The 144,179-nt window shown below is 38.5% G+C and overlaps 5 protein-coding genes and 1 long non-coding RNA gene across 15 annotated transcripts in view; 4 read left to right on the forward strand and 2 right to left on the reverse strand.

The window, feature by feature from the left end:
- Positions 1-47,316: 47,316 nt before the first annotated feature.
- On the forward strand, positions 47,317-60,831 carry ctps1b (CTP synthase 1b). 2 transcript variants are annotated; one of them, XM_052144654.1, is made up of 18 exons: positions 47,317-47,626; positions 48,139-48,320; positions 48,469-48,639; positions 48,828-48,928; positions 55,938-56,054; positions 56,202-56,285; positions 56,371-56,451; positions 56,561-56,712; positions 56,828-56,960; positions 57,108-57,196; positions 58,106-58,200; positions 58,306-58,368; positions 58,467-58,510; positions 58,608-58,704; positions 58,859-58,914; positions 59,008-59,104; positions 59,190-59,334; positions 60,683-60,831. In XM_052144654.1, exons 2-18 carry the CDS (start codon positions 48,155-48,157, stop codon positions 60,747-60,749), a joined length of 1,758 nt encoding a protein of 585 aa, XP_052000614.1. In that variant the 5' UTR covers positions 47,317-47,626; positions 48,139-48,154; the 3' UTR covers positions 60,750-60,831. The 2 variants fall into 2 exon arrangements, with proteins under 2 accessions (XP_052000614.1, XP_052000613.1); XM_052144653.1 differs by having other exon boundaries at positions 47,319-47,626; positions 60,671-60,817.
- Positions 60,832-61,114: 283 nt separating this feature from the next.
- LOC127656358 (transcription initiation factor TFIID subunit 12-like) lies at positions 61,115-66,650 on the forward strand. 2 transcript variants are annotated; one of them, XM_052144658.1, is made up of 6 exons: positions 61,115-61,258; positions 63,543-63,761; positions 63,844-63,921; positions 64,218-64,332; positions 65,667-65,755; positions 65,876-66,639. In XM_052144658.1, exons 2-6 carry the CDS (start codon positions 63,591-63,593, stop codon positions 65,909-65,911), a joined length of 489 nt encoding a protein of 162 aa, XP_052000618.1. In that variant the 5' UTR covers positions 61,115-61,258; positions 63,543-63,590; the 3' UTR covers positions 65,912-66,639. The 2 variants fall into 2 exon arrangements, with proteins under 2 accessions (XP_052000618.1, XP_052000619.1); XM_052144659.1 differs by lacking the exon at positions 61,115-61,258 and having other exon boundaries at positions 63,552-63,761; positions 65,876-66,650.
- A 99-nt stretch (positions 66,651-66,749) lies between these two features.
- On the reverse strand, positions 66,750-70,133 carry rab42b (RAB42, member RAS oncogene family). Of its 2 annotated transcripts, none has more exons than XM_052144655.1 (3): positions 70,016-70,133; positions 69,664-69,902; positions 66,750-67,761 (listed from the first exon to the last, which is right to left on the reverse strand). In XM_052144655.1, exons 2-3 carry the CDS (start codon positions 69,879-69,881, stop codon positions 67,320-67,322), a joined length of 660 nt encoding a protein of 219 aa, XP_052000615.1. In that variant the 5' UTR covers positions 69,882-69,902; positions 70,016-70,133; the 3' UTR covers positions 66,750-67,319. The 2 variants fall into 2 exon arrangements, with proteins under 2 accessions (XP_052000615.1, XP_052000617.1); XM_052144657.1 differs by having other exon boundaries at positions 66,751-67,761; positions 69,664-69,860.
- Positions 70,134-71,113: 980 nt separating this feature from the next.
- LOC127656359 (uncharacterized) lies at positions 71,114-71,778 on the forward strand. Its single transcript, XR_007972152.1, has 3 exons — positions 71,114-71,197; positions 71,324-71,357; positions 71,517-71,778. It is a non-coding gene; the product is annotated as an uncharacterized LOC127656359 (long non-coding RNA).
- Positions 71,779-75,459: 3,681 nt separating this feature from the next.
- On the reverse strand, positions 75,460-104,045 carry LOC127656354 (discoidin, CUB and LCCL domain-containing protein 1-like). Its single transcript, XM_052144652.1, has 15 exons — positions 103,844-104,045; positions 99,670-99,891; positions 97,683-97,820; positions 92,461-92,512; positions 92,050-92,122; positions 91,683-91,816; positions 91,073-91,110; positions 90,244-90,423; positions 88,849-88,961; positions 88,569-88,740; positions 85,547-85,633; positions 85,324-85,417; positions 83,472-83,512; positions 83,284-83,391; positions 75,460-78,680 (listed from the first exon to the last, which is right to left on the reverse strand). The coding sequence occupies exons 1-15, from the start codon at positions 103,944-103,946 to the stop codon at positions 78,274-78,276; spliced, it is 1,962 nt and encodes a 653-aa protein (XP_052000612.1). The 5' UTR covers positions 103,947-104,045; the 3' UTR covers positions 75,460-78,273.
- A 17,258-nt stretch (positions 104,046-121,303) lies between these two features.
- Positions 121,304-144,179, forward strand: part of LOC127656351 (receptor-type tyrosine-protein phosphatase U-like) — a 319,639-nt gene continuing 296,763 nt past the window's right edge. For all 7 annotated transcript variants that reach the window (XM_052144640.1, XM_052144642.1, XM_052144643.1 and 4 more), the window contains exon 1: positions 121,304-121,524. In XM_052144640.1, coding sequence (XP_052000600.1) covers positions 121,455-121,524 — 70 coding nt within the window. In that variant the 5' untranslated portion in view covers positions 121,304-121,454. The remainder of the gene's footprint in view (positions 121,525-144,179) is intronic.

A 144,179-nucleotide genomic window follows, 5' to 3' on the forward strand; every position in this document is an offset into this window, starting at 1 on the left:
AAGAGAAATAGTCCAGTATCTCATAGCAGTCATACAGCATATGAGCCAACCGCCTGTGTATGTTGAGTCAAATGTTGTATACTAGAAATGGCTGAGCATTCGGCTGTATGCATATGCTAAGTGTTCACGTCAAAACCAAAGTATATTTTGGGTTTTAGAAGGCAGCATACGTTTCTTAGTAATAAATGCAAACTACCTCATTACGCTCTCACATGCACTGACAACATGTTGGAGTGCCTGCTATAGATACAGTCGTACAAGGACAAGTCTACGTTTAAGATTTTCACGTTAGTATTTAGTTTTTCAGGGGCCTGGGTAGCTCAGAAAGCAAAAGATGCTAACTACAACCCCTGAAGTCGTGAATCCAGGGTGTGCTGGGTGACTCCAGCCAGCCTTATAAAGCAACAAATTGGTTGCCAGGGAGGGTAGAGTCATGTGGGTTACCTTCCTCGTGGTCACTATAAGGTGGTTCTTGCTCTCAGTGGGGCGCATGGTAAGTTGTGTGTAGGATACCACGTGAATTGCGTGAGGCTTCACACGTGCTAAGTCTCATCAAGCCATGTTATAAGAATCTTATTTTACAATTTATAGCCTACAATTAAAAGACAATGCAAGTAAACTTCAAATTTGGCAAGGTACCATATAATACAACTTTAAAAACAAAGAAGGGGGATTCAATAATGATGTGGATGAAATAAATGTTATTTATAGTAACATGAAATATGCAGTAATGCAATATAACAACAATTAATCCTACAATTATAAGCAGTTTTCCTAATTGTTTTTTTTCTTAATAAGCAGTTTGTTTGGCCAGTGTTAATAGAGATGAGTATACATTCATACCCAGTACTGTGTACTGGGTATAAAATCAACTTTACTGGAATCCTTATTAATTAAACCATTCATGGTAAGCACAGATGTTTGATTCACTAAAGCATGAAAACCAATATAAGCAGCTCTCCACTCAGATCATGTCATTTTTTCTTGTTCTCTGGTGTTATCTCATCATAATGCTCCTGCCTGAACCACTGTTCCTCATAGGAATGAATGAGTAACTATGGAAACAGGGCTTTGCTTCGCTCCAAGCTAAACCACGCCCTTAGGCTATGGCGGGTTGCTGACTGTATCTATTGCATCACAGGGAGTGGAAATGATAGACTGCAAATGACATCCTTAACAATTACTTTTGGTGAACACATCATTAAGTACCTTCAACAGACACTAGAAGCCTAACTGGTCTTGTTTCAAATAATATACATTTGACTAACGATTTTGTTAGAAGGAAAACACATTTTATTTCACCTCTCTGACTTTGCTCTTAGCTCTATTGAGCCACCCTTAGTGGTATTCACTTGTTAGACAATGTCTTTATCTACATGAGGAGAGAGGTCAGAACTAAGACAATACCACAGTAGACAATGCTGAATATGACAACGGAAACCGGTAGCGGTAAAGACATTGTCATTAGACTATCTACAGTACCTTAGCACTATCAAAGTGAATAATGCTTCATTAGCATTCAGCCCCATGTCCACAAAGATGACATTATCAACTAAATGAACTGGAGCTTTGTTGACATGCTGGTACGGCTGGGGTTTCCTCGAGCTTTTGGGAACAGGTTGTAGCTGGTAGCTCACTTAACTTCTGGTGTGGCCATAAAACTTGACACAGCTAAATGATACAGACTTCAGCGTATGGGTGGTTGGTTTTTGTGGTTAGTGTTTTTTCTTTTGTTTATTACATTTATATTTGAGTGTGTAGGCACAGCAACCTTGATGGTTATTATTTCCTGTGATGTTGCACAATTACTCATTCTAGCACAGAGGGGGAAATAACGGATGTTTGAATTCTGAACATCATGTCAAGGGGGTGGGCTGAAACATTGAGGTTTCGATTTTCATAAACACACACAACAGGATTTGGAAACAAACAGCAGGCGGTTACTTCCTCTCATAGAGCAAAAAAGAGCGTGCGTTCCTTGAATAGTTGTTCACCTGTAATACAACATAACTGTAAACAGGGTTGGGAGGGTTACTTTTGAAATATATTCCACTACAGATTACAGAATACATGCTGTAAAATGTAATTTGTAACATATTCCGTTAGGTTACTCAAGGTCAGTAACGTATTCTAAATACTTTGGATTACTTCTTCAGCACTGGTAGATTTTTTTCACTTGTTTGAATATAAAAACTCTGCCAGTACAGGAGGACAAAATACACTTTAAAAATACATTCTCTGAAAAACCTAAATATCTTATGCATTTTTAGAGGAAAACAAAAAATAAATTGCATAGGGAGTTTTGATTCTGATGGTATAAGTTCATAAGCTTTGATGACAGGTGTCAGACATCCGGTGCAGCCAAATAATTTTCCACATACTCATAATTTTCACTCACATTTGCTCACATGCTAGAGACTTGTTTTTCAGCAAATTGACACAACCTTGCTGACCTCACAATTACACAGATACTTACCCACAATGCTCGAAGTCAGCCAGCAATGCCGTACCTGCAATGAAGCGCAATTTCAAGCACAGAACATAATGCTATTCTTGCGTACCGCATTGCAATGAGGGGGGAGTTTTCAAGTTATGCAGTTATATCATATCTAACATAACCATCTCAATTGGTAAGCCTTTTAATCAATATGTATATGATTAATATAACAGGTTTAAAATAAGGGAGTTGTTTTACAAATATAATTGTGTTAAAATACATATTTTCTAAAACGCTGTGTGAATGTTATCTATGCGTTAGAGAGCGGGTACGCAAAAGGATGGTGAATGTTTGGAGGGGTACGCCACTGTAAAAAGTTTGGGAACCACTGCCTTAGTGAATGTAAAACCCTGTTGTGGCAATAAAAATGCGTGAAATTTGAACTAATCTGACTACATGACAACCTTTCAAAGAGCAACAAATGAAAATTCTATCATCATGTACTTACCCTTATGTTGTTCCAAACCCCTATAACTTTCTTTGTTCTGTGAAATACAAAAGGAAATCATTATATACATTTCTCGTTGACTGAAATCAACACAATGGCAGAACAAAAAGACCCAATTTAAGGCTTAATAAAGCCCCCAAAAATGTCTTAAAAGTAGTCTGTTTGACTCATACATCATGTACCCAGTATCTGAAGGCATACAATTACTTTGTATAATAAACAGATCATAAAGTCATTATTTATTCTCAAATCAAATCATTGTACAGAGCACAGAGCACAAATCCATTATTGCGACACATCAATAACATCCAGCAATGGTTATGGTGTCATGATGCCATGTTGCTCTTTTAGTAGATGCACAAGAACCAATGAGGTTTGATGTTATTGATGTGCCGCCATATTGGATTTGTGCCATTTACAGTAATTTGATTTGAATTTGCTTTTCGCCTGGCGAAATAAAAATAAAAGTGACGAAAAATATCATAGACTTCAATTGACGGAGATATCAAAGCCATATCTGGGGACCAAGAAAATCACAGCAACTTGGAAGTAGGCTCTTTTTAGTTATAAGTGCCATGCAAGTTTGATATGTAAGCAATATCATACAGCCAAAAATCAATCAGAAAATCAATAACATGCAAAAATATTTACTAGAATTGATTGCCACAAATGCATCACCAAAAATAGACAACAGATGTTTATTGTGTCAATGATCTTAAGCCTTGCTTTGTCAGAGTACTCAAGTCGGATCTCTTCTTAAGAACTCTGGATCTCCAAATCAATATATTGAGTGTCACAAGATTTCCTCAAATGACCTTCACACAGTTGGGATGAATGGTGTGGCAAATCAGCAATGAGAAGGGCATGGCCCATGTGATACCTCTGCTTTGCAGCACAAACACATGTTTGTCAACCTTTACAAACACTCCACTATTTGTTTGTCGGTCTCTCTGCTGTAAATGTCTCCTCTCCACCATATAAATTTGCACAATCAATATATGTATGTCTTTGAATACTTTTCATTGAGCAAAACAAACAAAAAACAGTCAAACCTTTTCTACTTTCTCTGTTGAAAAGACCAACTTAAACCTGGTTTGAAGAAGGTCATTTTTCTGGTGGTATTGAATCATGAATCACTTGCTGGTGAAGCTAGTTAAGAAGCTTTGTTGGAACAGATGCTCAACAACTAGCTGGTTTAAGATGGTCTAACTGGTCTCCCAGTCTGGCCAAACTGGTCTTCAGCTGGTCTAGCTATTCCCCTGGTCTGACCAAGCAGATGTTTACCTGGTTTCACTGGTCACCCAGCCTGACCAGCTGACAAGTGCCCACAAAACCTCTAAAACCAGAAAACCAGACCAGCCTGACCAGCTTAGGCTGGTTTGTGCTCTTTTGTCAGCAGGGCCAAATCACAACATGCTGGTGGCCAACTATGCTAGTTCTTATAGCATTTCTGTGTTACACCAACATCTACATGATCATCTGTTTTAATGGGACTGGTCTAGAGGAAATTGAGGTGAAAGGGTTCTGAAGTGCTCTTTCAGGTGTACTAAAAATAGAATCGGAAAGATTTCTAATTGTGTGATTGTATAATCCTCTTTGACTGTAAGTTGAGCATAAATGTGCTAAATGGATAGCGTTTGAGTTATATGAATAAAACGCAAGCCAGTGATGCGAGATGAGAGAGAGATTGAACGGGAGCGTGCTCTGTCTATATGTGGGTCGTCAGTTGTGTGGATGGTGATTTCCATAACAATATTTGAGAGCTGGTGAATAATTTATGGACTCACTGATACAATGAATGCTGAGCTGAAAGATACTTGCCCCCCATCCTGTGCTCAGCCCTTAAGGGTGTGTGTTTATATATCTGAGAGAGAGCACACAGGCACGCACACAGTGGTTGAACTGGTCAGCATTCATTGATTCTTTTTGTCTAGACCCTTCACATCTTCTGTCTCTGTATGTTGTTGTATAATATACGGGTTGCTGCTTCTTTTAGCAAATGTGCGGTCCAAAAAAGACATCTGCTCTGTTAGAGAATGCCCTAATTATTCATGACCATTTAGGCATTGAGGAGTTAGTCTGTATAGCATATGTGTCCTTCTCACTGGTACATTGTTCAGACCTCACTTGTTAAAGACTCATTCATTGTATTTTTCTCTTTGCCTGACAATAGTGTAAAGTATTCATGCAAAGTAGCACTTGATTCAGCTCAGAAGCCTATTTTTGGATTCTCTCTGTTTTACAGATTCATGTTTTTTTTCTGCCCTAGATCTTTCGCCAACTCATTGAGTTACCTTTCACTCTCTGTGCTGATCAATATTTGTAACACATTCACATTTCATACATATTGATATTCTGGTAAATCCAGTGGAATTTGCATGTCTGGTATTCTTAAAAAAGTATTCTTGCAGCCACTATCAGACACTCAGTCAAGTCAATATAGTTCTCTAGAACAAGACAAAGGCTTGTTCTAGGCTAAGTAATTAGAACAGAAGTCACACACACCGACACCCACACACTCAACTATTATTTGCACCTGGGACATCACCTTGGCTCCAAACAAAGGAGTTGGGTTCTTTGTGTATGTGTGAGTGTGTGTGTGTGTGCTATTGTTGTAGAGCTGCAGCATCAACACCTGTTTTCACAGTCTTCATACACAATCAGCTCCTGAGAAAAACAATTCAGTGGTCAATGTAAGAGGTCAGACTGTTAACCAAGTTAATGTCACGCAAATGACAAAACCACTGGTGTCAACAGCATATAATTCTACTGGAAGATAAATTAGCAGGTAAAATACATTGATAAGACTTTATAATAAGGTTGTTCTCTTACGAGAGGTTCTCTCGTATTGCGTAAGCTAGCTTACGCTACGGGAAATATTAATCTTTTCTGAGATATTGAAGCCAAAAAATTATCCTTAATTTTGTATCCATTGTCAACGCAGTGCAGCAACTGCATACTTTGAGTGGGCTAGCTAGCGAGCTCATAGGTTGCTCTGCGGCAACTGCTGCAGCCTATAGACGAACTTGAGTGAACTTGCGTCCAATGACAGGCGCCCGCACCGTCACTGTATCAAAGCCCGCCAAAATGGCCGTGGCTAGAGTGCATATAAGCGTAAGTTCGTAGGCTGGAACCCTGATTTTCATCTATTCAGCGAAGCTCTTCACATCTCTGAACTGCAGAAGCCGCGTCGCCGTTCGAGGGGCATCTAGCAAGCTTGGACAGCGCTCGAAGAAGCCGGCCGTCTTCGCCACCTTCAGCCGTCCTGCGAGCTACGCCATCCGGCGACGTATCCTTTTAGAGCAAGCTAGTTCCTCAGCGAACTTCACAAAAAGAGCAACGAGCGTCTTTTAAAGATGCCTCGCACCACCTGCGCCTCATGCTGCGCCCCTCTCAGCGCCGGAGACCGCCACCTCATATGCGCTCTCTGCCTGGGACTGGAACATGCAGAGCTCGCCCTCGCTGACGGCGGATGCGACCTCTGCGAGGAGCTTCGATGTCGACCCTGCGGGCTCGACTCGAAACACTCAAAACCGAAGCCGCCGTGCCGCTTTCGTTTCGCCAGCGCAGAAAGAAGCGCCGCTCCCAAAGGCTGCCGGAACCGGTGTTAGAAGCGACTACCTCGCCGGAGCCTCTCCCTCGAGCCTCGCTTTCACCCTTCCTGCCCCCTGGGACGCGCAGTTGCCGCCAGCGGCCGCACTGTTGCCATCTCCGGATGACGAGGCGGAGGATAAGGGCTGCTGTTCCATCATGGCTTCGGACAGCGAGGAGTGGTCAGGCTCCCAAGCCTCCTCCTCGGCCCAGGAATCCAGCAGGACCCGCGCCGGAGTCGAGGAAGAACTAACGTGCCTCCTCACACAGGCCGTCGACCGCCTCGGGCTCGAGTGGTCACCGCCCTCTGAGCAGGCTCCCAACAGACTCGACGGCTGCTTTCTTCAGAGCCGTTGCCGCTCTCCCTTCCTGCCGGAACTCCACGCCGAGCTTTCTAAATCGTGGAACGCGCCTCTCTCGGCCAGGAACCGATCCCATGTCTCCTTTCTTGCTTCGGTGGACGGCGCCACCGAGAGGGGCTACTCTTCCATCCCCCCGGTCGAGGATTCGGTAGCAGCACACCTTTGCCCGCCCTCCGCGAGATGGCGGTCTAAGCCAGTGCTCCAGTCTAAGGCCTGCAGAACTACTTCCGCCTGTGTTGGCCGCGCCTATGCCGCCGGCGGCCAAGCCGCATCTGCTCTGCATTCCATGGCCGTTTTACAGATCCTCCAAGCGGACCTTCTCCGAGAATGGGATGAGAAAGGCAGGCACCCAGAGGCTGTTTCAGATCTAAGGAGCGCGACGGATCTCGCCCTTCGCGCCACCAAAGCTGCAGCTCAAGCCCTAGGGAAGTGCATGGCCATGCTGACTGTGACCGAGAGACACCTATGGCTAACGCTAGCCGATATGGGATAAGCTGAGCGCTCCACGTTCCTCAACGCGCCGCTCTCTCCGTCCGGTCTCTTCGGTTCCGCGGTGAGTGGCATTGTTGACCGTTTCTTGGAAGTCCGGAAAGCCACCCAAGCCATGAATCTCTTCCTGCCTTGTCGCGCTAGCTTCTCTGCAGGCCGCCCACGTGACCAGCCTCCTGCACGAGCCTCTTCACAGCGCCCAGCTCAGCAAAGCCTGACTTCTCAGCGTCGACAGGGCGGCCACCCTAGAATGCGCTCAGACAGCCGTCGCAGACCGCTGCCCCCCCGCGGGCCTCGGCCTAAGATTGCGCTGAAACCTGAGCTAGCTTTGTTAAGGAAACGACGGCTCAGTCCCGCCGCGGCCGGACCACCGTCAAAGCTTCGCCCCCTGTCAGTCCCCTTCTCTCAGGCTACTGCAGTGGTGGATTCAGCAGCCAACAAGCCGGTGATACTGCCCGCTTGCCTGCACTCAAATGCCGTTTTCACGGCGAACAAAATACATTTTGTGAAAAGCAAACATGCCTTATGTGTAGAAAATGTGCCCACAATCCAGTGTTCACCCCTACACACAAGCATTACACTTCCCGTGTCCCTATCAGAGCCCACTCACATAAAGCAGGCACAGCCAGCTTGAGTGTTGGTCAATAAACGCGCCCACGAATCCGTGCGCGCGCCCCTTCTCTGCCCGCTCTGTCACACGGCCAGCAAACACCTCTCTGTATGTAAGTCCCATGCCCGTGACTATGCTCGCGCATCACTTCACAGATGTGACTCTTTCCCCATTCACCTCAATCGGGAAGTCACTCACAGAACAGCCTGTCCCTGCTGTCTGCGAGCAGTCATGCATAAGCACAGTAAGCGCGCTCACACATTCTGTTCAGCTCGCTGTGTGCGGCAATCAGGGCGACTTGGCCATTCACCCTCTAGCGTTACGCTTCAAAGCGTGGAAAGCTATCCAGGGGATATCCAAATGGGTGTTAAACACAATAAAACAGGGCTATTTGCTACAGTTCGATTGCCGCCCTCCCCGCTTCAGAGCGCGGCTCGAAACTACTGTGAACACGGAAGCAGCCTGCATGCTTTGTTCAGAAATAGCAAACCTTCTGTGCAAAAGGGCCATAGAGAGAGTGCCACCTTCTCTGAGCGAGTCGGGGTTTTACAGCCGTTATTTTCTTGTCCCCAAGAAAGACGGCGGCCTCAGACCAATATTAGATCTCAGGATTTTGAACAAGGTGCTCGCAAAAAGACCGTTCAAAATGCTTACAATCAGGAAACTCCTCGCGCATGTGCGCCAGGGGGACTGGTTTATTTCTCTCGATCTGAAAGATGCCTACTTTCAGATTCAGATAAATCCCCATCACAGGCCATTCTTGAGATTCGCCTTCGACGGCCAGGTTTATCAATACACCATCCTTCCGTTCGGCCTGTCTTTAGCACCCCGTACTTTCACGAAGTGCATGGATGCGGCGCTCGCACCCCTGCGGAGTCAGGGCTTGTGAATTCTGAACTATTTGGACGATTGGCTGATTTTGGCACAGTCACATACGGAGCTTCTGTCTCACAGGACAGTTCTCCTCAGTCATCTGAACAGTTTGGGTCTTGCAGTCAATTGGACCAAGAGCTCACTACAGCCCAGTCAGGCAATTTCCTTCCTTGGAATAGAACTAGCGCTTGTGCGCTTCCTCCATGTCATTCAGGGTCACCACGTCCTGGTCCGTTCGGACAACAGATCTGTGGTATCCTATCTAAACCGTCAGGGCGGTGTCAGATCCAGGAACCTCTTCCATCTGACAAAACGCATACTGAGTTGGTCCCAGTGCCACCTGCGCTCGCTGAGGGCGACGCACGTGCCAGGCCACCTGAACGACGGCCCAGACAGACTGTCCAGAGACAATATTTCCCCAGGGGAATGGTCCCTGCACGCTCAAACAGTCCAGAAGTTATGGAGCATATTCGGCAGAGCAGAGATAGACCTCTTTGCGTCAGAACAGAACTCTCACTGCCCAGTATTTTTCTCGAGCGAGGACACGCTGGCCCAGGACTGGCCCAACCGCCCGCTTTACGCCTTCCCTCCCGTCTCGCTATTGCCACAGGTAATGCAGAGGATCAGGGAAGCGCGTCACTCGGTGCTCCTCATAGCCCCGGCTGGGAGAATCAGACATGGGTCCCGGAGCTTACGCAGCTGTCACTGACAGCCCCGTGGCCCATTCCAGTGAGAGCAGATCTCCTCTCTCAAGCTCGGGCACGATCTGGCATCCCCACCCAGAGCGCTGGGCTGCACGCGTGGGTGATCAACGACTACCCGTCGCTTTGCCAGAAGGAGTAATAAACACTATCATACACGTTAGAGCCCCTTCCACGAGAAGACTCTATGCGTCCAAATGGTCTGTGTTTTCAAAATGGTGCACCGACAGAGACCTGGACCCACGGACATGTGGGGTGTCATCGCTGCTCGTGTTTTTACAAGAGCAGCTGGATAAGGGCAGATCCCCATCCACGCTCAAAGCGTACGTGGCGGCCATCGCGGCGTTCGCTGAACCCCTGCATGGCCAGTCACTGGGAAAAAACGAGCTGGTCATCCGCTTCCTCAGGGAGCTAGAAGGATGAACCCCCGCGCCCCCATCGGTTCCTATCTGGGATCTTTCCGTAGTTCTCGAAGCTATGAAAGCCCCCCCTTTCGAACCGCTTCAATCCGTGGATTTGAAATACCTTTCACTCAAAACCATTTTTCTGACTGCCCTGTCATCAGTTAAACGTGTGGGAGACCTTCACGTGCTGTCTGTCAGCGCTGCGTGTCTTGAGTTTGGACCAAGTGACTCCAAGGTCATTTTAAAGCCTAGACACGGCTATGTCCCCAAGGTGATCGGTACTCCTTTCAGAGCACAAATCATTTCCCTATCGGCGCTGCCAGCATCCAATAGCGAACACGACGCCAATCTCCTTTGCCCAGTCAGAGCACTGAGATTGTATACTGCGCGCTCCGCCTCTTTCAGACGCTCTGAGCAGCTTTTCGCTTCGTTCGGAGGGCGCACCAAGGGTTTCGCCGCCTCGAAACAAACACTGTCTAGGTGGATAGTGGACGCTATTGCTGCCGCGTACGCGTCAAAAGACCTACCATGCCCGTTAGGCATTAGGGCTCACTCCACTAGAGGCATGGCCTCCTCGTGGGCATGGTCCAGCGGGATTTCCATTCACGACATATGTGTGGCAGCGGGCTGGGCTTCCCCCTCCACCTTTGTCAGATTTTACAATCTGGAAGTGCCCGCCCTGCAGGCAAAACTACTAGCGGTTTAATACGCTACACATTCCATGTGTCTGATGGGACACATTCCACACAGACCGGCACCGGCGCTCTGTCTTTTCCTTCCCACTATGTGCTTATGTATTACACACACACTGGCCCACACTCTTGCCGGCCAAATATTATTCTCCCACTCACAAGGGCTCCCCCGGGTCCCCCCACCCCCGGGGCTCATGCAGTGGATGCTTGGCGCGCACGGCGTTGACAATGGGTTCCCGTAGCGTAAGCTAGCTTACGCAATAGGAGAGAACCTCTCGTAAGAGAACGAATCGGTTACCTTACGTAACCTTGGTTCTCTCTAGACGAGGGAACGAGTATTGCGTATCCGGCCGTGCTCGTGCCACGAGCGATTTTTGCTTCATTCAATGAAAACCAGGGTTCCAGCCTACGAACTTACGCTTATATGCACTCTAGCCACGCCCATTTTGGCGGGCTTTGATACAGTGACGGCGCGGGCGCCTGTCATTGGACGCAAGTTCACTCAAGTTCGTCTATAGGCTGCAGCAGTTGCCGCAGAGCAACCTATGAGCTCGCTAGCTAGCCCGCTCAAGGTATGCAGTTGCTGCACTGCGTTGACAATGGATACAAAATTAAGGATAATTTTTTGGCTTCAATATCTCAGAAAAGATGAATCTTTCCCGTAGCGTAAGCTAGCTTACGCAGTACTCGTTCCCTCTTCTAGAGAGAACCGAGGTTACGTAAGGTAACCGATTAGTTTTCATTAAGACCATTCCTTACTTTCTTTATATGTTTATGTTACTGTTAAACACTAGAGGTGCTACAACAACCTTTTTTCCAGTAATTTGCAGTAAAACGGCAAACTATATGTTCACAAACACTTTTTGCCCTTTTCATCCCACAATGCTATCTTATGACATCAAATCACTTTTAGTATAGCCAGCGCATGATTTGTAAGGCGATATACTGTATTTTCATGTTTGCATTACATACCCAACTACTTTTACAAGCTCATTCCGGCACAATCATAGAACATCACAAAATTATGAGGTTGCTTCAGAAAAAAAAAATTCATCTCATGTTTGCATTTTATGACACTATTTAGGTTATGTTTAGGTTTAGGGTAGGGAGCAGTTTCCTCTAAGAATTTTGTTTAAAGAGTTTTATTTTGCATTTACATTTATGCATTTGGCAGACACTTTTATCCAAAGCGACTTACAGTGCCCTTATTACAGGGACAATCCCCCGGAGCAACCCAGAGTTAAGTGCCTTGCTCAAGGACACAATGGTGGTGGCTGTGGGGATCGAACCAGCAACCTTCTGATTACCAGTTATGTGTCTTAGACCACTACGCCAATCAAGTAAAATGAGCTACAAACATAAAAACAAAAAACAAAATGAAAAAAATTAAATGAAAAAAAATGGCAGTCATGCAATTAGCGTCTAATTGAAAAAACATTAAAAAAAGAAAGAATTAAAGCAGGGTAAAGCAAATAGCTAAACAGCTAAACTGATAATATTTTCTTTGTCGAACACTGGAACATTTTAACAGAAAACCGGTAATTACCGGCATTCAGAAACCCTGGTAAGGAGGTAGGTTTTTATTGCATTCAAACTTAATAGAGCATTATCCTTAAAAACCTCATTTGTTATTCATCTCACAATTTTTTTTTATGACACTAGGTTAGGTTTAGGTTTTAGGTTCAAGGTTTCAGGTAAAGAGGTAGGGTTTGTATTTAAAACTTTACAACTCGATAGAGCATTAATCTAAAAAACTGTTTGGGACACCATTTAACTCGCTTTTAGTGACACATTGGAAATTTCACCTCGAAACTGCCGCAATACGTTTAATGAACCACAAAATGTCATTTTGCAAAAACATTGCCACAGTCACATTTTTCTTTTTCTTTTTTCATGAGATCAGACTGGATATTGGTTCGTGTTGTAACGTTTAAGGTGTTTAAAAGTGAAGTTTGTAATTTATTTGCCTGTAGCGGCACTGAGATTGAAACCTGGTGTTTTTAAACAGGTTTCCCGAACAGTTCCCACATCTGCCATTGACCAGCTATACAGATAGTTCCATCCCTAACTGATGCTAATGGTTGAGCCAATGTTGCTTTGTGAGGTCGGTCGGGATGCTAAAAACAAACAGAGCAATATTTTGATAGCGCAAAAGAGCCACAGAGTTCACACTTTTCAGGGATACCAGCCTGCCAATGTATAACTTTTAGCTGTCTGTCCATTTAAAGACGGGATTGGAGAAAGTATTTGTAACATCCTAAAAATTACACACTTCAGCTTTAAATGAATGTGAATCTTTCAGAAGTGGGTTACCGCTACTGTCTGTTTTCTTGATGCAAGACAGCTTTGGGGAGTGACAGATAGAGAGAGAAGAAAGGCCTGGCAAAAGATAACATTAGAGTAGAGGAGGGGGAGTGCAGAGAAGAAAAGAAAAGAGAGGGAAGTGAGTGGTATGCAGGCAGTGGAACTTGAGCAGTGATGGGGGTGGATGGGTTTTTGGTAGCGATGCAGGAGGAGGTTCTTTTGTTGGGGGAAAATTGGTTCTGACAACAGGCTATTGGCTACATTACATTTACATTTATGCATTTGGCAGATGCTTTTATCCAAAGCAACTTACAGTGCATTTATTACAGGGACAATCCCCCTGGAACAGCCTGGATTTAAGTGCCTTGCTCAAGGACACAATGATGGTGACTGTGGAGATCAAACCAGCAACTGATGATTAACAGTTATGTGCTTTAGCCCACTACACCACCACCACAGTATGCTACATCTCACAGACGTGCTTGTTTATTCGTTTATTGATCGTAAACCTAGTTAGTTTGTAGATGAGTGTGAACTGAACACCTATTCCTCTATTAGCATGAAGGAATGGTCAAAGAATTCCAAAATGTAGGTGGAGATGGTTTATTAGTGATGGCATCACTTATTATTGCTCTTACTTAGGGTTAGTAATATGAACAAACACTTAATTTAAAGTATTAAAAAATGTAATGTAACAATTCCTTCATCATTTGTGCTGTGGACATGAACGATACCTGAAATCATGTTGTTTGTTGAGGAGAGTTATGCAATTACTTTCCTAATTGATCAGATTTACGATTTTCATTTGGTGGATGATGAAATGGGCGTAATAATCCTATAGATTTGAAACTATCAAGGGATCAATTTATAATAAAGTGCTTTTCCACTGTCGGTTCTGACCACAGCGTGTGACAGTTTCAGTCGCATTTGCATGTTATGGTACGATTGCCAACAGTTCCTGGACCGAATTTCTCAGCATGGTTCTCAGTTCTGAGTATGGTTAGCTAACTGTGCTGAGAAATCCAGGTGCGGTGCAGTGCAATGCAACAAAAGCAAATTGCTCCCATTGTAATCCATGGTACTGTCTACACTGGATGTGTAAATCGGCCAACAGTAAAAGGACATTTTACACTGCACACGCTGGCACTTCTACTGCCAACAAGACAACGTCCGCTTCGAGGTGTCCAGTGTAGAGAGCCTAAAGCCATTGTGGCACGATGTGACATGACATCAGTGTAGACAGGGTTTCAGGGTGTACAGGTTGAACGCAACAGTATGGGCTCACAGTCAAAAGAGTACACTTTGAAAGACGTGTACACTAAGTTGTGAACATTAACCTCCCCCAAAAAAACAAGTGATCGATTACTCATGGTGGTGGTGGTGGTGTAGTGGTCTAAAACACATAACTGGTAATCTGGTAATCAGAAGGTTGCTGGTTCGATCCCCACAGCCACCACCATTGTGTCCTTGAGCAAGGCAATTAACTCTAGGTTGCTCCGGGGGGATTGTCCCTGCAATAAGGGCTCTGTAAGTCGCTTTGGATAAAAGCGTCTGCCAAATGGATAAAAGCGTCTGCCAAATGCATAAATGTAAATGTCCTCAACAAATTATGCTTTTATGAACAATATGCATTAAAAAAAGGATTTAAAATATAAAAGTAAAAACATTTGCATTCAATGGACCTTAGCATAGAAACCAATTCTGATGGCATTAGGGTAAGATACGCATATATAAACTCTGAATCTACAGTACATAAAACAAATTTGCATAATTTCACATGTTATTATTCAGAAAAACAAGTGGTAAACGTTAGCTTTTCATAAAATGTGCTCTGCCCGTATTCAAATATTTAACGCACATACTGATCTAAAAAGCTTCCGTGTTTCTCAAACTGCATCACTTTCCTTTCCTTTACACCATAAAAGCAGATCCTTGTCCTTTGGTATGCATGACTCCAACAAGAACTGAATACCAATAGAGTAGAATTCAATAAGAATCAAAATATTAAAAGTATTGCCATACTTGGCTTTGCTTGAATGCTCAAAGACATCATCATGTGTCCTTCTCTTATCCAAAACATGGTGAATTTCCCAGTGAATTAAATTATATCTGCAAGATTTGGTGACATATCCAGAGAGAAAGTACAAGATAATTTAGCATTGCCAACAGCAGGCAAATGCCCAAAGGAAAATCAACTGGCTATATTCGAGTAGTGTTTTTAATAGTCGACTAGCTGGTAAAGAAAAATGTCTCCATTATTCGGTTACTCATGCACATCCCTAGTAGCAAGTTTCACACTGAAAAGCACCACTAACATTTTCTTCACCTTCAGCTTGCTCACTGGGGTTATAAATACATGTATTATTTAATTACTTATTATTAAACACAATTCACAATTGTGAATTTGTATTTTATCAAACTACATGATAACTCTAAGACATTATAGATATTACAGATTTAATAATTAGATTATATCTTCAATACAAATGAAGCTCAATCGACAGCATTTGTGGCATAAAGTTGATTACCACAAAAGTTTATTAATGAATTAATTTCGACTTGTCCATCCTAAACAAAACAAAAAAAGAGGTTACAGTGAGTGATTGGGGGTTTATGGGGCCAATCCGTAAACATTAAAATACTCATTGTTTCAAAAGCATAGCCACAAAATGTAAACAATTTGCGTGTTAACATGATTTTAGTGTGATAAAATCGCTTACCATATTTGTGTAATTTTCACATCTGTCAAATTTTACAACCTTGTTGCCATTACGACCCAACACCTTAAACCCTATAATGACTGTAAAACTATGATTTAAAAAACACTTTACAGATCAAATAATACCTTGCGTAGGGGTATGTCTTCTGTTCAACAGAAGAATTAATACGAGTGCTTTTATAAAATTATGAGCTTCACACCTCTACCTTTAAACCCTTTGAAAATAGGCCCTATTCACTTCTATTGTAAGTGCCTCACAGTAACCTCGATATTTTGTTTATTTTGTTTTTTTTTAAAGAATAGGCTAACATAATTTTTAGTCATAATAAACTTATGCCACAAATGCTGTTATTTAGCTTAACTTGTATTGAACCAGGAATATTCTTTTTACTATAAGGTCATTACAGGCAGGCAAGCAGTCTCTATTAACAATCTGCTTAACAAATCCTTTTATGTTCCCCATAAGAAAGTCATATGAAGGTAAGTAAATGATGACAGAATTTTCATTTTTTGATGAATTATGCTTTTAACAGCTCAACTGACTGCTTGTAGAAAAGAGAAACCACATTTTTATTGAATTTTAGTTGGACACTTCATTTACTGTCCAGCCAGCCATGAAAGACTGCTTTCTCTCTCTCTCTCTCTCTCTCTCTCTCTCTCTCTCTCTCTCTCTCTCTCTCAAAAATATTTGTTTTTTGTTGTTAATTAGCAGGAGCTCAGGAGTCCATGCCTCTCTCTCTCTCTCTCTCTCTCTCTCTCTCTCTCTCTCTCTCTCTCTCTGGCCTGCCCCTCCCCCTCTCTTTCCCAAAGTGCCACACATTTCCTGTTTACACTTGAAACAATTGGACTGGGAGAAAAGAAAGGATGTGTGTCATCGCTCAACCTCAGGTTTCTTTTCTGTTGCCTTTGGGTGTATTTGGAGAATGTAGCCAAACTACTTTCATATCCACCTGCTGTAGTGTAAACAGAATGTCACGTCATAAGAATCAATTATGTGTGTATACATAAATAAGTGTTTTCTGCTCTAAGGTTTTATAACTTTTTTATAATATATTATAGAATTGAATGTCCAGGACTGGCTTAAGTGCCCCTTTAAAGGGATAGTTCACCTATGAAAATGAAAATTCTGTCATCATTTACTCACCCCAGTGTGGTTCCAAACCCATATGACTTTCTTTCTTTCAGGTATTACAGACCTGATATACCTTACATGAGGCATGTTACTGTTTCACGTGTTTCACATCATCCTTCTCATTCCAAGAAGATGAAGAAATTGTATGTGATATTTGTGCAACTGAAGGCTGAAATTGGTTGTCAAGCCTTTCCAATATCTGGTTGATTTGCAGTGAAGCATGTGGCATGACAACCGTATCATTGCCAAAATGATTGGCAAGAACATTGGATCATCGTTTCGTCTCTGTCACAACGGACGCAGGCAAGAGCAAATTAAATTAAACCATCAAAGCAGACGTCCACCAGGAAAAGAGGGAGAGGGATGGGCGCAAACAGCAGCGGACATGCGTCTCTTTGTTTTTCATAATTCACTTGGACTGGGGGAAACGTTCCACCCACATGTGCTGCACATTTGAGACATCACAGCAGAGTCAGGCGACACCTCAGTACTCTAGCTGGATCTTTCAAACATTTATGTCCTTTCTTTTGTGGACCTCCTTCAGTGTTATCTGTGAGTTCCTCAAGTGAAAGGCTGGACACAGTTCCAGATGGCCAAACATCACTTACATAATAGCTTCCATCTCCAGTCTCCAAATATCCACTCTATCTGTTTTGTTTTTCTAAGAACATCAAATCCTAACTATTATTTTAAACACTAATTTGTTGTAGTGGTTGTTTCTTGCTTCCTACAGGCTGTATTATGTAAAATCCTGTGTGAATGTCTGTGACTAATAGACCCATCTCTATTGTGAAGGCTTATTATTATAGTCGAGGAACATCAGGAACAGAATGAGATGTCTGTTTCTTTCTGTGATTTAGCCCACTGTCTACCCAAATCAGATACTAACGTCACAAGACACAATGACTGTCTCTTGTTAGGCCTATCCAAGTATAGGGACGTGTACCCCTGAATATCTGTTTGATTCACTTGAAGTCTCAGAAGACTCAAACAGGAAAACAACAAAAAGGTCAGCTGAGAAAGACTGCATAAACCCTGTCTTTGTCTAGAGGACATGAACTGAAGGTCATGAGATGTTGACTTGAATATTTGAAAGCTGTAATATAGACAAAACTGTGTCGCAGAGCTTTTTTTAAAAGCTGAAGTGTTGTTTTTTTTTCAGTGTTTCTCCTTTTTCTGCTTAATATGCTGAGACAACTTTAATTAAGTTGATTGCCCAGAAGCAGCAACATTGGCTCAACCAATGGAATGAGTTTGGGCAACATTATCACACAAAAACTCGACATGTTGCCACTGAATGTTTTGATAAAGTGACATCTAATCCATTCTGCCAAGATACTAACAAGCAGTATGTATTTCCCATCAAACATCTTGGCATAAATTCAAATGTGTTTACCTTTTCCTGTGGTACTACTGATGGCATGTTGCATGAGCAAGATTAAATTTTTACTCTACTGAAGATTAGGTTTAGGGTTGGGGTTTGGGTTAGGGCATGTAGTTAATAAAATATGCATTCCTGTTGATTGTATTACATCATTTACAAATAAAAACAACTCACTTTATGACTTGCTTTTGGTGCAACTCTGTGAACATTTTGCCTGGAAACAGGAGCTCACACAAGGTTGAACAACACTTCCAACACCGGTCACTGGGGACAGTGGTTTACATTTTGGTAAACAGACAAATTTCAGCTGAAGATCTTTTAAATTACTGTTGCCAAATAATTTCAATCAAGTAGAGCCTACAAGGTTAGCATAGCAATGCATAACATGGCGGTCCCATAGACATTCTATCGATACACTGGCGAGGAGACAAGAGGCAGTTTTTTGTTTTGTTTTTTTGGATGTACAGTTGAAATCAGAAGTTTACATTCACTTAGGTTGTAGTCATTCAAAAATCTACTACTGTTTATTTGTTTGTTTACAGACAGATAGTTTCACATTTAATTGACTATATCACAATTCCAGTGGGTCAGAAGTATACATACACTATGTTAACTGTGACTTTCAGCAGCTTGGAAAATTCCAAAAAAGTCTTTAGACAATAAGTCAATTAGCTTATGATAGGAAGTGTAATGAATTGGAGATGTACCTGTGGATGTATTTTAAAATCAAAAGAAATCAGCCAAGACCTCAGAAAATTGTGGTTCATCCTTGGGAGCGATTTCCAAATCTCCAGAGATGAACGTAGTTTGGTGTGAAAAATGCAAATTAATCCCAGAACAACAGCAAAGGACCTTGTGAAGATGCTGGAGGAAACAGGTAGTCAAGTATCTATATCCACAGTAAAACAAGTCCTATATCGACATAGCCTGAAAGGCTGATCAGCAAGGAAGAAGCCCCTGCTCCAAATCTTCCTTTAAAAAGCCAGATTGCAGTTTGCAAGAGCACATGGGGACAAAGATCTTACTTTTTGGAGAAATGTCCTCTGGTCTAATGAAACAACAATTGTTTGGTTATAATGACCATCGTTATGTTTGGAGGAAAAAGGTTGAGGCTTGTAAGGTGAAGAACACCATCCCAACCCTGGATCCAAAGCATGGGGGTGGCAGCATCATGTTGTGGGGGTGCATGTGGAAGGAAATTATGTGGATATATTGAAGCAACATCTCAAGACATTAGCCAGGATGTTAAAGCTCGGTCACAAATGGACACAAATAGTCTACCAAATGGACAATGACCCAAAGCATATCTCCAAAGTTGTGGCAAAATGGCTTAAGGACAACAACGTCAAGGTTTTGGAGTGACCATCACAAATCCCTGACCTCAATCTGATAGAGCATTTGTGGCCAGAACTGAAAAAGTGTTTGCTTGCAACGAGGCCTACAAACCTGACTCAGTTACACCAGTTCTGTCTGGAGGAATGGGCCAAAATTCCAGCAACTTATTGTGAGATGCTTGTGGAAGGCTACCCAAAATGTTTTGACACAAGTTAAACAATTTAAAGGCAATGCTAACAAATACTAACAAAGTGTATGTAAACTTCTGACCCACTGGGAATGTGATGAAAGAAATAAAAGCTGAAATAATTAATTCTCCACTATTATTCTGACATTTCACATTCTTAAAATAAAGAAGTGATCCTAACTGACCTAATACAGGGAATGTTTTCTACGATTAAATGTCAGGAATTTTGAAAAACCGAGTTTAAATGTATTTGGCTAAGGTGTATGTAAACTTCTGACTTCAATATGGAGGTCATGATATGGAGGAGCAGATCTATATTTTAACATAAGATCATGTATGAGCCCAAATGTTTGGTCTAACTTAAATGGTGGTGTAGGTTGCAAGTACTTCAAACTTCTAACAGTTGAATCAACATTATAAATAAAGAAACTTCATCAAAGCGAACACTAATTACCCTGATGGTGACTTTAAACAAAACACAACTTTTTACAACAAAACATAATTAAAAACACATAAAGAGCAAAAACATCTATTAATTCAAAACAGATTATTTACAAATTAATATATATGTCCCCATTAGTAGGCATGCTTTGACCAAACATACTTAAATAAATTCAAGAGCAGGGATTGTGGGTAGTGTCTTTAGCCACAATGCTTCTCCAGTGGGCATGCTCAGTAGCAGGTGCAACAATGTGAAGTTCATAGTACTCAGCATTACAAGGTTCCCCCAGATTTTGACCCATGAATTTTCAAGACTTTTCCACAACTTTAACAAATGGACACCATCAAAGATTTCAATTCCCACATATTTCCTGATTTTCCATGGTAGAGCCTAGATTTATTGACTTACAACAGTAACATTCATACTTCCATTTCACAGAGGTGCACAAAGTTTCAAATAGGGGGGTGTTGGGGGGTCACTGATCAAACTGAGCATGCTCAAAAGCCTGTATGATTTCCCTTCACTACCAAAATTGATATTGTATGTGCTATTTAAAAATGTAAATTGCTCTGACTTCAATGGCATAAAAGTTGACTTAATTGATTGTTTTAAGTAAGCTCACTATTTTCGACATTAGATAGTTTAATCAACTTTTAAATTGAGCTTATCAGAAAAAATGCAACATAATATGATTTTAGAGCTCCCCCACCTCTGAAATCCAATGTAACCCCTGCTTGTAACATCTAAACTGTTAAAAAAATATTATTTAATACGATGCAATCAAACTGTCCACATTAGGTAGCACTAATGAAAGTAATTTTTAAGGATTAGATTAGGCACAAATAGCTTTTTTAAGGGAACAACTTGACGTTACCATTTTTTGCAACATATGAAAAAACAAGCATAATCATACTAATGTTGTGGGCATTGAAATATTGGAAGTTTTTCCAGCATTGTCAAACTTGTTTTAAAGGGAAGTTTAGAGGATCTCATGTATTGAACGTCAGGAAATGGCCAAATAGTTATCTCGGATGTGGGACGTTAACTGAAGTTTACAGGTTCAATCCCAGGAAGACATGAGCCAGAAATGGATCCTGGAGAGTTTCTGAGATCGCAATCCAGTCATGTTACAAGTGTGCCCTTGACCAAAGTGCTTAACCCCAAGTTACTCCAGCGGACCTGTTCCTGCATTTAGTGTGCTGTCACTTCGAATGAAAAGCATTAGCTAAATGGCAGCTAAATACCCATGTCTAGCCCACTTTAAGGTCACATTACACATACAAAATTGTTTTAGGTGTTTTGTAATAGCATACATATATTTAAGGTAAAATTAGAGGTCACAGTTCACATGACAAAAGGTGTATGAATCAATTTAGTTGAGAAAGGGCAACAACAAATCAATGACATTTATCCTTATTTGTGTAATAACAGATACAGGCTTTTCACGCAGTGAGAGAAAAGGACTGGCAGGGGAGAACATGATTTTAGTATTTTCCATTCTAATCTCTCTCTCACACAAGCTTTAATCATCATAATGCCATCAATTACAGTTTTTTGGACAAGCTCTTATTTGGATTGAGGCCATTTTACACTGTGATCCAACTGGGCAGCAGCTTTTTGTCATCCTATTGAATCCAACCTTAAGTTCCATAACCCAACATCAGTGAATGCTGCTTTACTGCCATTAAAAAACACTCCACTGTAGATTAACTAAGATTGATAAGGACTCCCGTGGTGCCACGGAACAGTTTCCATGTTTATCATATGACTGAACAAGGAATGGATGGGTTCACTGCACTGTGTTTTGAAACGTCTTAAAAGTCACACACCCCGCACTGCTCTCCAAGGCACTTCTTGTTAATCGTTTCCTGTCATTGTGTGTTAGAGGAAGGGGAGTGGAAGCTATCTGTTTTCATTTGAAAAAACAGTTTGTTGGTTGAGTCATAGTCAATGACAGCTTTGCAGGGCTGGTGCTCATCTGTTTTCATGGCATGCTTTTGCTTGGCTTGTTTTGGAGGTTATATGCATCCAAATTTGTACATTTTGAGTGCTGCTGTGTAGAAGACATGAAGACATTTACAAAAGAATGAATTGCATTTTACACAGATTATTTTGATATAAAATGGCACTTCTTGATCAAAGGACCAAGTTTATTAGATTTATTAAACAAGATTTTTAACACTTTTTGCTCATTTATTCAGAAAGTTTTTAACCTAAAGCTATGAACTTTTGCCACAAACATCTTTGACATAACATCTGTCATTATCTGTCAGGTGTCAAAATCAGGCCCAAAAAACAACACAAAAATATTTTGTAACTTTTGATGGAGATAACTGTTTAAAAACTGATATTATGTGGTTCCCAGGGTTGGGAGAGTTACATATGAAATGTATTCCACTACAGATTACAGAATACATGCTGTAAAACGTAATTTGTAATGTATTCCGTTAGAATACACAAGGTCAATAACGTATTCTAAATACTTTGGGTTACCTCTTCAGCACTGGTAATTTTTTTTCACTTGTTTTGACTATAAAAACACATGTTAAAAATACATTCTCTGAAAAACCTAAATATCTTATACAGTGTTGTTACTAAAACAAGACAAAGCAAATTGATCTTGTTTTATGGATTCTTAGATATTTTTACAAGACAACAATACAAAAATTATCATAAAGAATATGTTTTTTGCCCTAATATCGAAGGTCTGATTAGAAAAAATAAATTATGATCCAACGTGAATTTTCTTGATAAAAAAATATAATCATGCCTGGTAACGTGCATGTAAAATGGCTAGAAATAGCATTTTAGCTTAGCGTAAAGCTGACAATTTACACAAGGGTTATTTCAATTTCTTCTGCTTCAAACTTACTTCTCTGTCTGCTTGTTTGAATATAAAACATCATAAGAAAGTGTTTCACTGCTGTTCAAATGCACTTTGGATCGCATCATTTATATGTATAAATGTTTTCCATCTGAAAGGACTAAATGTTAAATTAAATCAAATGGCAATAAAATGCAAAGTAATCTCTTCAGTAATCAAAGTACTTTTTTAATGTGACTGTATTCTAATTACCTATTATTTAAATTGTAACTGTAGAGGAATACTAATATTTTGTATTTTTAATATGTAATCCTGTTACATGTATTCCGTTACTCCCCAACCCTGGTGGTTCCTGGCAAGTGTCATAGGAGTTCCGAGGTGAAATATCTATGGGTGAGTTACATTTTCTCCCAAACAGATGAGGTAAAGGTATGCAGATTTATTGAGAAACATAAAATAAACATGGTATCAGTGAAGGACAGAACTGGATGTCAAAACAAAAGGTGAAGTGAAACAAACTAATAACTTTACTCATAACAGAGAACATCTTCAGGAAGTGTGACTTAAGAGTGACAAGTATGAGTAGTACACATGTGAGGAGTTCAAAAGAGACCAGACAAAGAGTGTAAGTTAGAGGGGAGTATTTGTAGTGTCTTTGATGAGGTGGCTAATGAAGATCAGGTGAGGGAAATCTGTCAGGAGAGTTGGAGCAGGGAAGAGAGGGAGCAGAGACTGAAGAGGGGCCTGATATGAACAAGCTTGTATAATCACGTATGCTTGTAAATTGATTATGTAATAGCATTGTGTAAGTAACAGGGCTAAAAATAAGTGTTGAGGAACTGAAAATCTGCAATTTAGCTTGGATTTGTTTGAAATGGAATAAAAACAAGAAAAGAAAAAGGGAACAAGATTGTTGCACCTTTAGTATTCAATTTAGTATTTATTTGTACAATGAGCCACTTCAAAATAATAATAAAAAAATTGATTTGGTATAGTAATGTGATTGTATAAGATCAGTTTGATCATTTTATTTATAGTAAATATAATTATGACCCTAAAACCAAAAATTACACAAAGCAACATTTTTTTACAAATATCTGTTTGTCCAGCATAACTGAAACTGTTATTATGGGAAGAGGTATACTATGGCCATTGATCTGATTATTCCAGCTCTCTCTTTAGGTGCCAATTAACAGAACGGTTAGTACAGGAAATTTTAAGAGTAAGAAGCAATTGTGATCGTCACAGAAAACTGAGGGACTATTGATTGGTTATATTGATTGTTAGAGATGTATTCAGTAAGAGCAATTTGCCAAGTCAGAGAAATGTTTGGTGACTATAATGCCTCGACAGTAATCTAAAACAATACAGGTACTAAGAAGAATGGTGGTAACTTCTCATGTGTGATTACCACAGAGATGGGAAAACATTTTTACATGGAGTGGATTTTTAACAGTAGCTCAAAAGGTCAAATTTTTCTCTTGTATGCTGTGAGAAAATTATGAACAGTTTGCTGAACATACTCCCTCCCTGTACATTGTCACTTCTGATTTCAGAAACAGTTCTGCCTTGACATGTCAAGCTTTTGTCTTGTTGCTATAATCTCGTTTTGACAATGTTGCTCTACCAGATTTACTCATTGAAACAAAAGGGCATACTCACACATTATCAAAGCCATCTTGGTAAACATTTGATGTGTCTGAAGGGGAAAAGGAGGTGCAGAGCTGAATTTGAAATTCTGAATTGAAATGGTTAAAAACACTGCTGCAACTAGGGAGACCATGCAGGTCTTGGTTTCACACTTCAGTAAATATTTTTCAGCGTAGTTTTGTTTTTAAAATTCAGTTTCTGAAAAGGCAAATACTTTAAAATCTTGAACATTCTCAACAGCCCAGGAAAAAGATACAGTTCATTGAACACACCAAATAGCTGAGCATGCTGACACACTACGTGAAGTAAATTGACACAATGGAACCTGCCATTAACCAGCCCTTACTCAGTTACTGAGTTACTTACTATACTTTAAACAACAGTACAACATATTGAAGAGACTGTAAGTCTATCTCTCAAAGCCTTGTTGTCATTCCTGTCAAAAATTAAAGATGGCTCTAATGTGAATATGGTCCAGAATGATCAAAATAAACTTGTTTGCTAAGCACCATTGCAAGTATGTTCATTAATGAAACTGTAGCTGAGTATTCTAGGGACCCTGGCTGTATATTGCTTTGGGCCCCTTTCCTATTAAAAAAAAATACAGTTTGGAATTTATTGTGGGGCCCCCCTGGACTTGTGGGCTCCTAGAATCATTACCACCTTTCAACCCCTCTAGCTACGGCCCTGCGCAACAATATAAGATGTGCGGTCACAGGTGTGCATTTATGGTCACTTCAGAATGGCTTTGAATCCAGCTCATCCAATCAGAATTTAGAGTTGGAAATATCAATTTAGCAACCACTCTGAATGATTAAAAACGCACAGTCAGGCCTGTCATAAGCACGGCTGGCACTTACCCTCCTCCATGATGGAACAATAAGGGTCAGTTCTTTCTAGTCATTAGACAGCCTCGGACCAGAAGGGGGGTTGTTTCCTCAAAGTATCTCCTTACCCTCAAACAAAAGGCTTGTTCAGACACTGAGGATCTGAATGTGTAGAAGACACAGAAACAGGGCCAAGAGACAAACCAATGAGGACTGGTTGTGTGAGTGGATGTAATTCTTAGTTCCTTGTTTGACCATTCGGGAATTACCCCATATAGTGAGGCAACATGCTACTATTGGGGCACGTTGTCACAAAAGGTAATTGCACATGAAGATGTTGAATATCTTTTATATTCATTTATTATATACATAATAAAATCAATCAATCAATCAATAAAAACTAATAAAAAAAGTTAATACATCAGGGACTCTTTTTTTGTGAGAGCGCTTATACTAAGTGAAATTTTCATGCAAGTGCACAGCGCAAGTGGCCATGGGTGGGAGTGTTTGCACTATCTGTGGGTGTATGCACGCAAACTGTGGGTTTATTGTATGTAAATGAAGTCGCGCAAAGCACTATTTGCTATTATTCGGAGAAATAGGTAATTGCGCTAAGACGTCTTATCCCAGCGCAAAGTACAAACTAAGTTCCTGAATTCACAGTTTTAGAGATTCCACCAGCAGGTGGTAATAAATGTCCAAACTCTAAAAATAAATTGGATCATCAAATGATGTCTAAGTTATTTTTAAGTCACTGCAAAAGGGGCAGGTAGACGTTGGAGAGAATAAAATGTTTGTATTTGGTATGATATTTTGACAACTTAATTATTTTTATTATATTTTTATTTTGTTTAAAGTGTCATTTGAATTTAGATATATTTTTGGTTATATGTTGTTGTGTTTCAATTAATTCATTAAATTTTTCAAAAATGTAAATCGACCAGTAGAAGTGAAGTGCATTCCTATACAATCACTGTTAATACTAGCCATAACCTGTGTCAATAGATAAAAATAATGAATAATACTTACATTGCCTATAATTTAACGGAGCGCAAATACAAATTCTGACAAGAATCCCATTTTCCATGCGTAAAAAGGAGTGTGTCACTGTCACGGGATATCCCTGACATTCAACAGGGGCATATTTAATGCACAAAAGAGCATACGTTTATATTTCTATTCTTCTAATTCACTGCATACAGTCCATTTTCTACCAACTTCTTATAAATCTGCTGTCTTTGTTTATATCGCTGGTGTTAGACAGGAAATGGACTATACAGGTGAAACTCGAAAAATTAGAATATCGTGCAAAAGTTCATTAATTTCAGTAATTCAACTTAAAAGGTGAAACTAATATATTATATAGACTCATTACAAGCAAAGTAAGATATTTCAAGCCTTTATTTGATATAATTTTGATGATTATGGCTTACAGCTTATGAAAACCCCAAATTCAGAATCTTAGAAAATTAGAATATTACATGAAATCAATAAAAAAAGGGGTTTGGGCCCCTTTTGCATTAATTACTGCCTCAATGCGGCGTGGCTTGGATGCTATCAGCCTGTGGCACTGCTGAGGTGTTATGGAAGACCAAGATGCTTCAATAGCGGCCTTCAGCTCTTCTGCATTGTTTGGTCTCATGTCTCTCATCTTTCTCTTGGCAATGCCCCATAGATTCTCTATGGGGTTCAGGTCAGGCGAGTTTGCTGGCCAATCAAGCACAGTAATACCATGGTCATTGAACCAGGTTTTGGTACTTTTGGCAGTGTGGGCAGGTGCCAAGTCCTGCTGGAAAATGAAGTCAGCATCTCCATAAAGCTTGTCTGCTGAAGGACGCATGAAGTGCTCTAAAATGTCCCGGTAGACGGCTGCGTTGACTCTGGACTTAATAAAGCACAGTGGACCAACACCAGCCGATGACATGGCTCCCCAAACCAACACAGACTGTGGAAACTTCACACTGGACTTCAAGCATCTTGGATTGTGTGCCTCTCCATTCTTCCTCCAGACTCTGGGACCTTGGTTTCCAAATGAGATGCAAAATTTGCTCTCATCAAAAAAAGAGGACTTTGGACCACTGAGCAACAGACCAATTCTTTTTTTCTTTAGCCCAGGTAAGACGCTTCTGACATTGTTTGTTGTTCAGGAGCGGCTTGACAAGAGGAATACGACATTTGAAGCCTCAGTCCACTCCTTGTGAAGCTCCCCCACACATTTGAATGGCCTTTTCCTGACAATCCTCTCCAGGCTACGGTCATCCCTGCTGCTTGTGCACCTTTTTCTTCCACACTTTTCCCTTCCACTTAACTTTCTATTAATGTGCTTTGATACAGCACTTTGAGAACATCCAACTTCTTTTGCAATTACCTTTTGAGGCTTTCCCTCCTTGTGGAGGGTGTCAATGATGGTTTTCTGCACAACTGTCAGGTCAGCAGTCTTCCCCATGATTGTGAATTCAACTGAACCAGACTGAGAGACCATTTAAAGGCTCAGGAACCCTTTGCAGGTGTTTAGCTGATTAGAGTTTGACACTTTGAGCCTACAATACTGAACCTTTTCACAATATTCTAATTTTCTATTATATCAAATAAAGGCTTGAAATATCTTACTTTGCTTGTAATGAGTCTATATAATATATTAGTTTCACCTTTTAAGTTGAATTACTGAAATTAATGAACTTTTGCACGATATTCTAATTTTTCGAGTTTCACCTGTATAAAATGACCAGAAAAGAACCTCAGAATTAAATTGCACTTGATCCAGTTCATTAGCGCTTTGCGTGCACAATTTTGCACAACCCGTTTGCGCCTATACTTAAAAATACCAAAACTTCATGGCCATGCCCATTGACTTTGCGCATATGACTTATGGCATAAACGCTAGAGCTCTTAAAATAGGGCCCCGCATTTCTGACTTGAATAAAACCAGCTAATTTAGATGTTACCGCATTACAAATTGTTACCTGACAAAATATTTGTATAATGCATAAACTAACAATGAAAACTATTTTTACCACATTTATTAATCTTGGTTATGGTTAAATAATTGTTACTTTATAATGCATTAGCTAATGTTAATATCAGCTAACATTATCCATGATTATTAACTGTAAAAGTATTGTTCATTGTTAGTTCATGTTATCTATTGCAATAACTCATGATAGCAACATTATTGTAAAGTGTTACCTCATGGACTACATTATAAAAGGTAGATAAACATGGCTTAAGAGCTGACAGTTGTGAGTGTGCGTATCTGAAGGAGATCTCTCTGAGGGCACAGGGTGAGGTTATTGAGATATAATGGTATAGCTGGAATGAGTGCTGTTGGGTAAACACAGGAAGAGCTTCATTGTGGAGAGAGAGAATGAGACAAGGAGGGGTGAGAGAAGAGAATAAAGCCTGGAGGAGTGTGCAAGCAAGCTGGTGCTGGTGTGCGTTAATAAAATGCAAGGGACTCCTGGCAGGACACAAGCCATGGCTGACTGCCTATTGTATCAGTGAGACGGTCCCCAGAGAGACGCCATACACAAAACACCCAGTCCCATCACAGAATGAAGAATGTGGCCATTGCTAAACAGCAGGAATAAAAAGCTGAGGACTGGCCTCACCAATGAGGACACCATAAAAAATGGTAACATACAATTGTCTAAAAGGATCTATTTCTATTTGATTTAACCCTAAAAATATATTTTGTTGGTGTAACCTGATGTAGTCAGGTTGATTTAGTCCTCTTGAATAATATTTTTGACTGATTATATCTAAATAAAATCAGCTGATTGAGATGTCACCACACGTTTTTTTTGATAATCTGACAAAACGTCTTCATTTCAACACACATGGCTGTCACTGAAACAAATAAACTCCCCACACAAACAGTAACACACCAACTATGGTTGAATGTATTAAAGGTGCAGTAAGTATTTTTTTGTTGGTTGATATGAAAAGTAAAATGTACAAGTTGGGTCTACCATAGAAAGAAAGAAAAAACTAACCAACGATGTTATTATGATTTTTCCTAAGTTTATCCCCAAACCCTTAACCTAACCATATAGCAATTTTAACCATGATTTTAATAGAAAAAACATAAGTGCACCATGGAAGAAAGACACAAGAGAGTTTAAATGAAATGGGGGAAGCATGTCAGTCATTTGTAAAGCATAAAACATCCTTTTCTAGTTCACTGATATGACCTAGGAGTCTTCATCTCATGTGAGTGTATAGTGTATAGAGTGTTTACATATAGCTTGGCAAAATGCACTGTGAAAGGTTTCACTTTCTTATGTCTTCAATAAAGCAAATAAACATTAGCATGGACAGCTGTGCTGCAAGAGGGACCTATGAATAGTCAGCCACAGATTCCCGTCCTCCTCCACTCTAGGACATGTTTACTTCAGGGTTCCTGGGGAGAGTGTGGAAGTGTGTACTCAGGTGACTGGGGGTAATTACAACAGGGAATGATCCCTCTAAAAGACAAGTAATGACCAAATAGGACAACAAGAGATGATACAGGAAATAGCATATCTAAAAGGGAGGATGAAAGAAACAAGAGTGTAACATTGAGAGAAAGCCAAAAAGAAAAAACAGAAGGCTCCCCTGAACATACTACAAATGCTCTGTTCCAAAACCTAGTGAGCTGACTAGAGAGGCATGCAGCATTTTAAAGGCATAGCTCATCCAAAAATGAAAATTCTCTGATCATTTAGACACCCTGGGCCCTATTTTAAGAGTGCAAGCATGAAGCGCAATGGAATGCCTTAAGTCATAAAGGCAAAGTCAAGGGGAATGGCCATAAAGTATCTGTATTTTTGTGCAAGCATGTGCTAAGTCTAGGTGCAAGTGGGTTTGGAAAATCACGTGAACAAAGCACAGAAAGGCTGGACCAAGTGCAATTTATTTCTGAGGTTCTTCTCCGGTTATTCCAGCATTTACCTCCTATCATATAGTCCATCCCCTCAAGCACCAAAGATTTAAACAAAGATAGCACATTCATACGAAGTTGGTAGTGTAAATGGACTGTATGCAATGAGTTAAAAGAACAGAAATATGTACTTACGTTATATTGTGCATTAACTGTGTAATTTTCTTCTACTGACACACAAATCATGGCTAGTATAAGTTTCACTTCAATTCTACCGGTCAATTTTGATTGTGAAAAAATTTATTAATTTATTGAAAAATGAAAAAACTGTACCAAATATATTTCTAAATTCAAATTCAAAACAAAACAAAAAAATTATCAAAATAACGAAGTTGTCAAAAAAAATTATTCTACATCCAAACATTTTACTCTGTCCAACTTCTTCCACAGGCCCCTTTTATAGTGACTTAAAAATCACTCTACGACAACGGGAGGAAAAATAGCAATACAAATTAGAACATAAATTTTAAAAAATAATAATCTCAAAATGGCTACGACTTTAATTTAATGTTCCATTATATTTAAAGAGTTTGGACATTAAATTTATTAAAAGGTGGTATTGAAACATCTTGGCAAAACCACCAAATTCTTAGCAAAATAGAAAATTGCGCTTTGCGTCACTTAATTTACATACAATGCACCCACAGTTTTCGTACATACACCCACAGTAGCACAAACAATCCCACCCACGCCACTTGTGCTTTGCGCTGGCATGAAAATGTGCATTTAAAATTAGCAGTCGCACGAAAATTTGATAATATCTTGCGCACAGTCATGGCGCTTAGCGCTACACTTTGCGCACTCACGAATATAGAGACCCCTAATATTGTTACAATCCCACATCACGTTCTTTCAAGGAACACAAAAAGAGATGTTAGGTAGAAAGGTAGCCTCAGTCACCATTTACTTTTATTGTATAGAATAAAATATGCAAAAAAAAGTGAATAGTGACTAAGTCTAAAATTAAATAAAAAACAATGTTGTGTTCCATGGAAGAAAGAAAGTCATATGGTTTTGGAACAACATGAGGGTGAGTAAATTATTCATTTCATTTTTGGGTGAACTGTCCCTTTAAAAGTATTGCATCTCTACAAAAATTTTAAGCAATTACAAGTTGAGACATCTGTCTTGCGCATTGCATAGGAAAACAATTAATAGCACAGGCAGCCACATGAAAGTGTTCTGTGTGAACAGCCCCTTAGGCAGCAGCTGCCTATAGGCAGTGAGTCAGCTCTCTAGGTTTTGAAACAGAGCTGAAGTTCATAAATGAGAACAAGTAGCTGGTTCTTCTGAATGTGATGCTTCAGTATTAGTTATCTCCAGATTGAGGTCCATGGGTTATACTTCCTCAGGGACATTGGAGTGGAAGTGTGGCCTCTCTATATGTGCCAGCATGGTCAAAAATGTCAGTGGCCAGTTGCATGCATGCAATGATGCAGTCTCGGTGAGGCAGGGCTGAATGAGGCTATTTGAGCTCATCCATTGTAGGAGACAGCTGGCCCCCCGTTACTTCTACCCTCACTGGGGGGCAAAGGGCGCCCAGCACCAGGGGATTGTGTTTCTCTTCTCATTAATCTCCATTGAGAGAGAACGGCTCTTTGCTTCTCTCTCCGTCTGGATCTCTCAGAATGACACATTGTTGTTGAGAAGATGACAAGGGTTTGCTCAGGCTCAGGAATTCTTGGCACGACTATAGACTTTTTCATGTTTGGAGCTGAACATCAATGAGGCCTATTCACAGAAAGTCTGAATTTTCATCTCAAAAAACATGCAGGACAAGATTTTAAAATAAAACATCGGATCACTATAAACTCTGTCTCAAGGAGTCTGAAATATTTTACTGTGATGAGTCTTTGTTTATATATTTGGATGCCTCATCCTAACATTTTTCAGTTCTCAATTATATTTAGCATAGTCTCTTACTAATTCGTACAAGATGGCGAAATTGTAAAATATTGTATGACTTGGCTAGTACGAAAAAGTATGACATTAATTCCCACAGAGACTAACAAATCAACAAACTAAATACCATACATGCATCAAATTTTACCTAGCTTCCTATCCAACACTGTTTTAAGAACGGAAACGTCAGTGAATAAATGTAGTTACTCATTCATATATATTTATATACAAAGCACAAATGTCTGATAATATGGCCAGTAACCTATAATACGCTATTGTTTCAATGTTTTCTTTCTTCCGTGGTACACAAAAGTTATTTTCCTATTAAAATCATAGTTAGTTTAGGTTTAGGGCTTGAGTTGGGATTAAACTTAAAACTTATAAGAACACTTGTTCAAAACCCAGATGTTTCTCTTTCTTTCGCAGTACACAATAGGGATTTTACGGTTAGGTTTAGGGTAAGGGTTACGGGTTAGACTATATGGTTAGGTATAGGTTTGGGTTAGGGGTTAATCCATTGCTTATGGGTTCGTTTTTCTTTTCTTATGTGAGTAAAAGTCATACGTGTTTGTACGAGTAAACTAGTATGTTTAATTTTGCCATTTATAACTGATTATGACTTGTCATGAGGTGGGGTTGGTTATATTTCATAGTTGCAACTTTGTCTCAGATGTCTAAAATTCCTTCAAGATCAAATAATTGCTAACATTTAGTAATAGCATAGACCTATAAAATAAATGTGGATACCATAACCTTGATAATAAATATAATAAACCATAACCTTGAGTTCATATTGAAATCTCTGTGACCCCATTTCCACCTGGTATTACGATGCATCTCGGGTGATCTGATCACATGTGGTCAGGAGAGACACATCGCTGTTTACACCTGGTCACTTAAATGCATCTCCTGTGACCAGTTGTTTTCGGATTTAAAGGGGGAGGGTCTCTGTTTCATGACAACATACATCAATGTGTGATGTATTGTGTGTTACTGCATGATAATAAAGTGCAACAAAGTCAGAAAAGTCAAAGGAAGCCAAAAAACAGCAGGCTGTTGCTCCCAGTTGCAGTTGAAATTTTATATATAGGTACAAACGCAACATGTCAAGCAGAATTATCCATTATTTTAGTGTATTACCTGCATCAAAGGAGCTTCAGGTGTTCGTGCTTCTCGTCTGTTTTGATATCAGACACATATCAGCACAGATTTGTGAAGCTCTCGTAACTGTGTATGTATCCGCTTTTTTTTTATTTTCCAATCGGACAGTTATTTCCTTTTAATGCCTTTTAACACTAGTAACCAGTGTACTTTAAACTCTTGTTTTACCGCAGTGGTTGATTGACAGGTGAGGGGCAGAGCATCACTGCTGCAGGGATGCATACAGGATAGATTAGCGTTTACATCTCAAATGTGGAGTTGTCACATGCACATTATCTGTTGTCCACATTCATATGAGGTTTTTGTGATCCGATCACAAAACATTTTAGACCCTGCTTAGACCTGTATTTAGGGCTGACCACATGTAATCAAATCACCCAATGCACATCTTAATACCAGGTGGAAACGGGGTCTTTGTCTCAGGAGAAACATCTGGGAAAAAGAAAGTTAAGCAAAATAAATCTTATTGCAGTCTAGGAGAAATAATTGAGGTATTGAATTTGTAGTGTAATTTCCTATGGGACATCAATTTGGCATTGCACTCAGTGTGAAGAAAAAATGTCTGAGAATATCTTGTACTTTTGTGTTTAGACACATAAGACGTAGTATGAATATGTCTTAGTCTATACCTAGTTTGAATGAACACTGAATTGCTGTTTAATGAGACTTAATGAGACAATGAATATGTTGAAACAGTCAAAGCCATTTTCTGGTGTAGTACAATACATTGTTGAGTAGCTTAAGACGTTTGTATCTAATATCTCATGTCTCTTATCTGGTTCTTTACCACCCAGGGCTAGACACAAACATTCGCCTATGTTCCATTACCAGAGGAGGCGTGCTATAAGCTACAGTGCAAGTCAGTTTTGTCTGAAGCTGTGTGGTAGAAAAAGAGGAAAAGAACCGAGTGACCAAACTGGGGTATTTGAGCTATTTTAAGTTGTCCATGTCTGTCTCGCTCAGATCAGGCTCCAAATATAGCTCCCCTACACCAACCACTCAAAACAAGGCTTCTGCTCCTGGGTTTAAATCCACTTATATAATCTTGTCCTTATTCAAGAACAGCACAAGTCTCTCCATCTGGCTCTGATCTCACATGCCACCTTCCCTGTTTATTTCTGAGTCGGAGGAACTTCATTCTGTTTAGATTGTGTATATAATTTTATGTGCTGTTCTTTTTAAAGAGAAATCAAAAATGGTTTCTTCTTAAAAGAATTTAGATTACATGGAGAGCAAATTGTAGAGGAATCTTTTAAGCAAGTTTTCTGCTACTCCAACCCGTCTCATGACAAGTCATAATAATAGTACAAAATGGTGAAATCATAATAAATCCCACAAGCTTGCATGAAAAAACATACAACTTTCACTGCCATAGTGAAAAATAAATGAACCAAAAATTTATGTTTTTACGTTAACCCTCATCTAAACCTAACCATAAAGGCTAACCCCATACCCAAACCCTGAAGCTAATCGATTTTAATAGAAAAATCATTGTTGTGTACCATGGAAGAAAAAGAAACATCGGGGGCTGAACAAACATTCTTACCATTTTTCCAAAGTTAAACCCCAAACCTAAATCTAACCCTTAAGTCTAAACCCATACCCACCCCCTAAACCTAACCATGATTTTTTAATAGGAAAATAACTTTAGTCTACGATGGAAGAGAGAAAACATCAGGGTGTGGAACAAGACGAGGGACGTGTATTACAGGTTACTGACACACATGAGTCATTTGTATTGCAGAAATAAATATGGAATATGTAACCAAATTTATACACAGACGTTTCCTTTCTTAAAATAAAGTGTTGGATAGAAGGCAAGCTAACATGTGATACCTGTATTGTATCTATTTGAAAATCTGTTTGTTGATTGGTTGCTCTATGGGAATAAAAGTTGATTCATACAAGCCAAGTCGAACAATCTGATGATTTTGGCATCTTGTACAAATTATTATGAGTTGTCATTAGACTATATTGACTTATTCTACTGTGAAAGAGGCCCTGGAAATTTCACTACAAAACGTCTCAAGCTGTGCTCCAATTTTCAAAGACACCAAAATCTGAAATCAAAAGACATAGATTTCAATATGAACTCAAATATAACTCATCAAATTCCTCAAAGACTAAATTATCTAAGCTATGCTATCCACATTTACTTTATAGCTCTATTTCTTACTGTATGTCAACAATTGTCTCATTTGAGTGAATTTTTTAGTAGAAATGCTCAAGACAAAGCCGACCTTTGAATGAAACATAAAATGAGAAGTCTATTATATACTGTTATCTTTTTCTCTGGGTTGCCAGTACCAGGTCAATTGTCAGTGACACATTTTGAGAACTGACAGTGTAGGATGTTTTTTGCTTCCACGTGGATGTGAAGAGCAAATTTAGGAAAAACAAACTGGGTGCAACCCAGAGGCCGCCCTCTGTATCCTGTCATTTTGGAGCACAATAGAGCCAAAGGAATTAAAGAGGCTTCCCAGAGCTTTTTAGAGCTGTGTTGTGTTGTGTCTCTGGGTTCAGAGGCTCCATCTAAGATAAAATTCTTATTACCAGGGACAATACCCTCTGTGATATATTGATGTTCATAGCGAAGATAATAGGAACTATCTGTTCCTTCTGTTTTTCATCAGCTTCACCAGCACTCCAACAGCTGCACCATTGGCCAAGTGGACAGACAGAAGTGTCCAGTGGGAACAGTTTTGTAAACATTGTCTGATGCATTGTAAGCAACACAAGAACATAACCTAAACAATCTTTGTTGCAAATGATCAGACAGTGGTTAATTAAATCATCATCACATGTGGAAAACTCCACAGGCAGCAACATTCAGATAATCCCTTATTATTATTGGTGCTTGCTAATGAAAGCATTAATACAGTATTAGTTTTGCTCAACCCTAACTTTTGCTGTGTAATGATACCTCACACTGTAGTATGGCTTGTTGAATAGAGATGTGCCATTACTTTTCCAAGCAACTTACGAATTCCCCTCTGCCTGAGGAAATAGAAACGAAAAGAAAAAAATCACATAAACTACGTCCACATGAAGTCTCATCAGCTACCATGGAATTATGGGACAGTAAAGTGTCCAGTGGATGTGCACTTCAAAATCTCGACGGATGGATTAGGTCATCCGGGTATTTCTTGCCTACTCATTTATGAATATTGAGGATTCAGACATTGACATACTGCTTTTGGCATTCTATTTAGAAGGGAAGTATGCATATTCAGACATTGGGGCAGACTTACATTGAAGGAGGTAATAAAGCCATATCTATTGACCAAAATATCATAGAAACTTGTGGATGGGTAATATTGAGCCATTAACCACAAAACCCTAGCAATGACCTAGCAACCATGTAACATTACCCTCGCAACCATCCAGAAAACTTTAGCTTTATGGTGGCGAGTTTTACACAGGCAAACACCATATAAAAATATAGCTTGCATTTGAAAAGACGCATTGATTTTTTTAATGTTGCCATTGAGTCTTGAAGGCTTTCATAGTTCAAACTTAAAACCTTTTTGCTTGTTTATGGCACATACATTATTTCTAAGTCATATCAATTGAATTCTTTTGTACATATCTATTAGAGAAGTGCTTTAGTCCAGTTTTGAAGCTTGGCCTTGATAGTTCCTTTATGCACACTGTATGTGAACATGTAACAGCTGTGGTTGTTTTTGTATGCTAATGACGTTTCTGGCTAACATAAAATAAATATATATATATATATATATATATATATATATATATATATATATATATATATATATATATATATATATATTTTTGTAACTATAAAATGAGCTGCTTTTACAACTTCCCAACACTAAACATTTTGTTTTTGACATTAAGTATTTCATTTAACACCCCCCGTTCCACTGATACACTCAAGCGCAAATCTTTTGTTTGTTCCACATGCAGGTGCACTGTGGATGAAAACAGTCACAGTTGAGGAGTGGTTTGATATAGGAATATCCTTTGTCTGCTTGAGGTTTGTTGATTCTGTGCTTATGGGTGCAGCATCAGGGCAGCATTGTGACGCTGCACTTTTGGGGAGCAGCTGGGCTTGGGGAAGCAAGATCCGTTAAACAGGCACCTTTTGTGGATCAGCTGTTTGTGTCAGTGCATTGTCGTTTACCATTGACTCCCCCCTCCTCCTTCAGCCCAGACCAGAGTGCGGTTTTGACATGCTAATGTCATGCCTGCCACGCACAGCCCAGCTGGAGGACTCCGTGTACCTTAGATGTGGAGAGTGATGGGGAAAGAGAGAGACTCTACATGAGCTGAGAGATTGGGTCAGCTTTAACAGCTGTTATGTATGCATTCAAACCAGAGTGCAACATAGAAAAACTGTAAGCAACAGAAATAAAAGCAACCACAAATCGCAAGCATAATGTGTGATTTGTGTCTGATTCAAACATATTTAATGTGTGAAAAGTGAAGGTTGTTAGACAATTAGTAAAAAAAAAGCTTTCAAGCTACAGAAATGTGGTACTAACGTATCATAACATGGATCCATTCAACTTGTGCGCTATATTTCAAGTTTTCTAAAGCCATACGATAGCTTTGTGTGGCATTATTTGCTGTAAATGATACCTAATCACTTGACATCCACGTAAAATTTGTGAATGAAAAGTTGGATCTTTTAGAGAGCGCATTTACAAGCTCACCAATAACTATGAAATAACGAAAAATCAGCTTATTTAAAAATTTCCACAATGCAAGAAAAACGTGACTTGAAATCATGGAGTTATTCTCTACATGGAGTTATTCTCTACTGTCACGGGCAATCAGAGAGGCAAAGCGCGCACACGCCCAGAGAATCCACAGTCACTTCTAGGACAGCGGTGACACGCGGCGCATGTGGCAGGGCATCCAGGCCATCACCAACTACAGGACAACATCAGTTGCCTGTGACAAAGATGCCTCCCTTCCAGATGCGCTGAACGACTTCTACGCTCGGTTTGAAGTGCAGAACGACGTGATGGCGAGGAAGTCCACCCCTCCTCCCAACAACCAGGTGCTCTGTCTTACCACGGCAGATGTGAGGAAAACTCTATGTAGAGTCAACCCACGGAAGGCTGCTGGACCAGACAACATTCCTGGCAGAGTGCTCAGAGGATGTGCAGACCAGCTAGCAGATGTTCTTACTGACATCTTCAACATCTCTCTGAGCAGCGCCGTCGTTCCAACGTGCTTCAAGGCCTCCACCATCATCCCCATGCCAAAGAAGTCTTCAGTGTCCTGCCTCAACGACTACCGTCCCGTCGCACTTACACCCATCATCATGAAGTGCTTCGAGAGGCTCGTCATGAGGCAGATTAAGACCCAGCTGCCCCCTCACTAGACCCACTGCAGTTTGCGTATCGTTCAAACCGTTCAACGGACGATGCCATCACCACAACCCTCCATCTGGCCCTCACCCACCTAGACAATAAGGACTCATACGTTCGAATGCTGTTCATAGATTTCAGCTCAGCATTCAACACAATCATTCCCCAGCACCTGATTGGAAAGCTGAACCTGCTGGGCCTGGACACCTCCCTCTGCAACTGGATCCTGGACTTCCTGACTGGGAGACCTCAGTCAGTCCGGATCGGGAACTGCATCTCCACCACCACCACACTCAGCACTGGGGCCCCCAGGGCTGTGTGCTCAGTCCACTGCTGTTCACTCTGCTGACTCACGACTGTGCAGCAATGCACAGCTCGAATCACATCATCAAGTTCACCGATGACCACGACCGTGGTGGGTCTCATCAGCAAGAACGACGAGTCAGCATACAGAGAGGAGGTGCAGCGGCTGACGAACTGGTGTAGAGCCAACAACCTGTCCCTGAATGTCGACAAAACAAAAGAGATGGTTGTTGACTTTAGGAGAGCACAAGGTGAACACACTCCGCTGAACATCGATGGCTCCTCTGTGGAGATCGTCAAAAGCACCAAATTCCTTGGTGTTCACTTGGCGGAGAACCTCACCTGGTCCCTCGACACCAGCTCTATCACCAAGAAAGCCCAGCAGCGTCTCTACTTTCTTCGAAGGCTGAGGAAAGCACATCTCCCAACCCCATCCTCACTACATTCTATAGAGGGACTATTGAGAGCATCCTGAGCAGCTGCATCACTGCCTGGTTTGGGACCGTTTCGGACCGCAAAGCCCTGCAGAGGATAGTGAGGACAGCTGAGAAGATCATTGGGGTCTCTCTTCCCTCCATCAAAGACATTTACAAAAAACACTGTATCCGCAAAGCAACCAGCATTGTGGACGACCCCACACACCCCTCACACAAACTCTTTACCCTCCTGTCTGGCAAGAGGTACCGAAGCATTCGGGCCCTCACGGCCAGACTGTGTAACAGCTTCTTCCCCCAAGCCATCAGACTCCTCAATACTCAGAGACTGGTTTGACACACACGTGTCCTGAGTTGCACTTTAATTACTGTCACTTTATAACTGTCTGCTACCTCAATAACTGCTATGTGCATAGAACACTATCTCATAGTATGTTATGTTTACATTTTTAGAAACTGTCATCTTTTTGCACTACTGAGTACTGGTCGGCGCTGCACTGTCTATTGTCCTGTTCACTGTCAGAAATTTGTTGTACTGTCCTGTAATTTTTGCACATGTTTGCACGTGCACTTTATATAGGTATATATAGGTTTTTTATATAGGTATTTTATTTTGTTGTGTTGTCTCATGTGGTCCTGTGTTGGTCCTTTGTTGTTTTTATGTAGCACCACGGTTCTGGAGGAACGTTGTCTCGTTTTGCTGTGTACTGTACTAACTGTATATGGTTGAAACGACAATAAAAACCACTTGACTTGACTTGACTTGACTACTTTTGATGACAAAATGTAAACAAGCATGCACACAGCACTTGTGCAAGTTGCATAAGCCGGTAAAGGCGCGGGTATACTTTGTTTTTCAGCATTACAGATTGTGCCTGGTCAACCAAGTTGCCTTTCAAAGTATACTCTTTTGATCACAAGCGAATAAGAAATGTGTTCGAAGCATGCTAACTATGATGGCTTTGAGGTACTCTTATTGTACAGTCAACGGCTGGCACAAAGACAAGGACTGCATGTGTGTTGACAAAATTGCACATACTGTGCTGATGACGAAATGTGCGTGTGTGGAGCGATCAGCAACGCGGACAACCAAAGTATACTTCGGCCTTTTGGACACCAGTAAAGGTCTCGATCGTATTTTGATTAAACATTTATGACTTTCCCAGATAAAAGAGCGCCATTTAAGGTGTTTACTTGACCACACACGTTTTCGGCTTATGACGCATAGTCGGATTAAGATCGTGCATGTAAACACTCTAAAATAATTGGTTAATTCGGTTCACAAAACTGATACGCCTTATTTTTTTCACAAATCAGATTGATCCGTTCAGCTTGATGACTCAATGATCCAGTTGCATTTGTTTTGAACCTTTACTGGAAGGTAAAGGGTTTATTAAAATAAATGTGTTATGCAAATATTTAGGAACGTGGTGACTGTATTGCTTCTTTTTTTGTGGTGATATGGCACTTCTATTGGTAAAGAAGCCATTTTCAAGGAATTTACAGGCACAGTGGCACCTAACTGCAGTGAATGATGCCAAGGGATACTTCTGTCCAACGTATACAACCATCAGCATCCAAAAGCTATTTATAGCTTGTAATGAATGTATGTGCTAATAAATATTATGTGATGATTGTTGATTTATGCTATGGAATGAAGATATAACTAAACAGATACCTTAAAAACAACTTATCACTTTGATTCACCAGGGCACTTATACCATGGGGTGAAGTAAACAATAAGATGGTGTAAATGTGTTACTTCATAGTCTTAAAACAGCGTGAAAAGTAAATATTTGTTGCTCTATTGTTTTTCCCCCCATAATGTAATTATGTATGTTCAAAATAAAATTTTGATTTCCTCCATTGGAAAAATGACATTTGTGTTATTTGATATTTCTCTAAGTACACTGAACTCAGTCAGTCTCCATATCCTCCAGCTTACAGAATCTGATTGGCTACAGACAACTTCACCCTTCCCATGGTTGTCCACAGCAATCTGTCACTCCCGTGTGACGGTAACATCTGTGTATGGCCGTCTGTAGGATTAACACTGACAAAAGGGCAGGCTGCAACCTCCACGATGACTCTAGACTAAGATGCTTCATCCGCTCTTTTTCTAGTTCATATGACAGACACAATCTGATATCTTAGATACATTTACTCATTCTGGGATTTTAAACTACAATGTGTGTGTGTGTTTTTTTTTTTTTTTTTTGTAGAGGTCAACAGATACTGTAAATTTAACAATACTGGTTATTTTTAATGTTTTACTGTGTAATAACCAATACAGATACTATTTTCAATTGTCTTATTTTTGCTATTTGACATTAAAAATAACAATAGACTACAACAATAAAAATATAACATTTGTATACATAGTGCATGACAATCCCTTCAAATATGTATTTGTGAGTAATCGCATAATTTTAGGGTAGTTAACACGTTAACAAATGTACAGCTTTAAACATATATATTAATCACATTCATTTATAATTATTATTATTATTACTGAGTAGCAAAGTCAATTATGTAAATTATGACAAATGTCATGTTTCAGAGCTATGAACATTTTTAATTGGCAAGCGACTCACTTATATTGAGTGCTATACTTTTGATTTATTAGTAGAACTGATAACAAATTAAATAGAAAAGTGTGAGAAAATATCAGTCAAACTGATCTAGCTCAGATTTTTGCTTTATAAATTTAGTTTACATATACAGTAAATGTCTGATGCAGCTATAGTCTATTCTTGTAAGTAACTACATGGGTGTTAGTAAATATTCTAACTTAGATCACACATGTATTAATCAAAAGCTTTTTCAAAATGATTTGAGAACGCAGAAGCCACGAATTTGAAATGAGCATACTTTTTAAACTCTCTAAAATGAATACTTTATAATATGTTTTTTAAAACAAGAGTGAACTGAAGTGGGGTGCACTGTACTTCAGAGATTTGTAGGTCATTTTCCCTCGCTGTTTTGACTCCATGGGGTGAGGACACAGTCTCTTGGACTGTACATGGGCGACAGGTGGCGAATCAGCAGTGCTTCCCTAATCATGCTGGAACTGTGCGTGTGAGTGTGTTGCCGGTGGTATGGATCTAAACACAATTTATTTTTCATTTCTGATTACTTTTACATTTCAAAATTAAACATTTTATATGATAAATGGTATAACTCCTTACTGTTTTTTTTATTTTTCATTATACAGTCCTATATGTGATAAGTGTTCTTCTGCATACATGTAAATTAAAAGGTCCTTCTTGTGTGAAATCCTGTGGGTGACTTGAGACTGCCCTTGTCATGCTGTCTACTCATCAGGAAGGGATTGTACAGTGTGTTCATATGTACATAACAAAATGATTAGATAAGACACAAGAGTGACAAAGAGTCTCTTGTTCACGGGTTTAACATCTGACTAGTGAATGGTGAGTGTTCTAAGTTTATGGTGCAGGATCACATGCTACTAACTATGTTTCATCAAAACAGGATTTCATAAATAACATTCATTATCCTGACAGCCAATGGCTTCCTTGAGGTTTTTTAATGGGACAGACCACCATTCTTGACTCAATATATCTATGGCTGAGTTCGGATTTGGATACAGCTATATTACTCGTACTATTTCGCCATAGACTCATATGGCAGAAATAGTTAGAGTAGTATGACTGGTATGCCATTCCGAACTAAACCATTGACACTGCAGTGTATACTACACACTAATTTACATTAGTTGTTTTAAACCAGACCTGTACGCATCCTTGTGTGCACTTTCACGATTTTTTACTTCATTCCAAATGCAAACCTCATTCTTTTAACATAAACACACACCTGCAGTACAAATACAAACAATAAAACCACAAAGCATTCAGAATATACACTTGCAGCCTTGTTTCTAAACAGAGATCCAGGGATTTCTACTCATTGCGGATTATGCAGATGAGCTAAATACACATGAAGGGTGCGTTCTGTGCGGACACCAAACCATAGTTTATATATTTTCACTTAATTGCACAATCCTCTAATTTCCAGACCTCCCCTAACAAGACCACTACGGTGTAGGGCAGTGTATGTCGTTAGCAAGCACGCATTTGTCTGTAATAACAGGTGACAGAGTACTGGCTCTGGTAGGGTCAATGCTCAATAACAACACAAAAAGGTGGGCAAAATAATACTGGTATATTAAAATGATTTAGGGATATTGTACAGTGTTTCTTTGGTTGAAAACAGGGAGATTATTCTTCAGCACAACATGCTCTCTTTCTCATTTTACCCACCTTCATAATCAAATTAGGGTTCATTCCAGGCTGAGGACTGTAGTCATGCACAGGCGCACAGTCGACTACGCCCTCCAACTGCATTTGTTTTCCTCTTGAATTGTGGCTTTTATTGAGAGGATGTTGTGGGTGGATTCTGAGCTCACAGCCCTGTAAAAGTGGACATTAGATTGTCTTCGTTCTGTCATGCCAGTAACAAACCTGTTTATTAGCCACCACGTGAATAAATGTCAAATACAACAGTTGTTAGCATAGTAAAACATGTACAATATATTACACACGATTTCCAAAATAGATGGGGTTTCCTTGACACTAGTTTATAATGTAAAATCCTTATTAAGGGAAACATAAAATACAAGTCACATTTAAACACCCAAAAATGTAAGTTCTGTCATCATTTACTCACCTTGCTTAAATCCATATCTTCAGAAGTGATATTATAAGTGTTTTTTAAAAGCAGATCAATATTTAAGTCAATCGCCACTTTCACTTTCTTTTTCTTTTGTTTTTGGAGATTCACATATGATGTGCATATCGTCACCTACTGGGCAGGGAGGAGAATTTATAGTAAAAAAGGACTTAAATATAAATCTGTTTCTCACCAACAACTATCATATCGCTTCTGAAGACATGGATTTAACCACTGGAGTTGCGTGGATTACTTTTATATTCCCTTTATATGCTTTTTGAAGCTTTACAATTTTGGTACCATTCACTTGCATTGTAATATTCTAAAATATATAGATTTTAAATATTCTACTAATAAAAAATCATTATTTGTGTTCAGTCGAAGAAAGAAAGTCATACACATCTGGGATGGCAGGAGCGTAAATAATGAGAACATTTTCATTTTTGGATGAACTTTCCCTTTAATACCAGGTGTAAACAGGGGTCATAGGGGTTCGGAACGACATGAGCATGAGTAAATGATGAAAGAATTAAAAATGTTTTGGGTGTACTATTCCTTTAAGTCATGCTTTTTTAAATAGTGGGCCTTTTTTTAAAGGTGGACTTAAGCCCATCTTGCATAATAGTAACAGCTCTAAATGTGTGAGTCATTCAGAGCTACTGTATGAAGATCTGCAAGCACCCGTGCAGTTCTAGATCTGGCATAATTATCTCCCAACACTTAAGTAAGTCCAATGTGACACACCTTAATGGAGAGCCAGTACAGGCTAAACCACAGTGCGCTATAATTAGATGAATAATAATCATACCTAAACCCAGCTGTCGCTGGGGGAGAGACATCTAGGCTATTGACTGAAATATATATAAATTATTAGATGAATTATAGTCTCTGAATAATTAATTTGATCTTTTTGGAGGAAATTATTGGCAAAATCTTCAATAATAACATGTGCGACTCATTTTCAGATGTTAATCATTATTTCATATGGGGAAGATGAGTGTGTGAAAATCATGTTCAATCACAACCACATGTCATTTAGAATGAGGTACTTGGCAAAACTATCCAGCTTTGATGTCTCTGGTCATTACAGTTTGTCCAATTTTCATCCATCATGTTCACTTCCAAGAGTGCTGCTGTTGACCAAAAAACACCACCACCACCACCACCAACAACTACATTTGAAACCAAGACTGAAAGCATGCACTCTATTTACTCAGCACATGTTTCATGTAAGCTTAACGCATAAATCTATTTATTGAGGCGGCATGCGGCAACATTGATGATTCTTATGACGAAATGTGGCGCCATCTAGTGGCAATAAATAAACAAACATCATGGTAAAATTGTTCGCGCGACTCCTCCTCCAACCGTCAACGACGTGACGTCACATACTGCATATGGCCAACATAGCTATTTGTTCTCTTGTCTTGCCATTCAGATTTAATTCAGAGGCTTATTTAGCTGGTTTTCCACTCTTCGTAGTGACCTTTACTCTATTTTCTAATATCCGTTTTTTTTTCCCCAAATTAAATGATTAACCATTTATAACAGTAAAATTGTGGATGTTTGCCACAGCAATGGTCCTTTTACATGAGTGGTCAGGTGAAATATGTTTAAAATATTAAGATATTCTGTAAATGTCTCAGCATTTCCGTTTTCAACAGCAGTCAGACACTGAATGTAGACGTTGTTTCCATTACACGTTCACAATGTTAAAACAGACTTTCGGGATACAATGTTTGAAGACATTTGCACATTTATAGGTGTTTATATGCACATCTTACTGTAAATAGTGCTGTTTAGGCTGCAGTCCAAAAACCTGGATGGGAATGAGCATTTTGCCCCATGGATTTTATAGTTTTAAAGTTTTTTATTTTATCAGAGATTCTTAATTTAAATACCTCCGCGGCTCTATCATGGTAGAGAACGCAATCGTCAACTACCGTGTTACGACAGTAAGTCGTTGTTTGCGGATACCATAACAATTTATGGGGAGAACCGTAAACTGACAGCTACCTGTCTCAAAATTGTCATTATCTTCTCTTATAAAACAGCAATTTAATCGTTGTAAGCTCCACACATAGTCCATTCCAAAATAATTGTTTCGTGTAAAATATGTTGAAGATTAGCGGACATTCGGTCAATATATTAAGTGATGAGCTGTTTCCTCACAAAAGCGGTTTACTCAGCACACTGAAGCATCTCCTCAATAGACATCTTGTCTCCTCGACAGTGTGCCAAAATGTATATGGGACCGCCGCGTTACGCCATTTATTTATGCTGAGTTATGATACTTTGACTATATTGACTAAAATAACGTCAGTGGTAAACATTACTTGAAGATATTTGGACGTTTTCGTCTACAACACAAACGGCATACAGTCACCTTAAATGTGAACTTTGGAGATTCAAAATTCACGTTTGATTTTTATCCCTGATATCTTATTTTACTTATAATTTGCAAACCCCCATTATAAAAACCCCATACGAGGTGAAATGCGAGCCCAAACATAATTTCTGATAACATCTTTATTTACAGCAAGTAACAATACGTTAATATAATTACATGTTATTAAATGTGCATTATGTTATATATTTACTGTACTAAAGCTTATTTGTTATAATATGTTTGAGATTTAGGAAACATGCTACATTGGACTAATGCTACAACTAGTACATTCTACATAGAAATGTCCGTTCCGGGCCTGAATTTCTTTTTGTAGCCTGTGTGATCCCTCCCACTGCCCATTTCCCAATAGTATTTCGACACCCCGGGTTGCCAGATTTGAAAAAAGTTAGCGGGCAATCACGCTGCAGGCTAGGAAGCCATCTAGCTAATATTGACAGAGTAATACAAAATTCCCATGAGCTGGTTTATAATGTGAAAATAAATAAAGCTTTGCAAAGGTATACATTAGCTGATCAACGTACAGTCTAAGGCTCGTCGCTTGCCATTGTCAGATGCTCGTTCCTGTTGCGTGTCTTTAACCTGGCAACCCGCATGAGCTTCAAGTCTGGGGAGGAGAGGAGGGGGCGGGGAAGACAACTCTCCAATATTTTGAATTTGGACTGCAGTACCCATTTTAAACGCTTGATGTCAATGTTAAATATTGCTTCTTTGTGTTACAAAAATGAACAGACGAATTTAATTGTTGTAACACGTTTTAGATTTTCATACCGTGTTCATTCTACGTTTCTAACACTTTCAGTATCATGGTAACGTATGTGTGGAGTGGCAAAGGCAAGCTAGTGTTGGAACCTCTAGTATCAGATCTCCCACACCACGTGTTGTTTTGGCGCTTCACCACGTTCCATTGACACCCACACAGACGTGAAGATGGCACATTCCTACCGAATCATTTGACGTTTTTAATCTGTGGTTTTATATATTTGACAAGCAGGAGTTCAGGTACAGTTAAAATTCATTTTATTTTCATGTGTTCTGCCTGCGTTCCACCTCGCGAGTTCACTGCAATGTTATGTAATATACATATGTGGGTCTCTTTTGAGGTTTATTAGTAAATCTGATTAAACCAACTGAAACGTATATACTTTATAGTATATGTCGACGCACGTGATGCATTAGTGAAGGAACTGATATGTGTGTGCACGTATATTGGTTCAGTTCTGTTTACAAGGTCATCATGGTTTTACAGTTTGTCCTCTCTGAACATTACATTTACCTGCCATGTCCAGTTTTATTGGTTATTATGGTCAGTTTATTCTTCCCTCCAAAAATGTATTGATTTACTTTAATTGTGTAAATGTCACTTTCTAGTATTGAGATCTTGTTTAAATTCATGTTCACGTGGGGTGACGCAGTTGTTATTCTGTCCAGTAGGTGTTTGTGCCTTTTACAGTGCATCTATTATAATGACGTTATTCTTAAAATAAACATCACTGTCTTTCTAACATTGATAGACGCTGTTTATAGACGATGAAGTACATTCTGGTGACAGGAGGTGTGATATCTGGCATTGGTAAAGGGATCATAGCCAGCAGTGTGGGCACAATACTTAAATCATGTGGCCTGCATGTCACTGCTATAAAGATTGACCCCTACATCAATATTGATGCTGGCACATTTTCTCCCTACGAACATGGTGAGTACAAACCTAGATGTTTAACTTTATAAGACTCAGCCCTTTTACCTAATTTTATTTGTTATTTTTTTCAAGTAATAACATTTACATTCATGTCTTTGGCAGATCCAACATGACTTTGCTCTTGTTTATGTTCTCTTTTTAACAGGTGAAGTATTTGTGTTGGATGATGGTGGTGAAGTTGACTTGGATTTAGGGAACTATGAACGTTTTCTGGACATCAGGCTAACCAGAGACAACAATCTGACTACAGGGAAGATCTATCAGTCTGTTATAACCAAGGAGAGGAGAGGAGATTACTTGGGCAAAACTGTACAAGGTGAGTTATATAATGAAGTCACAAAGACATGCTTAAATTTTGACCACAAATAAGAAAATTGGCATAAATCTTATCTATGTTATGTGAGCCTTTTTTTATGCCCTTCTGTGATCATATTACAAAGGTTTGCATGTGTGATGGAATATGGGTAAAAAAAAAATGTTTTACTTTTTTTTTTTTTTTTTAAGTGGTACCACACATTACCGATGCCATTCAGGAATGGGTCATGCGCCAGGCTAAGGTCTCCGTGGATGATGATGGTATTGAACCAGAAGTTTGTGTTATTGAAGTAAGAGTTTTTTTATTTTGTGCTGTCAGTGCCCTCCCACTTTTCCAGCCGTGTGGGCTCCGAAAGTATTTTTCCCATTCATTTTTTGTATAGGCTTTTAATGAAATCCTCCGTTGTAGCCATGTACTAAACCAACCAGTTTCAAGGTAAATCACCACATTACAAACTTTGTTTTAAGCAAAAAAACTATTTTAAAATCAACAAAAAGACAAAGGTACAAGACTGTGTTCTTACATTCTTTCATGAGGTCACAAACCCATGAACACATGAAACATTGCTAATTATGTAATCAAATAAAAAACAGTGGAAATATATAAAACTGTTCATTTTAGGTTGCCAGTTATAAGTATAGAAACAATATATTTTACATTTATCGCAAAATATTCCATTATGTACAAATAAATAAGTAGTTTAAAGTTGAAGGGAGGCAGACTTGGTTTGCGTCATTCACAATGCTCATGGGAGTGGGTGGTCGCTCCTGGGCTCGTTTCGCAGGACATTTTGACCGTGGTTCTCTGATTAATGAAGCTTTCTCTGCTGGACCATGGGTAATGTCTTGTAGATGTTAACCAGGAATTCCGCTATCAAACACAATTTTTAAACAATGAAGTTGAAATTACTCAGACTGATGGCTTCAACAGAAGCATATACCATCGGTGAACAACCTTTGAGCTTACGGTAGGTCTATCTTTTGGCACTATTCCACTGCACGTTGCATGGTGATTTTACACAAGTGTAATAGTTAAATTTGTCTGGTTGTTTTAGATGCAAGCTTAAATAAAGTGAAACTTTCAAGCAGAGTATAAAGTTAACATACCATCCTCCATCATGGAGTCCAGGGCACTCTCCACGGTTCGTTTGCCGCTAATGAGAGGAACACCTCCTTTATTGACCACAGCATGGTTTTGCACACAGCCATTTTTTTTTTTTACAATTTGAATGTCGCGTGAACAAATGATACTGCTATTGCTGTAGCTAACTTTAAAACTAGCGATTTGATGTCCTGTGTCGAAAATACAGTGACGCTGTTAGTGACTATTCTCTCTGACCAATCAGTGATCAGTGGGGTTTTGACGTCACATTTAGTATTGGCACGCTACAGTGGAAAACGGCCATCAAGTGAGCCGAGTCGAGTTGTACCGTGCAGTGGAAAAGCCCCATAAAACAGTTTATAAGTTATCGTTGAAAACAGAGGTGTAAAGTATATAAGTATACTTATATAAAATACTTTAGTATTTTTAGGGGGGATTTGTACTTTTCTGGAGTGCAATTTAAATTGAATACTTGTACTTTTACTTAATTACATTTCTAGGGATGCCCCGACCAAAGATATTCCTAGTCGACTAGTAGTCGTTAATTTAAGCCATTAGTCGACTAGTCGTATCATGTTTATGATATTAATTTAATTGCTTATATGTTGGGGGGCATCAGAAAATGGTTTGAGTTCCAGGGCTGAGAAAGAATGTTACAAGTAACATTGCTAACACAGTTCAACATTACAGAGAAATACTAAACCATAATAATGAGCCTTTAAAATATACATTTTACAAGCGCACTCATGAAGCGAGCCACTGCGACACCGGAAAAAACTGTAACGATCTTGAACATGTCGGGAAAACCAGCAAGGAGACTGTCTGAACATTTTGTTAATTTATAGAGAGAAATGCACATTCGGATTGAGCAAACAGATGATGATATCGGGATCAACGATGGTCAGAGTGATCGCCAATATCAAGATGATATTTGGCTCGTTTTCTCATTAATCTATTACAATATTATTAGACTATTATTACTATTATCAAATTAATATTACAATAATTTGCCCGTAGACGCATGTACATGCGCTTGAAGAAACTCTTTATTATATTATTAAGTACAGATGACAGAAAAGCCCTCAATGTGCATGTTTGACGCGCTGATACAGAGGTGTGCAGTCTCGTGGAACGCGCATCTGTCACGATCCCTTGTTGTCTGCCCCGTGTTTCACTAGTCACCTTCATGGACTACAATTCCCATAATTCCCGGCCCTCTTCACTGCCAGCATATAGTCATTGTCCTCACCTGTTTGTGTATTTAAACCCTGTTTGTTTCCCAGTCATTGTCGATCGTTGAATGTGGATGTCTGGATGTAGATGTTTTGCCGTGTTTGCCCAGTTTGTCAATGTTACCTTTGCCCACCGTGGATGTTTCTCCAGCCCGTGTATTCTTGGTTGAGTTTCGAGTTTTGGTTTTGTTTTTCCCATCGTGCACGTTTCCTTTGTCCCAGTCTTGTTTGTCAATAAAAACCCGCACTTAGATCCTCACCCCTCGTCTGCCTCCTCCTGCTTTCGTAACAGCATCTAAGGATCTCACTCTTTGTTTCTGCCTTCTGATTATTTAAATTATTTTTTTATTTTATTTATACGAGTGCTGCAAATAGCCTCAGACATCTCAGCTCAGGAGGTGCTTTGAGTTCAGTTAACTTTATTTCCACAGAGTTTATTGTGAACGCAACACTGCAGCCTGTAAAAAAAAATACAAACTATATCAAATAATACAAAATATATAAAATAATACAAAAACACAATCACCTCGAACCATGATTTATATTTTAGTGATTATTATCGTCATTATAATTATTGTTTTTACATTTATTTATAGTAATGTTTTTGTATGCATAAGTAATTTTCCACTGCATGTTTAGATGGATTTTTGCCTGACGGTTAATGGAAAGGTTGTTACTTATATATTTTATTATTTACTTATTTGCTTTTTCGTTTGGAGTGCATTTTGAATTTAGAAATGTATTTGATTTTAAGTTTTTCATTTTTTTAAATAAATAATTTATTTTTTCAATGCAAAATCACTAAAACAAGAATATTCACCGATCCCTCAGTCCCAAGGTTTCCGATGTAATTGGATATATCTTGTGAAGGAGGGAACAAAACAAATTTATTCCCACACATGATATATTTTCCTGGATAACGAAATACCTGACGGTAGAGAATGCACAGATGAAGCTTCTTTGCCAGAGTTTGCCAGCATATGTTCACAACTGTTGTAAAGCCATCTTTCAAATAGTTGAACAACACAAAGTTTGAAATCAAGGTGTCTTGCTTTATTGTGTAGGCTTAACCCTAGCACTGCTTAATGAAAATTGTCCCATAGTACCACCTAGCGTCCAACCAGCGGTAATACCGGTGTTCTTCGTTTTCCTGCGGAGTTTGTTTTTCCGACCATTCAACCAATCAAAACTTGGTCGTCCAAGACTCTTCTCATCGACTACTGGTTAGTCGACTATCAGGGGGCAGCCCTATACATTTCCAAAGAATTTTTTTTAGTTTTTACTCCTTACAGTTTTATTCATACTTGAAACGTACTCATTAAGTTTTTGCCGCCTTTTCGCTGCATCCGACAAACGACAGATGACAGACCAGAGGTCTCGTTTCAAATAGTGCCACATAGCTGTGTGGAGTTCCGACCATCTGCAGAGGTGTAATTTCGGATCTGATTTGAGCTTCGGATACGGTTAAATATTTGTGCTACAGATTGGACAGCTATGAAGTAAAAAAATTATAATTTATATCGCATGTATATACACACACATCCATGGCCAAAAGTATTGGCAGTGAGATGAATGTTGTGTTTAGCAAAGTTTGCTGCTTCAGTATTTGTAGATAATTTTTTCGCATGTTTCTATGTTATACTGGAAAACAATGATAAACATTTCATAAGTTGTAAAGGCATTTATTGGCAGAAACCTTCATTATATGCAAAGAGTCAATATTTACAGTGTTGACCCTAGTTCTTCATAACCTCTGCAATTCGCTCTGGCATGCTGGATATCAGCTTCTGGGCCAAATCTTGACTGATGGAGAACCATTCTTGCCTTATTAGTGCTCGGAGTTGATCACAATTTGTGGGCTTCTGGTTGTACACTCACCTTTTGAGGATTGACCACAGTTTCTCTATGCGATTCAGATCTGGGGAGTTACCTGGCCACGGATCCAAAATTTCAATGTAATGCTCTCCGAGCCACTTCATTATCACTCATGCCTTGTGACATGGTGCTCCATCATGCTAGAAAATGCACGGATCATCACCAAATTGCTCCTGGATCGTTGGGAGAAGTTGTTCTTGCAGGACGTTTTGATACCATTCTTTATTCATGGCAGTGTTTTTGGGCAGAATTGTGAGAGAGCCCACTCCCTTGGGTGAAACGCAAACCCCACACATGGATGGTCTCAGGATGCTTCAAAGTTGGCACGACACAAGACTCATGGTAGTGTTCACCTTTTCTTCTCCGGACTATTGATTTTCCAGATGTCCCAAACAGTCTGAAGTAAAATAACTTTGCACAAGTCTTCTGCTGTCGAATCCTTTTACTTCCTGCTGAATTTCAATCTGTTCTTGATGTTTTTCTTGGAGAGAAGTGGCTTCTTTGCTACTCTTCTTGACACCAGGCCATTGTCCAAAAGTCTTCGCCTCACTGTGCGTGCAGATGCACTCACACCAACCTGCTGCAAATATTGAGCAAGCTCTGCACTGGTAGTGACACAATTCCATAGCTGACTCCGCAAGAGGAGATGGTCCTGGCGCTTGCTGGACACTCTGGGACGTCCTGAAGCCTTCTTCACTGCAGTTGAACCTTTCTCCTTGAAGTTCTTGATGATCCGGTAAATGTTTTTTTCAAGTGCAATATTCTTTGCAGCAATTTCCTTGCATGTGAGACCATTTTGATGCAAAGCGATGATGGCTGCACATCTTTCTTTAGAGGTAACCATTGCTAACAAGAACACAATGATTGGAAGCACTTCTTCCCTAGTTTGTAAAGATCAGTCTGCTCTTATAATCCGATCAGAATGATAGTGATTTCACCTGACTAGTACTCGTTCACACTTTCCCAGGTGCTGCTGATATAATTAGTGAAATGATGTTAGCTGGTCATTTTGTAAATTTGGGTTTTTGTGACAGTACATTTTTGATATATATAATAATAATAATAATAATAATAATAATATTATTGAAAGAAAAGGCTTTTGTAATTAAATGTGTACAAGTCATTTATTTCTACACTAGCCTTCATATTTAAATCATATCTGTGAAGTTCTATTCCCTATTTGCTGAATTTGTATTGTTTTTGTTAGGCAACTATTAATTATAATTTTACTATAAAACAAGAAATTATGATGATGATGATGATAATGATGATAATAATAATGATAATAAAATAATGGGATCAGAGTAAATATTAATTATTAATTTAATTGAATTCGTCCATCTGCTCTGCTTTGTCTGTCTCAAAGGGCTGGGTACTCTAACATCGCAATTAGTGAGTGCCTTCTCCCATGCAACAAACATTGCGTGACTGGCAACATTTTTGCTGAATAACATTATGTGGTTCATTACACATCTCAGGGCAGTTCCGAAATGAAATGTCCACTGTGTGCAGCTAAAAAAGAGTGAAATATTCTCCCGAACTGTATATGAGTTTTTATATGTCATAAGATAGCATTGTGTGAGGAACAGAGTGAAAAGTTAGTGTTTATTAACTGATAATATGCAGTTTTACTTGTGATTTGAGTGAAAGGGGATAAAAGTAATTGTTGTTTTAGCACCTGTAGTGTTCATTCCACGAGCAAAACGCTGTGTTACGTACAGGCCACATAAAAATTATTTAGCAAAAATGTAGTTTTTGTAACATTAATCTATGACCAGGTTGCCAATGCCACTGGAGGAGAAATACAACAGTAAAATGGTGATCGAATAGAAAACAAACCAATCGAATTTAACAACATCCTCTTTCACAAGGGTAGGTGAGCGGGTTATTGTTTTGTATATATGTTTGTGTCTTTTTTGTACTGTGTGGTTAACCTTTGTGTCTGTATAGATAGGTGCAGGACCCCCTTGAAAATGAGATGTTACATCTCAAGGGGTTATCCTGAAATAAATTCAATTCAATTCACACAATCTCCTCTCTTGAATTCATTCTAGCTAGGAAAAAAGTTCCTTTTAACTTTTTAATACTTAATTACAATTTAATGTGAATACTTTTTACTCTTAATCAAGTATGTTTTTGGCTAGATACTTGGACTTTTAATTAAGTAAAATTTTCACTCCGTATCCATACTTTCACCTAAGTATAATTTCTGAGTACTTTTTACACCCCTGATTGAAAATCTATACGTCTATGAAAAAATGGAATGGGATTTTTACTTCCCGAACCAGACTGTTGCACTCTATTTCGAACAGTTTAAGTCATTGCTGCTAAATAAGATGCCACTTAGTTACCAAATTAAAAATGTAATGTAGTGTGAATTTGTTCAATAAAGATATGAGAAAATGTATATGTGACTTTTACAGTAACTTAAAGGTGCTATATGTAATATTTTACTGTACTAAATCATTAAATGACCATAATATGTCATTAGAGAATTAGGAAACATGCTAAGTTGAAATACTGGCTTCTACGATAACAATGCTACAGCCAGTATATTCTACTTTAAAGTTTCCATTCTGGGCTGAAATTTCTGTTTATGTTTTTGGCTATGTGATCCCGCCCACTCACTAATAGTATTTCGACACCGCCTTGTTGCCAGATTTGAACATGTTTGCAGGCAAACAACACTGCATGCTGCAGCCATGGTAGCCAGCAAACAAACTGGATCATGAAAAAATCCACACAAGCTGGTTTATAATTTGCAATGAATAAAGACATTGCAAACATATACATTAGCTGATCAACTTACAGTGTAAAGCTCGTCGCTTGATATTTTCAGTTTCGCTCATTCCTGTTGAGTGTCCTCATTCTGGCAACCCACTTGAGCTTTGAGTCTGGGGCAGGGCTGACAACTCTCCAATATTTTGAATTTGGACTGCAGTACCCATTTCAAACGCTTGTTGTCAATCTTACATTTAATAAAATCTACATTAGCACCTTTAATGGAAAGTTAGCTCAAATACACCTACAAACCTCACAAATTTTCTTCCATCACTGTTGGAGGAATAATTGTATTATTTTTTTCCACAGCTTGGAGGTACAGTTGGAGACATTGAGAGTATGCCTTTCATTGAAGCCTTTAGACAGTTTCAGTTTAAAGTGAGACGGGAGAACTTTTGCAACATCCATGTTAGCCTTGTCCCTCAGGTAAAAGAAACAAGGTCAAATTTGTCATACTATATTTTTTTCACTAGTAGTTTTATCTAAACAACTGTAGCATAAGTAGTTATGTTGAGGAACAGTACAATTTAAAATTTTTTATATGATGTCATGGTCTCTTGTATGTATTGTCAGCCTAATTCTACTGGAGAACAGAAAACCAAACCCACACAGAACAGTGTTCGAGAGCTTCGAGGACTTGGCCTATCTCCTGACCTGGTCAGTCTTTACCCTTAATTATATCCTGTAAAGAGCTAGTCAAATACCCGTTAGTCCAAAGCCTCTGAGATTTTTTTCTTTGCAGATTGTTTGTCGTTGCACGACTCCATTGGAAACTGCTGTCAAAGAGAAGATCTCCATGTTTTGCCATGTAGAACCTGAACAGGTACACACAAGACACCTAGTTAACAGTTAAGAGCTAGTTGTGATGGACATTACCATCTTGGACTCAACTGAGACCTTTTTTTGTACACCCTTTACAACTTTGTCTGCAGGTGATCTGCATACATGATGTCTCCTCCATCTACAGAGTACCTTTACTCCTGGAGGATCAGGGTATAGTCAGCTACTTGTGCCGCAGACTGGACTTGCCCATCCAGATGAGACCTCGTAAAATGCTCACAAAGTGGAAAGAGATGTCGGACAGGTTTGAGCTGTTTGAATCCTCCGTGCTGTGCAAACACCCCCCTAAACTGCACAATCTTCTGACAGTGGCATGGCTGTTTGTTTTATGTTTTAATCGGTCTCTCTATGTTCTCTAGGTCTGACCGACTCTTGGAACAAACATCTATTGCTTTAGTAGGCAAGTACACTAAGCTATCGGATTCTTATGCCTCAGTGATTAAAGCACTGGAGCACTCTGCCCTCGCTATCAACTACAAGCTAGAGGTCAAGGTAAGGAACTTCAGAGAAACCAGTGGTGCTGGAATTTTAGTTTAGAGTTTATGCAACAAAAAAAAGTGTTGGGCCTTTTGCATGTACTAAACATTTGACATGTTTTTGTTTGTAATGCAGTGTGATATTAGACATTTTTCATTTTAGTACATAGATTCTGCAGACCTGGAGCCAGCAACATTGCAGGAGGAGGCAGTAAAGTACCATGAGGCCTGGCAGAAGCTCTGCAGTGCTGAGTAAGTATGTTCTCTTAAATAACACTGTCACTAGACACTGTTGCACTCTCCCTTGTCCATCAACTGAGAGCATTTAGAACATTTTAATTTTGTGTTCCATTTATCTAGCATAATTCACCCAAAAATGTAAATTATCTCATGAATTACTCACCCTCGTGCCATCCCAGATGTGTATGACTGACTTTCTTCTGAAGAATATCTCAGCTCTGTAGGTCCATACACTACGAGTGAATGGGGTCCAAAACTTTTGACTTCAGTGGTTTAATCCATGTCTTCTGAAGCAATCCGTTCAATTATGGGTGTGAATAAATCAAACTGTTACTCCTTTTTCACTGTACATCTCGCTATTGCAGCGCAATCATAATGTCAAGCTCAATTACACTTCCTAGTTCTTGAAGCATGCACAGAGCGCTAGATGGCACTAAGAATTGTAATTGAGCTTGACATTAGCAGTCTCCTTGGCAATTATGATTTCAAGATTTATAGTGAACAAGGAGTTACATTTTTGGTCTGTTCTCACTCAAAACATATTGGATCGCTTCAGAAGACATGAATTAAACCACTGGAGTCTTATGGATTACTTTTATACTGCCTTGTGTTTTTTTTTTTTGGAGCTTCAAAGTTCTGGACCCCATGCACTTGCATTGAATGGATCTACAGAGCTGAGGTATTCTTCGAAAAATCTTTTTTTGTGTTCTGCAGAAAATGTTGTACACAAATAGGATGGTATTAGGGTGATTAAATGATGAGAGAAATTTCCTTTTGGGGGGAACTAACCCTTTATTTACTATTAGTGTTAGCTGTGTGATGATATAGTTGTGTGTCCCTTTGTTTTGAAAAATCACTGGTTTACTTGACTTTGAGGTTGTTTGTTTGAATGTGTATTTAAATGTTGAATTGTGTTGTTAGTGGAGTACTTGTTCCTGGAGGATTTGGTGTGCGAGGCACTGAGGGGAAAATCCAAGCCATTAACTGGGCGAGGAAGCAGAAAAAGCCATTTTTAGGTAACAAATCTCTGTTTATTAAGCTAGCAATCCTGCGACAGTTTGTGCAAAATATGATGTTTTGACAGCATGCCTTCAATGGTTAAATTTGACATCGTATTGCAGGTGTTTGTTTGGGCATGCAGCTGGCAGTGTGTGAATTTGCTCGTAATGTACTTGGCTGGGAAGGTAAGAGAACCGATACAAGCTTTTCTGATTAGTTTTTCAAATCAAACAGTGTGTTTTATTGATTACCTAAAATTGTTATACTCCTTATCTCTAAACAGATGCCAATTCTACAGAATTTGATCCTGAAACAAAGCATCCTGTGGTAGGTGGTGATTTAGTGAATTTTTGTGTGCATATCTACTGTATGTAATCATTCCATTTGTGTGGTGAGATGAGATTTATCATGTAGTTAAATGCAGGTGATTGAAATGCCAGAGCACAATCCTGGGCAGATGGGTGGAACCATGCGTTTGGGGAAAAGGCGGACCGTATTCAGAAGCACCTCTGGTGTTCTTCGTAAGTTTTTTTTTTTGCCTGCAGGAAATATGTAAATGTCATGAATCAAAAAAATAAAAATATGGTTTAATGATGTTCATATTTGTATACAGCATGCTAAACTGATATTTGAAATGAAGGACACATTTGTTTTACTCTCATTGTTTTGTTGTAGGTAAGCTGTATGGAGATGCTGAATATGTTGATGAAAGGCACAGACACCGTTTTGAGGTTCACAAAAATATGTATATAAAAAAAAAGTACTGATATTTTAATATTACGATCCATTTGTTCACATAGTTCCATTTGCATCACATTTTCCAGGTGAATCCAGAACTGAAGCACCACTTTGAGGATAGAGGGTTCCGATTTGTGGGTCAGGATGTGGAGGGGGAGCGAATGGAGATCATTGAACTTGATGGTCGGTGAATGTCCAATTTCTTTACCCATGTGTGGAGAGGTTTTCAGTCAGCATTAGATTCAGCTAATTTCTTCTGTCTTGGCAGATCATTGTTATTTTGTCGGCGTGCAGTACCACCCAGAGTTCACCTCTCGTCCCATTAAACCTTCACCTCCTTATTTTGGCCTTCTACTGGCAGCTTCTGGGAAACTACAGAGCTACCTGCAGAAAGGCTGTCGGCTCTCACCTCGGTAATTATGGTCTAGTGGACTGACTTAATTTTACAAGTTACTTACTTCATAACTATATGCATTTAATGACAAGTGCTTAGAAAGTTAAAGGGATAGTTCACCCAAAAATAAAAGATTCTCTCATCATCTCATGCCACTTAGACTGTACAGTGCTGTGCAAAAGTTTTAGGCACTAGTGAAAAATGTTGCATAGTGAGGATGTCTTTAAAAATAATGCCATAAATAGTTTTCGTTTATCAGTTAACATCATACAAAGTCCAGTAAACAAAGTTAAATCAATATTTGGTGTGACCACCTTTGCCTTTAAAATAGCACCAATTCTTCTAGGTACACCTGGACACAGTTTTTCTTGGTTGTTGGCAGATAGGATGTATCAAGCTTCTTGGAAAATCTGTTTCGGCAGTCTCAATTGCTTCCGTTTCTTCTTGTAATCCCAGACTGACTCAATATTTAGTGGGGGGTTCTGTGGGGACCATGCCATCTGTTGCAGGGCTCCCAGTACTTCTATTCTATTTGCAAAAGTAATGTTTGGGATTCTAAAATGTATATTTCCTATTGACACACTAAAGCTGAAAATATAAATAAACATCTTAAGACAAATGTTCTTTTGAAGCATCTTATGTGCCTTAGATTTTTGCACAGTACTGTTTTTGACTTTATTTCTTCTGCAGAACACTAATGAAGATTTTTAGAAGAATTTCACCATACAATGCAAGTGAATGGTGGTTAGAACTTTGAAGGTCCATAAAGACTCCAGTGTTTAAATCATTGTCTTCAGAGGTGATGTGATGGGTGAGGGTGAGAAACGGGTAAGTATTTAAGTCCTTTTTTTTTTTTTTACTATAAATCTCAAGTTTTACTTTTCCACATTCTTTTGTTTTGGACACTCGCATTCTTCATGCATGTCGCCACTTAAATATGTATCTGTTTTTCACCCACACCTATCATAGTACTTATGAAGATATGGATTTAACCACTGGAGTCATATGGATTACTTTGAAGCTCAAAAAGCACATAAATGCAGCATCAAAGTTTTGTCCAATGCAAATTAATGCTTCATTGTATGGAGCTGAGATATTCTTCAAAAAATCTTTGCTTTAAGCAAAACACAAAAAAATGTGTACACATCTAGGATGGCATGAGGGTGAGTAAATGATAAGAGAATTTTCATTTTTAGGTGAACTGTGCTTTTAATGCGTGAAATATGAGCTTTTTTTTTTAGTGGTGATAAGCTGTATGTTATGTCTTGAAACTTTTTTGTTTTCTCTCTCTCTCTCTCTCTCTCTCTCTCTCTCTCTCTCTCTTTTTTTTCTCTCTCTTTCTTACTTACTTTAAGGGACACTTACAGTGACCGCAGTGGCAGCAGCTCGCCAGACTCTGAGATCTCTGAAATCAAATTTCCATCACTTTCTTAAAAAGAAAACACCCACACAGTAATTGAAAATGTGTAATTTTATGAAAGTATTCATTGAAATGTATGAATTTGAATAAATTAATAATAACTTTAATGTCATTTTTCAGGAAAATTATATTTTTGATACATGATATTTAAAATATGCATACATGTGATGGAATATTAATACTAATGCAAAAAATATATATAATTTGGAGTCTAGAATATATCATATTTGAGTGATAAAATGGTCATTTGAAAGCTAGAATATAGAACACCCGTGTCTCAATATCCATTTACACACCGCCGTGTTCTTTTGAAGAGCTTTTATGGTTTTAGTTCTCCACTCACTATGCTTTTATTGTGTAAATTCACATTCCGGAAGTCTCGCGATATGTCTACGGGGCTCCGTTATAGCAGAAGAGGCGCCTGTAAAAGCAACAACAACAACATCAACATATAGGGACTTTTGCAAATTTCCATTGCAAGAATGTCGAAGATGGGAAGATAGTACAAAGTCATTTTGATCAGGTAATGAAAACCACTACATCAGCTATCGCGGTTTCGTGAATAAAGGTGAAATTTGAAATAGACGTGTTTACTTGTTAGCTGCTAACATGATAAGCTGAAGCTGTGTGCTGTTTAATTGCAATAACCGTGACATCTTTCCAAGTTAAGGCTTCTTAATGTAAATAACTGCATGTATTCTTACTATTTCATCGCCGCTTCTCTAGATGGTTTAAGGTTAATCTCAGAAGACATATCTACCTAAATCCGTTATCCTGTGTTGCAAATGACAGATCTTAAATTATTACAGCCTGTAAATTGTTGGATTTGACATTTTGGTTATGTAATCTAATTTGTAGTTGTCTTATAAAAGCTAAACCTACTAAAATTTGGCTAATTGATTGCTGACAATCTCGAATCCATCATATTCACCTGTGTGATTCTCACGAAACCTGTCACAAATGTCCTTGTCATATTTTACCCCAAATAAATAAAAATAAAATTGATTTTATATTTTGCATACGGAAAATCTGAAGCCTATAGCTTGGACGGTTGTGATTGATTTATTTGTGTATTTATTTATTTTGCATTGTGACATTTTTTAGGAAACCAAAGCATGTTTCAACCCCCAATTCTAATTACCGTTACAGTCATTTTGTTACGTATTACAGTAAAACATGCCGTTGCATAATAATTCGTTTTTCAAAATGAATATCAGCTAAAATGGATAGTACAAAGGGAGTACTACTATGATGTATAAATACGTAACAATTTAAATATTATATAGTATAACAAAGTTTCACACTGTGGTAATGTGAATTGGGGTAAAATGTTCGTTGTCAAGAAAATAATATCACAATGTAATTTTTATATATATAAATGGCATGTAGAAAATGAACTATTTAGGGCATTCCCCCATATAATGTGAATTATATATATATAATTCACATTATATATATATCTTATTTTCTTTTACTTTTTATTTTTGTTGGAGTAAAATTGGCCTATGACATTTTATTAACAGACCTTGTGAGACTCTCCCACCTCCTCCTAGTAATTGTATATATTACATGTATTTTTATTTAACTTTTAAGGTAAACCTCTCTTTTTATATTTACTGTAATTTTAGTTTGCAAAACTTGATACACTCCTTCTGTTGTTTAAACATTTAACCGTTATGTTTGGGTTAATCATTTCCCCCATATTGAATTCTTTCAACATATGTTCAGTATTTTTACAGCACACTCCCCTCTTAATTATGAACCTTAAAATTAGCATATGCTTAACTACATATTTTCACACTATACAGGCTACAGAAGATATACATTAAATCTTTAACTTTACTGTAAGGATTTGCTGTACTTAAAATAAGCTGATACTTAGATTACTTAGAAATTGTATTTATTTGAAAGAAAAACAAATCTTGGTTTGTATTATGCTGCATTACCAACCAAAGGAATATTGCAAAAAAGATCATATATTACATATAACAAATACATTGTACAGTTGAACAACTACAAATAACTGAGTGTGTGCATGCGCACTACACACAGTTTTTGCAGGATGTGTAGGTGTGTGTATAATATCTGCAAATGTTAACCCTATAAAGCTATGCATGTTGTATTGCATACGTGATTTTCTAAAGCCTCTACATCATAAACATGATAAATAATTTGCTGAAACCCTGCTATATGCAATGTATTGGATGTCTACTGCCTCCTGGTAAAAGTTTCTGTACTTCTGTAAGTAGAAGACCTTGTAATATAATTTCTAAAATGGCCGCCTTCATATTTTTATGCACAAGTCTTTGCTGGTGAAATCTTTGCTGCTTTTGATAACTTTAAAGGAACAATAATGTTTATTATCTCTGTAACAGAGAGAGAGAGAGAGAAATCGAGATTGTGACACTCTTAACTCAAGAGAAGCTTCACAGCTGCATTGAAAACCTGCATTATTTACATCCGGGTCAGATTTGACCCGACCATAAAAGGTTGAGACAATAAGTTTGATATTCCATAAACAAATATTATAATATATATATATATATATATATATATATGTGTGTATAAAAAATTATTTTATATATATATATATTCATTTAGTCAATGTTGAGGATTGCCAAATTTAAGATTAAGATTAGTTTTTCTATGTTTTTCACTCTTAAACAGGTCAAAAAAATAGAACAGGAGGGTTAAATATTACCTGAATTTATATAGTTCTTCATCAAGTCATGGGTAGATTAAAACACTATATGACATGCATTGACTCAACTGAATCTTTTTTAAAACCTTTTTTTTTGTTCCAGCAGAATAGTCGTGATTCTGGCTCTTGACGGATATCTCTTGAGTGGCATAGTATGACCCAGTACCCAACACAGACTAGTCGCTCTAACTTTTACACTGTCGTGAAAGCCGAAGCCTCTTCAACACCACCCCTCTCCACCAACATGGCTAGCAGTACAGTCGCTCCAGGCAAAGTTCCAGGCACCCCTGGGCCAGCAGGGAGACTAAGTCCTGAAGGAACTCAGGTGAGGCACTTCAGCAAACAGAATGTATTAAGTTTTTGTTTAATTGGTTTATGAATTCAGGATGTAATATTCATCCTTCTAGGTGCTTAGTAAGAAGAAGCTGCAGGATCTTGTGCGAGAAATTGACCCTAATGAGCAACTCGATGAGGATGTGGAGGAGGTAATTAGGATTATTATCTCTTTTGTTTCTTGTTGATCATATATATTTAACTGTTGTGATAGATTTTTTTTTTTTTTTTTAAGATTTGTCATACTAAATTTCACTTGCTTTCTGAGTGCTGTGTGACTAAGCATGCAATGGTATCTTTTGATGGCCTGTTTTCTAAGTTTCAAAAGTCTCTATTTAGAAATTGAGTCGGTTTGTGCCGATGCTTTGTTCACAGACCGAAAATTGACTTGACCTTGACTGTCACTGTGCTGTTGTCTGTTGACCTAAGTCATTTCCCCTTTACTCAGATGCTCTTGCAAATTGCTGATGACTTCATTGAGAGTGTGGTGACTGCTGCGTGCCAGCTTGCCCGACACAGAAAATCAAACACTCTTGAAGTGAAGGATGTCCAGCTGCACCTTGGTGAGGGTCTTGCTTTGGTATATTTTCCCTTTTTTGCAAGCAGAGTGGTACATGTCCTTCCATCTAACTTTTTAACATAGAAGTGTCTGAATATTTAATGTCTTGTATGATTAACCTCCTTAGACCCAAGCATGACTGCTGTGTGCATTTTCCATTTCCCGTTTTCAATTTGTAACTAGTAGCCTTTAAGAAATATGCAGTTGTTGTTTTTTTAGACCGAATAGTTTACCTAAACATTTATGTCCACATATATGGACAGTGAGACTAAGTTGTGAAATTGTAAATAATACCAAGCTATAGAAAGTTAGATTTTTTTTTTAAATCAAATTCTTTGTTGTTTCCAGGAGTGTTGGTTATTCATGTTTTTGAGATGATACAGACATTACATCCGACATTTGCATATATAGTTCTGATTCAAAGTAATGGCCAGCATCATCCAATCACTGCCAACCATGTCAAAATAAAAATGTGTATGAAAAAAAAACCTGAATCTATGTACTGATTACCATTGTCCCATGTCTGCCAAACATGTTGAGTGGGTCAAACATCATCTGCAGCCTTAAATTGAATTTTTAATAGGAAGTTTGGATTGAGTGCCCACTTGCTCCCTATTTAGTGAATGACTTAACCTCCAGTGTGCTCTCTGTTTGCAACGGTCTCAGAACAGTACGAAATGCACATTATTTTCATTTTAACTCTGTATACAGCCTATGAAAGCCATATTTTCCAGCATTTGGATGCAACCATTTATTATCAGTGTGATAAAGCACAGTGAATATAGTATATTTTAAATGAAAATGAGCATACAGTCCACGTACGTGGCCATTGTTTTAACAACTTGCTGTTTTCATGATAAATGTGTTAAAAAATGGCATATGGAATGAAACTAGAGACTAATCTTTTGACTCAAACAGGTTTCAATGTAATAAATTACGGTAATTGGGTTTCTTACCAGATGTAGTTTTGTTGGCGTTTCTCCAAAAGACAAACTCCGCTGTGATCGACGCCATGTTGTTTGGTCATATGACTCTGTACGTTGAAAGTTTAACAATTTACTGACAGCCCAGAGTCTCCTGAACTGAGATCAGTTGGTTTAAATGAAATTAAATTATGTGTTATGTATAGTGAAGCCAAAATACAACGTCCCCACGAGTGGACGCTGGTTCGTACAAGGTCAATATACTTATTTATTTCAGTCTAATCTATCTTTAAAAGAGCATATACTATGTATTGTAGTGTTCATGGTTGTATAGCATTTATGCTAATAGATGGTGTGATGTCATCTATAAAAGGAATTCTGTTAAAACAGTGTGCTGTCCAACATTACATTACAGAACGACAGTGGAACATGTGGATTCCTGGCTTTGGCTCAGATGAGATCCGGCCATATAAGAAGGCATGCACCACAGAAGCCCACAAACAGGTCAGCCATCCATCTCATGCACATACACTGCCCCCTCTTTGGATGATTTAAATACAAATAAATCAACAATTTGAAACACACATGACTTGTATTCCTAAATATCTTTTTCTGTTCTTTCAGAGAATGGCATTGATCCGCAAAACAACCAAAAAGTAGCAAGATCTGGAGCATCAAATGTTTTGTTTTTTTTACATTTTACTCCTGCAAGTTTTGGAAGTGGGGTGGGTTTAAACCTATAAATATTATGTTAATCAAAGGGCAGAATGTTTACAGTACAGGTCTGTTGACAGATCACGCATTTGAAAAGTGCAGGTATTTCTATAATTCGACTGTGCGAATATGCGTTAGAAACACCATGTGAGCATTTTATTGTGTAACTTTTCGGGTCTCTGGCTTGGTGCTATATTGGGGTGTTTATTATATGGTAGGGATCTCACAGACTCTTTTATTGTTTTCCCACAAACCACATTTTCAATTATTGTAAATATATGGCTGAATAGTCAGATAAGTCACACAACCTTTGCTCAGCTCTAGCTGTCCACCTGTGACAATTACCATGTGTCTTCTGTTTTGTTTATAGTGTTCAGTGTTACAGAACGTGTCGTTTAAGGAATACTTAATAGAATAGAACAAGAAATGCAATGTGTGACTTTCTAAAGGTAAAGAGTAATTTTTACCAAATAAATACCACTTGTAATCAATTGCATTGGATGGGAAATTGGATTTCTGAACTAGTGACCATGAAAAGTTTCATCAGTTAGCAGGGATTATATATTTGTGAAGTGTTTGGGCAATGGTGTCACTGCTGTAGGTTTGGAGGGGGAGGGAGGTGGTATTGCAGATCTCTGTGGGGTTTGGTATAAACTGAATTTAGTTTTGGTCGTATATTACAGTGTTTTACAGTCTCCTGTTTTTCATGAATAATAATAAAAAAGACTAATAATTGTGATTTATTCACACTGAACTCTCTTAACAAGTTGTGATAGTTATTTCTGAAAAGTTACTACAATATGTCTGGACTGAAAGGCAGCTCTAAATATGTAAACACCCTTTATATGACAGTTTTAGTGAGTCCTTTACAAATGTATAGGATTAACTCTCAGATACCTGTTTCAGAATGTTAGGCAATTATGAATTCTTTCCAGATGTCTGCATTAATGGTACCCTTTCTGACTCACCAACAATACATTCATATTTGTGAAACTATGGACCCAGGCACTAGTGGAAAACAAACATCACTTTATATCAACAGTTGATGCAATACTACCAATGACACCACAACAATGGACTACACCTACTTTTAAATTAAGAAATATGAACAAATATTTGGAGGATAAATTGTGATGTTATTTCAAATGTGGTTTGCATATGTTGAAATCTTGTGTAGAGATGCAATTATGATACATGCTATATGGAAAGACTTGACTGTTCTACTTATGAGCACATTGTCTTAAATCTTAAAGGTTTGAGACCTGCTTGTATGAGTCAGACTTGTCCATCCTGCTCTAACAATGAGTGTTATAAGACAGTTCTAGTTAAGGCAGTAATAGCTACATTTTGTGAGTTAGCAGGCACAGCTCTTGCTTTTCTCAGTAGGTTCATTGTTCTGGGTTTTCTGTAGCATTGCTTTAGCAGGAGCTGAGCTCTTGACACCGTCCCATCCCTCACGCAACTCCACCTCTCCACTTTTGAAGCCCTGATAAATTCGCCGGGTCAACAGGTCAAATGCTTCCTTCACATTGTGACCTGTTTTGGCCGAGGCCTCAATGTATGGTGCTCCTAACTGGCTTGCAAGTATTTCAGCCTCAGTTTGGTCCACCTCCCGCTCTCCAGCCTGAAGTCGGTCACTCTTGTGTCCCACCAGAACAAAGAGCACAGTGTATGGTTGTACTCGCTCACACACCTCTGCATGCCACTGCCGCACATGCTCAAAAGAGGCGCGGTTGCCCAGGTCAAACACCAGCAGACCTCCAACTGAGTTACGGTAGTAGGAGCGGGTCACAGACCTGAAAGCATAGTATATATCGTGTCCAGAACGTTAGATGTTTCCATGTCTGCTGAAGTTCTTACTTGTACTGTAATTTAGCCGACATTTATACAGTGACAGTCCCAATGATGGTAATCACTGTCTTCCTCAATGGTCATACGTACCTCATGTATCACCCCTTAATGGGTTTAAACCTAAAACCTTTCAGTAACAAACACATTTTTGTAAGATATTTGCCATTTCAGATGTGGTTTCTGAGTCATTTTTGCATTGTGAAGATGTCTTATTACTAATTAATTTTTTAATCATTAAAAATAAATTCATACTAATTTTCACAAGTCATTGGAAGATTTAGTGGGCCTGGTTGTGGATTTCCAAAACATAGGATGGCAAGGTAAAACTCATTATATATATCCAAAGAAAGCGCTACATGATTGGTTAGGGTTGGGTTGGGTTGTAGTTTCTCCAACCAATCAGGTACCACTTTTGTTATGAAAGTTACTGATTCATCCAATTAAGTAAAGCTTTATTCCTGAATATAAATGACTATTGCTACATGACCATGATACATTTTGGAAATTCACAGTCTGGTTGCTTGACATGGGTACCAACAGCAATGATTCAGCTATACTCTTTTGCAATATCAGCATAGAACATATTATTGCTCAACCAACTAGATTAACTTATGTTTTTCTAAAGTACTTGGTAAGATCTTTGACAAAAGTCTTGCAGTCTGTTCCGGAAATTCCCTTCCAGTTCAGGAAAGCATGAGTTCTAAAATGCACTTGAATACAACATCTATGAGCTTCAGTCACAGTTGTATAAAACAAATAGGAGCTGCCCTAAATAGCTCTGTTACAAGAATAAAAATTAAGAAGCAGTCAGTGTTAAAGGAATGTTTCAGGTTCAATGCAAGTTAAGCTCAATCGACAGCATTTTTGGCATAATGTACATTTACCACAAAACTTCATTTAAACTCGTCCCTACTTTTCTTTTTTTAAAGGAGGGTTACAAGGAGGCACTTACAATTGAAGTGAGAGGGGCAAAACCATCCATCTTCTAAAGCCGCTTGTTCTATATAGGGTTTGCAGGTAGTACTGGAGCCTATCCCAGCTAACCGTAAATGTTAAAATACTCACGGTTTCAAAAATATAGCCACAAGACGTTAACAATATGCATGTTAACATGATTTTAATGTGATAAAATTGCTTACTAACCTTTACTGTGTAAAGGTACAATTTTACAACTTTGTTGCCCTGAAAACATAACATTGTTAACACTAATCCCACAAAAACAATGATTTTAACAATTTTACCGCTTAAATAATACATGAGTTTAAGCCTTTAAACTCTTCAAAAATTTACCCCATTCACTTTCATTGTGCATGCCTCACCATAAACTTGATTTTTGTTTTTAAAGAAAAGGAGGTCGAATTGTATTTTTGTGTTAATAAACATTATGGTAAATGTTAAATGGTCTGCACTTATATAGCGCCTATTTAACCTTATCGGTATTCAAAGCGCTTTACACAATTATGCTGTTGATTGAGCTTAACTTTTATTGAGCCTGGAATATTACTTAAAAGTCAACCATGCAGACCAAAATAACTCCTTACTATACTGTAATGACTGACAACATACTTCCTGGAAGAATACTTCAAACCTGATACTGTGATGAGTAATACATTTCAAAATATCTTATTTTTAAGAAGCAATGGTACTTCTATAAACCTTTTTAGCTGCAGAAGTTGAAAGGGGAAAAATTGTCCCTATGTATTCTTATTGGTTCCTGAAAAGAAAAGTATATGCATGTAAATGTAAATTTTGGTTCATGGTAGAACTTTTTGAACAGCTTTAGAGCAACAGGTAAAAGACCGTTAGGGTTGAAGAGAATGCAAATATTGTGTTTTCTCTCTGCTTACCTAAACCTCTCCTGACCAGCTGTATCCCAGAACTGAAGTTTCACTCTCACACCAGGCTCCACCTCTAGGAAGTGTACATAGAAGTCTACACCGATGGTCTGGTTTATGCACTCCAGAAACAGGTCCTCTGTGTAGCGCTTCAGCATGGATGACTTGCCCACTGTGGAGTCTCCTAGCATGATGATTCGAAACTGGTACTGCCACAAAGTAAGATCCATGACTCTTGAACCAGTGTATGACTAACAGGGTGAAAAGCAAGGCTAGGTTTGATTTACTTGCCACTCTTTTTCAAGAGAAGGTGGCAGTCTACCAGGATCCTTGGAAGTCTGAGAAGGTCCAGAGAGCTTCTTACCTTATAGATGGTATTCAGCAGTCAAATGTAGAAGTTCACATTTTAAACATAGGTAGAGATAAGCCCATACTTTGCCAGGATTTTCTGAACACACATGCCAAGAGCAGCGTTTTGTTTCGAGTGCTGTGTGGGTGGGACCTTACAGTGTTGATCTGCTTTTAAAATCTTTGCCTGTTCATACTTGTAAGTGGGAGGGATTTTATAAAGAGGTGGGGTTTATAAAAGAACAGTAGAACGCTTAGGAATTTTTTCCTTGGCAAGAGGGAGTGAGCATGCAGTTTCATATCAGGACAAGCCCAGCATTTCCTGTTGTGACCGGTTCATGTAATATGCAAGCACATTAAAAAAAAACATATTTCTCAATAGATCCAACATGAGAATGCTCCCACCCAGGTCATACCCTTTGAAGATTACTAGAAAACCTCCAATGTAATGATAAAAATCGTATCATGCAGCATTCACTGGATTCTTCAGGTACATTCCAACAGCTACAATGCAGCATCACTGACAGTTGCTGAGCAATTATCACTTATCGTTATTCCCCACCAATGTGAACTACAGGTCAGTTTGCATCTGAAAGTTTCTATAAAACTTTCAAAAGCAAGTTATTTTTTACCACCTCTTGATACAGGTGCTGATAATTCTAATATGTAGTAATATGTAATAAGTCTTACATACTAATATGTAATTTTTTGAAGCATTTCTCTCACCACACCTGAATGTAACTACATGCATTTTCTTGATGGCCACTGGGAGGAGCAAATTTTTTCTCAAGGCAAATGGTTTTGATGAGAAACAACATCGAAAATAAGTAATTGTTCAGTGAAAACGTTGATGTCCGTTGCATGACCCCATGCTCCACCTCTAGGGAGTGTGTAACGGTCACTGAAATGCTCTCCGGATCAAGCCTTTTGTGCAGCACTCCAGCAAGCATGACTTGATCACATTATTTTCACCTAGCAAGATGATTTTAAACAGGTATGTGGCAGGGCGGAGGGCGGGGCCGGGTTAGGATTATACACACCCGGTCCTCCCTCCGCCCTGCCACAAGATACTTCAACTGAGTGACCTCCATGACTGTTAAATAATTGCGAACCAGGGAAGCAGATCATCAGGACGAATGACTTACTTGCCACTCTTTCTCAACAGAGGAAGAGCTTTACTGCACCAAGATCTTTGGAGGTGACCATAACCCCTTAAATTATTGATGATATTCAGCAGACCACATTTCACTTGTAAACATTTGCAGATGTCAGCAAATATTTCTTCAGGTTCTTGTCTGACCCATACCTGTCTGATTCTTAACAGGGACTTTACTGTGTTGATCTGGTGTGGGGTTTATGTAAGTATCTTAAGTATCTGCAAGGTTCCATATTTATTTGGTATGCAGTTATGCCATTTAGTTAATAGTAGTCATGTACTTAATATGTTACTTAACAATACATAATTTACATTTTCATTATAATTTTTTTACAAGTTTTTTTTTTTCATTACACTGCAGGCTATTGGATACAAGCTTGTTAGTTTCTCTGCCCTTTGGTCATCAACTGACAATGTATTGACTGAGCTGCATTGAACACTGCACATAATATGTTACCAGTATGAGAACCGGGATAAGGACCAATACTGATACCAGTTCCAACAAAGTCAGTCCCTAAGATCACAGACAGGACAATTTACATGAATAAATACATAAATAAATCTACAATTTGAGTGTTTTACGAGTACTTGTGCAGTGTATTTAGTTTGTTTGCAGTTTATTGTATGCCTCTTGTAAGGCTTTAATTTTATTACAGCTTATGTGAAGTGTCATATATGCAGGTATTTTTTGTGTAGCATGTCTCTCTCCTAATTTTAACATCATGCTTTTGTTTTTTCATGGCCACTAGGATGAGTGTAATCTTTCTCTTTGTGAAAAACTCTAAAGAGTTCAAGGTTTTTTTTTTTTTCTGTAGTTGATTAGCAAGTCAAGTAAATTTTATTTGTGTAGTGCTTTTCACAACACACATCGTTTCAAATCGGCTTTACAGAAAATGATGCATTGTGCACTCATTGTGCATTTAAATTAACAACACAATTGAAAATCATGCTTTAAAAATTTTCTGTAAGTAGTTTTTCACTTTTCAACAGAAAAGAATGAAAAGTATACGTTAACACAATATTTGACATGTATGTATTGACAGACATTTTATTCTAAGCGACTTTGAGTCTTTTTAAAATATAAATATCCACTTTCAAACAGCCCTCCTAAATGCTTTTCCTAAGATTTCTTTTTTTTTTTTTCAATTCACATTCACACCTATTGGGCAGGGATTAAATTTTATAGAAGAAAAGGACTTAAATTTTGATCTGTTTCTCACCCACACCTATCATATCACTTCTGAAGATATGGATTTAACCACTGGATTATTATGCTGGCTTCATGTGGTTATATGAGTTTCAAAGTTTTGGATCATGTTGACTTGCATTGTATGGACCTACAGAGCTGAGATATTCTTCTAAAAATCATTGCTTGTGTTCAGCAGAAGAAAGAAAGTCATATACATCTGGGATTTCATGAGGGTGAGTAAATGATAGAATTTTTATTTTGGGGTGAACTATTCATTTAAAGGAGAAAACACGAGTCACTGATTATGTCAGTACATGCCAGTGTCAGTATACCCTGCATGCACAATTATTAGGTAAGTGAGTATTCTGATCTTATCATTATTTCCATGCACAATTTCCAACTCCAAACCATATAAACAATCATTTTCAGGTGGTATGTATTTGTGTAATGAGGGAGGGCGTGGCGAAAGTGACTAACACCTTATATCAAGGTGTGCATAATTATTAGGCAGCTTCATTACCTCAGGTAAAATGGGCCAAAAAAGAGATTTACTGACACTGAAAAGTCAAAATTAAAATAAATGTCTTTCAGATGGATGCAACACTCTTGAAATAGCTAATCTATTGAGGCGTGACCGCCGGACAATCAAACGTTTTGTTGAGAATAGTGAGCTGGGGTTCCAAAAACGCACTGAGAAGAAAAGGCGCAAATTAACTGCAAAAGACTTAATACTTATTAAATAATTAAACGTGAAGCTAACAGGAACCCATTATCCTCCAGTGCCACCATATTCCAGAATTGCAACCTACCTGTAGTGTCCAGAAGTACAAGGTGTCAAGTGCTCAGAGACATGGCAAAGGTCAAAAAGGCTGAAACATGACCACCACTGAATAAGATTCACAAGTTGAAGTGTCAAGATTGGGCAAAGAAATTCCTGAAGACAGATTTTTCAAAGGTTTTATGGACAGATGAAATGAGAGTAACTCTTGATGGACCAGATGGATTGGCGCATGTCTGGATCACTAATGAACACAGGGCACCACTTTGAGTCAGGCACCAGCAAGGTGGAGGAGGGGTACTGGCATAGGCTGCTATCATTAAGGATGAGGTAGTTGGACCTTTTCGAGTTGAAGATGGACTGAAACTCAACTCCCAAACCTACTGCCAGTTTCTGGAAATAACTTTTCTTCAAGCAGTGGTACATGAGGAAGTCCTCAGCATTCAAGAAGGCCATGATCTTTATGCAGGACAATGCTCCATCACATACATTCAAGTACTCCACTGCTTGGCTAGCCAGCAAGGGCCTCTAATGGGACTTTTCCACTGCACGTTATGGTTTGATTCACCTGAACTCTACTCGCTTTACATTTCTAAGCTTGCATTTCCTCTGCAGTTTAGTGCCATTTCAACGTGGGTGTGATTATAGGCTGATCGTCATAGTTGCGCCGTCTCTACTGCTGTGATATCATCTTAAACACGCCACAAACTGACCACAACAATAACACAACCCCTAGCTGTTAGCTATTAGCTCATTGTGCTACATAAATCAGTTGTTGCATGGTGATGTGTAACAGTTAAATTGGCCTGGTTGTTTTAGAAGCAAGCTTCCAGTAGCTGTCAACTAAATAAAGTGAAGCTTTCAAACAGAGTATAGAGTTAACATAACAAAACATACCATCCTCCATCGTGGATCAACGCCAGTCCAGGTCACTCTCCCTCCCATTGCTCACCGGTTTAGATAGCGTCCATTTGGTTGAACCACTTCCACTTTTCCTTGATGGTTCTGTAGTCACTTTTAATTTTTATGTTACTTTTCCCTACACTGTTGGTAGGTCCAAAAAAATAATTCATTTTTATTTCGCTCATCGCTAACGAGTGGACCGTCTGCACTTCGTTTATTGACCATGGCGTGGTTTTGAACACAGCCATTTATTTTTCACAATTCGAAAGTCGCGTGAACAAACGATATGTTATCGCTGTTGCTAATTTTAAACCTAACGGGTTGATGTCATGTTTCAGAAATCCAATGACGCTAGTAGTGACGATTCTCCCTGAATAGAATCCTTTAGAATCCTTTATTTTTGGAGCAGATAGGGTTAAGGGCCTTGCTCAAGGGCCCAACAGTGGCATCTTGTTGGTACTGGGGCTTGAAGTTAAGGGCCTTGCTCAAGGGCCCAACAGTGGCATCTTGTTGGTGCTGGGGCTTGAACCCCCAACCTTCTTGTCAGTAATCTTGAGCCTCAACCACTGACGTCACATTTAGGCTCGGTTCACTTGGAACCTCGACCGATGTGGTACTAAAGATGTAGCAGGTACCAGGTACTATCCACAGCGGAAAACCCCAAAAAAGCGAGCAGAGTAGAGTTGAGTCGAGTTGTACCTTGCAATGGAAAAGCCCCAAAAGATCCTCCCTTCCTCATCAATAAATCCTATTGAGAATTTGTGGGCCCTTCTCAAACATGAGATTTACAGTGAGGGAAAACAATACACATATTTGAACAGCATTTGGGAGGCTGTGGTTGCTGCTTCAGTGAAAGATTCTCATGAACAGATCAAGGAACTGACAGACTCCATTGATGGAAGGCTCATGATAGTTATTGAAACAAGTGTGGCTATATTGGTCACTGAATACTTTTGAAAGGCCAAACATTTTATGTAATTGTCATTTTGTGTTAGTTATTTGTTGCACTTACTCTAAAAATTGAGAGTAAACAATTGAGTTGGGAGACATTATTTTTGTAATTTATTTGCCTAATAATTGTGCACACTAATATATTCCAGAGAAAGACAAAACTCACTTTTTCTTTGTTAAACATTCAGATTTGAGGTTCAATAACATTTTGGATTGACTGAGAGCATTGTGTTTGTTCAACAATAAAATGTATCCTTAGGAATACAATTTGCCTAATAATTGTGCCCACAGTGTAAATCCAAGACCAATAATGCACAAAATTAGTTTTCAATTAATTAATTTTTAATTAAAAAAAAAAAAAAAAACATACACATTTTTATTTTCAAGTTTATTTAATACAGGTACAATATATATATATATATATATATATATATATATATATATATATATATTTATTTTTTTTTATTTCAAATCACAGACACATCCGTACATTCTGATTAGTTATAGACACACATCCTACTGTATGTTAAGTGGTGAACTAAACAAACATCATAAATAATTCCTCCCATGGTCTAAAATTTGTCTAGAGCTAAATGTTGTAAATTAAGAGGCACAGCATTTGTTGTCTTCAGCTGGCACGTCGTTATGGTTCTTTGTGGAGCATGTAACCCCGGCCTGCACCTCTCCATTCAAAAAGCCTTGATAAATGCGCCGGGTCAACATCTCAAAACACACATTGTGACCCGTTTTGGCTGAAGACTCGATGTACATAGCTCCGAATTCGCTTGCGAGCAGTTCTGCCTCCTCTCGAGTCACTTCTCGCTCTTTCCGGTCGCTCTTATGTCCCACTAGCACTAAGTGAACAGTATATGGACGCTGGATCTTGATACTCTGTATGCTAACGCGTAAGGTAGCTGAACATGTGATGATTGCTCAGGTCAAACACCAGCAGACATCCAGCTGAGTTATTTACGTAAACGTGCATCACACGTTTTTTTTTTTTTTTTTTTTACATGAATTTACATATTCAGAAACATACATGAATATCTATCATATCCTGTATGTTGGCTGTTTCAAAAGCAATTGAATTGGTTGTTATCGTTGTTAAGTAGGCTGTGGATTACAACTAAACTAAAAACCCAACAATGAATTCCACAATTAAACACTGTTGGATATCTACAGGATATCTAACAAAAATACATTTTTACTCGTCCCTCCTTTTCTTTAAAAGTAGCATAACATTTGGTTACTAAGGCACTTAGAATGTCAGCGAATGGTGCCAATCTGTAAATGTGAACAATTTCAAAAGTAGAGCCACAAGACTTAATCAAAATGTGTGTTTACATGATTTTAGTGTGATAAAATAGCTTACTAACCTTTTCTGTTTAAAGTTATTACCAATTTTATAATATAATGTAACTTGTATCGTCAAGTTATAGCCACGATGATATGTCAACAAACCCTAAAACTACTGTAAACGTGACAATTTACACAACTTTACAGCTCAAGTAATACATGTGCTTTATAAGTTATTCAAATTAATGAATTATAAGCTTCAAATTTCTGCCTTTAAACCCTCCAAAAACTGACCCCATTCACTTCCATTGTAAGTGCCTCACTGTAACCTTGATATTTGCTTTTTTTTTTTTTTTAAAGGAATAACATGAGGTTGAGTAAATGATGACCAAACTTTCATTTTTAGGTAAACTCCTAAATCTCTTTAACGATATGAATCACAAACTGTTTTCATTTTATCAGTTCAACTCATATTATTATTTATCAGTTTTTAAATAATAGGTTCATGGAATCATAAAGAGTGTGCAAATGTGTATTATTCTCAATGCTCACCGTAAGAACTCAAGACCAGCTGTATCAAAAAGCTGCAGTTTCATTATGACCCCTGGGTCAACCTCTAAGGAGTGAAATCTTACGTTCACTCCAATGGTCGCATATATGTGCTCTGGAAACAAGCCCTTTGTGTAGCGCTCCAGCAAGCATGACTTTCCCACATTATCATAACCTAGCAGGATGATTTTAAACTGGTATTTCCACAGAGAGACATCCATGACTGCTAAAGGATTGCAAAACAGTGAAGCAGATCAAGAGAGTCAATGTCTTAACTTGCCAATCTTTGTCAACAGAGGAAGAGCGTTACTGCACCAGGATCCTTGGGTGTCTGAAACAGAACCCCTTAAATTATCACTTTCCAGTGAGAGTGATTTGTGAGAGGCAGGGTTTATGTGAGAAAAGGAAAACCAAAAGTTTCAAATCTTAAAAATATCCTAGATCACATGAATACTTCTCACTTTATCTTGGTTACCCAAAAATTTAATTATAGGTGACAAAAATGCCAGCAAAAAGAGTATTTCTACAATGACATTGGTAACCGAAAACAGGTGTCAGTAAACAAACAATTAATAGGAATTACTAAGTGCACCTTTAAATAGTTTTTCTTATATAAATAACAGCAGGGTGATTGGATTAAATCAACCTTTTAAAATTGGCTATGAAACAATTCTTTAAAAAAAAAACAATTTAATAAGCATGCAAAATGTAAAAAATATTTCTGAATACTAAAGTGGTTTCAACCTCAGAACCAAAATCCTCATGGAGTATAAGCTGATTAGTTACAGTTATAAAACAAACATGAAATTGACATTTACATGAAATAAAAATACACAGGTTCAGTGGTCAGCTGAACAGCTTTCAATATAAATAATTTCTCCCAAATAATAATAATCCATTAATGGCCACAGTAAAATCCCTTATACTCAAATCTAAAGTACGTGTAGCAACAACAGAGTTTTGTATGATACATTTATGTGTATCAATCGTTAAAGGTATTAATACAATTGTCCATACTTTCATGTTTGGCTGCAGTTAAAGTGTACAGTGCTAAAAGCATTCAGGATTCCTGCATCTTTTGACCAATGAATTTCCAAGACTTTTCTAGTTGTTTGAGATTACTGGATGTCTTTTTTTAATCATTTTATAGATATTGCACTCACAGAGAGCAATTTCAAGTTGTTGAAATATTTTACAGCCAGGCATGACTAGAAAAATCAATATTCACTATTGAGATGACTTTTCCATTAGTTGTTAGGACTCATTTTCCATACGTTTCGTGGCCGGGCAAACGCAATTTGAAAATTCCCTGTTGTGAACCCTGCATACTCTTCTTATTAATATGATTTGCCCATTCATGTTCTGTTTGTTGTCTTTAGAATGGCAGAAATGTACTTTGAAGCAGCCTAACAAAGGCTAGGCACAAGTGTCTTCAGTAGATGCTATAGTGGCTCAAAGTGGCTCATGGTAGGTATGCATTAGTGGTTCCACTGTCTGAGGCTCAGCGTAGATCACACTTGCCTTTTGGCTAGTACCATCTGAGACTGGAGTACAATACCCATTAGAGATCATTCTGTGGGCAGGGCAGTCATACTGTTGTCCCAGCACTGCTCTTTTACCCTGTGTGGATCGACATATAGGTAGATTGGTGTTCTTTGATTGTGATATGAGAGAGTTTATTTCACCAAAGGGAGTAGCATATTCTGGTTCGGGGGGCAGCGGATCTGTGTATTTAGGAGGTTGTTGTCCGGGGGTGTCATAGTGGTTGAGAGCAAAGGGGAAGGTGTAGCCCTCTTCCATCAGAGGTCTGAATGTGAGACCCATCTGCCCAGCTGCTACTACATCAGGCTCAGCATAGTCTGGAAGCAGCAGAGAAATGTTATAGAAATGTGTAATGTAGGATTCACACTGCAATGAAGTGTAAAATCCCTTTTAAACTTCCAACAAACATATAATATATAATGACATATAATGACAAATATAAAACTAAATAAAATCAGAGCAAGCAATATATTTTTATTAGAGCTGTCAGAATTAATGTGTAAACACATGATTAATAAAAAAAATGTATTAACGTATTTACAGTTAATACAGCATAAACCACCTCAACACTGGTTGGAAGTGCGGAACCTTTGTAATGTGTCTGCCTGGCGTCATTACACTGAAACACACCACTTCACACACGTAACAGCTCAATGCTATTTGTTGTACAAAACAAGCCCAAATGGGACTTAAGAAATCAAATATATTTCAGCCTATGTAAGGTGCATTTCAAACACGTCAAGTTTTAACTATCATCAAAGCGCAGAATGAGACGTTTTTGTCTGAAAGTGCTTTTCATGTGGAGTTGACATTGACGCCCCAACGTGATTCAAGAACACAGTGTAAGATTGTATATGCAGAATTCCAGCAACATTATTTGAATCGAGGAAAAACCCAGCCTTTCAGTTTGGAATGTTTCAACGTCATAAATTACAGGCCTTCAGCCAGAACCCACCCCCCCACAAAGAGTTAAACCAGGCTGTTCTGTGTAAGGTTACAAGGACCATCAGATTTGCACAACTCGAAGACATTTCATCTTAATCTAGCCTTGCTAGATAATGCTGAAAATCACTTTGAACGGTGGTAACGTTTGTAACTGACAAATTAATGATTATAGCCTGATATACCTCTTTAAATGTGTATAATATTTCATTCATGTTGTATAACCAATTAATTAACCAGTATTATTTTGTAACCAGGGATTTTCATGTTTTGTTACCTACACGTATAACATCCATGAATTTTTTTTTATGTTTAGTATGCAAGCATTCGCTGGCGTTTGCAGAGAAAGCTGATGACAACGAATATCATGTCTCTTGTACCATTCTCAAGATATAAAAGCTCATGATTAAATATGCACTATTTTTGAGCAGGAGATTTTTAAGACTCTGGAACAAAGGACCATAAATCGACTGTCGGAAGAGACAGCCCAGTTGACCATGTGACTCTGAAAAGTCACTTCTGATTGGCGCAGGACACCTTTGGGGATGCGGCCAATTTCAGTTGAAATATTTCCAAACAGGAAGAACACGTGCTCTTGTCTCTTCATCCTCTTGGCTCTTCATCCTCTCCTCTCTTGTCCCTTCCCTTCTCTCTTGGCTCTGGGGGCTCTTCGCTCTTCTGCCTGCACGTGCTTCGTCTGGTCGCTCCGCTGACTGCCAGGTCCATGCCATGTGAGGCCCAAGGAAGCTTGGGACTCGACATCCCGAGAAAGCTCATCACTCTCTACGGTTCACAAACCCATGAGAAGGCCTCGCTTCACAGCTAACTTCATCATTCATTCAGACAATAAATTCAATCATACAGAGGTCAAAAACATCAACGGAATTAACTTTTGACCAAGCGCCAAGAACGAAGCAACACAAAGAATGCAAGGAAACACCACAAAGACACGCAAGTAAATCTCCAATATTGTGCTCAAAGTGCTGGTGTATTAATTAAATAATTTGGGTAATCTGATAGCAAATCGATGTAGACTCAAAGGAGGATAAATGGCTCTTAAGGTATTGTCAACAGACACCATTAAGTTCATTTTCACTGTACTGATCATTTATTTCACATTCTGTCACTTTTTACCAACCTGTCTTATGTATACATTTGTTAGATTAGATTTATGTTTAGAATAGTAATAAAGTTTGTCTGTGTTCAAAGATGATTTGACTGTGGTATATTTTGATAAATAATCTCATCCCTGTTTCTAAAAGATTTCGCTTCAAAGCTGTACCTAAATATGTGTGATATTATTTTCAGTAAGCCATGAGAATAATATCACTCCAATAAATGAATTAATCATAATTCACTTATTAAAGCTAATTCCTTACGATAGAAATTGTGAGCTGATTCAACTAGACGTTGTATTACGATTTCAATGGTGGAGAATCTATTAAGACAAATAATCTAGTTATTTGTCATTAATTCATTTATAATGGTTGTAGAACGTGACTAATTCTATTATACATTTCATTACCTAATAATGTACAATAAGGACAGTTTAATTTAGTTCATAGCTCACATATTTTGAGTCCCTAAATTCCATTCTAAATTTAGCATACCAAATATCCTTGCATATAATGTTGTGAGAATGAGATCAATGTAAAGTTCCCTTCTAAATGTTGCATACCAAATATCCAACAACAGCTTTGTGACTGCTGTAACAATCAGTGTTCTTTCAATCAGTCAACCTCCCAATTAGACTTTGGGAAACGTTTAATGTTCCTTCAATTGGTTCTATTTTAGTGCATTTCTATCTTTATACTGTTGAAGGCTTTGTTTGGGAAATATTAGTAAAGCACAATATATTGTTTTTTTCTTTCCTAAAATGGAAATAAATTATTTTTGAAAGGAAGTACATCTAGTGTCAAATTTCAGCACTTTCAAAATCGACGATAAATCACGATTAACTACAAAAAATAATATTATTATTCGTGAGTTTCTTCATTGTAAGCACAGATATTTCCTTCAGGAAATGCGAATCTATTTTTAACAATTATAAATATAGATATTTGAAGTTCCTTAAATTTGTTTTTAATATTAAATATTTTATAACTATTTGATATGAATAATATAAAGATAATGACATTTATTTTAATTTAAAAATGTATTTTTAAATTATAATAATATTTATTTTAATTATTTCATTAAGAAAACGTCTTGGCTTGTCAATTCTGTCACAGTATCATTACCCCCTGCAATACCATCATGAACCCCTGGGGGTCCTCAAATCACAGCCTAATTTAACTATAATTTAATAGATTTTAATCTATCTATCTATATCTATCTATCTATCTCTCTCTCTCTCTCTCTCTCTCTCTATATATATATATTCTACTTTGATGTGTACATGATTCATATGATGCTTTAGATTTGTTCCATAGCAAGCATTTACAATACAAACTTATTGAACACCTCACCTTAATTATCAAACAATCAGACAAAAAATTTAGTGATTAAACCCTCCCTTTGATTGGTCCTCATCCCCAGAGATTTGGCCTTTCCCTAGACCAGCTCATATCAAGGCATTATTAAGTTCCCACATGATCGCGTAGGCCACCCACTGCACTGTGTACAACAGCAGTTAGGGATGTGAAAGGGGCCCCAAGTTTTCCCCCTTTCTCTCTTCTTGTCTCCTTCTTTCAGTCCTTCACTCACTCAGCAAGAATGCTAAAGGGCAAAACTGCTTTAATTAAAGCGAATTTAGAAAGGACTCTGATTGTCTTGACCACTGATCCTCTGTCCTCCTCATCCCAGAACCCCTTACTAAAGGGTCTGTTGGCCGCCAATGGGCTGTGGGGAGGGTGCTCTTCTGGCTTGAATGCCCCTAATTTGGGCTCTAATTAAAGAATCCTTTCAGAGAAGCACTGCCAGCTAAAGAAAGACTTGTTTATGCTGCCTTCGAGCAACTGTTGGGCAAGGGAATAAGAGAGATTGACATGGAAGGATGCCTTCTCTGGGTTCCATAGGCAGCTCAGTTGAGCAAGAGTACAGAGTGGCGCAAAAAAGGGGGAAGATGGAGGTTAGGGTTGCCAATCGTTCTATAATAAATGTAATCATCTCATAGTTAAAGGGATATTTTACCCAAAAATGAAAATTCTGTCACAATTTATTCACCCTCAAACCAGTATGATGTTCTTTGGAACGCAAAACGAGGTGTTAGGCAGAATGTTAGTCTCAGTCAACATACCGACGCACTTTGGGGCCGATCAGGGGCGGACTGGCCATCAGGAGAACAGAGCGGGCCGAATAAGCTAAAATGAGCCGCCGTGCTATGCAGAAACAGACCACAAAACATTGGTGCGATATGCAGAAAAGGACAGCTTTTAGGCCACTTGCCATGTAAAATCCTGGGCCGATTTCTCTTCCCAGTTCAGCCCTGGACACCATTTACTTTCATTGTTTGGAAAAAAAGAGGCAATGAAAGTGAATGGTGACTTGAGTCGCACAAACAGATAGCTCTGCCCCAAACTCACGCCATTGGTTGACCTAATTTTGCGGTGTTGGGCTCTTCAGGATGCTAAAACAGTATTTAAACATAATTTCTTTTTTTTTTTTTCACATTTCACCTTTAAATCTCAAATGGAATTGGTTGTATAAAGAAATAGAGAGTGCCCATTCTAAAAGGAATTTTCTCTGCTAAATCTGGCAACCCTAATAAGGATGCTCTAACAAAAGGGTGACAGAATGACTACTTGGCTTTCTGTTTGTATCCTTCCTGCTGTTTGAGTCACACTAACCCTCTTATGTGCTGCTATATATTAGCATGATGTCTGTGAGCTGTTGATTTGTAGAGGCTCTAAGAACTTTTGTACCCAGCAGCGTCTTCTCAACAAACACTGCCTTGTCTCACTTGTCGACTCAAACATTTCTTCATGAATTTCTGTATTCATTACTATACTGGGTTGAAAAGCTGTATGTATGTCTAACCATTGTGAGGAGGGTTGGGGAGAGCGTCGTGGATGTTCCTAACAAGAGGGTATGATATAAGCTCAAGGTTTGTGCACGGAAGCTTCTTCCCATGGAGACCCTGACTGCCTGAAGCAGAGACAAAGGAAATCAGTCAGGAAATACCAACAACATTGGACGTGGAATAAAAACAAAGTAATAACTGTTACCTCGGTCAACGCAACATTTCTTTATTTCTGCACTTCTTTTTCTGAAATAAAAAACACAGGTAGAGGGATGGCTCTAATGAAACCTGTCAAGAACATATCAGGGTCATATTTCCACACCCAAAATAAAAGACAGGCTTTTTTGGGAACAATAAGAAATATCTGAATTACTGTAAGACATTTATTTTCAAGTACATTCTCATAAACCCCATTCTCATTACCGTAATGCAAAAAAAAATTCCTTTACTGTAACGAGAATTTCTTTTTTTAAAGTATACATTATTTAGCATATGATGGTTAAGCAATAATCACACGAGCAAGAGAGCGATATAGCCCTATATCAGCACTGCTGTGATTCGGCAGTAGGTAATTACAGCAGTGCTGATGTAGGGCCATATAGCACGATTGGTAATGTGATATTGCTTATATACAACAGTTCAATGAACAAGTACATTTAAAAAATTAGGAAAAACCAAGTACAGTCAAAAAACGCATTTGTGCATGGAACTACTTTATAACGTGACTGTGGAGCGGAGGGGGGAGGGGCTGGGTCGGAATATAGCGCCCGGTCCCCAATCGGCCTGATGAGGCGCGCGAGGGATAAAGGCGGCCGGTGACGATGGTTCGAGAGAGAGAGAATTTTGGCATGTCCGTCGTGTGTGTTTGTTTATGCTTTTGGTTTAAGTTTTCATAAAAATTATGATTTATGTTGACAAGCCGTTTCTCGCCTCCTCCTTGCCCATCTAACCCCCTTACAGTGACCGATCAGAATCTGCCATTGCTGGTTCAAAACAAATGATGCGTCCAAGCCTCCATTAGTAATTCAAAAACACAGAAATAGTCCTGTTTCTAACAAGTCATTGGATAAAAAAGGATAGATTATGGATGTGTGTGTTTCTCTGTGTGTGTTTGTGTGTGTGTGAGAGAGAGAGAGAGAGAGAGACGGAGCGTGTGCGATCACCTGTTGCCACACACAATCAGAGATGCTTACAGCTTTCTGAAGGTCAGCTTTCTCAGTGGAATAGGGTATTCCTCTCTATTTCAGGGTAGCCGGTGCACAAATGTCATTCACTATAGATACAGTGATGTCCTCCGCTATTTTAAACAGTATGTATCCAATGTGTAAACTCACAAAGCACTGTTCTATGTAAACAATGACTAACGGATTCACTTTATGTCACCAACTGGCTCATTACACACAAAAATTATCTTTTGCCACCACCTGCTGGCTAACATATGTAATTTCAAAAATAAAGACAGTAACTCCTAACACATATGGACTACACTTACACTTTAGTTTAGAACAGCACTAACACAAGCAGAGTGATACACACAGTAAAGTGTCTGAGTGCTGATGCTGTCACACCATCAGTGCTCATGGAACATCTCTCGTCCAATCAGATTCGAGGACCGGAACTAACTGTGGTATATTATCTGTTGTACTGCCTTTTTATGCTGATGATAAAACTGTAACACTCCACGATGGACAGTAATTAGAATCACCATTTCAAATGGGAATAATAATGCGAATTACAAATAAAAAAAACCTACAAAAAATATAATAAAATTTAAATGTCCAAATGCATTGCAACAGGGAGAATTGGGGATAAATATCATGAACATAATGTCACAAGGCAAAAATCTTAATGGTTAAATAATAGGCCTTATTTTCTTAATACAACTTATAATTTCATGTTTTTGTCTTTTGATTTTGGGTTGAAATGTGACCTTGACATGTTATCTTAAGAATCACCCACAGACTGTTATAGCATCAAAATGGTTACTGTTGTGACAATCTGAATCTAATTTGCAATGACTGTTATAAATTCTTTCTGAGGAACAGTTGATGCGGTACCTTCTCCACCAAATGAGTCCAGCCAAAAGGCAACCCACACACAGAGCGGCACCCAAAACCATGCCTGCCACTAGTATCACTGCCTGGCTGGGGCCTGTGGGAAAATAATGAAAGCTGTTTTTAGCCTATATAATGGAATCCACTATCAGTTTACACATCATTATGTTAATGTTGTCATTCATATTATCAGTCACCGAATAAAACAGCTTGCAAATTCATTCACCTAAGTTTCTTGTGATCACAGGATCCTCAGTAGGCAGTGTGTCTAGTGGTACTGTTTCTGTGACAGCTGTCTTGCCAGAGCTGAATCCTTATGAAAGAAAAGAATTAAAATTAAACTACAAAAAACTTAATTTGTTACTAGACATATCATAGTGTCCTTGGAATTGTAACTTCACTGCAATGGTTATGCACACATGCACACACACACACACACACACACACACACACACACACACACACACACACACACACACACACACACACACACACACACACACACACACACACACACACAGTGTTTCCATGTTTTATGGGGACTTTCCATAGACATAATGGTTTTTATACTGTACAAACTCTATATTCTATCCCCTAAACCTAACCCTACCCCTAAACCTAACCCTCACAGAAAACTTTCTGCATTTTTACATTTTCAAAAAACATAATTTAGTATGATTTAGAAGCTGTTTTCCTCATGGGGACCGACAAAATGTCCCCACTAGGTCAAAAATTTTGGGTTTTACTATCCTTATGGGGACATTTGGTCCCCATAAAGTGATACACACACACACACACACACACACACACACACACACACACACACACACACACACACACACACACTTATTAAAATCATGTAGATATGGGTCAGGACCTTCAATTAATGTTCACTTCAACCATCAGAATGGGGAACAAATGTGATCTCAGTGATTTTGACCGTGGCATGATTGTTGGTGCCAGACGGGCTGGTTTGAGTATTTCTGTAACTGCTGATCTCCTTGGATCTTAACACACAACAGTCTTAGAGTTACTCAGAATGGTGCTCAAATAAAAAAAAACATCCAGTATGCGGCAGTTCTGCAGACAGAAGCACCTTGTTGATGAGAGAGGTCAATGTAGAATGGCCACACTTGTTCGGTATGAGGAGTTATCTGAGTTACTGCCTTTCTGTCAGCTTGTCAGGGCAGCATTTCCCAAAAGATTTGTAAGCCTAAGTAGATCGTAGAAACTATTGGTGCCAGTGGTCTCTACGATCAATTTAAGCTTGTGATGCTTTTACTCTTCTACTGTTGTAGCCCATCCGCCTCAAGGTTCCATGTCTGAGATGCTATTCTGCTCACTACAATTGTACAGAGTGGTTATCTGGCCATTCTCCATTGACCTCTCACCTCAACAAGGCATTTCCGTCCGCAAAACTGGATGTTTTTTGTTTTTGGCACAATTTTGAGTAAACGCTTGTGCGTGAAAATCCCAGGAGATCAGCGGTTACAGAAATACTTAAACCTACGGTGGCCGAGAGAGCTCAACGTGCTGCAACCTAAAGAAGATGCATGCAAATAGAAAAAACGCATGCAAATAGAAAAAAAACACCAGCAAATTAAGAAAACATCTTCATCAGTTTCACAGCACACGTGTACTCCAAATACTCACAACACAACCAAATACAGAAACAGCTGCAAGTAACACAGACCACAACGGAAATGTTTCCGGGGAACCAAATAAGTGACCGAACCCGGCTGGGACCTGCTTACAGCAAAGAACTGATATTGACAAGAAGTAAAAGCCTATATATATTTTTTATAAATAAACTATAATATTAAAATAATATTGTAATATATTGTATATAGAAATAATATTATAATATTATATTGTAATATTATACTTTTTATAGTTCTTCTACTCTTTGCTTACAGCTCAAAATTCTACTTTATTTTATTTTATTTATTTTAACTTTTTTCCCATAAAACATACAGATATTAATTTTTTATGACATACAACTTGTATACAATATACAAAATGTATTAACAATATGTTCAATGTCATCAGAAATGAGAAAAGAACAATGAGCTGAAAACTAAAATAAATAAAAAAGATAGAGAAGAGGAACATGAAGGAAAGATATTAATCTTTACATCAGTTACACCAGAGCCATTCTCTCCATGGCTCTGAGTTACACTATACAAATTGTTTCATGTTATGTTTAATTTTTCATAAAGCAAAGTTTCATAAGAAGGTGTAGGTAATGTAGGGTCCAATGTTTTAAAGTTGAGACACTGACACACAGATATATAACGGATATATAAAACGCATATTTTAACTGTTTTTTTGTAAAGTAAAAATAAATTTATTTGCAACCGTTATGTTAACAGCATTATATTTCTGTCCTCAGAACAGCTATTCAGCTGATGGACAACGTGCTGCGTTGTCATGGGAACATCCCAGGTGAAAATAATTACGTTGGAAGTTGTCTTTCATTGCTCCCTTCATCAAGTGCGTTCCAAACGGCTACATAAATGGCACACTAGTGCCATGCTCACTCCAAAGTCCCACTTGAAGAGCTCTGCCGTCTGCCCTTCGAAGGGAGTAGGGCATAGGGATGCTCACGTGCAATAAGCACGTCCCAGCCGGGTTCGTCACTTATTTGGTTCCCCCGGAAACATTTCCGTTGTGGTCTGTATTACTTACAGCGCGTTTCTATATTTGGTTGTGTTGTGAAGTTTTGCAGCGCGTTTCTGTATTTTGTTGTGTTGTGAGTATTTGGAGCGCACGTGTGTTGTGAAACTGATGAAGATGTTTTCTTAATTTGCGGGTGTTTTTTTTATTTGCATGTGTTTTTTTCTATTTGGATGCGTCTTCTTTAGGTTGCAGCACGTTGAGCTCTGTCGGCCACCGTATAAACCAGCCCATCTGGTACCAAAAATCATGCCACGGCCGAAATCAATGAGATCAACATTTTCCCCCATTCTAATGGTTGAAGTGAACATTAACTGAAGTTCCTGACCCACATCTGTATGATTTTATGCATTGCACTGCTGTCACACGATTGACTGATTAGATAACTGCATAAATAAGTAGGTGTACAGGTGTACCTAATAAAGTGGTCGGTGAGTGTATCGGTTACTGGCAGTGACTATCAGTCTTTTATATGTGTTTGTATTACATACAGTGTAACACATCTAAACTGAAGTTTCAAGTCTTCTACTCCGCAACAAAAAGAGGTTCTGAATTCTGGGTTAAATCCTTACCATCTCCATAAGAACGGGATCTGAAAGGGGCAGAGGGGCAACCCAGCACCTGTACTTGTGCAGAGGCTCTGATATGCCACTGCTGGGGTTTGAGAAGAAGGTAGCGTGCTACTACTGGAAGAATCAAACTGTTGAGCACTGTCCAATGACCATCATCATAGGCCTCAAAAACCTTAAAAGAATGAGAAATGTCATAATATTTCAATTAAAAACCTAAACGACAGAACAGGGATTTAAATTATATTAACAAATGTATAGTATTTGATAGATTTATTTTTACCTTTCTTTCTTTGCTAGATGGAGCTTTGTAAACTTTCCAGTTTTTGCGGTCTTTGCTGAACATGAGGGTGTAAGATTCAATGTAGTAGTTTGGTGTACCCTTTGTTATGATGCCTGCAAGCAGACGTGAGACCATCAAGTATTGATGAGTGCAATAAAAACAGAACTGTTGCAGTCGTACTCTTATCAAATAACAAATTAAAAGGAATATTCCCGGTTCAATATACAGTAAGTTATCGACAGCATTTGTAGCTGTAACAAGGTTTAAAATGGGCAAGGAGGAGGTGGGAACTAGCTGAACAGTCAAAGTAATATTTAATGAAACAAAAAGACACAAACATAAACACACACACAGCAGCTGCATGTGGCTCTCTCTCTCCCGAACTGCCACATCCAGCTGCATTTATCTCTCTCCTCGGCTGATAAGCCCGATTGGGGGCCGGGCGTGAGTGGTCACAGCCCGGCCCCGCCCTCCTCCTAATCACACTCCTCCCTCCTTTGCCTCAGGCTGGGGAACAAGCAGGGGGGCTTTTCCCTACCTCTCTAGAGCTGGGAAGAGGGAAAGGGCGAGGCGGAGCGACAGTGAGAGAAAGAGAGGAGAGAAAAAAAAAAAAAAAATAGCTCGCCGGTTCCCAGACACGCCGTCACCTGGTCCTCATCCATCCTCTGGCGGACGACAGCCACTCCTCCCAAGGTGGACAGCAGCGAGTCCGCCGACCCCTGGTGGGTGGAATACCTCTCCGCGTTCTTGCGGCCAGTAGAGATCCCCTCCGCACCTGGCAGCACTCCACCGCTCCAGGGACGGCTGCAGCTGCTCTTTTGGGCAGACGGCAGTGGCGAGGACTCCACAACAGCGCATCCCTCCTCCTTCCCAGGTTTCAGCACCAATGTAACAAGGTTTAAAATGGGCAAGGAGGAGGTGGGAACTGGCTGAACATTCAAAGTAATATTTAAAGAAACAAAAAGACACAAACATAAAACACACACACGGCAGCTGCGAGTGGTTCTCTCTCTCCCGAACTGCCTCATCCAGCTGCATTTTTCTCCCTCATATATTGTATTGACTAGTCATAGTTATGAACTAACTTGGCAGAATCATTTTTTATTCTGATTATTCATATTAATAAATGCAACTTATTAAACATTGGCATATCTTATAAAAGCAATAGGACATAAGCTGAGCAATCTGCCTGTTTCAATACGAAATATGTCAACACGTGAAAGAAAACTCCGTACATTGAGTGATTTCATGGGGTCTTCAAATATTTTCCTTCCTGTGCTTCTGCAACATTCACATTTGATCTAAAAGTACAGCATATTCTACTAGATACAGTAAATCTCTAAAATTGCCAGTGTTTTGGAGAGAAACAGTGATTGTTCAAGGATGACCCCTGACCTGTGACAGTACTCCTGTTCCACAGCTCAAGCTCCAGCCATGGGTGCTGATCTTCAGAGCTGGCAGTCCAGTGAGAGTTCCCATATCTTGGAGACCACGAGACCTGCTCACCGAATCTGTTCACCTCGTCCCACACTGAAGAGGTGTTATAGGCCACCACTCTTAGCTCACTATCACACTCTGTGCATTGACAGGGAACAGAACGTGTTCATGCAAGTGAAGATTGTCCTTTTGCATACCTCAGATTAATATTATTACCCTTGCAAGTAAATGTTAGTGTTCAAATTGCTATGCCATGTTTATCTACAAGCAATGTGTAATTACAAATAAGTACTAATACCATGTTTAAGGTGTAAGTATCATGCAGCAGGTGCAGCTGCATATTATATTCACTGTAATTTTGTGTGTACCCTGAACACTGACTCATCGCTGGTCTTGGGATCAAATTAAAACAAGAAATCTCAATTTTACAAATGAATCAACAATTAGTCACTTCGGAGTAAAGCAGCACATATAAGGTATATAAATGTTTAAATATGTTTGAAGTATATAACATACAACATTATTTTGATAATTATGTATATTTAGTGTTGCATATAGTGTTACAGCATGTGCTTATCTTAATAATAATATTAACAAGTCGCATTTGATTTGCAGTTAAATAAATATTATTACATTAAATTAATCTTCTAGAGCAAAGCCATAACTCAGGCCTATTAGTGATCTGTATATATATAAATTATAATCACTGGATGACATTGAAAAATTACTAGTTATATATTATAGTCATATCTGCCTGAATCATATCTCATAGACTGGGAGTTATTACCTCTGTGGAAGACAAGCCGTTTATCTGATAAGGAACCGCTGTAAAGAAAAAATTAAATGAATGAAGCGTTCTTAATTGTTTTGTTTAAATTTGCTGACACAATTGGATACGGTATGGACACATACAGTACAGTAACAGTACACTATAAGTAGTTACAGTAGTAACATGTTCTAAGTCCAATTTAAATAGATACTTCACCCTAAAAGGAAAAATGGAAATTCTGTCATTATTTACAGAATGTTAGCCTCAGTCACCCTTCACTTTCCTTGTATGGAAGAAAAGAAGAAAAAAAAAGATGCAATGGAAGAAATGGTGACTGAGGCTAACATTTTGCCTAACATCTCCTTTTGTGTTCCACAGAAGAAAGAACATCATGTGGGCTTGGAACGACATGAGTAAACGATGACAGATTTTTCATTTTTTGGGTGAAATATCCCTTTAAATTGGACTTAGAACATGTTACTACTGTAACTACTTATAGTGTTCTGTTATGTGACCATACCTTATCCAATTGTGCATATGGTTCAAAACCTTCTGTGAATCTAGTTAATTATAGCACACATACTGTACAAGTTTCAACTGCAAATCCTCTGACAAACAATACACTTACGTTTTAGACAGTATTCCATTAGCGAAGTTTGACTCATATAGAGTAATGCCCCTTTGCAGGGACACAGTGATCATGCCACCCAGACTGTCTGAAATAACCCCCGCATGGATTGCAGCTTTGCACAATACAGACGTCTAGAAAAACATAAACACACGTATACTTTGCAACATTACATCATACAGAGTTTTTAACATTCTCTGTCACTTGTGCCTTATCAAAATAATTACTTGACCTTAATAAAAAGTGCCTGTTGTAAGCTATTACAAACATAGTGTCCATCAATCCATATATGGTAGTAAATTTACATGTGTTGACTCATAATAATCCCTCTACTGAACACAGCCCTAGGCTGCGTTAAAAAGCTTACATCACGGTATCCTTGCCCATGCCAGCCCCAGATTTCTCCTGCAACACCTTTGCAGCCAGCAGGACAGAACGCACTGCAAAACAGAGTCCAAGATTCAGGCAATAAATATTATAGGGATAGTTTAACCAGAAACGTAAAATTCTGTTATCATTTACATCTCCTTTTATGTTTTACGGAAGAAAGGCATACTGGTTTGAAACAACATGAGGGTGAATAAATGATGACATAATTTGTATTTTTGGGTAAACTATCCCTTTAGTTTAAAATATAACCTACAACAAAGAGCAGAACTATTTAAAGTTTCAAATCTATTGAATATGATGGGAGTACACACATGATCAAAATTGGCTAAATTTATCTTTAAGGTGGTCTTTGTTAAAATTAAGTCATTAGTTGAGGAGTTCTTCTTACCTGATCTGCTGAGAGGAGGAATGTGTTCCTCGGTACAGGCATGAAATGAGCTCTATGAGATAGAACAACAATAATATGAACTTCAAAAGTCACAAATCTATAAACAAACCAATAAAATACAACACTCCAGAACATGTGCTATTAAATTTGGTTCCATTCGAACTACATAATCCTGATTTGACAAGACTATGTGATGCAATCTCTTCAATGCTCTATACACAAAGAATATACTCATTGAGGTGTGTAGAAGACAGGAAGTGTGTCAGAATTGAGTACATACCATAACTATTTTCCCAAGAGCATTTTATAAACAAATTCAAACACAACAGGAAAGCAAGGAAGATATAAACCATTCCTGCTTATTTCTGTACAACAACATGGGAACTTCTAGAACATTTGACTGTACACTGACCTCAAGGAATCTTTTCCGGAAAGTTACAGCCTTTAACTTTCTGAATAAGCTTAGTGATTAAAAATGCATGGGCTGACATTTTGGTTAACGTGCAGTTGTCGAATAACAAGTTTACATTTTATACAGTGTGTATGTGTATATATATATACACTCACCTAAAGGATTATTAGGAACACCATACTAATACGGTGTTTGACCCCCTTTCGCCTTCAGAACTGCCTTAATTCTACGTGGCATTGATTCAACAAGGTGCTGAAAGCATTCTTTAGAAATGTTGGCCCATATTGATAGGATAGCATCTTGCAGTTGATGGAGATGTGTGGGATGCACATCCAGGGCACCAAGCTCCCGTTCCACCACATCCCAAAGATGCTCTATTGGGTTGAGATCTGGTGACTGTGGGGGCCATTTTAGTACAGTGAACTCATTGTCATGTTCAAGAAACCAATTTGAAATGATTCGAGCTTTGTGACATGGTGCATTATCCTGCTGGAAGTAGCCATCAGAGGATAGGTACATGGTGGCCATAAAGGGATGGACATGGTCAGAAACAATGCTCAGGTAGGCCGTGGCATTTAAACAATGCCCAATTGGCACTAAGGGGCCTAAAGTGTGCCAAGAAAACATCCCCCACACCATTACACCACCACCACCAGCCTGTACAGTGGTAACAAGGCATGATGGATCCATGTTCTCATTCTGTTTACGCCAAATTCTGACTCTACCATCTGAATGTCTCAACAGAAATCGAGACTCATCAGACCAGGCAACATTTTTCCAGTCTTCAACTGTCCAATTTTGGTGAGCTCTTGCAAATTGTAGCCTCTTTTTCCTATTTGTAGTGGAGATGAGTGGTACCGGTGGGGTCTTCTGCTGTTGTAGCCCATCCGCCTCAAGGTTGTGCGTGTTGTGGCTTCACAAATGCTTTGCTGCATACCTCGGTTGTAGCGAGTGGTTATTTCAGGCAAAGTTGCTCTTCTATCAGCTTGAATCAGTCGGCCTATTCTCCTCTGACCTCTAGCATCAACAAGGCATTTTCAGCCCACAGGACTGCCGCATACTGGATGTTTTTCCCTTCACACCATTCTTTGTAAACCCTAGAAATGGTTGTGTGTGAAAATCCCAGTAACTGAGCAGATTGTGAAATACTCAGACCGGCCCGTCTGGCACCAACAACCATGCTATGCTCAAAATTGCTTAAATCACCTTTCTTTCCCATTCTGACATTCAGTTTGGAGTTCAGGAGATTATCTTGACTAGGACCACACCCCTAAATGCATTGAAGCAACTGCCATGTGACTGGTTGATTAGATAATTGCATTAATGAGAAATTGAACAGGTGTTCCTAATAATCCTTTAGGTGAGTGTACATGCAGGGTTGGGAGGGTTAATTTTGAAATGTATTCCACTACATATTTCGTTAGAATACTCAAGGTCAGTAACATATTCTAAATACTTTGGATTACTTCTTCAGCACTGGTAGATTTTTTTCACTTGTTTTGACTATAAAAACCTAAATATCGTATACAGTGTTGTTTCTAAAACAAGATTAATCAAATTGATCTTGTTTTAAGGATTTTTTTATATTTTTACATGAAAACAATACAAAAATGATCAGGAATAGGATGTTTGCTCTAATATCAAAGGTGTTACTAGAAAAAACTAAATTATGATCCAACGTGAATTTTCTTGATAAAAAAAAAATATATGATCGTGCCTGGTAACGTGCATGTAAAATGGCTAGAAATAAAATTGTAGCTTAGCGTAAAGCTGACGATTTACACAAGGTTTATTTCTATTTCTTTTGCTCCAAACTTAATTCTCTGTCTGCTCGTATGAAAGTAACACATCATAAGAAAGTGTTTCACCGCTGTTCAAATGCACTTTGGATCACATCATTTATATGTATAAATGATTTCCATCTGAAAGGACTAAATGTTAAATGAAACAAATGACAATAAAATGCAAAGTAATCTCTTCAGTAATCAAAATACTTTTTGAATATAACTGTATTCTAAATACCAATTATTTAAATTGTAACTGTAGTGAAATACAGTTACTTACAGTATATTTTGTATTATATATATATATATATATATATATATATCACACACACACATGCACTGGTGGCAAAAAGTTTGGAATAATGTACATATTTTGCTGTTTTGGAAGGAAATTGGTACTTTAATTCACCAAAGTCAGGACATTACTGATGTAAGAAACAGCACCATCACTATTTGAAAAAAGTCATTTTTGATCAAATCTAGGCAGGCCCCATTTCCAGCAGCCATCACTCCAACACCTTACCATTGAGTAATCATGCTAAATTGGTACTAGAAAATCAATTGCCATTATATCAAACACAGTTGAAAGCTATTTGGTTCATTAAATGAAGCTTAACATTGTCTTTGAGTTGCCACAGTATGGAATAGACTAGCATATCTTAGGAAAAGAGTGTTATGGATCTTAACACCATTGAGCTTTTGTGGGATCAGATAGATTGTAAGGTGCGTGAGAAGTGCCTGAAAAGACACAGCCACATCTATGCCAAGTGTTACAGGAAACGTGGAGTGAAATGTCCCGTGAGTATCTGGACAAAGTGACAGCTGGAATGCCAAGGATCTGCAAAGCTGTCATTGCTGCATGTGGAGGATTTTTTGATGACAACTCTTTGAAGTAGTTTAAGAATTTCTTTCCACAGTTTAAAAATTGTAATAGTAAATTTTCACATTATTAATGTCCTGACTATACATTGTGATCAGTGTGTATTTTTTTATAAGCAATATCACACAGGCAACAGGCACGAACACATATTAAAAGACACATCTAGCTGCTTTTAACACATCTGCGCTCCTCTTACACTTTAGTTTAGAATGCCACAAACACAAGCAGAGTGATACAAACAGTAAAGCCTCCGAGTTCTGAGACAGCAGCACTCTTGGAATGCCTCTTGTCCAATCCGATTCGAGAAATATATATATAGTATACTGTACATTTCTATAATGTAGATATCATGTATGTACAGATTATGCATGGTACACTGCAGGACACTGCTGTCATCTCTTGCATATAATGTCAGCTACTATAATGTGTATCATAATAATGATGTACATTACAAATTTTAACACAACTTTAGTTAATCGCTGAATAATTGAACAGCATAAGAAATCCCTTTTTTGCATACAAATCCAATATATTATTTCACCACATAAGAGTAGATTATGAAGTCTTATGAAAGTGGAAACGCAACTGCAATCCCCTAGTCTTCCATTGGTCAAAAACAGATATCCCCACCACTGATTGAGCCAATGTTTCGGTGTTGGGCTGGACATGTCACTCAAACAACCAGAGCAATGTTTTGATCGTGCCATTTTCTGCTGCTGCACAATAATACAAAACACAAGACATGCTGCATCTAACAGATCTAGATATGTGGAGCTGGTGAGGTGGATGGTTTCAGAGAAAAACTCTCGCAGTGCACTGCAGTGAAACACTGGGGCCTCTCCTTATTCAGGCCAGGAGAGGCCGTCTGCTGCCCTGCTTACAAAGCAAACACTAAGAAGCTCTGCCAAGGATGAGAGCTGCATTCCAATCAGTCTCCTTAACACAATTTAGAGTCCCTACATCACAGTTTATATCATAGTTTCTAGTGTTTGTGCCCTGGAGTCCTTGCAGTACATAGTTGCACTTTTATGACACAATGTTAACTGTATTGTAATGGGCATCAGTGGGTACAGTGGGGAGACATTTAAAAGTTTATTTATGGGCTTTTTGCATTTATAGGACAGTATAGAAATGCAGGGAATTAGAGGAAGGAGGAGGAATGTGATTGGAACATGATTGGCCAGATTCAAACCTGCATTCCAATGAGCACAAGAGCTCTGGTGTGTAATGAGCATGTGCACTATCCTACTGTATCACAATGCCTTTTTTACTAATATAATGAGTGAAAGTAGATCCCGGTAAACTGTAAAGAGTGAAAACACATAAAGGGTTCTTTCACCCACCTGTATGACTCTGTTTTTTTCAGTAGAACACAAAATACTATATAAAGCAAAATTTTAGCCTTAGTCTCCATTTACATTCATTTCAAAATTTTACAATTGAAGTGAATAGTGACTGAGACTAATATTCTGTCTAACATCTCCTTTTGTGTTGTACAGAGAAAAGAAAGTCTGATACTGATTACATGAGGGTGATTAAATGCTGACAGAACACAGAAGTAAAATTTTGGGGTGAACTATCCCTTTAAGGAGCTATTATTACCTGATCTCACTGACCCTTTTGTTTGCGCAACTTATTTAACTGGATATTTTAGATGTTACCACATATAATTTTATAGTTATCAAAATATTTTCTACATTGTAGAAGTGATGCATTTCATTTGGTCTAGTCATGTGCTACGACACATGTATCGGATGTTTATTTAGCAATCTGCACAGTGACCTCCGGTAGGGTGATTCACAAATGATGTTGGAAATAAGAGTAAACAGTAATTGAGATTAGGAATGGAACGTCTCCCAGTCTCAGAGTTAGCTGGAGTGCTGTTTATTGAGTAAGCTCTACATTCTGAGAACAAACAGTCCCTGGCTTGTTTACTCTGCACCTATACAAAACACCCGGAGCATTACGAAACATTGAGCCACATGGTATAATCTATTAGCTCTTATTTTGATTCAGAATCACTAAATCACATATGTTGATAGATAAGGATTCCATTTCTGTCTAATGTTGTTTATAGGATAAGTGGGAGGGGGCGGGGGCAGGGGCGGGGAGTGTGTGATGTAGGAGATGAGCTGGTATACACTACCTGAGTGCTGATTGGTTGAATAGGACATGACAAAGCCTCGCCCAGAACGGTGGGTGCCGGAGACAAAACGCACAGTGACTTCATTAGTACTAACAGACACATTCTTGTTCTTTGCAGCCAACTGCCCACACAAAGGACCTGGAAAGACAAACATACAGTGTAAATCAGTAGATTTGCGTGATACGTGCGGTCACATGGCCCATAGTTTAGGCTGGCTTACACGTTCAAACAATGACACACAAAAATAAATTATATGCATTACAGTAGAGATTAATATACACTTTGCTTCCTGTAACAGTAGCTCTATTTCAAAACCTCACTGTCTACTTAGGCAACCTAACCTTCATGGAACCTAAGAAGTAAAAAATAAAAAAAAGCACTCTACATAGGCAACAAGTCTCTTAATGGTCACACAAATAATAACACAAGCAGTACATATGAGTACCAAACAAGAGACAAACTAGTGCTCACGGTTGATTCCAGAAGTTAGCAGTACTGATAGCATGTTGCTAAGCTAATGATGATATAATCTAATAAGCACATTGTAACACAAAAAATTGGTTGAAATAGTCTATGTTAATAAGATGGATCTATTTTTATTGATTCATTTTAGTATGAGATGATAAAAGTTTATTTTATAATCTGCATTTTATCAATCATGGATGAATTTTTCAACTGAGCTTGTTGCAGTTTTCTGGGATTGCCTTATCCGCGAAGGATGCAAGTGATGCAGCCTTAGAGGCCATTCACACTAAACACGTTTTTGCATCCATCTGCGCTGTTTTTTCTATGTAAACATGCGCCAAGACGGAAATCTTTGACCGCTGCGTCATATCTCATAATTTTTTAAGTATCTTTCGCAGGAGCGCTATACATTTTAGATGCTATGTCAAGTTTAAAAGCGCTTGTTTATTCTATTAGCATCTGTTCTGTTACTTGCGCTGTATCTAGCTTTTATTTTTTTTATTGAACGCTTTTGGTCTGAACGTTGCTAACCTTACAAAAAGTAAAAAAAAAAAAGTTATTTTCATATGCAAATGAGCATTTGACACCACACAATATAAACTTATATTAGCATTAGTGCATAGCTTCAATACACAATCATGTGCACTCTCACTGAAATACCACACCTTCGCACGCATTATGTGATAATGCCTCATGGGAGCCTGAGGTAAATCATGACCTGCCCTCTTGCTGTGTGTATGTGTTGGCACATATAATTAGTGTTGGGTGTAATCCGATTACAAAGTAATTAGTTACTGTAATCAAATTACTTTTTAGTAAAAAAGAAAAAAGTAATGTTATGCGTTACGTTTTATATTCTTGTTTTCAGATTACAGTTACTGACTTTAATTACTTTTAAGTACATTATAGGGTTCTGCTTATTTCAATTGTATTATTTATGTAGAATGGATTAATGTAACAAGTCATTTTGAAGGAGAAATATGAGATGTGTGTATGATTTAGGCACATTTATTTGAGCAGACACATGTTTTAGAAATGAACTTTAAAGTAAAGTAACTAGTAATGTGATTAGTTTTCAATAGAGTAATTAGTCAAATAATCTTAGAATTTTAGAGGAATATTGAGTAATTTGTAGTGGATTACTATTTTTAAATAATTTACCCAACACTGCATATAAGTGACCCTGAAAGTGCCACTCACATAACTGCCATACATCAACAGACCTGAATGCACAATGCAAGCTGCAGGCATGCTCATATGGTCAAATGACTTAAAGAAATATGTGGCTAGGCCCTCTGGAATTTCTCAATATCTACATCTCTGTAAATGGCATGGCTATGGAATTAACAGATGTAATGTGGTAAAAAAGTGTATGTGTGCTTCTAATGATGTACCAAGTTTCAAATCATATATCCAGATCGAACATTCTGAAGAAACATGTTTGTGCCACTACTGATGCAAACATTCCACCATAAATGCTTAGATCTGTCATTCCCTGATGTTGATGAAAAGAGGTACATACCTACTCTGGTGGATCCATTACTGTCTGTGAAGGTAAGAGAGCCAGCTGTGCATTCTTGGCTCCACTCCAAGTCGAAGTCCCCAAAGGTCAAGAGCAGTGTCTGGCCCTTTGGTACCCTTAGAGTCCATTCACACTGGGTGTGGTTGGGGTAGGTTCCTGGGAAGTTCCGTGAGGCCAGTGTGCCACTGGTAGGGCTGAAGATGGTGTGTCCACACCCATCGCCTATGGGGATGAGGAGAGATCAAAGTGATATTGATGTGGAACAAGGAAAAAATTGCATTTATAATATTTTATCTTGTGTTGTGTAGTATTCTGTTTAGTTTCCACACATAATTTCAACCACATATTTGATCCGCCATAGGATTTCAATTTATCATTAAATGTAGTGACTAGTTTCGATCTGCATGTTTCTAGCCCATAAGAAAATAAGACAGGGAGCTCTTAGTGTGTCAGTGTGAGAATGAAGGGTACTGGCGAGTCGTTGTGTATGAATGGTTATTGAATAGGGGATGAAACAGCTAAATCTTGAGTGGTAAGGGGACTTGCGAATTTTGGCAGTATTAGTCACACTTGAGAGGCTTACCATAACTGGAGTTCATTTAAAGCCATAATTGCAATCAAGCTTGGTTGATGACAGGGCTGTGTTGTACTGTGAGTAAAGGGTATCTTCCACAAATGTGCTCTACCAAGTCCATTAGGTTGACTTCATAAATCCCAAAACAACTGGCAACTAGTCTGTATTTGTACTAAACCACTTAGACGTTGTGCACATTCAAATTTAATTACTAAATTCTACAGTATATGTGGGCTTTGCACTTCTCCATTGATGGTGTAAGTAAGCCCTATGTGACGAACAAGAGTGGTCTGAATCCTCTGTCTTTCTCTCATTCTGACTCTGTCACCTCTGACTCATTTGTGTTTAGAGCTTTGCAATGCTTCCATGGTCCACTTCTTTCTGCTTTTGGAGCACATTATCTCTAACATGTTCATGCAACAAGAGATTTAGTAGATTTAATCATCCCAGAGGAAAACAAACATGATTTTGTGGTCAAGCTGTTAACTACTCTCAACTGGCAATGTTTAAAATCTACGTGCGACTCAGCATGGTCAAATGGCTGAATGTTTGATTTGGTTTGAGAGTAGTTATATCTACAAGAGCCATTTTACTTGAGTATTTCCCCTCTAAGGTTTGTGGGTGAAGCTGGATGTTGTTATTCTGTTTCTCTGAGTTAATAAAGTTTGGCATCCCACTAATATAATAATAATAATAATCTTTGTTAGCAATTTAATAGCACATAATACTTAAGCCAGTTTTTGTTCTTTCCTTTCTTTTCACTATGGAACACAATAATGTTAGGCAGAATGGTAGCCTCAGTCGCCATTCACTTTCATTACATATTTTTTCCAATACAATGAAAGCAAATAGAGTCCAACGTTCTGCCTTTTGTGTTCCCCAGAGGAAAGTATGTCATATGGGTTTGGAACAACATGAAGGTGAGTTAATGATAATATAATTATTGGGTGAAAAATCCCTTTAACTGCCATTAAAGATACAATTTTTGTATTTAAATATTTAATCATAGCCTTAACCAAGATAATTAATTACAGTAAGCTTTTGAATTTGAATATATTTTGAAATGTAAATTCAGTTCTTATGGCTAAATTCTTACGTCTTAGTTTAAAGATAAGTGTCTATAGTGTAGTTTTTAAATAATTTGGCTAGGTAACCCACTGTTTGTGCATACTAGTTGGTGTAATAATCCATCAAACTGAAGACTTAAATGCTGAATGACACATAGCATAAAGAATAATAATGGTTGACCACAAAAATTAGGGGGTCTAATACAGGTCAGGATCTATCAGATTTCCCTAAAACTGCCAAGAGTAGTCTACATTGGACTCCCTATAGAGCTCATCCTCTGTCTCAAGGCTCAGTTTCCTTTTAATCACAGCCAATAATTCCAATTAACATCTCATGAAGCATGGCCAAAGGCAATCTGTAAAAGTTACCCTTAATTTAATAGCAGGCAAAAACTATGATGACATATGTGTGCAACGCTCAAGGATGCAAATGTCCGGGAGTAATAAAGACACTTGCCGACACCAAATGTAACATTCCTTACAGCTGAGCTACTATCAAAGCACTGACTGGGACCATGGATACCAATCCATCATCAACACTACAGTATCAGGCAACATGTCATTTTATTTTCTCGTCAGTGGATATACAGGCACGTCGCTGCAGGCCTGAGCCCATGTCAGACAGGATGTTCGTATTTTTAGGTTGTCACCTCACAATTCCCCTATGTCAATCATATTACAAATGTAACACAAAAATATGTTGTTATTTCCTGCTCCTTTGTATTCTGCCTAATCCTGTTAACTCTCCATAACTTTGAAAACATTGATACAATATCAAATAATAGAATTTAAAAACTAGTCAGCTTCCAGCTGGACTTGTTAGAATGGAGTCGCACGCAGCACTCACTGTATCAGACAGAGTTCTGGGGGAGGACATATGACTGGACAGCATTCTTCCAAAACTATTCCATAGTCTGTGAATCTGGCAGTAGTGATTCATGCTGATCCCACACATACTGAGCACCATAAACAAACTATTTTGTATCAAAAGTCTATTAAAATGTATAGACACAACCAGTGGACATATGCCAGTCTTGTAGCCTGGATGCTGATGTGTCTATGATCTTATTTGGCAACGATACAGTATACATTTGTGACTGATTTGACATTCTATGTCTGTATGTTTGTGTATATTTATTCCCTGCCCCCTTCCATATAGATAGATAGATAGATAGATAGATAGATAGATAGATAGAGAACAATAGATAAGTAAAAGTAAATGGTACTTTTGATTTTATTCTCTTCTAAAATACCAAATAGCAACAAAAACTACCACAGCACTTTCTGGAACACCTGTTTTTCACTATACACAGCAAAATATTCCTGATCCATGATATCATTATGTGCAATGTCTGAAGTTTGATTTTTGATCTAATATTTAATAATTTCTAAAATGTTGCAAATGTATATAGGTAATGAGTATCCTTGAAATTATCACATTTATTTTAAGATACTTATTTGTGATTTTCAGTTTTGTTCAAGGTGTTTAAATCAAATGTTTTTTTTAATAACCGTCCAATAAGTGAAAAGATGAGATTTGGGGTAAAAAGCCCCCCTATAGCAGGGGCTAAAGGCCCCCAAAATTGTTTTTCTTAAGTGGTGGGAATAGATCTGTAATGAAAAAATTTAAAAGTGGGCTCAAATTGACTGATTCAATCACAATGGGGATTAATTTGTTTATGCCACATGTTGTTTATGCCAAATGTGATTGAGATTAACAGGAAATGGTTAACCATAGTAGTTATTTTGAATAAAAATTGTCTTAATTTGATACTTAAAAAGCATCTTGTTGTCTCAAATGTATTTGCCTAAGATGACACATTTTGCCCTATATCTATTGTCCCTATATTTACACAGTATCACTATAACCCCCTGGTGGTCTTTTACATCAAGTGAGGAGTAAAAGGCTCCAACAACCAAACAAACCTTCCGTTATTATTTACCTTCACACACACACACACACACACACACACACACACACACACACACACACACACACACACACACACACACACACTCACACACTCACACTCTCACACTCACACACTCTCACACATACATATACATATAATATTTTTTTCAATATTCTATCAAATAAATTATCTTGATCCCCTTGTGACCAGAATAAAATCTAATTTTCCTTAAGGTTTGCCTTAAGCTCCATTGTACCTTATTTAACCACTCATATTGCTCCATATAGTATATTATCAATATACTTTAATATGTATAAACTTTTTTATATATTATCAACATATTACATTTATAATAAAATACATTTTTATATATATATAATTATAAAAATATAAATTCTCAACAATAATAAAAATAAAAATATAAACTTGATGAAAACCCTTGTATTGAATGATATTGTAAAACAAGAGACTATTACACATGTTCAGGAAATACCAATGCAGTTAATTTTTCAATGAACATCCAACTACAAAAACGCTTTAACGTACAGTAGAATAGTAAATCTTATTGAAAGTGTTAGAGTTGATGTGACTGGTTGTCGGTGTAGCAGGAGTAACCTTACCCTTTTGACCGCATACCAACACCACTGTTTCAAAGCTGAGAAGAAGCCAAATCCTAGAGGAGAATTCTATAATATCCCAGATAACTCCAGGTTTAGCATGCATGGTTCCCTTCTGGATATCCCTTTCGCTGACTCTAGCGTTCAGATTTTAAGCCATGAGTTATAGTTACTTCAATGTCGCAATCAGTCTACAGTCTCGCGCTTCTCATCCAAAAAAGACTAGAGGAAACAAACAAACTAGCCCGTCCCCGAGTGGGCATGGGTTAATTTACTCTCCTCTTATTGGCCTCAACACGTGCTATTGAATTGATTTGCTGAGTCCCTTCTTCTTTTTAAATACTTCACGTTTACCTCTTAGAATAACTCACATTCTTCCAAAATAATGTACTGATTAATGTATGATCGAGGATGCAATGTAATTGGAAAGTTCAAACACCAGCTTGTGCACAAATAAAGCACGTCGTTCAACGGTGTTAAAGCGAATAACTGAACTATTTTGGCAATGCAAATTTTGATCTGTTAAAAATGAAATAACTCTCCTCTCTGATGAATGAAAAGACTGCAAAATATCGTTCTGTACGGGTTATTATCAGATTAGCCCACTGATCACATGGTAAAGCCCCTTTAGATTCTAGAGCTGGTGGAATAATAACAGCTCATAAAAAAGCTCATAATAAGACCAGTTTCGTAAACAATAATAATAAATAAATAAATAAACATGACTTTGGATTCTGTAACCTGTCCAAAGTGAACAGCTACACACGAAAGAAGAAATACTGCCATCCCCTGGCATTAAAAAGGCAAAAGCATTGTACGCATACATGTAAATATAGCACACAAAATACACTACACACATTACATTTTACATCACATATAATATAATGAGCATAACTGGCAACCTTTCCCATTTCTACACAAATTTCATGATAAATATTAGTATTAAGGTACTAATATACTATATTATATACTATACTATACTATACTATACTATACTATACTATACTATACTATACTATACTATACTAAACTAAACTATTAGATTACAATTCACCAAAATGATATTTTCTCATTCTAAAGGCTTTAGTAACTTCTTAGAGGATAGATGGATTTACTACAGGTGAGATTATTACCACATCATCAATAATATAAGTACAGTAAGCAATTATTTTAGAACAATAATCACCAAAATAATATTTTCTAATTTTAAAGGCTGTAGTGACTTTCCATAGTATATATGAATTTACTACATATTACATTATTACAGTATTTCTAACAATATGAGTACAATAATGAATTATTTTTGAAAATAAAATAAATTGTTGTACTTTTCCACTTCCAACCACATAATTATTGTCCAAGTGTCTAATTTTCCCCTGTGAGTTTATACTCTGCCTGTTATTTAGCTTTTTGTTTGATCATCATGTGTTAGATCATCTGCTTTCTGTCTGTTCCTTTTACTTGTTCAGGGAGTTTTGGATGTTCCTTGTGTGTCTCTGAATTAAGGGTTTTTTTCATCTGGTTTTCTGCCTCCCTGCCTGTTGTGACCAATGCTACTTTACGCTTTTCTTGCCCTGATTTAATTAATTTGCCCTCTGACTGGACTTTCACTATAAATTCAGTTCTGTTCTCACTGCTCTACCCATGAATGGCTGGGCAGTGAGAACAGAAAAGAAGCATAGAATGAAATGATTACTTTAAATGAAAGTAAAGTTGATACACTTGATGCAAATGGTCCTGACTGAAACAACCATTGATTAAAACCATTGTATCTCTCAAAATCTCCAATGTCACTCAAAGCCAGTTATTTAATCAATATTTGTAAAGACTTATTTGTTACCCAGAATTATCACAGTAATATTACTGTCATGTTTTAATGTGTTTTTGTTCATGTTTTGTGTTCATGTCTTTTATTTTGAAAATTGAGTTCCTTGTTCCCGTTTCCTCTTTCTTGTCATGTGATTTCCTGTTCCCGCCATGTTTTGTGTATTTTGATCTTATTGGTTCCTTGTCATGTGATCCTCTTGTTCCACCATCTCTTCATTGTTCTTGTTTTATTGCCTTATCATGTTCATTAGTTTAGTCTTGTCATTGGTTGTCTCTGTTATGTGGTTACCCATGTTCATGTTTTTAAGCCCTCATGTTTGCCATTGTCTTTTGCCAAGTATTGTTTTGGTGTAACGTTGTCAAGTCAAATCGGTTATGTTTGTATCGTTTTGGATTTCACATTGCTAATAAATACTGCACTTGGATTCACTCTTCATCGTCATCATCTGTTCCTGTCTTCAGCCTGTCTTAACATTACAGAATACTAGACCACAAAATGAACCCAGCTGTTCAGCTACTGCGTTTATGCCAGGGAAACCGTTCCATAGAGGAATATGTGGAAGATTTCTGTGCTCTGACCAGCAAGGTGGATTTTAATGAGATCGCCCTCAAGGACTTTTATCGGGCAGGCTTGTTTGAGCCTGTCTACTCCATGATGCCTGGCGGTCGGATAACTTTCAATCTGGCTCAATACATTGATTTTGCCCTGCAACTGAGTGGTTCATATTTCACTGTAGGAGTGGCTGATGAGGAACTATGCACTCCTACAGTGGCCGCCACTCCTGAGTCCCCCGTCATGGCCGCCAAATTCCACGAGCCAGCGTTGTGAGCACAGTCATTCACGGAGCCGGAGTTGCAAGCCTCATCATGCCACGTTGCTATGTCTGCCACGTCTTACCATGTTGCCACATCTGCCATACCATTCCTCGTAATGCCATGCTGCCATGTCTTCCACGCCTGCCATTCCTACCTCATCGTGCCATGTTGCCACATCTGCCACATCATGCAATGTTACCACGCCTGCCATGCCTAGTCAAGAGGCCCTGCCTTGCCATGTTGCCACGGCTCTGTCCCCTTAGCCCACCGTGGCTCCACATTCTTTCATTGAGCTCCCTTCATCTCCGCCTTCCTTCATCGAGCTTCCCACAGATTTTCCTTCCGATTCTCCCACAGCTGTGCTCATGGCCGTCAAGAAATGGAAGAGGAGAAGAAGGACTCCTACTCCACAGGCACTGCTTATGCTCATGTCCACAGAGATCGTTCCCCTGTTCCTTTCTGTACTTACAGCCACAAAGGCTGTTCCCCTATCAATGCCAGTGCCCATGACCACTGAGGTCGTTCCCTCATCACTGTCTGTGCTCACAGCCACAAAGAGTGTTCCCCTGTCACGGCCAGTGCCTGAGCCTTCCATGGCTCCGCCCTCTGAACCTGTCCTGGGGCCACAGCCAAGAACTCTGTCCCCTCTGCCCCCGTGGCTGCCTCCCAGGCCTACTGACCCTGTCCTTTGACCACCTCCCAGTCCTCCTGTCCCTGCCCCGTGGTCATCCCCCAAACCGCCTGACCCCGCTCCCTTCCTGGAGCCACGACCAAACCCACCACCGGCTCCGCCCTGTCTCCAGGCCATGCCTCATGGACCCCCCCCACCCACCCCCCAGCTCCATATTGAACTCTGTTAGTTTATGTTTGGGCACCGGGAGCCACCCCTTGTGGGGGATATGTCATATTTTAATGTGTTTTTGTTCATGTCTTTTATTTTGAAAATTGTGTTCCTTGTTCCTGTTTCCTCTTTCTTGTCATGTGATTTCCTATTCCTGCCATGTTTCACAGGTTTTGTTCTTATTGGTTCCTTGTCATGTGACCCTCTTGTTCCACCATGTTTATTAGTCCTATCTCTTCATTGGTCTATGTCTATGAGTCTTGTTTTCAGTTCTGTTTTATCATTGTTCCATTCGTTTAGTCTCAACATTGGTTTTCTCTGTTATGTGGTTACCCATGTTCATGTATTTAAGCCCTCGTGTTTGCCATTGTCTTTTGCCGAGTATTGTTTTGGTGTAACTATGTCAAGTCAAGTTGTTTACGTTTGTTTAGTTTTGGATTTCGCTTTGTTAATAAATACTGCACTTGGGTTCACTCGTCATCGTCTGTTCCTGTCTTCAGCCTGTCTCAGCATTACAATTACTTTCAAATCAGGTCTTATCTCACTTCTTATAAAATGAAATATCTGAAAAAATACTCATACAAACACAGTTTCCTTGCATTAAATTTGCAGGCGAAATTTCAACTGGATGTTGCATTGAAAATGGAGAATACTCCGATTACAAAAAGCTGGTGGATGACTTTGTCTTTATTGTAGAAAACAAATGCAGCTGAATATCACAAAAATAAAAAAGCTGGTGGTGGACTTTGAAGGAACACCTGAGTCTGACTATCGTTGAGGCACAGGACTCAACAGTACATCAGAGCAGATGACTAAAAATATGTAAAAGGAAATTATCAGAAAGGACGGCTATACAAGATTTGATAAATATTTACTAAAGACAGATGTTAAAGCAGCCTCCCCACAACAGCGATTTTATGAGCACCGTGCTCTAGGAAGCGATAGTGGAGATCTCTCTTGTCATCAGCTATCAGACTTTATTATGCCATCTCTCCTGTTAAGCCTATATTACAGGAAGCAGATACAGTATTAACAGAAATGTATAGAATTGCTTCTAAAATAATACATTTCTGTTCTCATATAATTGATCATACTGTAATAATCTCACATGTTGTAAATCCGTCTACCCACTGGGAAGTTACTACAGCCTTTAAAATAAGATTTTTTTTGGTGTTGAATTTTAGTGATATTTTTCAAAAAGAATTGCTTACTGTACTTACATAATTGATGGTACTGTAATAATCTCACCTGTAGTAAATCCATCTATCCTCTAAGAGGTTATAACAGACTTTAGAATGAGAAAATATCATTTTGGTGAATTTAGATAGAGAGAGTGAGAGAGAGAGAAGCGTTCTGGTTTGGTACCTGCAGCGTAGACGTGTGTAAAGTTGAATACAATCTTACTGTTAATAATAATTCCCATTTCACTAAGGGGCAGGACATTTCGAGCATCTGATGCACAAGCATCCCTGGAGTAATCATAATTTGCGATGTAAATTAGTTTCCTGCTAAACATAAATATATACATTTAAATTTAACGTATGCAATTCATCTTTGTGAAAATACTGCATGTTTTGCACAAGTGCCAGTTTTTGATGCTCTTTGCAGATACTGTACAACATATAAATATATATATATAATTGGACTGTCAATTGTATAAAATTTATTTTATTAATTAATTACAAATTTTTTTTTTGCCTTATTTTGTTTTGTTTCTTCTGCAGAACACAAACATAGATTTTTGGAAGAATATCTAAATTCTGTATGTCCACACAATGCAAGTGAATGCTGACCAAAATTTTAAAGCTCAAAAAAGCACAGAAAGGCAGCATAAAAGTAATCCATATGACTCCAGTGGTTTAATCCATGTCTTCTGAAGCAATCCAGTGTGGTTTGGGTGAAAAGAGACCAACATATATCTCCTTTTACTCTATAAATCTTGACATCAGCAGCGACTTTGGTGTTCATGATTTCAAACTCGATTACACTTCATAATCATGACTGTGCCTAGAGACTGCAATGGCAAAATGTTAAGTGAAAAAGTAAGTAAGTAAGTAAAAGTTTATTTATATAGCACCTTTCACAGGTATAAGGCCACAAAGTGCTTCACAACTAAAACATTTATATCATAAAATACACACAATAAAAGCATATACAGTACATGATCATATCAACCCACAAGCAGCTAATTAAAAGCCTGAACAAATAAATGGGTCTTTAGTCTGCATCTGAAGGCATCAACAGAGTCAAGAGAGCGCATAGACGGTGGGAGGTCATTCCACAACCTAGAGGCAACAGCCTGAAAAGATCGGTCACCTCTAGTACGATAGCGAGTGCGTGGAACCATCAACAGGTTCTGATCCACAGACCTCAAAGCACGCACAGGAGTATAACGCTGAATCAAGTCACTAATATAGGGAGGTGCCTGACCATGCAAAGCTCTGAAAACTAAAACCAAAATTTTAAAATGTATCCTATAAGACACTGGTAGCCAGTGAAGTTCTTTTAGGATAGGGGAGTTAAAGTCTGTCTGTTCTGACCCAAAATGCATTAGATCACTTCAGAAGACATGGATTAAACCACTGGCGTCTTGTGGACTACTTTCATGCAACATATCTGTGCTTTTTGTAGCTTTAAAGTTTTGGTCACCATTCACTTGCATTGTGTTGGCATACAGAGCTGAGATATACTTCCAAAAATATTTGTTTTTAGACATATAGGATGTCACAAAGGTGAGTAAATTATGAGAGAATTTTCATTTTTTGGGTGAACTATTCCTTTAACAGAAATGGACTGAATCTTCTGTTCTGTTGGGTCCCAGCTAGAGCATAATATTCTAAAATGTTTTGTTTTGATAATAGCTAAGTATTTATATTTCTCTAAATATAATGTTACCATATTTCTGCTGGATTGATAGTGGTATAGTACAGCTGGTATAGTTTGTTGTACCTAATATAGTTGACCTGTTGTGCCCTCTTCAAGACAAGTGAAGGTATTACATAAACAGGCACAGTTTTGTTGGCTATGGAAACTTGTCAAGGTTCTGCATTTTACTTATTTCTTTTTTTCTCATGGTGAAAATGTTTTACCCACACATACCTTTTTGGCATAGTATGACATTATCATTTTATCCATATCATTATTTACCTCACTGTCATATGGAATATTGCACACATGAGGTGTGCTTTATTTTGTGTTGAATTTTTTACAGTTTAATTTGTGGAAATTGAATATGGTTATCCTATAACCTGTGGTGACAGCAAGGCAGTGCTCAGTAATCAACATCAGATGTGTCAAGGTATACACTCACACTTTGGCAGTTGTCATTAGCTTGATTCAGTCTAAAACAATATAATACTATTTGTTTTCTAATGTAAATATACCTGTACATTAAAATGATTAAGGTAATTTGACACCCATGTGATTTACTTGTTGTCATCATTTGATTAGTTTTAAAGTTCTGTCTTTCAACATCAAGATACTATCTGCTCTGTCTAGTTCAAGGATCAGCTCATCAGCCCAAAGCAGTTTGTGCAGTTGGCTGGTAAAGCCACATTAAAGGACAGGAAGAGAGCTATTAGATTAGGAGTAGTCATGCTCAGATATTCTCACAAACCACTAGCATCTTACCACAGCCTACAAATCTGCACACTATACATTTTTGAAAAGACTATTCTTTGCCAAAGTTTCAATGTTTGTATGAAATGTTATTTTAATTTGTTCTCATTAGTCCTCCTCACTTGTGCTGAATGCTGATATACTGTTGTGCTCATTCTGTCCTTTTTTTGTTTTTTGCTGAATATAAACAGCATCCATTACTTTTGTTGTATGATTCAGTTCATTGGTTCAAAGTCAGGCCCTGACCAATTCAATAGAATTGATCCAGCAGAACTCTGCAGATTTCAATACGAAACGTCTAATGATTTCAGCTACCACTAAGAAAATAATACTCTCAGCTCTTTTTACAAAATGTCAGTCCATTCCATAGATTCTGTCTAGACCTTAGGTTATAGTCATAGTTATACATGTCAAAATTAGGCCAAGATACGGTTTTAAAAGCGTTATTGAACTATGCATTTTCTGTACAGACACATAGTGCTGTATCAAACCTCTTGCTCTTGCTTTGTGTCTACTCTACTTTCTGTTCCTCACTGGAAAATGATGGATTCTGGTCAGATTCACTTCTACCTTTTCAGCGACGGGGCCCCCTCTGGCATCCACGCCCAGACCTCTGGAACCTCCATGTCTCGCCCTTGGACGGGATGTTGAAGGTCTGAAATGGTCTACCACCAGCCGTCGTAGACACGATCAACCTTTCTTCAGAGTTTAGGTAGTGAACCCGCAAGCGCTGCCCCGGGAGGAGGCAGACCCAGCCTTAGCGTTGCTGTGTCCGGTGCGTACTTTGCGCACCTACTTGGATTGCAGAGCTTTAGATGCTCTGAGTAGCTCTTTGTCAGACCGGTGGACAGTGGAAATGGAATGCTGCCCCAACAGAGGCTTGCCCACAGGATCATGGATGCCATTGTGTTGGCATTGGGCCGTGCCCGCCCCCTTCTGGGTTTGAGCACACTCTACAAAGTGCGTGGCATCCTCGTGGGCACAGGCCATGGCACCTCTCCAGCAGACATATGCTGAGCAGTGGGCTGGGCAACATCCAATACCTTCACGAGGTCTTACAACCTCCGGGTTGAGCCGGTTTCCTCCTGTGTTTTGACAGGTCCGAATATGAAGAATTCAGTAAAACAGTGACAACAGCTGGCCAGGTGTACATTCTGCTTGCGCAACCTGCTCCAGTCCCTCGCTGAATTACAACCTCGCTTCCCTCCCTCAGGAACTGGGGAACTATATGACATCTCTTGGGGCATTGGGGAAGGTTACGCGCAGCCTGATGCACATGCTATTTTCACACGCAACAGCTTGCATGCACCTGCATCAGCAGTCCACGTAACATGTTCAGTGTTACATCGACTACATCGACACAATGTCGTGAGTGACAGAAGGGGAACGTCTCGGTTACTGTCGTAACCTCCGTTCCCCAATGAAGGTAGTAACGAGACGTTGTGTCCCTCTTGCCACAACACTGCACTAAGCTGCTGAAATGGCCAGGACCTTACTCTCAGCTCCTCAGGTAAAAACTAGGGATGCACCGAAATTTCGGCCACCAAGATTTCCGGCCGAAAATGTAATTATTTTTTTGGCCGAAAGAGAAAAAAGGCAGAAAATATGAGCCGATATATATGCCTCCCTGCCCCTCATTGCTCAGGTTTCAGTCTCGATCGGTCTAATCATAATCACGGCACTACCAAGCAAAGGCCAATGTCAGCAGTTTGGAATACTTCAAAGCAGTCACTCCCTATACGCATACTACGCAGTCTGCGTAGGGTACCAACTCCTTGGAGGGTACCATCTTACCCTATGAGGGCACCACCGGGTGCCCTTCCTTGCACGTTATGCGTTATTCAAGGACCTGAAAGCAGTTGTGGAAAACACAGACGATCGCTTCACGCTCATATTACGCGAACGCGTAATCCTCTTGACTACTGGGGCATGAACAAAGTTGCAAAAAAATCGCTTTCATAATGAAATAATGAAAGACGTGCGGAATTCCATCTTTTCACATCACTTAAGAGGAAAGTACTCGGTCCTATTTGTTGTTGTACTGACAACGGATCAGTGAACCGGGCTTTTCCTTTTTTCACGTGAAAAGGCTTTCTCACTCTCACCTTATCTCCAACCGCAATTTTAAGAAATTTAAGTGTTTTGTTTACTTTTGTTCTCTCTTTGTGTCACACGAGCTCTGACCTGAGTAAATTGATCAGGGCTATCCTCAGGCAGAAGAACATTCAGCTTCGTCCTCATAGGTCGGCCTCTTAAGAGCAGAAAAGGGGTCTCACCCATTGTAGCATGGGGTGTTGCTCGATAGCTCTTCAGCATGGTCAGGACTGCAGATTTCCAGGGCTTACGAGCCACTTCAGCTGCTTGAAGACACTCTTTAAGCACCCTGTTGAACCGTTCAATGGCCCCATTAGCCTGAGGGTGATAAACACTGATATTTATGTGCTTTATTCCCTGTGTTTTCACAAAATCAGCAAATTCAGACGAAGTGAACTGTCTAAGTCACTGGAGACAGACTTTTGCAGTTTGGGCCAACCTGTCTGAATTGTCTGACGTAACTGAGACAGCTCTGGACAGTCCTCACATTCAGCTTTAAGGTCCACTAACGGCAACGCAGTCAGGAAGGGCTGAATATCTGCGATTTCAGAAATCAAATCCTGTTCAATGGATACAGTGGTGTCTGTGTGGCTCAATGGCATACGGGAGAGACAATCTGCCACACAGTTTTTACTACCTGGACGGTACTGTACATCATACTGGAAGCACAGGAGCCTAGCAGACCAACGAGCTACCCTCATGCCTGCTCTATTCATGCCCTTTGTGGAGAGAAGAGTAGTAAGGGCCTGATGATCAGTTCTTAGAGTGAAACGATGTCCCCACACATACGTTCTCCACTTTTCCACCGTCCAAACACACGCAAGCACCTCCTTCTCCACAGTAGAGTATTTCCTCTCAGATGGTGATAGCGTCCTGGATGCAAAGGCTACCATATGTTCGACACCATCAGGATGTAGCTGTGTCAGAACAGCACCAAGGCCGTAATCTAAGGCATCTGTAGTAATGAAAGTGGGAAGGGAAGCATCATAAATAGAAAGAACAGGGCTCTCCAGCAGCATTCTCTTAAGCGTATTAAAGCTTAACTTTAATCAGCTGTCTCTTTACTCCACTGTAGTGGCATTTTTGCATCAGCTCTGAGCATCTGCCTCAACGGCTCAACCACAGTAGCGTAACCTGGGAGAAATTTGTTGAACCATGAAGTGAGCCCTAGGAACGAAAGCTACCATATCTGTAGGTCGAGGTGCTTCTGAAATGGCAGTAAGGTGGTCTGGGCTGGGATGTAATCCTTCTTTAGAAATGACATGACCCAGAAATGGAATGCTTGCTTGGTTGAAGGAGATTTTATCAAAGTTAATCTGCAAGCCAACCTCGTATAGCCTTTGACGAACATCTTGGAGGTGCTTCTCATGGGCCTCATTAGAATTACCATACACTATAATGCCATCTAAGTAATTCTTTACCCCTTCCAGCCCCTTTAGGACCATTTGCATAATTTTTTGGAAGGCTGACGGCGCTGAAGCTAGTCCAAACAGAACCCGAGTGAAACGGAAAAGGCCTTCATGCGTTATGAACGCAGTCAGGTTACGACTGTCAGGATGGAGAGGCAGCTGGTGGTAAGCAGAGCTCAGATCAATTTGACTGTAACGTGAAGCACCTGCAAGTTCTGTAAACAAATCATCCATGTGAGGTAATGGGTAGCAATCCATAATCACACTCTTATTGGGTTCACAGAGATCTACACCAAGTCTAATGTGTCCATCACGCTTACGTACCACCACCAACGGACTAACCCATTCTGAAGCATCAACTGGTTCAATTATGCCTGCTGTAAGGAGACGATTAAGCTCAGTGGACACCTCCTTACGGATGCTGAGAGGTAAGCGTCTCAATTTTTGACGCACTGGTGTCACTGTTGAATTAACTTGCACTTTGTGGATGAATCCTTTCACACATCCAAGGTGAGTAGCAGATACAGGTGATACTGTGTACACAGGGCTTGTGGAATGCTGAGTCATATGAAGAGGTGCGGGTGAGATTCCACATTCATTGTCTATGTACCTGTGGCAGCGGGGGCATGGTCAAGCGCCCGTCGGGGAGAGGAAGCGGTCAGGGCGCTTGCAACTGAGCTAAATCATGTCTAACACCTGTCTCTAATTCCAGTGAGCACGGGGAGAGCGGCATAAAAGCAGCCACAGAACCTCCAGACCGGGAGAGAGAGTGACAAGGGAACCCAGTGTTCCCAGGAAAGACTAAAGAGAATTTATGTACAATAAGTTTGGCAAGGAATATTAAAAACCCTGTTACCTTTGAAAGTTTCCTGTGTTTTCCCTCTCTCAGAGCGAGAGCGTTCCACACTGGTGCAAAAACCCGGGAGTCAATATATATATACTATTATTTATTTTTTTTTCCGCTCTGTTCGTTCCCGAAATGATGGAAGGTGATCGCACCGTAGAGTCCTCCCAGTTGACAGGGGTCCTCCAGTCCCTCGCTGCATTACACCAGAGCCACCAACAATCCCTGCTTGAGCTCCGGCAGGACCAGGATCGCCGATTCTTCGAGATCATGCGGGCTCAAGCAGAGGACTGACATGTGATCCGGAGTCTTCTGAGCCAGGGGGCCGCCCCGGCTGCAGCCGCGACCCCGGACCCCCGTGCCTTGTTGCCCCCACCCGCGTTACAAAAGATGGGGGCAGCAGACGATCCGGAAGCGTTCCTGGATCTCTTTGAGCGTACCGCCGAGATCTGGGACTGGCCGCATGATCAATGGGAAGCTCGCCTCATTCCTCTTCTGTCCGGGGAAGCCCAGCTCGCGGCACAACAACTGCCAGCGAAGAACCTCCTGGCCTATGCGGATCTGAAGAGAGCCATCCTGCAACGGGTTGGTCGGAGCCCGGAGGAGAATCGCCAGCTCTTCCGAAGCATGAGGCTAGAGACTTCCGACCGCCCGTTTGCCTTCGCTCAACGGCTCCGGGACGCCTGCCATAGGTGGCTGCTAGTGGAGGACCGCGACGTCGAGGGAATCATCGACCAGGTGGTGCTGGAGCAGTTCAGCCAATGCTTGCCTAGGAGAACGGCAGAGTGGGTCCAGTGCCACCGCCTATTGCTTTCTGATTTTTAAGCGTAGAAACACTGTTAAACTTTAGTTTGACGTTTGAGAATAACAATTACTGTTAAAGTATTTATTTTTTTATAAGAAATTTCAGATTTCATCTACAATGCATCTAAATAATGTTACTGAATTACCTTTAAATCACGTTGTGACACAAGTGACAAATAAGGTGGTAATTTAGTGGGTTAAAAAATTGATGATCATTCATATTTTTAGATTATCATACTGTATTAATCTTATATATATATATATATATATATATATATATATATATATATATATATATATATATATATATATCCCCCATGTCTACATCCTTTTGTATTGTATTAAAAGTATTACAACCTGTAATTTTTGTAGATATTGATATGCACATTATTTTTATAACTAGAATTAGAGGTGTTTGTAAAGTCCCACAGAGAACAATGACTATGCTATGTTGTTTAAAGTTATTTAGTTATTATATTTAAAATTCAAAACTATTAGTAATGCAAGCCAAGACACATACTTCTGGAAGTCTTACCTTGCAACCTTAAAGTTTTGTTTTTAAGTCTTGAACTTTTGAGTATTTTTAATGATTCACAACATTTTTCTATATTTGCAGTGAGTAGTTGCACATTTCTCTTTATTTAAGAGCACTTTTATGCTTTAGTAATAAGCACATTACCAATCACTTTCCGCAGAATTACTTTCCAAGTTACCTGGTTAATAAAAGTTTGTCTAAGTGCTTAATTGTTTTTGGGAAGTAGAGTTTTTTACTTTTATTACTATAAAAAATATTAAATTTTTTGAAATCTGGCATTTTGTTTATTGCTATTAAACTGTAAAAATATTTCTTTAAATGAATCTTAAGAACAACACAAACAGCAAAACACTTAACCCTTATATTATGTTCCAGTCAAAACTGACTGATCAACTTTTCTGAAAACTGTAGTTTATATCATCCAGTTGGAATAAAATTACATGACTTTGTTCACACAGGGCATCTGAACACACACATTGTTTTAGTTTTTTTTTTTTTTTAGATCATTTTCATATAATTTTATTGGTTTTATTTCACTTTTAAAAGTGTTTTAGAAATTACTCTTTCTTTTCCGAGCAATTTTAAAGCCACTTTAGGAACCAAGCTGATACATGCCATATGTTTACTGTTCCCTAGTACAATAGCCATTACCAGGCAAGTAATCTACGCAGTACCACAGGTTGTATGGACTTGTGTTAATCTGTTTTGGAACAACAAAGGAAGGCCTATCTATTGAGCCATGAACAGAAGCAACAGGGCCAAGCTGGAGCTCATTTGCCCAAGGTCCTTCCATGTCCCATACAACATGTGTTGAGCACCTTTTTGTGCATTGTCATTCCATGTACACTCTTTTAGGAATATTTCAAGATCTACTTATCATATTACATTGTGTTTGAATCGGAATAGCCTGCTGTAAGTGACGACATGTCATCGTCTATGTTATATGTATGTTTCAGGAAGTAATAAGGAAAATGTGACAAGAAGACACTCCTGTTATTATCTTTACTATGTGTCAGTGGGAATTTTAAAACACTAATACTCACTTCATTTTGGCTTATGAGTGAAACAAATTTGCTCATTGCATTTATCACTTATTAATCACTTGTTGACTTAGCCATATGTTATATACATCATTGGAAAGGTCTCAATAAGTGACTATCACATCTTTTTATGCAAAACAGTTCTAATTTGTCAGCAAATAAAAAAGCATTATTTTAGAATTGGTAGGATCAGTTATATATGCACAGTTAAGTCCAAATTTATAATCTTTAAAATGCCATTGATTTTGTTTCTAGATAAAGCAAGTGTTATTCATTTATTACATAATTATTATTATTTTATTTCTCTGCAGGGAGTGGCCCCCACTAGCCGGTATAGGCTCAGTTCAATTAATCTATCAATAAATAATGATTATTTTTAAAATAAGTACAAAACCTGTCATAATTATTAAAAAATAAATTGACAAAAAGATCTAATGCAACATCTTGGGATAATATATGCAATATGAGAGATTTATTAACAATCTTACTGGGCCGGCCATTTTTGATGGCAAATACAAAGGCTGTTAGCACAAACAAACACAACACAAGGGTTAAGTAATAATGCTGATTAAATGTTGACATATTGATTGATACTTTTACTGTATTATGAGAATACATAGTTCATAATCAGTAGTTGTCTTGACCTGTCTCAGTTTAGATTTAATACAAAATGTTTGTACATTTTGACATTTCCCACTACTTCCTTGCACCCTTATTCTTAATGCTGAGATTTAGTGATGGCCTGAATGTTGACTGATAGTGAGCCAAATTCATGGTTAGCTAGCCATGTTTATGCATTGATCCTATTTACATTCTGAATTTTTACCACCAGATGGCAATGAAACATTAAAAACAGCTTGTCTAACATGGTGTGGCAAATCTGTTGTATCTGTCTGACAGCACTAAAATCTGTTTCCCAGTCAGATTACAATACATTTTAGTGGGAATGATTTAAATTGAAATTATTCTGCTCTTCTTAAAGGAATACTCTGGGTTCAATCCAAGTTAAGCTCAAATCGAGAGCATTTTCTTTAAAAAAGCTAATATTTGTGTAACAGTGAGCCACTTACAATGGAAGTTAATGGGGCCAACATGTAAACATTTAAATACTGACTGTTTCAGAAGTATAGACACAAGACATAAACAATAAGCATTTTAACATGATTTTATTGCTAACTAACCTTTTCTGTGTATAGTTATATCCAGTTTGACAACTTCTTTGCCATGATGACATAATGCCGTAAACCTTAAAACCCTAGAAAGACAGCAAAAATTATGACATAAACAACTGTATATTTCAAATAATACATGTTTTTAACAGAAGAATTAAAGTAAGTGCTTTTATAAAATTATAAGCTTCAAAGTTTTGCCTTTAAACCCTCCAAAAATTGGCCCCATTCACTTCCATTGTAAGTATCTCACTGTAATTTTTGCAGCTTTTTTTTTTTTTTTTTTTTTTTTAAGAAAACGATTCAGAATAATTTTTTTTAGTAATCAACATAATGCCACAAATGCTGTCAATTGAGCTTAACTTGTATTAAACCTGGAATATTCCTTTAATAGTTCACAGCCTACAAATGTTTTTATTTCATAATAAAAAAATAAATCAAATAATTTTTTGCTTCTAATCATGTAAATAAAAGTAACATGTAAGCAGTTTACAGTCCTTGACAAAGGTTGCTCTGTGGAACTTACACGTTGTGTTTATTCATAGTACAATTTTCCTTTTACACGGCATAGACACGCGTACAATCTCATTTTTGGTGAGAGCAGCTCTTCATAACCCTCTCACATTCCAGTGGAATTAAATAGAACTCAGCACAGTCCATCACTCTTTTGTCATTTACTGCAAAAAAAAAAAAAAGTTTTGTGGCTGTACTGGGGACCCTCATAACAGTGCCCAAATGCAATTTTATGGAGGAGAGCGTACCTGTCTCACCCCTCATAATACTATACAGGCCCAGTCCTGGCATTCACATGGGACACCTAAACAAATGATAAACTGCTGCACAGTGCAACACCAAAGCAATGACTGAACAAGGTCATGCAGTCATTTGTGCCTCTGCTCTGTGCTGTCCCCTTGAGATCACAAGCCTATTTGGATACAGCTGCAGGATCATGATAGTTAGGGACTATTCATAGGGATAATAGTGAAACTTAGGGCACAATCAGTGTAGGGAAATCTAATGGTTTTCTCTGGCTGTGCAAAAACATTTTAATCAGCATTTTTGTCTTGTTGTTTTACAGTAAAAAATGCTAAAGATCCTTAAAACAAGATCATTTTACTTGAGAAACAAAATTGATAGAATGTATTTTGAGGTGAACTATGTATCCTTTTGCTTCATCCACAGTTCTGCTGTTGGAATCCTCTACTGTGAATATGTAATAAGTAACCTGATTTTGCTAGAGGGAAAACGTTAGAACTGTTTGCTGCTGTGTGAAATTAAATTGGTATTTGAAATGTGAATGGATTAGCGTGTGGTTATCTGCGCCTGCCATTCTCGCTGGCTGTGGGACATGGTAGGACCTTGGGCAAATGAGCTCCAGCTTGGCCCTGTTGCTTCTGTTCATGGCTCAATAGATAGGCCTACCTTTGTTGTTCCAAAACAGATTAACACAAGTCCATACAACCTGTGGTACTGCGTAGATTACTTGCCTGGTAATGGCTATTGTTCTAGGAAACAGTAAACCTATGGCATGAAAGTCAGCTTGGCCAAGTGGCTTTAAAATTGCTCAGAAAAGAAAGAGTAATTTCTAAAACACTTTTAAAGTGGGTATTTTTAGACATGTATTTCTTGAATGATTACAGTCAATGGCAAAGTCATTTATTCACGTGTAAGCAAAGGTGTAGAGTTCATTGGTGACTTTCCATTATTGCATTATTACCCCTGCATTTTATAGTATACACACATATATTATATTAATAGTATATTAATCTATTAGTCTTCACTGAGGCCTCCATAACCCATCTGTCTGCACTGTATCACAATTTCTGTACTGTTTTTATATATTGTACATTGTTTGTCATTGTGTCTTACACTTTATTGCATAGTGTACAGTGTTTTGCACTGGAATGTATAGTGTATATTGTTTTTTATTATATAATGTATACTGTATTGTATGTTGCATGGTCTTACATTGTATTGTCTTACACATATTACTGTACATTTGCTCATGTGTGCTCTTACTATATAACATGATGTATGTTATATTGTTGTACCTACAACAATTTGTACAGGCCTTGCTATGTGGCAATAAATCTTCTACTGTAGCCTATCATATTGTTCTCAGTAAATTACAGCCTGTAGAGTGGGTATACTCTTTTTATTCTTCATTTTATTAACCATCATAAATCAAACCAATATATGTCATTTGTTATATAGAAGCTGGTATCCTATCCACAGTATCATATCATCAGGTTAAACAGAATAAGCTTTGAATCACAATGCAACACTAGGACACCAGGATTTTAAAGTTGCACGTTGAATTACATTTTCACCGCATGGGGGCGTCGTTTGCACACTTTCAAGTACAATACGCATACTCGAGCACCAGAAATTTCGCTCGGAGAGAAAGCAACATCAGTTCGAACTGTTTATCCTGACGTCAGTTTGAACAGATCGTACTGCCCCCGTATCACTTCACGCGACTCTGAACTGCTCATCGGCTGGATTTCGGGAATCGATGAACGGGAGTCGGTTCACTCACAACTTCGCCATCAAACTACTGGAGCCACTGAAATGAAATGATTTCGACTTGTTTTCCCAGCTGGACTAAGAGCAAAAAATGAATATCTGCGCATTTCTCTTGATTCTGGCAGTTCAGATTCACGCCGATAGCGTCGAGGGACCAACAGGTAAAGTTCCGTTCATTTCAAGTTAAAGAGGCTGCGCACTTTCAAACTTGTGTGTGTTCTGAGGTCACGAGAAACATTTAAGCTCGTGTAAACAAACATAAGCTAGCAAAAAGAGGCTGAGTTATGTTTTGAAACCGTTGAACTTGTCAAAGAATTGAGAAATTATAATACTGTGAGGTAAAAAAAAATAATGCCTCCAGAAGCTTAATATGTGTTTTGCGCTGATATATTTTCATTGGTTATGATGATGTGAGACGTCTGTTTGACATTGCCTATGACATGATCAGCGAAGTATGCTTTCAGAGATTGTGGGTCTTTAAATTTACTTTTTCTTATTCTTGACTTATACTTTTTTTTTTTTATTTTTTTTTTTTTAAAGTAAACTTAAGTTTTTATTCTCATTGCGAAGTTATAATCAGTGTTTAAATTACGCGCGAGTCGTACACTGGTGATTTATAAATGTACGTTTATCGAATCGATGTAAGGCATCGATGCTTTACATTGAATGGGTTTTCTTTAAATGTGCATCAACTTTTCATATTATACAAATTAAAACATTAAATGTTAATATTTCTTGTGGCTATTCCGCGGAACCTGTAAAAAGTTATTTTAACACATGAGAATTGCCCCATCACACATTTTCTTACTAGAAGTTATACATTTTCTGGCGAATGTGTGGGCACTTATTCTCGCAGTAGAATAAATGAGGAGAGTTGAGTGGAGGAAAGTGAGTAAAACGAAACCTTTTTTTCTTATTCACTCGGTTGCGCAATTCTTTGCTGGTAAAAAATATTCTCGCGTTTAAGTTACTATACTTATACATAATTACAGCTTGTATAAATTCGTCAAATGGTATTTTAGCGCATACTTGGTCAGCGTTTTTCCTTAATCACGTTCATAACAAATATTGTATTGTGTGTGATACAGTATCTCGAGCTCTGAGGGCGCGAGATTGCGTTTTATCATCTATAAACTGTTAGGATTTCTCTATGAGAAGCTTAAAAGCTTGTTGGTTGTAACAAATTACATTTTGTGCAAATTAAAATGAGTCTCCGTCAACTTAGGATGCAGCCTACTGCAGTTGTACAATTGATAATATTGACGATAGCATGTGTGATATTCCCTGCTGGAAAAGGGAAAATCTTAAACTAGTCTGGCTTGCTGGGTTTAGCCAGGTTATAATGGTTTCCCATCTTGGCCAAACGGGTCTAGCTGGCCTCTAGCCTGGAAGTCCAGCAAAGGCGTCCCTACAGAAAACACAACCAAAACCAATGTAATCTGGTTGTAGCTGGTTTAAGGTTGTCTCCCAAACTGGCAAAATTGGTGCTCAGCTGCTTTTAGCTGGGAGGTCAGATGGTCTCCTGTCAGTGGGCTGTATGAAGACAGAGCAGGTACAGAGAACTGATGAGTGCAGTGTGTGATTTGCTCATAGTCAACAACTCCCTCTGAGTAGCCAGGCTGTAGAAAACGTATCGCATGATTTGGCCAAGAAACTTGACAAACATTCATGATCCGTTTGAGGAAGTTATTGATTTTCCAGTTAACTAAATGGCTTTCATTTAGCAAGCTGTCTTGTAGCTGTAGGGTTGTGTGACTACTGCTGTGGTCTGTGCATTCCCTCTGTTCTTCAGCTGTTCAGTCTAATCCTGGTTTTTGTTGTTTTTTTTGCTTGATTTACACAGTGCAATCCATTTTTATTGTGTATGGCTGCTTTTTCCTTTGTTTTTTTTTCTGGACTGGGGGGACAGAAGGCAGTGATGAGTGACCTAATGTGAGATGAATACAGGCACTGTAACCATGTCCTAACTTAATTTTTAGCTCTTCTCACCCTCCCCCTTGGGTTGCATGGATTCCCATCGTGAGCTATGCATCAACTAGCAATACATGGAAGAGCTTTATTATAAGTATGGATGATATGAACTACAAAGAATCTGCTGGTGGAAAAAACACAAAAGCACGAAACAAAGTTATTTTAAAGGAATGAATATACTGGTAAGGTTACCTTGCAGATATTGCTGGCTTTAGACAAATGAACTTCTGTTTTGAAATTGCATTTTCAAATATATATATATATTTTTGTAATTCTGAATAGCATAAAGATTGCTTGAAAGAATTGCTTTATTTCTCCTTTCAAGTACCATTGATTGTATTTGTTCCTCTGTTTATGATCAGAGATGCTGTTTTTGTTCAAAAACACTGTCAATGTCCAAACAGTGTTGCCATGATGGAACAGACACAAGCAAGTGTCTCTCAGGAGAATGAAGCACATAATTTGGATGAATAGATTGAATTAGGGAAATAATTAAAACACATGATGATAATTATACAAAGGCTGAGAGAGATTGGGGTGGGTTTGCATTAGCTACTTAATGCTGTCTCTGGAGAATTGGCATGCACTGCTCTGTTGGTTTTTGCAGCTCTGTTATATTCTACGATATTTGTTCCATTCATATGGATTTTTTTAATAAAATCATATATACTGAGCACTTTATTAGGAACACTTGTACACCTACTTATTCATGCAATTATCCAATCAGCCAATCATTTGGCTGCAGTGCATAAAATCATGCAGATACGGGACAGGAGCTTCAGTTAATATTCACATCAACTATCAGAATGATATGATCTCAGTGATTTGGACCGTGGTGTGATTGTTGGTGCAAGATGACCTGGTTTGAGTATTTCTGTAACTGCTGATCTCCTGGGATTTTCACACACAACAGTTTCTAGAATTTACTCAGAATGGTGCTAAAAACAAAAAACATCCAGTTAGCGGCAGTTCTGCGGAAGGAAATCCTTGTTGAGGTGAGAGGTCAGTGGAGAATTGCCAGACTGGTTCGAGCTGACAGAAAGTGATGGTAACTCAGATAACACTATGTACAATTGTAGTGAGCAGAATAGCGCCTCAGAATGCACAATATGTTGTATATTGAGATGGATGGGCTACAACAGTAGAAGACCACATCAGGAAATGTATTAGGATCATAGTGTTCCTAATAAAGTGCTTGGTGAGTAGCCTATATAATATGGCTTTTGGAACTGTGCATAATTGTCTTTAATTCATGATGTAGTTGTGGGCTAAATAGAAGAGAGTATAGTCTGAAATGGGTCTTCAAATGATATATGCCAATATTTAGTGAGCCGGCTAACTGATGGCCGAAATAATACAGATACAGTACATTATATGTACAGTGCATCCAGAAAGCTTCACTTTTTCCACATTTTGTTATGTTAAAGCCTTATTCCAAAATGGATTAAATTCATTATTTTCCTCAAAATTCTACAAACAATACCCCATAATGACAACTTGAAAGAAGTTTGTTTGAAATCTTTGCAAATGTATTAAAAATAAAAAATGAACAAAAATCACATGTATATAAGTATTCACAGCCTTTGATGCTACAAGCTTGGCACACCTATTTTTGGGCAGTTTCTCCCATTCTTCTTTGCAGGACCTCTCAAGCTCCATCAGGTTGGATGGGGAGCGTCGGTGCACAGCCATTGTCAGATCTCTCCAGAGTTTTCAATCGGGTTCAAGTCTGGGATCTGGCTGGGCCACTCAAGGACATTCACAGAGTTCTCCTGTAGCCACTCCTTTGTTATCTTGGCTGTGTGCTTAGGGTCGTTGACCTGTTGGAAGATGAACCTTCACTCCAATCTGAGGTCCAGAGAGCTCTGGAGCAGGTTTTCATTAAGGATGTTTCTGTACATTGCTGCATTCATCTTTCCCTCGATCCTGACTAGTCTCCCAGTTCCTGCTGCTGAAAAACATCCCCACAGCATGATGCTGCCACCACCATGCTTCATGTAGGGATGGTATTGGCCAGGTGATGAGTGGTGCTTGGTTTCCTCCAATCTTTGTTTCATCAGACCAGAGAATTTTATTTCTCATGGTCTGAGAGTCCTTCAGGTGCCTTTTGGCAAAATCCAGGCTGGCTGTCATGTGCCTTTTACTGAAGAGTGGCTTCCGTCTGGCCACTCTACCATACAGGCCTGATTGGTGGAGTGCTGCAGAGATGGTTGTTCTTCTGGAAGGTTATCCTCTCTCCACAGAGAAATGCTGGAGCTCTGTCAGAGTGACCATCAGGTTCTTGGTCACCTGACTAAGGCCCTTCTCCCCGATCGCTCAGTTTGGCTGGGCGGCCAGCTCTAGGAAGAGTCCTGGTGGTTCCAAACTTCCATTTACGGATGATGGAGGCCACTGTGATCATTGGGACCTTCAATACTGCAGAAATGTTTCTGTAACCTTCCCTAGATCTGTGCCTCAATACAATCCTGTCTCTGAGGTCTACAGACAATTCCTTGGACTTCATGGCTTGGTTTGTGCTCTGACATGCACTGTTAACTGTGGGACCTCATATAGACAGGTGTGTGTCATGATCTTTCCAAATCATGTCCAATCAACTGAATTTACCACAGGTGGACTCCAAACAAGTTGTAGAAACATCTCAAGGATGATCAGTGGAAATAGGTTGCACCTGAGCTCAATTTTGAGTGTCACGGCAAAGGCTGTGTATACTTATGTACATATGATTTTCTTTTTTTTTTTTTTTTTTTCGTTTTTTATTTTAAATAAATTTGGAAATATTTCAAACAAACTTCTTTCACAATGTCATTATGGGGTATTGTTTGTAGAATTTTGAGGAAAATAATGAATTTAATCCATTTTGGAATAAGGCTTTAACATAACAAAATGTGGAAAAAGTGAAGCGCTGTGAATACATTCCGGATGTACTGTATACAAGTTAATGATAGCAACTGTTTTTTTTTGTTTTTACAGAAATGCTGAAGTTACAATGCTAATTTAATGCAATATTTGAAAACTGAAAATGTACATTATCCATTTGCCATCTGACAAGGCTGTTGGTAGATTTTGAAACGGACACAAGGGGGAACTTCCACTTCTATTAATTAGCTAAGTTTAAATGAATATCGTCCAATGCTTATACTCGGGGAATGCCCATAAATCACCCTGGGTAATATATTTGTTATCAGTCTATGATTAGGAGTAAGGGGTAAACATTGTTCACATGATATTTTTGCTATCAACCTTGTTTGGAAAAGATATGTTTATTTTGAAGATTTATCTAGGCCTATCTTCCCCAGTGCTAATTTGTTTTCTCAGGTGTGTTGGATTGTTTGTCCTCCTGCTTACATATAGCTTACACTGCAACCTTTTCTTGTAGTACAGTGCATGACGTTTGCATCAAGGTGATATTAATTTTCAGAGATGCATTTGTAAACTGCAATGTTGTAGCCAAGCAAGGCCATAGCATGGAAAGCGACTTTTTGTGTTTTGAACATAATGTTTAAAACGGATAGTTCATCCAAAATTTACAATTCTCTCTTTACTTTCTTTATGGAACACAAATTATATGGATGTATGATATGAAGTCTAAAGCTTTCAAGCTCCAAAAAGGACATCAAGGCAGCATAAATGTAATGCATAAGACTGGAGTGGTTTAATCCATGTCTTCTGAAGCGAGCTTCTCACATGAACATGCCAGATAGACCGTGGAAGTCAAGATTTTTAGTGAATAAGAACTTGAATTCTGGTCTGATTTTCACCCAAAGAGATTAAATCGCTTGTTTTGCATTGTTGGGTGAGCTATTCCTTTAAAGCATCTAACCCCTTAGAAAACTTTGTACTTTCTAACTGCTATTTTATATTCATAAATATATGCTTTCATCATGGTCAACACTAATAATATCACATGCAAACAGGCTTGTGGGATAAAACCCACTTTGTTTGCTTGAAAATGTAATATTTGCATTGAGAGAACAGAGGCTTGTTATGATGAAGTTCTTTTAAACTACCGTCTGCAGTGGAACTATGAGGAACTTTTTATTTTATATTTTTTATTTGTTGATGTGGTTAGTGCCACCAAAATAATGAGGTAGTGTGTCAGAGAGGGTTTTTAAAAGCAACAGTTGAGAGTGCTTGTTCCCAGCATCAGAAGCAGTTCGTCTCTTGTCAAGAAATGTTTGCTTTGGATTCGCCTGTCAACTGCACTGGACTTGTTAGGTGGGGAGGGGGTTTGGGAAAGTGAGACTGCCAGAGGGCTCTTCTTCTCTTCAAACAGCAGAGCTGCTCTGAGTCAACATCTGATTGGAAACGAGTGTACAACAACAGAGAGAACCGGCACTGGCATTCCTTTTGTTGTCTCTGGAAGACTGCTCCATTCCTCAGTGATTTATCTACGCTTTCAAAAAACACTTCCAGTTTCAAGGGGCCCTGATGGAAATTTGGCTCTGTAAGGATGGGAAAAGGGGACTGGTGTTTAGATGGGGAAAATGACCGTGAACTAGCTTCGGAACAGGAGGGCACTTGGATTCCTTGGCTTGCCAAGTTGTTGAGTTTGAGTTATGCTAGAGAAAGGACAGCTGGGTTGTGAAGACTCCTCAGCTTGGTCTAATACTGACAGTGCTGTTTCTTTAAGGGGGACATATTATGCTCACACATATAATGTGTGAAACTTATGACTTGCAAATCTGAAATTGGGTCACAGAGAATTTGTATCGATCCATCCTTGATCCTTAGCTTTGAAGTAAATCCAGCCTTGAGTTGACCATCTATTGTTTTCTCCCAATTTGCTTTAAGTCCCTGTGGTGGTGTAGTGACTTGCCTCAATCCGTTTGGCAGAGGACGAATCTCAGTTGCCTCCACGTCTGAGACCGTCAACCTGCACATCTTGTACATTGAGCTCGTTACCAGGAGGCCCATGCCATCCACAGCAGCATCTACGCACTACTCGCCACACCGAGAGCGAACCTCATTATAGCAATCACGAGGAGGTTAGCCCGTGTGACTCTAATCTCCTTAGCAACCGGACCAATTTGGTTGCTTAGGAAATGTGGTTGCTTAGGCGATCTGGCTGGATTCACTCAGCACACCCTGGGATTCACAAACTCCAGGTGTGGTAGCCAGCATCTTTACCACTGAGCTACCCAGGCCCCACTGTGTTGACCATCGTTAATGAAGCAGTCCGAGTTCGCACAAGTGGCTCTAGTGAGGAGATAAATATGTCAGGTTTTAATGAGGGCAGATCTAAGCTACTTAGGCAAATCTCCTCACCAGCCGTGTGCGGTACCTTTACCCTTTTGATGTCATTAGGGGCTGCAAACCTGAATGGCTTGTTCGGAGACACAGTTTTTTATTGATGGGGAAATAAATGAGGGATGGTCTTTTACAATTTTTTTGTGGTTGTCTACACACTGGGGACACATAATTATGTTAAATGTTTTTGGAAAAAGTACATTTGTCATAATATGCCCTCTTTAAATGCCGTGCTGAATCCAGCCTACCAACGATGTTAGCCAGAGGGGAACTGGCCCCCACAGTGAGTCTGGTTTCTCCCAAGGTTATTTTTCTCCATTAATCAACATCTTATGGAGTTTTGTGTTCCTTGCCACAGTTGCTTTTAGCTTGCTCACTGGGGTTATTAATACAATTATTATTTAATTGCTTATTTTTAAACACGATTAACAATCGTATTTTATCTAATTACACAATGATGATTCATCAACAGTATAGACATTACAGTTTTATCGTCTGTTAATGCCTGATCTTCTGTAAAGCTGCTTTGAAATGATGTGTGTTGTGAAAGGTGCTATACAAATAAAATTGACTTGACTTTGCATTAAACAACCTATTATAGACTATGCTGTAAAATAATTATGAAGCACAAAATGATGCACTAAACCCCAAAAATGGGAAAGGTAATGTACAAAAACATAGGAAAACAATGTTTTGGCCCACAAATATTGTATAAATGTTTGACATTTAAAACACAAGTGACAACCTTCTCCAATATAAATTTGACAACATGCCCAACCTGACTTTCATGAAATATACCTTTTTCCTAAGAACACAGACCCTTGCCTAAATGTATGCAGTGTGGTTTGATTATGTTCACTGGTTTTCCCAAGAGCTACAACAAAATAGCAGCGATACTGAAGATTTACTGAAATGGGTAGATTCACAAAAATTATTATAATTTAAGAGGGTTTTGAACCACCAAAAGAGTGTAAGTATCGCATACATCCTTGAAAATGGGTAGTTGTGTCCCTGACCCTTGTAAAACTTCCCCATTCCCTGGTGGTCTCTATATTAATGGAATATTTGTTCCAAATGCATTCTATTTGTGGGTCCTTCAACTTCACTAATCTTATGGCTCTTAAGGTTAAGGTGAACAATATTTGGTCTATGATGGTGGATAGGCTTTCTGCGGGCAGGGGATATTGCTATTAGAGTAACTTTTTCCATTCTGGCAAGATATGCTTGCTTTGTCAGGCTTTTTTTTCAACATTAGAAAAAGGCAGTCAGTCACTCAACAGTCACTCAAATCCCCTGAAAAGAGGCACTCTGAGAGATGGCACAGCAGTCAAGGACATAATTGAAGGGGTCACATTTTTTTAGTTGCAAGATTTCCTCAATGGAGTGCTAATTAAAGGGGTCATGACATGGTTTTTTTTATTGTATTATTATGTTCCCTTAGGTGCAATTATAGTATTAATATATTTTTTTTTAAGAAAAACTTTTAAAATCTAGTGATTTATGACCTTTTCCCACCCTGTTTCTCATCCTCCGATTCAAACAGTCTGTTTTGGGGGCGTTTTCCATTTAAGACTTCAGTGTTAACGCCCACTGTTATGATTGGCTAACGCCAGTGCCTATGTATCAATTATTGACGCTTCCAGCCAGAACAATCTGCAAGTAAACTAAGTAAAAACACTGTGATTATTCATAATGAATGAAATTGCGCTTTAAAAAGTAGTTTAAAGTTTAAAATAGATTACTTACAGTTTGCGTCGTCGTTGTTCCCAGAATAGTCGGCACGGACTTATCTTTGAGCAACAGTTTTCTGGCAAAGCCAGCATCATATTGAGATTTGTTCTCAAAACAGTCATCCTTAAAATGTACAGAACAAACGCTTAAGTTAACACTGCCGTGACTGGGACGTCCGCAAAAAATAAACTGCATCCATTTTTCCCTGACGTCTGGATCTTTCGGCAGCTTATTCAGAGGTTTTGTTTGACCACAGCCAGGAACAGCACATCTGTGTGGCATCGTAATTTTCCGGTGCACAAGTAGTCTCTGTCAGAGCTCGCTGTCCATCGACTGAACACTTGTGAGGTGCACGGCGATACTGAAATGAGCGTGAGTTGTCTTGGCGCTTAAAGCGTAGTTATCTTGTGCTGGAGGCGGTCATATGCAAACGCTGGTACGTCACTTCTAACCGTCACGTCACTTCTAACCATGAATCCAGAACGAGCTGTATTTTGAGCTTGATTAAATAAATGATTCGTTTAGAATGGGGAGGACGTCTTAAAATATTAAACTTGCAGGACGTTTTAATGATACAAAGACCTCTTATATACCAAAAGATCAAGGCAAATTTGGTTTCTCATGTCATGACCCCTTTAAGGTCACTGAGGTCGGAAACCTGTCATGCTTGATGAAAACATTAAATGATTTAGGATCTAGAGAAGTAATTTGACACAAAAAAGGGTTAAACAAACTCAAAGGATTTCTTTAAGGAGCCTACTTTTAAGATGTTTGGAGACTTCCAATGTTCACTGTTCAAAGAATGTGATGAATGTACAAGTGCACTGCCTTTGTACTTTTTTAAATACTCAATTAGACTTGCCTTTATTTTTAGCCAAAGCATATAGTAATAGCTGTAAAATAAAATTATAACAATAGATGGATTTAATCTGCCAGTGTTTCATTTGCACACAAGTTAAAATCTCAAGATTTAATTTTTAAGTTAGTTAAATGGATATCAATTGTTCATAAATTGTGCAAATTCACAAAGAGCTTCAGCGGTCATTGTTTGGCCTTCACTGTATGTTCTAAAATTTTGTTTAACCAACTGTACATTTAGAATAGGCCTATAGCTTCTCTTTCGTTACTTGGAAAAATATGTGATTCTCAGCTAGTTTTCATACTGACCTTTTGTCATGTAATGGCCTGTTTTGAAGGTCTGTGCTCCAGTACTTTCTTAGTATAATCCATGTGACCCAGCACTTGGCATTTTCTTTTTAACTTTTCTTGAAACAAATGGGGTGTACTCTTGTCTGAATCATTTACCTGGTTTGCCATTTCCTGGCAGGTAATGATCTCGGGATATAAAGTGTCCTCTAAGTAAAGTTGATCTTTTGCAATTCTGGACTCATTTTAGTCTCTCATTGTGGATCTCTCCCCAACCTCTTCTCCCTCTCTCATCTTTCTTAGGCTGTACATAATACTGATAAGAGTAAGGGATGGGCGATATAGCTAAAATGTGTGTGAAGTGTGTACATGTCTATGGACTATGAAAATTAGGCTTGCACAAAAGATGTGAGTAACATGCTTAATGATAATAGTAATAGTGATGATTGTGTTGGAGCTCTGGAGGCCTCAAAATCCACTGGCCTCATCTCAGCCCTCGTGCCACACTGACAGACTAGAGAGATTTACACCAACCCTGCCCTTATTCTCCATACTCAGGCTCTGAGTGCCCCAGTCCAGCAGAGATAAAAGTCGTATTGATCTACTAGCACCACAAAGTCCATTTCTCGAAGACTCTATCAAACGAGAACCACCTTTATGACCCATGTGCTTTTGATATAGCCTAGGGACTTGAAATATGGTGGGCATGAAATATTGTGGGTGAAAGCTGGCCGGCTCATACCTGGATTGAATGTAATATGATCATAAAATATATTTCTCTTCATGCTGTAAAAATCCTTCTGGGAAGGATTTAGAATATGTTTGGATTTCCTTGCCCACTATTTTATTACATTTGGGAATGTATGTTTGTGATGGTGTTAATTGTTCATTAGGGATGCACGGATTTAAAATATTGGTTCTCATTCACTAACCGTGCATACACACTTATATGTGCTCCTAAACAGCCCGGAAAAGTTTTATCAGATGGCTTTAGCATGTTGTGTTCTGTACAACATTGCAATAGCACGGGTCGTTTCTTTACCTTATGACAGTGCTTGAAGTGTGCAATTGGTGACAGTACTGGCAGCTCCTAAAAGGTGCAGGTACGGAGTCCTGTTTGCAATAAGATCAGGCGATTTCTTTGGGCAGGACTGCCAGTGATTTTTCTCTACACATTTACAACTGTACAGGAGCGGTTTGGCTGAAAGCCCTTCTATGGAAATGGTTTGGGTGAGTTTTATGCTAATTACTAACTTTGGGTACACACTTCTTCATTTGGAATCATCTAGATTCATTAACATTAGAACAAGGGTAAGAACAAATTCATGTGTGTATGCACCTTTTGTGAATCTGGCGGAAATCTTTCGTGATAACTTTTTTGTGCATATAATTACACAAAATCCATGGAATTATTGGTGAATAAGAATCATTGAGCCAATAATTGTTATGTTGATGTAATGGACATTAAGAAATACAATGGACAATCCCATAAAGCTATACAGGTTTTTCTAGAAACCCCAGATACACTTTTCAGCAAATATTGGCAGCAAGCACAAGCACACCATCACAGATGCAGTCTTTGATGCTTGTTAGATCCCATTATAAACACACCCATCTGGTAGACCACTTTCTGCCTGTTTCCACATTTCTCCATTTCTCTCTCATTCAAACGCACACAGTGACACCCCAGCAGAAAGTTGCCGCCTGTACTGCTGAATATACACAATCTGCAGGAAGCCCTTTTTCCACTCTTTGGATATCCTTTGAGAAAGTATTGAGATACATAGTCTCAGGCATTGATCTAGGACCAGATTTAGTTTAAATTTCACAAATCCACAGAATTCATTCTCCCCTCCTCGAATGTCACTCGGTCAGGAATGGATATGCGCCAAACCTCCTGGCTTTTTCCTCTGCCTGATAAACGTTTTTAGCTGCAGAAGTCGTCATCTTTCTTGATTTCCAAAACATCTTCTCTAGCGATGGGCATCTCAAGTAATTTTTAAGTAGATTACTTTAACACATAACAAAACTAGTAATCAGATTGAAAATTAAGTTTAAGTTAAAACTAATGAGAATGACAATGTACGGGTAAATCAAACCTTATAAAACTAAATTCTAAATTCTGATTGGATGATCCAAGTTCAAAGCCATTATAAAATGAATATATACCCACATCTGTTAGTGCACTTTCTTTGAATACCAGGTTCAATACAATTAAGGCTCAATAGACAGCATTTCTGCTGAATAAAATAATTTAGACTTGTCCCTCTGTAAAAAAAGCAAAAATCGAGGCTATATTGAGGCACTTGCAATTGAAGTGAATGGGGCCAATTTTAAGCTTATATGAATGTGAAGCATATAATTTTATAAAAGCACTTTACATTTTTGGTTTACTGAGTTATGTTGTCATGGCAACAAAATTGTAAAATTGGATATAGCTGTACACAGAAAAGGTTAATAAGCGATTTTATCGCTCTAAAATCATGTTAATACACGTTGTTTATGTCTCATGGCTATACTATGGCTATATTTTAATGCCATTGAAGTCAATTAAGCTTAACTTGTGTTGAACATGGAATATTTGTGGTTGTTTTAAAATAAGCTAACTTCAACATATGTTTTCTCTTTTGAAAAATGTAAATGCGCAATATGCATACAATTAAAACGTCATTTTATTGTTGCCAGTGGCAGGCAAAGACATGGTGTTCGAGTTTTACTTGTCAAATAGTTAAAGCAGAAGGAGTTCTCGACAAGTTGATTACTCATGCACATCTCTATTCTTCTCTGTCCTTGTCTCCAAATTGCATATGTAGTTGTCTATTGTCAAGTTATGCACCATTTCAGAGTTAAATGGAGAGAGGTCAAAAGTCACTGTTCCACTGTTAGCATCAGCACTTAATGTTTAGTTCACAACATGAAATATGAAACCAAATAAACAACAGCCCATTCCAAATATATTTCCCGTTATGGAGTGCAAGTGGTGCGTATTGACGGTTGTAAGCCAGTCTAGCAGGTTCTCATGAGCTAGGCAGCATCACTCGGCCCATAATCATATCAACATTATTAAGTAATTATAGACTAATGAACAATTGCAAAGTGTTTGGAGCTATTCATGGCTCTGGTTTCTTGAAAAGTGAATTAAGGCTGTGCAGTCACCTCAATTTAAAGTGCTTTCACACAACCAGACGGAAAAACATTAAGACAGAAATTGTCAGTTTTTTTCAAGTTTTACTGCTTTCTGTGACACCTGCCATGTCATGACAGTGTGGTTGTTGTTTGAATGGAAAGTTGGAAGAACTCTCTCTCTCTCTCTTTCCCCCTCTCCGTGGGTGACTTCAGTCTGGTGTGACAGCTGTTCTTGGCAGGTTATGGCATGAACGCACCTGGTGACAACCGAGCCTGCATCCCTGTCACCTCAGCAGACCTCTTTCACACCTGTCTGTTCTACCTGAGCTCCATGCACTGTCTCTTCTGCGAGTGTGTGCGTCCAATATCACACTTTCACGAGATGTTCTCACTTTGTCATATGTGCTTACATGGATATGTCATATTAACTTAGATTCACAAGCGCTTCATAAATGGGAAAGCACATCCCTTTTAGTTAAGTAGTCTACAGCTAATGTAACAGTGGGAACATATTAAAGCTGAAGTGTGTAATTTAAGTTCATGTCTGTTTTCAAACTGCAGTTGGCTTAACCGGAGACGCCTTAATCAGCGCTCATTGTTGGAGCTTGTTGCTTAGATGATTCAGACAGCTAGGTACTGCCAAAAATCATGACATAATCAATCTTAAAATTAAAAATAAGACCCCTCTTTGACATGTTTGTGTACAATAATCTCTGAATTTCTAATTTAGTGAAAAGTCATGTCACGTATGATCATTATAGATTATTGTTTTCGTGATCAATCATAGATGTCACTTCCGAGTGCTTGTGCTCATCCCTAGATTTAAAACCACAGACTTAATACAGGAGTACCTAAATACTTGTGTGCTCGGAAGTGACAGCAATTGTGACGTTCACACACTGTTTATTTGGAGTCCAGCAGAAACCCTACATCTAACCCTAACCTAACCTTAGAAACATCAAAATATACAGGATGTGCACAGTTACAGTAGATGAAATGTAACTTATAGAATGAGACACAACTCAAGGCTTTTTAGATGCGTATTTAATGGTTATGTATGTTTTTATAGTTTACTTGACACAGCATCTTAAAAAAAGCGATGCTCATGGTGCAAAATGCAGCGAGACGCAATGCAATGTCAACTGATGTCCATCTGACACCGGGTTAGGGTTTGGGTTTGCAATTAAATAAACAATACACAGGGAGCACATGCTCTCCCTCACAGACACACACCAATGAATTAATTGGGGGCTATTCACACTAGGGCTGTACTAAAAAAATCGATTTGGCAATTTATTGCAATATTTATTTGCGCGATATACTACATCGATTTCCAGCTCAAAAAAAGTATTTTTTAAAAACACGGTGTGAACTACAAGCTCCGTTCCTGTTGATGTCGCGTACGGCTAGCTTCCCAGAATTGCCGGGTGACATTTTCGGTAGAGTGAAAAGCTGGAAGCAGCATGGTAGACGCAGCTGACAAAATTACAGTGGCCCCTTCAAAATATAAAGCCTATGTGTGGGTGCACATCAGTTTTAAAATCAAACCTGGGAGCATGGACTTAGATAAAACCAATTCAATATGCAAGCTTTGTCATGCTGCTGTAAAATATTCAGGTAACACAACCAACTTGCGAGCGCACCTTGTAAGACGGCATGCAGATATAACGTTACAGCAGCCTGGATAACACCACTAACAAACTTACTTCCATCTACCTCCGCTCGAGCTCTAAAAATAAGTCGTTGGTGCATTTAATTTGTCATGATTTGTGCCCCTATAGTGTCATTGAAAACCCCGGCTTCAGGTATATGTTTAACATCATGGAGCCGCGCTATGTGATCCTTACTCGCAAACACATTACTGAGGTATCTGTGACCAGGATGTATGAAGAGGTGAAGCAAGTAGTAAAAACATCTCTTGGCTCAGCAAAAAGGGTGGCCCTTACGTGTGATGGCTGGACATCGAGAGCCACTGAATCTTATGTTACGATCACTGCGCACCACATCAATGAGGACTGGGAACTGATTTCTCATGTTGTGCAGACGAGGGACATGCATGAGAGCCATACTGGCAGTAACATCGGCAAGCTGTTTTAAGGAGCATTAGAGGAATGGGACATAAAAAGCAAGGACCCCGCTATAGTTACAGACAACGCATCAAACATGACCAGGGCAGCTAGTTGGTTTGCTACATTTTAAATGTTTCGCCCATACCTTGAATTTGGCTTCACAGCGCGCACTGCAGCTAAAACCAGTCGCCCGATTGCTGGGAAGTGTGAGAAGAAGAACCAGCTGTGTACTGCATGAAAAACAAAAGCTGCTAAATCTGCCTCAACACAAATAGCTCATTGACATCGTTACCAGATGGAATAGTGCTCATGACATGCTGCAACGCTTCTTAGAACAGCAGCCAGCCATCCATGCTGCCCTCCTCTCAGCTGAGGTGAGGAAGACAGAGAAGGAGATCTGCACCATCAGTGAGTGAGACATAACAGCTGCTGAAGAAGTGGTCACTGCTATGAAGCCCATGAAGGTAGCTACACGTGTTATGTCAGAGGAGACCACTCCAACACTATCTGTTGTATTTAATTTATCAGTGTGATGTATTAAGACTACCCAGATCGTACACAGTAACTTGTATTTCAGCTCTGTTTTTAAATTTTCAGTGAACTGTGCAATATCGCAATATGTATCGTATCGTGAATTCCTTGCCAATACCCACCCCTAATTCACACTGAACGTATTTTTTGCATGTCTGCTCTGTTTTTCCATTGTTTCCTCATGTAAACACATGCTGGACTTTGACTGTTGCACCGTGTCTCGCTGTTTCTTCAGCATCTCGCGCCATACTGGCACATTTTTAGACACTGTGTCAAGCTAAAAAAAAAATGTAAAGGCTGCTGTGCCGTTGTTAAAACAGTGTAAGTTTGATGTTTCTATATTGTTAAGAATGTTGTCTACAATGCTAACATATAGCCTATTGCAACAGTCCTTGCTAGGAGAAGAAATAATAAATAGAGTAAGTGTTTTCTGGTAGGGTTCGGCTTAATATCTGTTGGCACCGTTCGGGCTGGATGGGGTTAGGCCACACGGTCTTGGTGTGGGTCTGGTTAAGGTTTAAGTTTAAGGCCTGTGCAGACACTTTCGTGGAGTAATTGGCTGATTTATCTGTTCGAATACTCAAGCAATCAAAATTAACCAAAATGCACACCCCTACACCTCTATTATAGAGCAAATCTAGCACTCTTGAAGCTAAATACAGACCCTTTATACTCTTCAGGTTAAAGCAAAGATGGTATAATTCTCGCAGACTGTCTCTGTCTACACCTACACAATACTGCATTTGTGTGGAATATAGACTGATTTTCTCCCACATGTCCTCCAAATACTGAGGAGACATCAATGATAGCTTTGCCAGTGCCTGTTTGGCACATCAAAGTAGGTGCTGAGCAGTTCATAAGATGTACGGTATGATCAGACATATGATTTTGACTTGTGAATCTGGCATAAAGATTACTGGATGAGGGATGTCTGAAAAGATCAGATGACTGGTGACCCATTCGGATTCAGGTGCACTTGCTTGGAGACTTGAGAATGAAGGATTATTGATCTACTGCAGACTGCCAGAAAGAGCTTATCACTTTATTTGGCATTGTTCTCCCAGTTCAGTCTCTCGAGTCTTTGGACTCTATTCCCAGATCACGATCAGATCACCTTAGATGAAGTGGCTCTTCCCTTCGGCACGTTGCTTCTCTCTTTGTCATCTACTCTCTTTCTCTTTCTCTCAAGTCTTCTTTTAGTGTTTCTCCTCTCTAAGGCTGAGCAATATAATAAATATCCATATTTTTGATAGTTAGATAAAATTAAGCATGAATATCATGATCATTTGATTGCACTTTTTATTTGTCCATTAAAAGGATGGTTCACCCAAAAATTAAAAGCCATCCAAATCTGTATGACATTCTTTCTTCCTTGAAAAACAAAAAGAGATGTTAGTCTCTGTATTCACTTTCTTTGCATCTTTTTTCCATATAATGAAAGGAAATGGTGACTTAGGCTAACGTTTTGCCTAATGTCCTTTTGTGTTCCAGAGAAGAAAGACAAACATATTTGGAACAACATTAAAGTGATTATGTTTATGATGGCATTAGAGTTGGTAAATGTTAGCGCAGCATAGTTCTAGCTGGAAGACTAGCAGCTGTACATCATGGCACCATCAGCTGTAATTCCTAGCCAATCACATGTAAGCCATTGCTTTATAAGTCTGCTCACAATCTATCACATTGCTGTTTCAGTGTGCTAACACTGCAACCTCCACCACCCCACCACCACCAGTTAAGTCCTGGCCTGCACAGGGGTAGGCTCCTCGCCCCTGCCTCCTATCTCCGGTATGACTGTTCGGAGTACAAATTCTTCGGACCGCCAGATGGGGCTTACACCAAAGAGAAATTACTTTTCTGTTTTATATTCATCAAATAAATGTAATCTTAAATTTCACTCAAGTCTGCGAGTCTTCCTGATAGAAGTTCAATTAGTTTCTGTGGATCAGTTGATACTCTCGGTTTCAATGAATCGATTTGGAACTTTGATTTGTTTCCATTTTTTATTCTATTCAATTAAATATTACTGTTTATTATGATGCATTATATTGGTACATATAAATATAATAATTAAATGTCACTCTTCCTTGTGTTCATCTAGTGAGAAACATGCCTTTAACATACATTAAAGGTATTAATTTACTTTTCTTGGCTTTGAAATTATGGATCCTCTCATTGAAAACAATAGCCCTTTTAAGCCGTATCAGAGCAAATATGTTTTGAATATCTTCAAAATACTGAAAAAAGCTCTACTATTCTCCCTCTTGTTCCCTCTGAGATTGCCCTTCATATTCTCAGGCTCTGCTGAAATCAGTACGCAGTCCTTGGTTGACATCCATAATGCATAGGCATGTGCTTGAGTAAGCTTGCTGGAGTTTGTGTTCCGTCTCGTGGGACAGGGTGTCTGGCTCGCCTTGAATCCAGAAAGGTTTCAGCGTTCACTCTGAGAACTTCTCTATCCCTTTCTCGTACTATCTTGTCTGTCTCATTTTCCCTGGGAAGTACTCAGCCTCTCGGTTTCCAGATGCTAATCAGGAAAGATCACTGACTGACAGGGAGAATTCTGGCCTTTATTCTCATCTTATCTTGGTATCCGTGTTAATATAGCTAGCTCAGTGCTAGTTGGACCTATGCTTTTTCTCCATTTAACATATGAAAAAGTATAATTCTTGCCTGCAGCCCTTGTAGATCAATGGATTGAAAGCTTTGGGGTCTTAAGTGTCTTCAGGTTATGTTTGTACCCTTTTATTGTAGCCTGCCTAGGTTCTAAAACTACCACCCTGCTGAAGAGAACAGGATGAACTTTCCTGTTGGTTCAGGCTGGTTTATGCTGCTTAGTTTTGGTCTATCTGATGAACAAGCATGGCCAAGGTGCAGCTGGTGAAGCTAGTAGACCTAGCAAGCATCAGTTAATGCGATTTGTATAGCTACAGATTTCAGGGTTAAGCTATTATGCGTATTGTAGGTATTTAGTTCTTTCAAGTAAATAAGCTTACAGAGGAGTGAGAGGAGGACTGTGTGGGTGTGGCCTCAAAAACAGTTCCCATGAATGCATCTGGAGAATAGCCATTGTGCCTGGAGATGAGGCAGCTTTAATAAAAGACATAGTGTAATGTAACATAACTTGAGTAATGGTGTAGGATATCCTCATTTGTTGGTCCTTTTTGGCCCCAGGTCTTGGTTTGTTCACATTTCAAGTACACAGGAACTGCATTGGATCCTAATTGGTTGTACTTTATATAAAAAAAATTATTCCTCTAAACTCCCTCCATCTACCATTGGTCGAACAAACCTAGTCCTGCCCCAATCTTGCATAGCTGTTTGTGTCCGTGTTACTGTGTTGGGCTGGTCAGGATGCTTAAACAAACAGAGCAATGTTTTGAAAACACATTAATTTGGCTACATTTGCACATCTTATCCACACTGGATTGCTGTTTTTCTATTCAGAAATGGAGACTCTACAGAAAATTTAAAAACGCTGTCCATAACTGTATAATTTTGAAAACTATGCAAAATTAGGAAACTGGAATTGCAAGTTAGGAAGCTTTGTCAAAATGACAGAATTGACGTGGCCTCAATGTTTATGCTTTTTGAGGAAATCAACCTAAGAATGGATTACTTATAGTTACTATTAGCTATATACTGTATATACTGTAGATTATCTGTAGTCTCTCCATATTAACTTGCTAAAAGAGAAAGTATTTTAACATGTATTGGTCTACGACTAATTTCATTCCCCTGTATCAGCCTGTATTTTAGAAAGGTTATTCGATATACAGTATAATCTACTATATGTGTGCTTCAATTCTTTATAGCAACGCACCATTGGTACATAACGGTGTTGATAATGCAATATTTAAGCACATTTGCTGGCTGTTTGCTGATGTTTTGCACCATATTGCACCCTGTGATATCCTTTGTTTTTGTTTGTATCATGAAACACTTTTGTTTCTCCCTTGATCCATAAGCTGGTCAGACTGGATAATTGAGAATGGGTTTAAGAAGGGATTAAACCAGCATGAGAAGTAGGTGGAGGAGGGAAGTGTGACTATTCCACCATCATGTGACAATAAGTAGAAACAGAACAAAGAGCTGCAGACAATGACCTCAGTGGCATCAAGTGAGCTCAAATTCTCTGTGCCATTCAACATTAACGGATTCACAATCTCTTGTTCTGGCCTCTCCTTCACATTTTTTCAGACTTGATTTAAATGCATTGCTGCGTGAAAGGTGTTGTGAGATTTTCATTGTGGCATAGTAATGATTTGTGGTTTGAACAACTTTTTCCCACATGGTTAAAACAAAAACACAGCTTTGGGACTAGGTATGGGTCCAACCATCAACTAGTTTAGGTCGACTATTTAAAAAAAATCCTTTTTTGCATGGCAGCTATAGCCATACACATTCAGAGGGTCGTCTTTGGCCATTGCATTGTGTCACATCTTTGTTTCTTTTATTAACACGCTTTGCGTTTTTAAGATGGTGTGTCAAGTTAAAAGAAAGTAGGGTATCTAAAAACGTCTAAAAAGGAATAGTTCACCCAAAAAGGAAATTCTCTTATCATTTACTCCCCTCATGACATGCCAGATGTGTATAACTTTCTTTCTTCTGCAGAAAACAAAGATTTTTAGAAGAATATCTCAGCTCTGTAGGTCCACACAATGCAAGTGAATGGTGACCAAATCTTTAAAGCACCTAAAAGCACATAAAAGCTGCGTAAAAGTAATCCAAAAGACTGTGGTTTAATCCATGTCTTCTAATGAGGATATAATCGGTTTTGATTTACTGTCATGTAAGGCTGTCATGATTATGAAATTTGAATGACAATTAGGGCTGCAACTAATGAATATTTTAATCGATTCATCTAACGATTATTAGAATGATTATTCGACTATTCAATGATTCATAATTAGCTCTTAACCAATTATTCAGCTTGTGCCCCAACTTAAAATGTTGTATTAAACGTGCTTACTAACATTAGAGGACAAAACCATCTTTAAAAATACCTCTTAATGACATTCACTGAGTTAAAGGGGAAAAAATACTTTTTATTAAGTTTAATTCAGTAATGCACTGCAAAAAACCCTACTGTTATCATGTGTTTTTGTCTTGTTTTCCATTTTAAAATGGTCTAAAAATCCTTAAAAAGTTACATTTGCTTGAGAAGCAACATCTAAGATATTTAGACTTGCTTTAAGAGAATGTATCTTAAATATAAGTGTACTTTGTATATAAGTGTTTCACTTGGTTATACTTATATATACTTAATATTCAAGATCTATTCTCTTAAAGCAAGTCCAAATATCTTATATGCTGCTTCTTTTAAAGTATTTGTATATATTTTAAAATATTGTTTTTTTTATATTATATTCAACATTCTCAGATAATAATTGTTTCTTCTGCAGCACAGCTGCTAAAGAAAATGTATGTTGTTTTAAAGGAGTTTTAGATATTTATATTGGAAAACAAGCCAAAAAAATCAAAAACATATTTTGTTGCAGTGTATAATGGGGAGAAGACTACCCTCTCTCACCTTTCTGTTCACTTCAATCCATCTTTAACTCACAAAAAACGAACTCTTTCTTATTAATAAAGCTGCGTATTGCCAATTTTCTTAATGATAAGAAATGCTCAGTGACTTATATTATGATTCAATAAGTCAACATAACTTTCAATGAGTCATCACGTTATAATCTAGCTGCATTAAGCATGCGTTCTCGAGGGACGAGTGTCCACCAGCCAGAAGCAGTTTAAATCTCTCCCCCTTAGATCAAGACACTTCATGCAACTCATAGAAGAGGCGCTGGCCGCACAGAGAAATGGCAGTTTTGGAGTCTGCTTCCATATTATTTGAACTTTAATAAAGCTATAGTCAATTAAATATAACTGCATTTAAAATGTAATGCTGTACAGCTCCACTTATTCCACAACGAGAGTGCTTCTGTATTTACTTATTTTGTATTTTTGCATTATAATTCCCTCATACTTTGTGATCTACATCACCTGAAGCTGTTTGGAAAGTTTAGAGTGCATCTGGACTGGGAGCTGTGTAAGTCTTCCTCTCCTCAGTCAGGCGCAAACTGCAGTGCTGCGCTCACATGCAGTTAGAGGTGAATGTGATCTCATGTTACGTTAAAAGAGATGAAAGGAGTTTTTGACAATGAAAATTTTGTTGACAGTTTTTTTTTTTTATTAGCAATGTTGACGATAATGTTGACTAATCATTTCAGCCATACTAACAATTAATTGTCTATTTTAGAGCTGTCACTATTCTGATGATTATGACAGTTATTTGTCCGTTTTAGGGCTTTCACAGAGTGCTTGCTACAGAATTCAGCACTTGTAGCGGGGAAATGCTCCGCCACTCCGGGCACTTTGGAGAGAATGCAATTTGTAATGCTAAAACATCAGAAATTTTAGAACAATCTCACCTAAATATCACGCAGAGGCTACTTTTCTCACTTCTTACCTCTATTTTTATTCAGATATATATATATATATATATATATATATATATATATATATATATATATATATATATATATATATATATATATATTTTTTTTTTTTTTGTTTTTTTTGTTTTAAGTATACAGTCTACATTAAACACTACAGAAAAGACTGCTTTCTTGATTATGATGATCAAATGTCATACACTGGGTTCGTACTTGAAAGTTTGGAAAATGCTTGATTTTCACAGTTAGGTTTTCAAAGTTTGAAAGATGTTTGAATTTTGAATATTTTCCTTGAAAATGCTTGATTTTTCCTTAGGTTGTTGACCGTTATAATTTTTTTTAAAATCATTTCAAATTTTCAATGACCTCTGTGTGAAGGAGCAGGGCCGGTGCTGGTCAAATTGATACCCTATGCAGTGCTCCGGTTGAGTAGGAATGGCTTAGCACTTATCAGCCATTCTTAAGATTTAAGCTGAGACAAAGATTTCGTTAAAACTTTTACTTTGTCTTTGGAATAATTTAAATTCAGTATGTAGTATT

The sequence above is a fragment of the Xyrauchen texanus genome, chromosome 15 (assembly GCF_025860055.1).
Source record: "Xyrauchen texanus isolate HMW12.3.18 chromosome 15, RBS_HiC_50CHRs, whole genome shotgun sequence".
In the NCBI taxonomy this organism is placed as follows: Eukaryota; Metazoa; Chordata; class Actinopteri; order Cypriniformes; family Catostomidae; genus Xyrauchen; species Xyrauchen texanus.

Excerpts from the sequence above, each read along its gene's own strand:
- ctps1b (XM_052144653.1), top strand. The coding sequence starts at position 48,155 with ATGAAGTACATTCTGGTGACAGGAGGTGTGATATCTGGCATTGGTAAA. Across the intron at positions 48,321-48,468 it reads ATTTTCTCCCTACGAACATG|GTGAAGTATTTGTGTTGGAT; the intron begins GTGAGTACAAAC and ends TCTTTTTAACAG. Across the intron at positions 56,452-56,560 it reads GCCATGTAGAACCTGAACAG|GTGATCTGCATACATGATGT; the intron begins GTACACACAAGA and ends CTTTGTCTGCAG.
- LOC127656358 (XM_052144658.1), top strand. The coding sequence starts at position 63,591 with ATGACCCAGTACCCAACACAGACTAGTCGCTCTAACTTTTACACTGTC. Across the intron at positions 64,333-65,666 it reads GGATGTCCAGCTGCACCTTG|AACGACAGTGGAACATGTGG; the intron begins GTGAGGGTCTTG and ends ATTACATTACAG. Across the intron at positions 65,756-65,875 it reads CCACAGAAGCCCACAAACAG|AGAATGGCATTGATCCGCAA; the intron begins GTCAGCCATCCA and ends CTGTTCTTTCAG.
- rab42b (XM_052144655.1), bottom strand. The coding sequence starts at position 69,881 with ATGGATCTTACTTTGTGGCAGTACCAGTTTCGAATCATCATGCTAGGA. Across the intron at positions 67,762-69,663 it reads GCTGGTCAGGAGAGGTTTAG|GTCTGTGACCCGCTCCTACT; the intron begins GTAAGCAGAGAG and ends CTATGCTTTCAG.
- LOC127656354 (XM_052144652.1), bottom strand. The coding sequence starts at position 103,946 with ATGCATGCTAAACCTGGAGTTATCTGGGATATTATAGAATTCTCCTCT. Across the intron at positions 92,513-97,682 it reads TTCAACCAATCAGCACTCAG|AGCTCATTTCATGCCTGTAC; the intron begins GTAGTGTATACC and ends TCTATCTCATAG. Across the intron at positions 91,817-92,049 it reads ATGGGCAAGGATACCGTGAT|ACGTCTGTATTGTGCAAAGC; the intron begins GTAAGCTTTTTA and ends ATGTTTTTCTAG.